Consider the following 144,179-nt stretch of genomic DNA (forward strand, 5'->3'; position numbering starts at 1 on the left):
CCGAGTTGTCAAGTTTCCAGACCATGTACTCTCTACTGCTTCACTAGCACTTACAATATTGAGAAATGGACCCCAATACTGTAGGGGCATATATGCTGCTGCAGATACGCCCTCGCCTTAGGTATAGTGCACCCTGCCTTAGGGCTGGTCCTGTCTGCTGGAGAGGTGGCTTAGGCAGTGCTTGGTGGCATAGCACCCAGGCAAGGTGCCATGTCAACTTCGTCATTTTTTCGCTCACAGGGCATGTAAGCTGCAAGGACGGTTGCATAGTTCCAGTGAGGGGGGTCCTAGGGCACCCTCTTCAGCTCCCAGGTCCTAGGTAACCAGGGTACCATTTACTATGAACTTACAAGGGCTAGAAGTACCAATTGAAGATTTGCTTTTAGGGATAGGTCAGTGGCACTGGGGACCCTATTGGCAGGAACTCTGTGCACTACAATTGAAACCACACCAAACCAGGCAAAAAGTGGCGGCTAACCATGCAAAAGAGGCCCTTTCTAACAAAGGGTCACGCATAAGAGAGGCATCTTTTCCATTAATCTTGTACATTTTGACACATGTGGCCAGGACAGCTAGTACTGTTGAGCGAACACATTGATACAGTAATCAGTAAGTACGTAGTTGCTCAAGCCCATGTCACATGAGTCTGAAAATTGTGTCAATCATCCTGTTCGCCACCACCACATGATCATGCTCTGTTGTTTGTAAATAGCTCTGTAGCATCCTTTTTTGTGAATTGGGACCTTTTACTCAGATCCACACAATGAAGTCTGTAGATTAATGGATGACAACAGTGCCCTATGGTTACAGAAATATTAATTTTTGCTGATTGTGGAGGAGTGAATTTGGGAGACACATATAAAGGTCCTTAGAGAAGTTAAGTTTGGAATTACCCACAGAGCCTTCAATGTTGAGTGAAAATTCAGAAACACAAGAAAGAACCAATATCAAAATGTGAAAAGTGAAGCATACATACCAAAACTATTAGATTAACCACTGTAGGTTAACATGATTACATCACATCAAATAATAGAAAACTCAAAAATACATTTTAAAAAATCCATAAAAATGCAGTTAATACAGAAAGTAAAAACAAAAGCTTAAATTATGTCCATATTGAGAATATCATGTAAAAAGAATGCTTTAAAAAAAACCTAGATATTATGAATATGTAGAATGCCTATGACAACATGACAAAAATCCATACTGACTTAGAAATCAATAAATATAAATCAACAAAGGAGGATAATCAACCTTGTCATATTGTTTTTGTAAACACTACAACTTGTTCCCAAACTTTAAAATATGACTGGCAAAATCTGGTGTTCATGCCCATGAGATTTAAAGCCATGATCATGTTATTAAATTCCAAGACTACCTTGTTGCAGTGAAGGATCACAGATACCAATGCACAGTGGATACAAAGAACAAGCAACCAAAAGTGCCCATTACGTAAAAAGGCAATGAGCTCGAAAAGGGCTGTAAAATTGACTTGGTGGGACTATCACATTTTAATTACTCTTTTGGACCTTTATATAGGTAACAGAAGGTAGGACAAGGAAATGTATGATCTGGACTAAAGGACTGGCTTTGCTCAGTTTTGAGAGCATGCTCAATTCTCATATATGAAAGTACAGAATACATGCATGCATGTTGATCAGAAGCATGCATAAACAGATACCTACTTAGTACTGAATTGAAGGGGGCATATTTACAAGAACTGATGCATCAGCAGTAATGCATCAAATTTCTTGCGCCTGTGTCAGATACCCTTAGACGCCATGGATGCACTGTATATACATTACATGGCTCCATGACACAAGGATCCACGAATGCGTCAGACATACTGAAGCATATGTGGGCACAAAAGTGGAGCACTGCTGTAATTGGTCATAAGACTATAAGACTTATATAACTACAGTAATGTTTTGTAACACAGAGGAGATTCTCATTATAAAGCCACTGTGTCAATTCCTATGCCTGGTTTGAAACGGTATAGGATTTTTTAGCCATTCAAGGCTTACAGCGACGCAGTGAAAACTTGTAATTTTCACTGTGTCAGTTATAACTGACTTTTTATAGTTTAATACTTACCCTGCATCCAGTATACACTGACAGGTGCAGCAGGTTCCAGCGTAGGTATAATGTGACGCAGCCCTACAAAACTGATACATTGGGCCCCATGCATCCATTTGCAAATTTGGGGCAATGTGAAGCACTGAATACATTGCAGCTGAGTCAAAAAAATCATGCAGTGGTGGTCCAAGCTCCTTGTAAATATGCATCTAAATTTGTAACAATGAGCAGTTAATAGAGGGGTGAGGGTAAAATGCCTGCAATGTAAGAATCATGGAGCATTGTTGCTGTCAAATTTTGGTCTGCACTGATGAGGAGGAAGGATGGTGATGGGAGGCTGTAGGGCTCACCAGTACTGATCTTGTGGAGCATCCTGTAGTCCACCCCAAAATCTATTAAGTCCCTGGGTTAATGAGAATGTTCCTGTCAACCTCCTATCCTACAAGGGCAATGGTTTTTCGTTGAATTTCATTCTCTGTGGCAGGTAATCACCTGCCAAACAAAAGGGTTATTCCTCCATTCCATGCATATACAGCAAGGGAATCCTTGTGATTTGTTACACGTGTTTGTGCTCCCCACAGAAGAAATCATAATGATTACCATGGTGTCTTGGGTTCAATAAGCCTTGTGAACTGAGGGCAAATCATCAAGGGGCCGCAATGGAATTATTGCCACTTGAACGCCCGTTTTCGGGCAAAAAGTGGCGATAATTCTATCGCCTTATCAGCAAGGTCACGCTAGCATGTGAAACCATGCCTTAGCACCCATTTCATGGGTGCCATGCCTCGCTAATGAGATGCGAGGTAGGCGTTCCCTACAGAAATTCAGTGAATATAGTCACTAACCCAGCTTCACCCTAATAACAAGGTTATCACTAACCCGCCTAGCGACATAATAAGTAGCGGTAACCGGGTATATCACCGGTTTCTTCCGCCTGCTATTTTCCCGACTGAGCAATATGTATCATGGCAGGTGGATCATGCTGAGTCCACATCTCCCTATCTACAATGTTTTCCCTAACACTTCTTTTTTATTGCTGGTAATCCTGCGATAATCGCGTTTATCACCGCTATTGCCGGGATTTCTATCGCCTCGCCGATGCGCGTTGTTAATAGTGCGCTGAGCGGGCGATAGAATTCTGCAATAGATGGTGTTAGGATTGTGCATGCTAAAAGCTGCCAGCGATAAATATCGCTGCTGCTTGATGATATGCCCCCAAGTGAGATTATCCATGACAGAGGGACTCCACATTTTATGAGCTCCACCAAGAAGCGATGCAGTGCCTCTGAGTGGAACAAGGACATAAGCAGAGTGTTTTACAGAGGCAAAGTGGTAAACGTTTGGAGAAACCAAACGTTTGCCATCTACTTTGTGCTTGCCTCAAGGGAAGGCATTTTTTGGTGCAAAGCAAATGTTAGTGGATAGGGTATTGCCTCAAAAACCATAGATAGTAGTAGGAGACCACCCACGAAATGCCCATATGTCACAAAGTAGATCAAATGTTGCACATAGTACTTACTACTTTGCAATACTGTTATGCAACTTTCTAGCATTTTGCTATGGAAAGTAAATCCCAAATCAAAGCTTTGGTCTAGTTTGCATCACTTTTGGTGACTGTGCAGCAGCACAAATGTTGATAATTCTGGACCAGCATGTTGCATGAAGAGCCACAAGAACCCTAAGTTTGATGCCACAATTGTAGATGTTATAAAAAAAAAACTCAGTAAAAAAGTATTGTCAGAAAATAAAAAATGGCACCTGACTGTGAGTGCATTTGTGTATGTGAGAAGATTGGATAGTGAAGGAATAAGACATGGAGATATGATTATTGCCCTGGTACTAGGGAAAAGAGTGTGGCATTCAGACCGAAGTTACACATAGCTTATCCTCCTTAGTCTTCTACCTGAATTAGTGTGGTACCCAGCCATAGAGGTACCAGGGAAACCTTCCTGATGTTTTTCCAAGCCACTTAGTTATAATGATGAATACATTATTTGTTTTTAAATACCATCTTTAAATCATTTGTTGCGCTCTAGAGGATCCAGTCTAATCAAAATCTAAAAGATGACCACAGTATGGGACATACCCTAATGACGCTGCCAGTGGCTCCTCGGTGACAGAAATAGGATGCCAGGGCAATGGGAGAAGACATAAAAAAATGTGTTGAGGAGTATTTTCATTTCACTGTGTAAGTGAAAGTTGAGTGACATATGTGCTGTGTTTGATGACGATGATGATGAGCAAGTTTAATAGAACATGCAGATGCTCCTAGAAGTGTCCCAGCTCTAGTCCACAAGCAAGTCAATTATTACAGGGCAAAAAGCACTCAGGGCTCACTTGCCTCAAATGCAGGGGGAGTTTATTCGATTTAGAAGGACGCAGAAAGGAGAAAGAGCACCCACTGGTCCTTACCCTATTCACTCTTGGCACACTTCCTAAGGCTTGATTCGAAGACCAGAGATTCCTAGCGGGGCAGTACGAATGGACTCTAGAAGACAAGTAGCTTGGGCAACTGTTATGTAAAGCACAGAAAGTCAGCAGCAGTGTCTCAAACAGAATTAATTTCTTAACAGGGAGCCAATGCAAAGATTGAAGATGCTTAGAGGTCCTTGTTCCTCCGAGGAAGGTTCAATAAAGGTCAAGCTGCTGCATTCTAATCCACCTGACACCTATGGACGTCATAGTCCGAAAGACCAACTTACAAACATTTGCATAATCCAAGCAGGAAGTAATGAACAGTTTTTCTGGCAGGGAATGAAAGAAAAACCAAGATCGTTTTCAGTGCCTGCAAGAGGTCAAAACACATTCCAGCCACCAAACTAATCTGTGGTGGGAATGTTAACCGGTTGTTGAACTTAGCTCCTATGTTCTTGACAACCTCCGTATGAGAAGGTGGTGGTGGGGGGGGGGGGGGGGGGGTCCATCCGGCCAGCATGCAGGCCAGGTAATAGGAGTCAGGTGCCAAAAAAAGAGTATTTCGGTCTTGACAGTGTTACACATCAGCTGTTTCTGATTCATCCAAGAAACAAAGCAGTCAGGCAAGGCTTGAATGAATCAGAGGCAAGATCTTTGCCATTCTCAAAGGTCTTTGTACCTTAGAGAGTCCTACTAACAAACTGGGGGGCTTATCATCAAGCGGGCAGTGATAATTATCGCTGGCCGCGTTTAGCATGCAAAATCCTAATGCCGCCTAGCGCCGGATTCTATCGCCCGGTTAGCGCACTATCACCAACGCACATCGCCGAGGCAATAGAAATCTTGGCAATAGCGGCAAAAAGAGACAATATCACAGGTATACCAGCGATAATAAACAGAGTTAGGAAAAACATTGTAGATAAAGGAGATGTGGACTTAGCATGACAATCAACCTCCATGATGAACATGGCCAAGTCGGGAAAATAGCAGGCATAAAAAACCGGCGATATAGCCGGTTAGCGCTACTTTTAATGTCGCTAGGCGGGTTAGTGATTCCCTTGTTGGTAATGCCTACCTCGCATCTCATTAGTGATGCGAGGCGCTAAGATGATGGGAGCTAAGGCTTGGATTCACGCGTTAGCATGTCCATGCTGATAGGGCGTTAACAATATCGCCGCTATTTTTCGCCCGAAAACGGGCAGAAAAGCAGCGATACTTTTAACGCCAGGCCTTGTTTATATGCCACTAGTGGCATATTTACAAGCCCCTATCGCCATGGGAACACAACTTTTTGCAATGTTTCTGAGGCGATATGGGCTTCGTCTTATTTACAAGGTAGCGTTAAGCCACTTAACGTGGCTTAATGCTGTCTTGTAAATAGGGGCCCCATTCATGCTACGCTTTGCGTGAAAGGTGTGCGCAGTGGGTGTTGCGGTGGACATTCCAGTGCAACATCCATTAATTTTGATGCTGCCCCCTATTTATAAGGGCAGAGTAAATAGGAGGCAGCGCCAAAATTAATACCAGGAAATACCTGGTCTTAAGTTTGCGAAACGAGGAGAAATGCTTTATTTCTCCTCGTTTATGCTCTTTCCATGTGTACAGCCTTGTGCAAAAAACATGGAAAAAGCAAAAAGCCTTGGATTATTTATGTACAGGAAGGTCCCCATTTCTGTGCATAAACAATCGTTAAACAAATGACATTTTGTGACTTGTATGTGTGCTGCATTAAGCAGCACACATAGAAGTGACAAAATGGCATTTAGATATTGTTTATGTACAGGAAGGGGGACCTTCCTGTACATAAACAATCTTTCTCCTGCATGCAGACACCCTTGCACTGTGGTGCACAAGAAGTTATGGATGAAAATGGAGTCACAAATGTTCGGTTGTTCCTATGAATTTTCATTTTTTTTTATTTCATCAGTTAAATGTTTGAGAAAACCTTAAGGATCTATGCAAATGACCCCTTGCCGATTCCAGAATGTTATCTGCTTTTCAAAACATGTATAGCTTTCTGGGTGAATCCACACAAATTGGGAAAATGTACTACCGATTAGAAAAATACAAAAACCATGGTAAAAACAGTGTTCTGACACAACTGTGCTTGTCCCTGAACGCTGGGAAGGAGGTGGTCCAAGCACAGCAACACTTTTGTTATTGCCATTTTTAGAGAGAGAAAAAACATATGGGGCCTCATTTATGAAAAGTGACGCATCGCTGCGTGAAAACAGCGATGCGGCACTTTTCACTGCGCACTCCTTGCGACACCAATGATGCGTCATATTTAATGTATGACGCATCATGTCGCAAGGACTTACAGACACGTCAGTATTTCTGACGCATCTGTAAGCGCAAAAGTGACGCATTGCTGGAGTGTATCACAAAAGTGACGCAACTCCAGCAATGCGTCCTTTCATATGGGGAAAGCCCCATGTGAAAGGGCTTGCGTCAGTCTTACGCCTGCTGTGAGGCAGGCACAAGATTTTGACGCAACAGCATCCTAAAAGTGACGCAGTGAAATATCATAGATTTCACTGCGTCACTATTACGAGGCTTTTTGCTGGGGAACGCCCCCTCTGCATACATTATACCTGACGCAGGTATAATGTGGCGCAGGGGTTTAAAAAGTGACGCATCTACTTAGATGTGACGCACCGGCGGCGCAAAACTGACGCAAGGCCTCATAAATAAGGGCCATGATTTCTTGCACAGAATTTTTTTCCAACAAAAAGTGTATTCCATAATGGCGTGTTTGACCTATCGAAATGCTGTTCAGGTAGTGTGGTTGAATTTCAGTAAGATATGGAGAGATTGGGAGAGAGTTCACACTCAGCAACAACTGACTGTATTAAAACATAAAAGGTCTTAAAAGGGGTATGTTTCTGTATGTAATACATCATGTCTACTCTCATGCAGTGTTTGCCAGGACAATGATTGCATTGTGTTGTAGTAAATGAATGGGAGTATTTGAGATGACAGTCCCCCAGATGCATATGCTGCCTCAGTGTGAGATGTTTTTGCTTAAAAATAACCACCAAATCCCCAACAACCAGTGACATGTAAGAAGTGACAACAGAAACTGTATCTCGTGTGTCCTTCCTAGAACACCTCATACACATCAATTAACCATCCCCTGATATCACCAACAGCTTGAATGCTGATGGAGTGCCAGAGGAGCCTGTTGCGGAAAAGGTGTGCTGCGAGCTGAGGTTTCATAAGTGCCATATTGAGGCAGCCAATGGCACCGGGCACGTAAGATAAGTGGGCAAAGGCTTAAAATTCCCTTTGCACCCTTTGGCTGTCCACCAGTGATTGTGGCACAGCAATAAACTGATACATCGCAGTACCTGATGCAAGCATCAACATTGCTTTGCCTTTACAATGCCTACATTGCGTTGACTATCTACAAAGGTCCAATGGCCATTCACCTAAATGCAGCAGTATTTTGACATAGACAGGGATGCCATTGTAGCGGGCTGTAGATGAATCATGCTCCTGCTGCTAATTTGCAACCATGTCAAAAATCACTTTAGGTGGGAAGCAAATATTACAATGACTGCTTCCCTGGACATCACAAATATGTTGATCCTTTACCTATAAACCCCACCTATTCTCCTCAAATAGTTAAAAATCTAAATGAGGGACACAGAAACAAACAGTCACCAACATTGTGACGGCAGCGAAACGTTTTTTGGTGTGTGAGTTAATTTCTTTCATGGTCAGCCTGGGTGTGATTTCTTGGTTTTGAAATGTGTTTCAGATGTAAATGTCTTATGGCGTTCAGAACAAAAACTCCTTTCATTACTGGGATTGTTGGAAGTTTTGTAAACTTTGTTAAATAATTCAACAGGCTCAGCCTCAAAGAAAGAAGTACATTTTGAATTTTAAAAAGTCCTTCTAATAACCTCTGAGGATTTACTTGAAAGTTTACAAAATATTGGATATAAAAATACAATAAAAATGTTTCCATACTTTTCTAATCTATCCGTATATTCAGTGACTCCATTAATTCCTAAGGGAATGTGTGGCCTTACCAGTGGTTGGCCATATGTGGTGCTCCCACATTTACTACAAAAAATATGCTTATTTGTGCAGAAATCTCAGAAACTGGGATGGAGATCTCCACATACAAAAGACAAAGGCAGCAGAGGAGGAGGCCTTCACACTTAGGTTATTGGATAGTATGTTGCAGTATATGAGTGATAATTTTGTACTACTCTACTACGAAGTGCAGTTTGTGAATAGGCCCCTTAGTGCATCCATGACATTGGTATATAATTGAGCATAGATCTTGACATTAAGATTTGCAGGCTCTCTGATAAGGTGAGGAGCAGGCTCAAGATAGGGGCCTCCAATTAGTTACAACTGGGGGCAATTGAAACCCCTACAATTCCTTGGGGTAGTCCAGTTCAAGTACAAAAGGCTCCTTGCAAGGGTGCTTTACAGAACTGAGATTCTGTGTGGACCACTGGGTGCTCACAGCAGTCACCATGACTGATGCCTATCCTATACTCAAAGCTGATGAGCAATTTGATGAAGTAGGGGGCTGGTCTAATTTCCCAGTACTAGTGATTCAATTTCAGGCAATTTGTCAAGGACGCGCCCAATCACAATAACACTAGTTTCCTACCTGATTGCCCAAGTAATGTACAACTCCTTCCTGTAGGCATGTAACTCCAGGCACGGTAATAGGCGTCAAATATTGCCTCAAGGTGTCAAAGGGAAGAAAAACCCTTGATGGCAATTCTTAATGGTAGGCAGCAGTTGCTGTAGAAGTTAGAAAGCATGTTAACAAAGCTACCCTGATATCAAAATTGAGAAGGAGTCCAGTATAAACGCTTTCAGAAGAAACAATCTCAAAAGAATCTTGCTGGAAAAAAAGAAGGTGAAACATCAAGGACAAAAAGGTTGGAGAGTAATGTTTGAAATTGGGTTACTGATTGACTGTGGTTTAAGCTCTGGTCAAGCAATAACCACAATCCCAGTCAGGATAAGTCACAAGCAAACCCTAAATTACCCTGTGTTCACCCTCTGGTAGCTTGGCACAGAGCACTCGGATAACTTAAAGGCAATGTTTAAAGTATTTTTGCAACACATCGAACAGTAAAATAGCGAAAACACCAAACAATAAGATCTCATACCAGGTTAGAAACATTGAGCAGAAAGTAATAAATAAAACAAGACCAAAACATAAAAAAACAATTAATAGATCCGGAGATATGGATTTTTAAAGTTTATTTAGAAAAACAGTGGTGAAAAGCACAAAGCGCTATTAGGGGTATCTTGTCACCCCGGACCCAGTCTAGGGGTGGATGGAATTCACGAAGTTTGACTCCGGGTTTCCCATGGAGTTGCATGAAAACCCCAGAGATTCCATGGAGTTCCACGGATGAGTGGAAACCAGCATGCTGCCTTACTCTCACTGATTTTTAGCGCCGGGAGCTCATTCTGCACTTTAGAATCAACATGAATGGCACCACACTGTGAGCCAGAGGGCACTGCTTCTCCAGTGGGTTTGCTGCTGCTCAAATAGATTTTCTACTTGAGCGGCAGCTTTCTCACCATGAACTGTCATAACTGTCAGCGTTGGTAAAATCTAATCAGGTGCTCTCCTAGCCCTGAAAATTATGCTGAGGAACACCAATTCTCACTCACCAACTTATGGTTTGAGAGCAGCAGGTGACACAACCCTCAGGAAGAAGCATAACACTGAGTCACCAAATTCCACCTATCCCTAATAGTGACAAAGTTCTATCCAATTGCGAATGAGCAAAGGCCGGCTGCAGAGACCCAATTAGGACAGCTGCACAGAGTACCGTAATGCCTGGTTGCAGAGTGTTGTGTCATTCTATGTCGAAGATGCGTCATGCAGCTGTAGTGTAGTTCCTATATTCCCAATAGGCTCTGCACATTGGAATATTATATCCTATAGATGTGACATAGGACTTATGTCGACTAGGTCTCTATCGTATATACTAGACTTAATTTGTGAGTGCGAGCTAACTCAGAGGTCACTAGAAACTTTCTCGAATAAACAAGAAGGGATTGGTTTCTGACAACCGCATAAACATGACAACTTTGTTTCCCCAAGAATAAATTGATCTTCAGAGTCGTGGAAACAATAGATAGATATTTTACTCAGTCAATCGTGCATGCTTTGTTTCACCAAAGGTGCCGAGAAAATAGAAAGACGGGCGGTTTCAATAAAAGGATTTATTGAACAGTCTTCTTTCTCTAGCATAAGAAATAAACTGCTATAATCGTAAAACTGGTTGCAAAATATAATGCATACAGTAGAAAGAGTAGAATAAAATATCACTGTAAGAGCATTGCATGGTTCCTAAAACATAAATAAATACATACAAAAATTACAGAGCCTAAAAGTACTCAACTGGTGCTTCTAAAATACACCTACCCCGATGTACCTAACCTGAGCTTAGTATGAGGGAAGAAGTAAGTGAGGTGTAGAATAAATATAGTATTCTTTTGCCAAGAATCTGTCCAAGATTTCTCTTAGGGTCTAATCAGCTCCGTACCTAGATTTGGAATAAAGAAGGTCAGGCTCCGGACTCGATTTCCCAACACCCGCAAGGAGAGCTTGGAAACACTGGAGCGGGATTTCTCGTCAGGAGAAAAGACAGTGTCTCCTCAGTGCGTCTGCTGGAGGGTCGGCTTCCTTCAGCACTTGCAGTAGCAGAATGCGTCGGGCAAGTAGATAGTCGAACTGCTCCAAACCACTTTGTGTTTGCTAAGGCAAGTGGGGGCATATTTATACCTTGAAGTTGCTGAGTTTGACGTAAAGGTGGACATCATAATGTCATAAAAGAGTCTCAGTTCTTTGAAAACTCCATGAGTTCTTGGAGCAAGGGGAAGTCCCTGGCAGCTAAAGCCGAGTATTCCAAGAAATCGTTTTAGATTTTCAGAACTAGTGGAAGTATCCCTGCCGTATTTGGACTGCATGAGCTAAGGTCAAATATGGTTCTGATTTCTATGCCTATATAAGGATATGGTGTTCTATACCCATATAAGGGCATACATCGGGAAAATTACAATAGGGCCCTAAAATGGTACACAACACCCACTACACGTTATCAAGTTCATCTAAGATCAAGCACTAAAACATATAATGTAGAGCATGTGTTTACAACCCCCAAAAAATCATATAAAATGCATTTGAAATGGTTGCACACGGAAAAATTAGCATTTGCATAGTATGCATTAAAAAGGAAATGATGTCATTGTAATATGGGAAATGCTAACCCAATCAATCATGAGATTACATTTATGAAATGGCTCCTAGTTACAGAAAAAAAATTCGAGACCATCTCATAGCACAGTAGTGGTAGTTTGTAGATAAGTTCAAAATTGTTCCAAGGAAGTATTCAAAGAATTCTTGTTCTCTAAGAATAGTTCTACTTTAAGCAGATTACTTTGTGCCGAAGTTCAGTTTTTGAAAGTTAGTAAAAAAAATCAAATTAAATCGTAGTGAAATAGAGTTCCAAACTTACAACTTACCTTTGTTATGAAAAAGCGAAGGTCGAATTCAGAGTTCATAGAACGCTGTGTGCTAACTTCAAAAGTTATTCTCGGTGTCAGGAGAAAACATTAAATCGTCTAGGCTGGCAAAGAAATCGTCTACCACTGTAGATGAAAGTTGAACCACTTCTTTAAGAAGATCAATTGTACACAGATGTGATACATCGCCGTCAGCATCAGCCGCGTTAGCAATGTTCATAGCAGATGGTACCTGTTTTCCTGTTGGTCCGCGTATCTCAGCTTCAGCTGGATTTGCCGGTGAGATCTCAATGAATGCCGTCATCAGGATTGGTAGCAGTAGGGGCTAACACAACACATGAGCCGTTACTGGACCCAGTAATGCACCAACATCCGTTGGCATTGCCGATGGTTGTGTTAGACAAATATCTAACACGCATTCCTCTCCACAAAGCAGGCATCGTAGAACAGGTAAGATGTGTTCTTGCCTGATTGGTCTGAATGACAGGAACCATGTGGTATTCAGATCTCTCAAACGAGCCAAGCCAAGGATCTGTTTATGCGTTCACGACACTGCATCGCCAGAAGAGCATGTTCCATGGTAATCTGAGTATCGTTGGTGACTGGACTTGCCATATCGGAGCAGAAGGAACAAAAATAGTATCCCTGCTACGAGTCCCAAGATGAGAGGCAGGCCGCCGAACACAGAGTGCACAAAGTTTGGAAAAATACCTAGGACTGCTTTAAACGGTGCTAACAGTGTCGTAAAAATACCCATGAATAAATGTGCAATACCACTGGTATCAGACATGTTTAAGATACGACCTAACATTTCTGAGAAATGTATTGGGCAATTTGTTGATAATAATGCATGTATCTCTATAGAAGTCCTTGCAACTTGCAGATCATACGTCTCTCTTGACAAGGTCAGTGGCACAGTTTTTTGTAAAAGAATGGCTTTCATTCTGCTTAAAGTATCAATTCGTATAGAAGAGATGTTCAGTGAAGGCCATAGCGGTGACTCCCCGTCTGTCTTAGTTTTAGGAAACAATACTTGCATACAACAAGTGACCCTAGCTGACACACTAACGAGATAGGCTATTCCTGGCATCATTCCACAACAGCTGTGATCATTTAACATTATGTAGCTACCATTGGAAAGCTGCCTAAAAATTGGATCTATCACCGCTGTGGGCGAACCCTGCAGGTGGCAAGAAAGGTTATTTGAAGAACCCTCACAGGCTCCATGTAAATTAATACATTGACACAACAGTGTACTGCTTAGTGAGTTTTTACAATTTTTACCACTAAGAAATACCTCCTTTCCCCCACTCCAAAATTTGTGTGTGTATGGTAAATCCCAGGTTGACTTAATGTATTCTTTACCCAACCTTTCATACAGGCCTGCTGGTATGTGTTTTAAGCAATACTGAAACTGGAAAATCGTCACTGGTATCATGATGGTGCCATGTATAATCCATTCAACTGATGGTTTCTCAGAAACAGTCAATGGTAATCTCTCACTTTTTTCTATGCTCAGCACTGTATAGTCTGCTCCCCTCTGTGCCAAAGAGATTAAATACAGTAAACAATGTCGTAGTGTTGATTAGACACCAAGGCACATAGCCAGAACAAAGGTTTTGTAACATCCAGCCTAACAGCATTTTAGAACGTAATTGCGACTGGCCATGTTGTAACATTAGCAAGTCCTGTTCCATTATGTCTATGGCAGAGGATACAATGCTGGACGACAGAGTTGTTAACCGATTGTCAACTACAGAGAGTGCTTTCTCTAAATGAATACAATCAATTCCTCGTATTCTTTCAGCTGTTTCCATTTGCGTGACTTTCCATGCTTCATTATAAGCAGCGTGTATACCGGCATATATGAAACGTTTCTGACGTGGATTACGAGGTCCAAGTAAGAAGTCTCATAAGTCAACGCCATCTTTAAGCAAAGATAAGTGTTGTTTTATTTTGGAAAAAATCGAAACTTAAGCCTTTTCTCCACTTCTGGAGGACCAGAAACTGTGGGACTTCCTCAAGACGGACGCATCTTTGTTGTTAGAAACACTAAGCACAACAGACAGATGGGAAGTTAATGTATTTGGACCCTGTCCACAAACTCTGAAGGGTGAATCTTGGAATTGAAAGTTTTTTACAAATCACCCCAGTGACAAAGCGTCTATGGCATCCAGTTTTTCCGCATTTTGAGTGTTGTTTCCGCAACCAATGGCCGCAGTGTCAGCCTTTGAGGGGTCCTGGCTTTCTTACTTTGCCTTGTTGAAGGGCTTGGAGCACCAGAAAAACATTAAGGGCCTTATTTAGACTTTGGTGGACATGGGACTCTGTCACAAAGAGGACAGAGTCCTCTGCAAGCGTTGGTCTGATTGCCCTATGATACTGTCAGGAGGACTGTCAGTTTTATGACCATGGCTCTATCAACAGTAACTGTTCTGTGAAGGCCTAATGAAGTTCTGGCCACTAGAGCTAGGGCATCACATTGCCATGCCCTGTGAATGGCTTTGCTTACCTTAATCCAGCTCCATTGTGGTTTGCTTGAAATCACAATTAGGTTCAAGTTAATCACAAACTGATTCTAGCTGTCCAGCTGTCCTGATTCTAACTGGTCCAGCCCTACCTGCAGACGTAAACATAGCTACCTCCGAGTACACGGAGTGGATTGATGAGGCTTGTCTTAAGTTGGCTCCTCCTAAAAGATGTCGGCCCACTAGGTTGACTCCATCAGCACCCTGGTACTCTGACGCACTCAGAGAAGCCAAAATAGCATGTAAAAAACTAGAACGTATTTGGAGAGCCAATTACTCTGAGCCTGATAAAGAGAGACTGAAGGCCTGTCAAAGGGCCTATAAAGACGATATTAGGCAAGCTAAGTGTGTTTATTTTACGGACCGTATTGAGAAGGCTAAGAATTCAGCAAAAGAACTTTTCGATACAATGGCCAGCTTGGCCTCTCCCAAAGCGGTGATGGTCCCACCTAATCCAGAACTCTGTGAGTCCTTAGCAAAGTTTTTTTTTAACAAAGTTCAAGTGATTTTCACCTCTCTCGAACCCTTGGTGGTCCAGAGTCTCCTAGAAACGCCCCACAGGAACACTCTGGCGGGACCCTCGGGGGCTACACTCTCAACCTTCAAACCAGTTGAGGCAGATGATGTGTTAAAACTTTTGCTGGCCACCAAATCAGGCTCACCCCATGATCCCTGCCCGACCTCTATTGCAAAACTGGCAGCTGCACCCATTGCGAACCAGTTGGCCCGCATTTTTAATTTAATGTTTGAGAAGGGGAACTTCCCCAAAATCTGAAAGCGGGCCTCAATTTGCCCACTTCTTAAAAAACCTTCCCTTGATATTGGGGACCCTAACAGCTATAGGCCAATATCCAGGTTGCCACTGCCGGCTAAGCTGGTCGAGAAAATCATGAACTCCCAACTCTGTTCCTTCCTGCGTATATCAAAAGGCCTAGACTCAGCCCATCATGGATTTAGAGAGGGTCACAGCACCGAGACCGCTCTTATTAAATCTATAGAGGAGGTCCGGAAGGTACTTGATGAAGGGGGCCAGGCAGTGCTGATCCTTTTGGACCTGTCAGCTGCCTTCGATACGGTCCACCATGCTTTGCTGGTGGATCGGCTGGAGGGCTGCGGGGTCCATGGTCAAGCACTTAACATCTTGAAAGCCTTTTTAACAGACCGGGTACAAGTGGTGGCGATGGGGGAGTTCGAATCAAGACCTTTCGAACTCCCAGGGGGGGTCCCGCATGGTTCCTCCCTAAGCCCCACTTTATTTAACATCTACGTATCCTCTCTTGCCCCAGTGATCAGATCCTTTGGGTTTGAGTTAACATCTTACGCCGACGACACCCAGATTGTGGTCTCGGTGTTCCCGGGGACAGAGGGGGGGTGGCAGGTAGGTTCCAGGACTGCATGTCTGCAGTCAGCTCCTGGATGGCAAAAAGCTGTTTAAAACTGAACTCCTCCAAGACTGAGGTGGTTATCTTTGGCTCAAACACTAATCTTTGGAGCCCAAACTGGTGGCCTACTGACATGGGACCTCCGCCCCCCCCTTTTTCGAAGGTGAAGAATCTTGGTGTCATTATTGACAACCAACTCACCTTCAAACCCCAAGTCAAGGCGTTGAGTTCCTCTGTACATTGGACCCTGAGAATTATTAGGAAGGTTCTTCCCTTCCTTCCGGAGGGAAGTAGAAAGACGGTGGTGACAGCCCTGGTACTGTCACGAATCGATTACTGCAATAGCCTTCTTCTTGAGGCACAACAGGGGGTGCTCAACAAGCTTCAAGTGCTACAAAATGCGGCCGCCCGCCTGATTGGGGGATTGCCCAAGTTCTCCTCAGTCTCCAAGGAGCTGGAGAAGCTGCACTGGCTCCCGGTGCGGAAGCGGATTGTGTTCAAGGCCCTCTGCATTGTCTTTAAGGCACTACATGGTCTTGGCCCAGTGTTCCTTCAGGATAATTTTCAATGGTACAGACCAGGCAGACAACTTAGGTCGGCCAGTTTAGGGCTGGTTAAAACGACTCGGATCAGGAAGGCCCGTTGGGGTGGAAGGAGTTTTGTTAGGGGAGCTGCGATGGCGTGGAATTCCCTCCCTCTCTCCCTTAAACATAACGATAATCTGATGACATTCAGGAAAGATCTGAAAACATGGCTCTTTTCCCTTTAAGTACCCGTATAATCCATTCCCCAGGAATTATCACTTCAGCGCCAGGACACCGACTGGTAATAGCTCGCTTTATAAGTGTAAAAATAAATAAATAAATAAACATTTGCTTTGTGTTTTGTATTTTCTTGGTACTTTTCGCTAAGAGACTTTAGACAGTCATGTTTTTGTTTCCTGGATTTTCATAATTTTGGTCTCTTTTGGTTTAAGAGATTTTTCTCTATGATTTTAAATTGGTTTATGAATCTGATTGTTTGTTTTCTTGACTTTAAATTTAAAATGTTTGGTACCGTTTCAAGGTAACAATAATTTCTCTGGGGAATTAGCTTGTGCCACAGCTTCTCATGATTGAGATAAGTTACTCTAAGAAAAGTTGTATTATCTCTACTGTATGTGTTTCTTAACTTAATAAAGTTACCTCCTTCTCAAATTAGCAACACAGTTTATTTCACCTTCACAAAGAGGAAATATTCACCAGCACACAGCAAACTGAAAAAACAATGGTGAGTAAATGTTTCTTCCTTACAAACTGTTTCTGGAATGAGGGAAGTGTGTAACCTTAACACAGCAAACTTTTGTTGAAGCTATATTTAGACTAAAAATACTTTCTTGCAGACTTACTTTATTGGGTCTCTTCAAGTTCAAAGTAAATCACATCTGTATGCGGTAGAGACGTATTACGTCATGGACAAAGAGTGCAATTGTCCAGAGCCCCACCTTCTAAGAGGCCCCCAGGGAAAATCAACTTTCCCCATATTCGGCCCCTCTCTATTCTTTTTCTCTAAATGTCTCTCACTCTCGACCTATCTCTACCTCTGACTCCGTCGCTTTATCCGGTGTCATCTTAAGCCTTTTTGTTCTCCCGGGCAAGACACATTTCAACAGTTCTGTGTGGCCCTGTTAGAGTTTAACATGATTTGTAATTGTTTGGCATCATGCAGGATTTATTTAGCACGAATTCTGAAATATAATTTGCATTTTTTTAATACCTGGACCCCAAAAATACATCTTGCCTGGGGCTCGACTATTCCTAAAGATGACACTGAAAGGTGAATGTTAAAAAAGCATACAAATTTAGCTTGGATTGCTTACGTGCGAAGTACTCCAAATCTCAAAAAAGCACAACGTTCTTGGGGGATTGCCCTCTGCACTTAAGGGGTTAAATTTCTACTCTATTGTATAATGGCCACATTCTTTTAATTGTTAAGTCAAGTGAGGTACTATTTTAATTGAGTATTGAACTGTTTGAATAGCATGGCTTTCCAACATTCAAAACAGGCTCACCTTGCCAGGAGGCATTCCAGTGGCAGTACTTTATTTGGTGAGCACTGCACTGACTTTGCATCTATAATGCTGTAACCACAGTGTTTTTTCATAAATCAGCAGGGTCTGTAGGAAGCACAACTATCGCCTGAGGCACAATATGTCCTATAAAGAGGAGTGAGTTAGCAAACGCCATCACAAGGTTTCAACATTTACAAGAAAGCAACATGGCGTTAGCTTCGAAGGACTTTCAACATGAAGCCTACACTTCAAGACTTTATTTAGACACATATTATTCACAAGACTCTTTTCTTAACAAGCAAGGCGTATTTGGGTTTGCTCTGGATCGCCTACATCAATTGTTTAAGCAAGGTAGGTGAAGAACTCTTGTAAGAGGAATCACATGTTTGTAAAGGCATTCTTCAATATTCCAAAAGGATCTTGATTAACAAAATATTTTGTGCACATAAATACAACTCAGGTGAACACTTCATTAATTTAAATACCCAATAGAATTGAGATTTTAGATAGAATTATGGGAGTCACCAGGCTAATTCACTTTGGGGAGCACCAGCAATCTTGTATTTGTAGACACACAAATTCCTCTGACAGATAGCTTCTGGCCCTGAATATATTCTCAAATAAGTTTTGATCAAAGGTTGGAGAAAAAATGCTTTGCCAGAGACGAAATTGCAAGTCGAAACTTCCATATTTAATCGGGGAGCATGAGATTGGATAACTGTGTGAAAAACAAAAAAATTAAAAGGTTGCAATCAGCGATTCACATTTTCACCACATTTACATATGCACATTTTTTCATCCAGCAGATATTATGAATGCTTTATTTTTTATGAACTGGAGTACTTGTAGAAATCTATGTCTCTTGTAGAATTTTAAACTTCTTTGTTATTCTTGTGGCAGCGAAAGTGTCCATAAAAAAGTTAGAAATCGTCTCCAAACATAAAAGGAACTGTCCGGGACAAGGTTTTCAATTTCTTTCAATTTCTTAACTTGGCATTTGTGAGTCAGGCTACATCTGCCATATTTGAATAAGCTGATTCATTGCTTATCATGACAGTAAGACAATGGAAAATATACAGAGACAGTATTTGGTGTGCATGCGTGTATATTTCTCCACCCCATCTCTGTCACTTTAATAGTCTCTTACTCTAAGCCCACATTTCAAGATAGACGAAATAAGGCAAATATTAGTAAATATCATTACCAGTGGTGGTCTGTGCAGGGGAGCGAGGTGGGGCTGTGGAACAGGTGCAGGGGGGGGGGGGGCGTGAAAGTGAATAACATGGGATAGGGAATGTAAAATAAATAAATAACTAAAACCACTTACCTTGTGCTCGCCGCATTGCCGAAGCACCAATGCGGCCAGCACTAATTAAGTGGTTTTATTTATTTAGTTATTTTACATTCCCTATCCCGTTTGTTAGAACTGGGGTTCTCTAGTTGGCTGGGGTAGGTACTTTAGTCCAAAGAGGGACCCTTGCTTCTAAGTCAGGGAAAGAAAGGACACCTTCTCAGATAGCCCCTGTTCACCCCCTCAATAGCTTGGCAGGAGCAGCCAGGCTTATCTCCAAGGCAAATGTGTAAAGTATTTGCAACCACGCTCTCAGTCACCCAGTGATAACACCACAAATGGAATCCACACAATTATAAACAATTATATGTTTATAAAACAATATACACAATGAGACCACACAAAAAAATCCGAACATATGTGTATTTGTAATATTTTACCTTGCCGGTTATTAGGCCAGCAAGCCCTTGTAGGTTCTTGCAGTATTACTGAGCAATTCTCGATGATCCAATGCAGTCCTAATGCAGTGATATGCAGTTCGTAATGCAAGAATCAGGCACTTCGTAATGTAAAAACAATACAGTTTGTAATACAACAATCAGGAATTTCGTAAGGCCAACATAATGCAATTCGTAATGCAACAATCAGGCAGTTCATAATGGAAAAATAATGCAATTCATAATGTAACAATCAGGCAGTTCATAATGCAAAAATAATGCAATTCCTAATGCAACAATCAGGCAGTTCGTCATGCAAAAATAATGCAATTCTTAATACAACAATCAGGCAGTTCGTAATGCCAGAATAATGTACTCTAGCACCGATCGCGGTGCTCTGGACGGTCGCTATGCCACTCCTACTAACTTGCGGTCAGCTACTGCCAAAACATGCCCCCAACACTGTTATGATGGAAAATGCATCTCCACATTCCGGCCCCAGTACTGACAATCCTCGGCAAGTACGTGCCGCGATATGGACTTGAGCGGAGGCTCAATCTGCAAAGATGGGAAACGCAGAGAGAGTTTCTCTCGTAGCCTGCACACCGCCCCAGGTGGCGAAACATGCACGCTCGCTGCACGTTTCCGGGGGGATATGACCTCACTCTCCTCTCCTCTCCTCTCCTCAAAGCTTGGGCCTCCGATGCGACTTTATTGATCTTGGGCAGTGGAACTCGGACCTTCGACGGTGATGGTTTGAGGTCTCTCCTTGGCAGCGGCAGGCTCAGGCCGGTGGCAGTGAATTCTCACCGCTCCTCTGGAGATGCCGGTCCGGGCCAATGGCAATGACGATAGCAGAACTTCTGGTCACGTTGTCAATTATAGCATGGAACAAGACTTCTCCGGGACACACAGTCACAGGGCAATTTCTCACAAAGGTCTCAGGCTGCAACAGGGCACACGCACACAGCGTCGAAGAGACACACTTGAGCTCCGGGTTCGCACAATCACAGGGCAATCCTCACAAAGGTCTCAGGCTGCACGAAGCACACGCACACAGCGTCGCTAAGACTCCCTTGGACTCTGGGTGCACATGATCACAGGACAATCCACACAAAGGTCTCAGGCTGCACGAAGCACACGCACACAACATCGCTGAGACTCTCTTGGACTCCGGGTGCACACGATCACGGGGCAGTTCTTATGAAGGTCTCAGGCTGCAAAAAGCACATGCACACAGCGCTGCTGAGACTCACTTGGACTCCGGGTGCACATGATCACGCGGCAGTTCTTATAACGTTTTAAGGCTGCAAAAAGCATATACACACAGCGTCGCTGAGACACACTTAGAAACTTTCATGTTCCTGAGTTTCCACAACAGGGAGCCAGCTCTCCTCGGGCCCTTGGTGACACGTTATTTCTGGACACAGCACACAGCAAAGTCCTTTCAAGCAGGGGGACACAGCACATAGCAAAGTACCTTAGCCTCTCCTTAGTTAGATCAGCAAACTGCAGGCCAGCCACAGAACACACAGCAAGGGCCAGTCATTCTCATCAGCCTCTTCAGCTGTTCTTCCTTTGGCAATGGTTCCTCTTGACCGCAAAGTAGTTTCAATCCTTTTCAGTCTTAATCAGTCCAAAGTCCAGGGGTTTCAGCTCTCATAGTTATACCCCTACAAGTCTTTGAAGTCTTTGTGTTTAGGGGGGGGCACTGACCCCTGTCCAAACCAGTTCTGGGTGTCTCCCTGCCAGTGACACCTTCTTCCTTTGATAGTGGAGTCTGGATCCTCAATCACTCAGCAAGAGATGGAGCCATTGTTTTATTGCAGCAGTGCAGGCCCTTCACCTCCAGTGGCTACTCCTCCCCCCTACACTCCAAATGCAGGTCAGTCCGTTGCTCTCTCACCTCCTTCCCTGGGTCAAGACATTTCCCATATCCTATCACATTCAAATCCAGACAGTCAATAAACAACCAGGCAGAGACACACAGAATTGTTAGAAAAAAGAAACCAGACACTTCTAAAAGTGTGTTTTTAAACACACAATGCAAAAACCACCTTCACAAAAAGATGTGTTAATACATTTGTGTTCAGGCACACTAAACTCCACCCCTCCATCTTATGCCAATGGGAAGATATGTGGGACACAGATTTCCCCATTCTGTCCTATGGGCAAGATGGCCTTGCAACAGTGAAAAATGAATTTGGCAGTTTTTCACTGTCAGGACATGGTACACACCTTAGTACATGTCCTACCTTTCTCATACACTGCATCCTGCCCAGGGGGTACCTTGGGCCTACCATAGGGGTGTCTGATGTGCATAAAAAGGGAAGGGTAAGGCCTAGCAAGTGGGTGCACTTGTCAGGACAACAAGGCAGTTTAACAAACTCTGTGCATGCCATGCAGTGGCAGGCCTGAGTTCTCTCTTTAGGGCTACTTATGTGGGTGGCACAATTAGTGCTGTAGGCCTACTAGTAGCATTTGCATTACCAGCACTGGCACACATAGTGTGCTTTACTATGGACTTTATTATTAAGACAAACATACCAATCACGGACAACCAATTATCATTACACTTTACACAGGGAGCACTTGCATTTTGACACTGATCAGCAGTGGCAAAGTGCCTAAAGCATCTAAGTTGGCAACACCATGTCAGAAAATCTAGAAGATCTAGGGGTAAGGCAAACAAGTTTAGGGAACTTTAGTCAAAAAGGGCCAAGTCCAACACCCTTGTTTAACACTTTCATCCCCCCACCCCCTGCCATGCTTACCTGCATGAACCACCACTGATCATTACCCCAGGATGAGGTATTTGTTACAAGAAGTAAATGCCTCCGTGCGAGTTTATTCATGATAAAATAAGCATAACATAGGGAATTGGTATTTCACACACAGAATTAGGGACCTTTATCCCCGATAAATATTTGCAGGTTTGATCTGCTGGAATATATCAGGGGAACTGGAGTGTGATGATGGCACATATCTCGTAATTCCATTCTACACAGAATCAGAATTAAGCCCCACCCTTTGGAATCGAGGCACAGTCTCATGCCTCTCTGTCACTCCAGATTTCTGCCTTGTATTGGTGATTATTTCTACAACTGTGCATGATGCTTTGAGTTATCTGTAAAATGCAACCTGTTTGTACTTGTTTGCAGGTGTTTCCAATTTTCTTACTTTACTTCAGAATTGTGAACCCCAAGTGAAGTATTTATGCTAGAGGCATTTGCAGGTTAAAAATGTGAATTATTGGGGGGCAAGATGTCCGAGCGGACGTAAACCGCCTCGGCTCCTGGTCCGCGCGATATCCTGCGGCAATTTTCGGTGCCGTCCTGCGACAGAATCATCTGTAAACGGCACCTACCGACAGCAGAGGATGTGAGGTGCCTCTGGGGGTAGTTTTGCTGTCCTCGAAGGGCCTCGGCTCCTGAAGGGTGTTTCGGTGTGAGCTAAAATGGAGGCCAGAGTTCGGCGATAAGGGGCAGCGGGCGGGCTCCCTGGATCATAGCAGCGTCCGCCACGGCTTGACGGATGCACCGGAGCACTGGAAACACTCGCAGTGAGCTCCATGCAACGTGTGGTGGGTCTTCTGAACCGGCGGAGGCTTCGGGATGCCCTGCCCCCACTTGCCTGACTTTAAAATGGTGGCTGCGATGCCTCTCCATGGCGGCAAATTTTGCTGAGAGTCTTCCCTCCCCGTGAACCAGGGCCTGATGATCAAGGGAGAGTGTGCCTTGGGGGAGATACAGATATTTTTCCCGGTTGTTCATTATAACGCTGCTGCCAGGACTGTTGTGGATTGTGGGTCTGGGAGTCCTTCTTCTGCACAGCCTTCAATGTGCGCGACCCCTGGGGAGCCAGACCTCAGCCGTGTCAGCACAGACCTCTCGCCGCTGGGCCCCGTTGTGCATACCGCTTTGACCCATGCCATCGGCGTTTGGTTGAGGCCCTCTGCACCACCTGGGGATCCCAGTTCTCTTGACTCATCTCTCTGGGCCGGATTCAGCCTGTAGTCAACTCCATGTCTCTGCTTTCCCCTTGGCATGTTGAGGCCACCTCTTAACCTGGTGACCATAGAGGCCTGCTGACGTTGACCACCGACGCCCTTGGAGAACCCGGAGTGGCCCTATTACTGACTTACGGGGGGTCCAGCTGCAGGGTGGGCCTTTCCCCGCACCTTCCCCTGAGGTTGAGGCTTGATCTAGAGGCGCGACTCTACAGTGATCAGAGTTGCAGAACTGTGTGGGACCTCCTCCACATGCCGTCGAAGAAAGGGACAAACAAAGTGACCAGCAAAGTATCGGACTTCTTCTCCACCATTGACAAATGCCCGACACTGCGGGGGGACACGGACGAAGCTACCATGGCTCTTTCAAAATCGGATTTGATGGCCATGCCTAAAGAATTTAAATCTGAGCTCCGAACCGTACTCTGTCAAGACATCAAGTCCTCCATTGATCAATTTTGATCATATCTGTTGGACCGTTTGACCTCTCTCCAGCAGGACGTAGATTCAGTGGGCACTAGAGTGCTAGATTTGGAGGTGCAACATCAGTAACAAAGGCAACATACCGATGGACTGCGTGAAGACGTTCGCTCCCTTAAGGAACAACTGCTGCAGATGCAACTTAAGGCAGAGGATCTTGAAAACCATGCGAGGAGGGAGAACATACGGGTCAGAGACCTGGAGGAGGGCGCGGAGGGGCCAGACCTGGAAGCTTTTATGGAAGGTCTGTTCGAGGAGATCCTGAGCCCCCAGACACTCAAGATAAAGATTGACAGAGTGCATCGAGTGGGTCCTTTGCAGAGTGGCGATAGGAGGAGGCCCCTATAAGGTCAAGGAGTCTGTGCTACAGGCGGCTAGTGCGAAGGACTCTATCTCCTTTCAGAACCATTCCTGTACTATATATCAGGATGTTGCTCCTTCTACACTTGCATGCAGACAGACGCTGAGGCCGGTCACTGCCAAGCTGAAAGTGGATGGTATCCGGTACCGCTGGACTTACCCCTTTGGGCTCGGCTTTCAATATCAGAACAAGAGGCGACAAATCATTGACCTGAAGGATGGATTGGAACTCCTGGGCCTGCCCCCGGAGGAAGATAGTCTCAATCACGGTACATCCAGGGACTCCTCTCAAGGTGCGAAATCCACTCCTGCTTGGGCGTCAGGCTCACGCAGAGGACGTCGGTGATGGCTTGCTGGTGACAGCTCCGTGGAAGCGGGGCCTCTGGATCTCAATGGATGTGTTCTGCACTACTCCAAGACAACTTTTTCACAGAGTTGTTAGCGCGTGTGACCTCCGGACTAGACTGTGGTGAGATTATGTACTCTTTATGTTAGTAGAGATCCGTCCTCAGTCTTCCACTTGGCTCCTACTTTGAGGGAGTTGAGCCTCTTGCGGACCTATGGGTGCATTAGGTACTTGGATGGCTCCATATGTGGGGATTATGTCTCATTAGTAGAGTACTGGCTCCGTATTGTTATTTGCCTAGTGACTAGTTTGCTTTCTCTTCAGAACGCAGGCCGACTCTACTTGCTTTTATGCTTAGGTTCCTCAGGTAGGCATTTGCTGCAACATTGGCACAATGATTCCTTGCTGAGAGGTTGCTGGGATGGGCGCGGACTGGGTCCCTGGACCTGTTGTCCCCCCTGGTTCATGTGGGGGTTTTCCAGCCCTGCAGGGAGACCTAGCAATGGTTTCTGTATTGTGTCCTTGTTCACTTTTGTTTTTGTTCTCGCAGGGATTTTGGGGGGGAGAGGGAGGGGCGTGATGGTGGCTTTTTAATGATGACAGTTGAGGGTGCTTCTGCTCCATGTGCCGGTACAGTAGATCTACACTCATGCTGTTGGGCGGGGGTGCGGAGTGGGGGAGGGGTGAGGTTGACGTAGTCTTTAGAGAGTAGTACCTTGTTCCCATGAAACAATGCCGATAACCGTTTGCACTTGGAATGTCAAAGGTCTCAATTTCCCCCCAGAAACATCAGAAAATATGGAAGTATATTATCGATCATCATTTAGACATAGTGATCCTGCAAGAGACTCAATTAGCCAGGGCAGAGGATACACGTCTTAAACACAAACACTACCCACTCATTTATAAGTCCTCAGCTCCCACGAAACACCGAGGGGTGGCATTATGCTCCGATCTACTATACAATTTCAGCCGCAGGGGGTACAAAGCGATAGAGATGGCCGCTGGGTTATGGTTAAGGGGCATCTGAAGGGGAGTGTGTGTACTTTTGTAGCGCTATACGCCCCTAATTCTAAACAGACTGGCTTCCTGCACACACTGCTGGGGAAACTAACGGATTTTATGGGGGATTTTAATTTGGTATGGCAGACAGACCTGGATAGCACACACACACAACGCTCTGAAATGGGCTCCTTCGCCAGTGACACACAACGGCGTACTCAGGACCTGGACTTGTTGGACACCTGGCGTGCTCTCTATCCCTAAACTCAGGATTATACCTTTTTCTCTCATGTCTACCGTACCTACTCCTAACTAGATTACATTTTTGCCAGCCAATCCTTACAGGGGGCCTTCCGAGAGGCCAAGATCTTCCCCTTGTCAGTCTCAGATCATAGCTTATACTCTATCTGTCGCAATTGGTATGGGAGCACCCCAACTTCCCCTAGATGGTACTTCCCAGCATCGCTGGCTCGGGATAAGGACTCCTGTACCAAACTCTGCGAGGCCATTAAAGAATTTTGTGCTTTTAATCAGCCAGAGGACACTTCAGAATACACCACTTGGGGCTCATTTAGGGCTGTGCTGTGAGGTAAATGTGTCGCTCTCAATACGGCCCTAAACAGACAGTGTACTAGGGAGAGGGAGCAACTAGAAACAGAACTGTCTGCCCTTGAACATTCCCATAAACTTAACCCTACTGTAGCGATCGCCCATGGCAGGGCAGCCGGTTGCAGCAGACAGCGTGTTACATACTCCCTACGGAAAAACTACCAGTCCCAGAAGGCCAAGCGGCACTGGGATTTGGCACAATGGGAGGATCTTATTTAAACTCCGCCCCTGGGATGAAACGGGGCTTGTCAATCTTGTTCCTGGTTGTTCCGCATGTTTGTTTGTTTGGAGTCTTGCCATGGAGCGTCCGTGACTAGCCTACGTGGTCAGAGTTCCTGAGATCCGCCACGACGACGAAGTGCCAGCGTGGTCAGAGTTCCTGTGCGCCGCCACGATGACGAAGAGCCAGCGTGGTCATAGTTCCTGAGATCCGCCGCAACGACGAAGTGCCAGCGTGGTCATAGTTCCTGTGAGTAAAACAGAACCGTGTCGGATTGGAATCCTCGAAGAGAGCGGGCTCGCTCTCTTCCGTTTCAAGTTATTTTCATTTAGTTTTGAACAACGTTTAGTACTTTGTGCGGAGCGCACCTTCCCTTATTTTTTGTTCTTTAGAATACAAACATAATTGTTTCAGACTGCAGAATAGCTGGAGGCTACGGCTATTTATATTCAAAAGAACTATTTTGGGTCTTTCTGGAAACGTTACCTTATCTAAACGATTATCGGATGAAACCCACTTACCTGCTTCTCTAGACGGATCGTGTTCGAGAAGTGAAGTTAACTTTTCGACACATTGGGTAGACACTACTCCAACTGTATCTGTACAGGATCCATTCACGGAGTCCAGATTGGAGGACTTGGTGAGTCTCAGAACATAGGGGAAGGGGGTTTACTCTTGCAAGTACGGATCTACATTATTCTCTCTGTCTTCTCATCCACCTCCAGGGAGGTCTTACCAGTGATCCGCTGAGAATATATCTTCAACCTGAAGATACCTGACATACCCGCATCCCTTCTCCATTTCACCTTGCGGCCTCCGACTGTGCTCACTCCAATAGTGGTGGTCTTCCCATTGTTGGGTGTTGTACGGAGGGAGGTAGTGAGGACTGTCATCTCCTCGTCTCTGCTGGGCATAGGAGTCAGGTTAGTGGAGCTTGCGTGTTTTTGCGCTGCTTTCAATCACGACACCCACTAGACAAACTCTGTGCAACCTAACGGCGGTCAGAGGTAAACTCTGGGCTATTTACACCAATAGGGCAGAGTTCACACTTCTTAAACTAAGTCATATATCCTATACACAGGGCAATAACATTGGGAAACATCTCGCCAGACAATTAAAAGATAAGCGGGAGAGGGAGTATATAGGGGCATTCGAGGACCTTCCGGAGACGTCACTCATAAAGATGAGGATAAGGCAGAGCTTTTTGGTTCCTTTTACAAAACTCTATCCTCTGGGGAATCCCTGGACTCGGATAAGCAGCAAGAATTTCTTTGAACGTTGCCCCTGCCTCAGGTCTCCTCTGAATGGAACGAGACGCTCACTGCCGCAATCACCCTGTATGAGGTTACCTCGGCTATTAAGGCTCTGAAAACCCATAAAGCACCTGGCACTGATGGGTATACTGCTATGTTTTACAAGACATTCTCCTCTGATATTGGCCCCCACCTTGTAATGCTTTTTATTAAGATGGCTCAGGACGGAGAAACCTCCAGCTCCATGTCCGAAGCCGTGATCTTAGTGATATGTAAACCAGGGAAGGACCCCCTCCGCTGCGCCTCCTATAGGCCTATTGTCCTACTGAACCTAGACGTGAAACTGTATTTCTCTATTCTCGCCAAGAGACTGAATGATCTCATGCTGGCCCTCATTCATCCAGACCAATCTGGATTCATTAAGGGTCTTCAGACACATGACAATACCAGCCACATTATTCACTTGATAGAAACAGCTAACAGATACAGGATTCCGGCGGTTCTAATTGGGTTGGATGCCGAAAAGGCGTTTGACCGGGTCGATTTGGTATTTCTATTCCACACACTTACAGCATTTGGTTTTTCACCCCAATTTCTGAATATGATCCGGGCCAACTATCAGCACCCTCGCTCTAGGGTGTCGGTTAATGGGGTGCAATCCTCCTACTTTGTTCACTCTAGAGGAACTAGGCAGGGATGCCCTCTATCTCCCCTGCTTTTTGCTCTCAGTATTGAACCATTAGCACTAGTGGTCAGAGCGAATCCTGGGATTCAGGGCCTACCTTTTACTGGAGAATCGCATAAGATCTCTCTATTCGCAGGTGACATCCTCCTGTCCCTTTCCGACCCGGCCGCATCTCTTCCACAACTGGAACTGGAACTTGAACGCTTCGAAGTGTTAGCGGGCTTCAAAATTAATTTAAATAAATCTTACATACTCAATCTCACCCTTCTGCAGACGACAGGTCCATCGACTCCAGTCCCTTACACCCTTGCCTTGGGCCACTTCCTCCATTCAATACCTAGGAATCCAGCTGACACCAACAGTAGGGAAATTGTATTCGGGCAACTTTCCCCCCATTCTCACCCGCATCCAAATAGAGCTTACGAGATGGAAGCCTCGCTTTTTGTCTTGGCTGGGTCGAATACATGCAGTAAAAAAGACTCTTCTTCCTAAACTTCTATATTTATTCCAGGCCCTACCCTTAGAATTAGAGGGGGACTTCTTTAGGCGGGTGAAAGCTATGATCCTGTGCTTTGTTTGGCGAGGGGGGCATGCCCGTTTCTCCTTTTCCCTGTTGCGCCACTCCCAGCGGGAGGCAGGAGTAGGTCTCCCGGATATTCAATTATACTATAAAGCGGCGCAACTTCGAGTGTTGGTTGAATGGTCACAGAAGAAATCTGAAAAGCAATGGCTGCATATGGATCGCAGTGTGGCTGGAAGGACCATTTGGGATTTAATTTGGCTACCCAAAATTGATAGACCTAAGAATGTCTACATTAGCACTCCCATACGCACCACATTACGGGTATGGGGTTCCGTAGCATAATTTTGACCCCCTTACTTTTGATAATTGCAAGAGAGATTATGGAATTGGGGATACAGAACGATACCACTACACCCAGTTACTGCATTGGGCGCTTACCCCTCAGGTGCGTGAGGCAGCCACTCGCCCCCTCACAAAATTCGAAGCCTTTCTCACCAAGACTTCCTCCATAAAGATAGTAATTTCATTCCTATACAAATTCCTTCTCACCACCACACTCTGAGGAATGGACACATTTGTGGTCTGACATCTTTAAATTTAACCAATCCACGGACCTCCGGGATGCCCATTTGAAGACTATGATGGATTGGTACTTAGACCCCTCCAAGCTTAAACAGATCGTTCCCAACACTTCAGACAGATGCTGGCGGGGGTGTGGTTTACTTGGGCACTTTCAGCACATATGGTGGGACTGCTCAACTATTCGACCCTTCTGGGAGGAAATTTTGACACATATAAAAGACATGCTAGGATACCCCATCCCCACATCTATGGCGGGGATTCCTATGGGCCTCCGAGATCCATCTTTAGAGCATCAGACCAGAGCGGATAAAAGGATAATGTGGCTTTGCATTGGAGCAGCTAGGACTACTTTAGCAACGGCCTGGAAGAGGAAGGAGGAACTGGCCATCTCTCTCTGGCATTCCCGCCCTTGGAAACTGCTCAGCCTGGAGCACATGTCTGATATTTTTTGAGATGATTATAAGAATTGTGAGTACAAGTGGGGCCCGCTGGTCTCCTTTCTCTCAAGAGGCCTCACGTCGGCCGTCTGCCCGTCTACGGTTAGGGCTCTTCATCTCTTTCAACTTTGAATAGGTCATCTGTAGTAGGCTAGTATATTAGCTTGTGTAATGCAGCCACCACAGTAGGGGAGGGGGTGGGAATTAGGGGGTGGGTTGGTTTGTTCCTTTGTTGTGCTTCATTTACTTTCTATTGATTTCCCTGAGGGGGAGGGCCATGTTGAGCCAGTTCTCCGCTGTGGGTTCCGGACTACCAGTGGGGATGTCAAGAGGATTAAGTTTGACAGAGAAGACGATGGACCACTATAAAGCCACTATCGGCATTCTTTCTCTACCAGTCTGCATTACGAACCCATACATATTAGAAGCTGTACCCTTCAGTTCAGCTACTTTCTGTAATCGGGGCTGCCCTCATGCAGGATAAAACACCCTGTCATGCATCTGTTTATTTGCTACTGTATGCTTCTCCCCTGCAATGGATAATGTATAGATTTTGTTTTAGATTACTTGTTAGAAAATCTATAAAAATATCTTTGACAACATTTTTTTAATTATTCTTTGTTATTGCACTTTGCACATGTGCAGATTTATTTTTTGAATCATCATATGCAAGAAATTCAATATACATTTCTTCACAAATCTGCTTTGCAGATAGACCTTAGGCAATGAATTTTCATAGCGATCATAGAAGAAATTTGAGTTAACCAGTTTTTATATTATAAATAGCGCCAATTAGAGCAAACAGTATTCCATGGACCATAAGACTGATGCTGTTTTCTTCCTGCAAGAGCACCTCAAACACAGGTGTTGTAGCCAGAAAGATTTTCATGGACTATGGTGGAAACCAGGATAAACAGTTTTGCCAAGATAAAACGATTTATTATCAATGATTGTAAAATGGACTATAGTCCGGCTCCTTAGAATTAGAAGGAATCCAGTCAGTCAAAGACCTTTATTTGGCTAACATTTGAATTACATAAGTATACATAATAAAATTAATCTTTGACAAAATCAAAATACAGGAATCATTTTAAACAATTACACAAAGCTGAACTGCAGAAGAGATATACCTACAATCATTAGGCAAGTAAATTCATTGTTTAAAAGAAGTAAGTGACATAGCGCAGATTGGCACTTTCAGATATTTAAGAATCTTAGTATTGGTTTTTAAAAAGTATGTCTCAGGTCAGAATATAATTTTCAAAAAAATATAAAATGTAAACTGCTCTGTGCAAAAAAAGAATCACATGGGCACATTTCTACTTTAGTATCGCAGTATGCATCACATGGGTTCGACACCAGTAGATGAGCAATGCCCATCCTGAATCTGATCAAGTAAAACATTTTAGCCTGATTGAAATAGAAAGAGAGGTACGGTTCAATTTTTGGGGGGCTGACTAATAATGAGTGTTCTACAACCCTTTTTTGCCATCTCTTTACCATCTCTTACATGCTTCAAATAAAGTAGAAAATCCCTTTTCAAATAATTTTTGGGGATTGCAGAAATGTCACCCGGACCTGAAACAGTCCTCCAGACCCAGCTTCCCTAATTGTTTGTGAATATAAGATAACCAGGGAATCTTTTTTTACAAAATCCAATTTCAAGCAATATAAAATGATATCATGATTCAGGACTGGTTCCTCCTTGGTCCATATGTTATGCCAGAGATTCAGGGGAGCTAATTGCATATAAAAAGTCAGCTGTGTTACACCTAATTTGTTGTGGCACATAGTGACAGGAGTGCTTTTAGGTAATGTCAATATGTGTTTTAACCTCATATTTTCCGCTCTCTGAAGCCCCAGGGTATTAGTGAAGCCCCAGATTCCAGCTCCATACAAAGCAACAGCACATATCCGTGCTTTGTAGATGTCTATTACGGCTTTAATTGGGCGGGAGCCTAATTTCTTTGTAAATCTGAAGATGGCCTCTGCGTTTTTATTAAAGATTCCAGTCCTTGCATCCACTAGATGTGCCCATGGATTTTTTTCATTAAAAAATATGCCTAAATAAGAAAAAGTTTGTATCCAAGACAATATTTCATTATTTATATAAAAGGTTTTTGTTGGGGATTTACCTATTACCATTACATGTGATTTTGCAACATTGGTTTTTAGGCCAAGGTCGCTCATAAAATCATTAAAACAAGTTAAAAGCCTTTGTAATCCCACCCCAGTCCTCAACATTAAAACACAATCATCAGCGTATAATAGTACCAGTAGAGACCTGTTACCTACTGTTGGTGCATCTATATTACCAGTTCCGATATTACTTTCTAAATCATTTATACATAAGCAGGATAAAAATGCAGCAAGTATGCATCCCTGGCGGATTCCCCAATCCATCTTTATTGGAGGCGACAACTCGCCAGCTGCTCCATAACGTACTCTCCCTGTGACTTTGTGATGCATTGCTGCTAGGTAATGGACGATAGATGGATCAATGCCCATGAGCAGCATTTTCTCCCAGAGTCTCCCCCTCAGCACCCAGTCAAAGGCAGAGGTCAGGTCCATAAACCAAGGTAGATGGTCCCTGGCTTTGCCATGGTGTATTTGCCGATGACCAGGTGCAGATTGGAGCACTGTTCAACGGTGCCCAGACCCTTTCTAAATAGATACTGAATATTAGAAAATTTCCCATTTTCTGCCATCCAGACCTCCAATCTCTCCAATAATATTCGACCCATTATTTTGCAAGAACAATCAATTAGGGAGATTGGTCGATAGCATTTAGGGTCTGATCTGTCTCCCTTTTTATATATGGGCACTATTATTACCGATCTCCAGGAATCTGGTGGACCAAAAGTCGCATAGCAGCCTATTATATTTGATAACACTGGTAGCCACAAGGTTGTATCTGCTAAAAATAAATCCGCAGGTACCCCATCAGGCCTGGGAGCCTTGTTCTTTAGAGTCTGGCAAAGCACCCTATCTACCTCGTATAGGGTCGGCCGTTTCAAGGGAGATACCTCAGATTCAGTTTCAAAGCCACTAGATGATTCAGTACTGTTACCATAAAGGTCAGTAAAACGTTTCACCCTCGTTTCCGGCATAATAGTTACATCAATATTACTATTTTGTGTGTCACGGAAATATTCCTCATTTACTGTCTGCCAGAAGATTCTGGAAACTTTGCTTTGTGACGCCTGAAGTAGTTTACCCCAGGCATCGTTCCTGATCTCCATCTTATGGTGCTCCAGAGCACTCCTATAATCTATGCGTGCCTGCCTAACTGCCTCTTTATCACGTGGTGTGGTTTTTTAAATTGTAATTAATTTATTATGCATGTGGGAGCATTCTCTATTGAACTACCTTTTGTTTTTTTGTTTCCCGTCACTCTGACTCTTGGTTAAAAGTTCCCTAATTGTCTCATTTATTGCCTTAATCATTACTGGGATATTTATTTTACTTCCTGACACTCCAGAACTTGCTCAAGGTTGCACTCTATTATTTCCTTTAGGATGAAGACTGGGTCATTAGTGGATAATTTCCTTATTAACCCCTTATTTTTAGTATAGGACAGAGATGATACTCTTTCTGACATAGTTGGCTCATTGATTGGGACAGTCAGATTCTATATTAGTGGCGGGTAAAGTGCTGGTACTTGCAGGGCTTGCAGGGCTAGGGACCGGCAAAGTGGTGAGTACCATTTTATCAGTGGCTCAAAATGTATCCCGTAAAGACATGTTATAGTTGAAAACTTAGACAATGCAAAGTAGAACATAATATTGGAAAGGTCTGAGTGTATTTGACTCACCTTTTTGGAACTCCTTGGTTCTAATTAGAAAATGAATTGATCTCAAACCCCCACCAACCGTTTCGTGTTACTTAAAGTATTTGCTACTCTAACCCTGTCAGCTGAAGCCTGTACCATTTTACTTATGCAATATGTGGGGTATGCAGCAGTAAATAACAAGGGTGTGAGTTATAGTTACCTTAGGGCACGAGTTATGGTTTCTTGAGGTAAGTATAACTATGACTGTTGAATTTCTATGGCTTTGTGCGTGTGAAATCTCATCTTACTGTAACGTCCCTCTAACCTTTGTTTTTGTCAGTGAATTTCTATGTCTTTTTTAACACTAAGTGGTATTTAATTACCTTTTGTTAATCCAACTCTGTGCAGTGGGGGTTGGCTCAGGCCCTGGCCTGCATACGGGCATTGCAGCCAACACCCCATATGCACTAAAACTGAATGCCATGCACAGACCTTGGACTCGGCAGCAGGACTTGTAGCTAACCTGCAGACACTTAACCTGGTCTTTGGCTGGCTGTGCATGGAGGTGGGTAAGCTACAGATCCTGCAGCCAACACCCAACAGGCACCCAATCCTGTGCATCACTTGACTTTTAGCCATGCTCAGTGGCGGTTAGCCACAGGCCAGGCCATGTGGCCATCCCCCATATATGGGCCAGCTGGGAGGAGGGCAAGCAGCCCCCCCTCACTGGGCCAATTAAAACCCCGGGGACCCAATCCCGGGGCCCCAGACATTTACTGCCAAGTGGGGTATGTGGCATCCCTCCCCTGGCCTATTTTGGCCCAGGTGACCCCAGAGCATAACCAATTAAAGAAAGGAGTGGAGGCACACTGTGCGCCCCCCATGCCCAATTGTTACCCTAGGTACTCAATCCCCCAGGGCCCAGCCAATTACTGTAAGAGGAGGGGGGTACAGTGCACCCCCCGAATCCAATTGTTACCCCCTGGACTCCATCCCCCAAGGCCCGGCCTATTAGTAAAAGGGGAGGGGGCATGCATCCCACCTTCCTGAGCCAAATGTGGTCCTGGGGACCCTATACCCTGGGCCTCAGCAAATTACTAGGAGGGGATGGGTCTATGCCCCGGACGGTTCCCCACCTCCAACAGGAGCCAGCAATGGTCCTGCTCACAGGGAGCAGCAAGAAAGGCTGCTCCCTGCATGTAGGAGCAATTTTTTCATCTGTTTTCCTGTACCCTTGACAGCGGGCACGGAAACAGAAGGAAAGACTGCTCCCAGTAGCAGGGCCCGTTTCCCTGCTCCCTCGTGCTGGGAGAGAATTTACTGTTTGCTATCACTTGGAGGGAGCTGTTACTGCTCCTGTCAAGCACAAGCAAACATCTATGTCTTGAGAGCGGGCATCTCAGGACATGGAGAGCTGGCCGTGGGAGGTGGCAGTCCCCAAGGCCATTAACGACCCCAGGTGGGGCACTTTGTTCAATTCTAAAAAGCCTCATTGAGGTGGCGGTCCCAAGGGGGGTGGGAGAGGTAATACAGGCCTTCTAAACTAATTTAAAAAATAGCCCATGGGAGGTGGTGGGCCCAGGGGATGCAGGGTGCTGTGTGGACCAGATCATATCAGTTTGTTATTGTCTGACGAGGGGAGGTGGTGGTACCCAGGCTATGGGGGATGCCCCTTTTGCACTCCCACATAATGATAAAATACTGCCCCCAGGATTTGACCCACCTGGGAGCTTCCTACAAAAGACGTACAGGAGTCCACTCATCTTTTTTTCAATTTTTCAGTGGATCTGACAATCCACTTGGGAATTTGTGGCAACATTGAATTAAAAAATACTTTTAACCCCCGGTAGGGTCCTTTTGGGACCCCCATCATATCTGGGGGTTAAGGGTATATCTACAATGCCCCCTTTCTTTTAGTTTTATATTTTTGTCGGACTCAGCTTCAAGCCGAGTCCCAAGATAGCTGCCAACACTTCCTGGTTGATGTGTTGGTAGGCAATCAAATTTCTATAGAATCCATGAGTCAATGGCAAGGACTCTCATCCCCAGATTCTATATTTTTTAAACTTAAATATTAAGTTAAAATGGAAAATTTCAATAGACATTACATGAGAAAAACACATTTTGGGACCCCTCTTTTCCTCAACCTCCATTTGACTGATCACCCTGAAACTTTATGAGGAGAGGTGTTGGTTCTGTTGGGTATAGAATTGCTTTTATTCTTGTTGAATGAGAAACATTAGTGAGAGAAACAGTTATTCAAACATTTTTGTCGTTGCAGTTAATGCACAAAATAGGGACAAGAGCAACAAGAAGACACACCAATCATGAATAAATCAAAGCTTTATACCAGAGAAAAAGAATCACTTTTTTCTTATTTTGACATTGTGTTCATGACACTAAGGGGCTGTCACAAGTAATAAGCAAAACAGTGCAGGTGCTGAAGTGACACAGCGAAAGAACGTGCTAGTTATGAGCAAGATATATACAGTGTAGTATTGCTGGTTAACAAGGTCATTCAGGTTTTATCCATCCCTAAATACATGAATCGCTGATCAGCCGGGGAGTTGAATTTTCTTTAGGTATGGAGCAGAGAGAAAAAGGTCAGGAATTTGACTTGTGCGTTGATGTTTCGACCCACAATTGTGCAGGATGCCAATGGTCACGGAGGGTTATCCTCAGGATGAAGGGAACACGGGGACAGCCTGCGCAAGTAAAATGGTCAATTAGATTGGTGTGTTAGGACAAAAGGGAGTACCAAAGTGTTAGGTGAAACATATGGGGTGGGGTACCTATCCGACTGTCTTCAGACTGTGATCCACTGCTAGTCCAATTCATGAAGGATGAATCTTGCAGGGTCCTGGTTTGGATAATTTGAAACCAAGACAGGGTTGTTTAAGGATGTGATGAATGACATCAAATGGTTGGCAGGGTGGACAAGCTGTGGTAAAAGATCAGGAAATTGGAAGATGTAGTACCGATATGGGTACCAGAAGCGATCGTGCACAGGTGTTGCGCTACAACTTTGTCAGGCAGGCGAGTGTTTAGTAAATTGTGCCAGGTGCTAGTGTGCAAGTTACATGTCAGGCGTCACTAGAGACAAAAGGCACATGGGTGTGGGACTGTGCTGTTAAAAAGTCGCTGAAATGGATAACATTAGACGTGCGACGGGCCATGCCGTGTTGATAGCTATGACTTAACTGCGGCGCATAAAGAAAAATGGTGCGTGAGTAAAGGTCAGCGTTTAGACAAGGCCAGGCACAAAGTTGCCTGCAAAGTGCTGAAAATTCAATGCCTGAGTAGATTCTAAGTTTGAATCAGGAAGGGGCGGCTGGAAATGCCGGACCCAAAACAGTGAAGCAGCAGCTGCCGGGTTCTGGATGCATTACAAGGGAAAAAGGGGGGACCCAAATGAGTTCTAAAGTAAAACCGCATGAGTGAAGGCTGGATGCGATGTTGCAAGAATTTAGCACGCGTGAGTCGATTCTAAGTTAGTTCAGGAAAGGGCGGCTGGAAATGTCGGACCCATTACAGGGAGGCTACAAGTGCTGTGTTATTAAATGCATTAAAAGTGAAAAAACAGGGGTCGCAAATCAAATGGGTTCCAAAATAAAGTTAACCAAATGTGAACGCAAGCAGACAATTGCCTCAGGATTTTAGCTCTTCTTACCTCTCCATTCGCTGCTTGACACATGAAATGCAAGCGCTCGCTGAGATTGCCTAGTTAAGTATGCTTCGGATGTGGTCCGCGCACTTGCAGCTAATTTGTAAACTAATTGCCAGCTGTGTCGTTCCAGTTAATGCAAAAAATTAGGGAAGAGAACACCAATTATGAATAAATCAAAGCTTTATATCAATGAAAAAGAATCACTTTTTTCTTATTTTGACATTGTGTACATGACACTAATGGGCTTTCACAAGTAATAAGCAAAACGGCACAGGTGCTGAAGTGACACAGTGAAAGAACATGCTAGTTGTGAACAAGATATATACAGTGCAATTTTGCTGGATAAAAAGGTCATTAAAGTTTTATCTATCCCTAAATACATGAAGCTTTGCTCCGCCGGGGAGTTGAATTTCCTTTAGGTATGGAGCAGTGAGAAAAGGATCAAGAATTTGACTAGCGTGTCGACGTTTTGACCCACAAAGGTGCAGGATATTAATGGTCACGTTGGGTCTTCTTCAGGACGAAGGAAACACAGGGACAGCCTGCACAAGTAAAATGGGCAATTAGATTGGTGTGTTAGGACAAATGGGAGTACCATAGAGGTAGGAGAAACATATATGGTGGGGCACCTACCTAAAGAAGGAGTAATTCCGACTTCGACTGTCTTCAGAATATCATCCACTGTAAGTCCGATTTTTGAAGGATGAATCATGCAGGGTCCTTGTTAGACTTGGTAACATTGGCGAGAGTCTCCCTTCCATTTTTCACTGATTGCCTCCTCTGTTTTTGATATGTTTTGCTGGTTTAGATTCTTTGGGCACTGCTATTCAGTGCCACAGTCCAAGTGCTCCCTATGTTATATTTATGTATTGATTAGTGACTCCATGAGTGGCTTATTCGATTTACTTGTCAGACCTTAGTACAGTGCACCATGTGTGCCAAGGGCCTGTAAATCAAATGCTGCTGGTGGGCTTGCAGCACTGATTGTGCCACCCACAGAATCAGCTTGTAAAGTGTAACTCAGACCTGCCCTTGCAGAACCTGTGTGCAGCCTGGGGCTGCCATGTCGACTTGGCAAGTACACACACTTGCAAGTCCCTAAACCATCCCTTTTCCACATATCAGACACCCTTAACGTAGGCGCAAGGGCAGGGTGCATTGTATGTAAGAGGTCATGCCCTGATGTGTGTGGCATGTCCTGATAGTGAATTACAGCCATTTTAATTTTTCACTATTGCAAGGCAACCTGTCCCCATAGGCCAGAATGGGCAGTTTGGTTATAACATCTTATAATCCTAACTGACTCCGGGAACATGGTAGAAATTCGAATTTAGTATGCCTGTACTCGGGATGATAAAATACATCTTTTAGTAAAGTTGGTTTTAACATTCTGTGTTTGAAAATACCACTTTTAGAAAGTGAGTATTTTCTTACCATCCAGCCTGCCTCTGCTAGCTTGTGTATTGCATGTCTGGTTTGTGAGTGACAGGGGCTCGGGAGGGTCCAGGAGACAGGGTGAGTCAGCACAGGGCTGAATAGACCTATCTGCATATAGAGTAGTGGGAGGAGTAGGACCTGAGCCTGAATAGGACTGTGCCTGCCTTTCACAATGCTGGCTCCACCTCCTGTGGTGTGTCTGAGTACCCTGGCCCACATAGAAAAAGGAAGAAGGTTTGCACTGGCAGAATGCACCCTGAACTGATTTGAACTAGGTATCTGCCTTCAGAGGACAGAGGATTTTGCAGTATAAATATTGGGGCCCAGACCCTAGGACTTTTGATCACTTCTGGAACAAGAAGACAAACCTTTGCCAATGAGAAGAACCAAGGAAGCTGAAGGAATTTGGACTACCCCTCTGCCAGTGTGCTGTTTGGTGGGGTGGCCTGCAGTGTTGCCTGTATTGCCACGGAAAGGAGAAGGAATTTTTAAGGAACTTTCATCATCTTGCAGAATATTTCTCCAAGAGCTTGAACTTGTGCTTGCCTCCTGCTGAAGTCTCAGGGCTACAAGACTTCACCACCAGCTCCCCTCTGAATTTCCTTGCTAGGAATTCTGTCTGTAGAAAGCCTGCATGTCTCTGGGAGCTGGAAGCGTGGCTCAACGAGAAGAAGTGTGTCGACGTCGCAGCTGTTGCTGTCGCATCGCCAGAGAAGCATGTCGCCACCGCTCAGGCTGCCGCCGCATCACCAGAAACGCATTTCTTCGTATCAGCTGTTTGTCGTTGCATCACCGGAGAAGCGTGTCATCACCGCAAGGGTCCCATCGCATCACCGGAGAAGCGTGTCGCAGGGCCTGTTGCGGCTCCAAAGTTACAGATTTTGTCGCACGGCCGTCGGGCCTGCAAGTATTGTCTTCACGTCGTCGCATCACATCAAGGGGGCCATCTTATCCCATCACACCAGATTGTCGCATTGCCTGGAGGTGCCACCTTGCTGCATCGCAAACGAAACGCAGTAAGAGAATCAATACATCACCTCCTCTCCAGTAAGGAACAGAGGCATCCCCTATTCTGCCAAAGCAGTGAGGCGCAACGCATCGCTTCTCCTGAAGCAAGGAACTGATGCATCACCTTCCCTGCGAGCCTTTTGTTTGTTTTGCATTACGCATCCAAGGTACTGTTGTGAGAAATGTGTCACATTTATCATCAACTTGAACTAAGTTACTTCTACCATCTTTAAGTCTATTTTGAGTACAGTATTGTGAATGTTAGTCATTTGTGGTCTTGTGTTAAGTCTATATAAAGAATACTGAATTTTATCAAACCTATGTGGTGTCCATCTGTAGTGTTTTCACTGTATTACTAAATGTGTTCACAAATGCTTAACACACTGCCTCTGAGATAAGCCTTTCTGCTCGTGCTAAGCTACCGAGGTGGTGAGCAGGGGTTATCCAGGAGTGTAATCCCTTTCCCTGACTAGAAGCAAGGGTACCTACCTCTGCCAACTGGAGACCACCAGTTCTAACATTGGTGGTCAGCGGTGAGAAATCTACACTTGCATTTGTGACTCATATACAGTGATTAGTGTACACTACTAGTGAGTGCAGACCACACGCAACCGCATACTTTTTGGCAGAATTTTTTTTCTTTCCTTGGACTGTTATTTTTTCTGAGAACTGCCAATTCTTACTGCCATGTCACCACCGCACAGGCTGCCGCCGCATCACCAGAAACGCGTGTCTTCGTCGCAGCTGTTTGTCATCGCATCACCTGAGAAGCGTGCCACCACCGCAAGGGTCCCACCGCATCACGGAGAAGCTTGTCGCAGGGCCTGTTGCGGCTCTAAAGTTACAGATTTTGCCGCACGGCCGTCGGGCTGGCACGCATCGTCTTCACGTCCTCGCATCGCATCAAGGGGGTCATCTTATCGCATCCCACTGGATTGCGCATCGCCTCGAGGTGCCACCTTGCCGTATCGCAACCGGAACGCAGTACGAGAATCAACGCATCACCTCCTCTCCAGTAAGGAACAGAGACATCCCCTATTCTGCCAAAGCAGTTAGGCGCAACACATCGCTTTACCTAAAGCAAGGAACTGATGCATCACCCTCCCTGCGATCCTTTTGTTTGTTTTGCATTATGCATCCAAGGTACTGTTGTGAGAAATGTGTCACATTTATCATCAACTTGAACTAAGTTACTTCTACCGTCTTTAAGTCTATTTTGAGTACAGTATTGTGAATGTTTGTCGTTTGTGGTCTTGTGTTAAGTCTATATAAAAAATACTGATTTTTATAAAACCTGTGAGGTGTCTATCTGTAGTGTTTTCACTGTATTACTAAATGTGTTCACAAATGCTTAACACACTGCCTCTGAGATAAGCCTGTCTGCTCGGGCTAAGCTACCAAGGTGGTGAGCCGGGTTTATCCAGGATTGTAATCCCTTTCTCTGACTTGAAGCAAGGGCATCTACCTCTGCCAACTGGAGACCACCAGTTCTAACATTGGTGGTCAGCGGTGAGCATTCTGGACTTGCATTTGTGACTCATATACAGTGATTGGTGTACACTACTAGTGAGTGCAGACCACATGCAACCACATACTTTTTTGGTAGACTTTATTTTTAATTTTTTATGAGAACTTCTAATTCCTACTGCCAAGAGCAGACCAGCATCTGTTGCATCTATGGATCTAGATTTTGAGAAAGAGAGGTTGGAAACCTACAATGTGAAACAGCTAAAGCACATCTGCAAAAAATGTAAAGTTGCTACCCAAGGCCTTGCCAAAAAGGATGAGTACCAAAAGGCGCTGAGGGCCTGGGTGGAAGCAAGAAATGCCCCTAATCTGGTGGTGGAGCCTGAAGGGGATGCAGCTGGGCAGCTGGATAGGCCATTGGTTCCAGCAAGGGAAGGGGTACCGTCCCCGCCTGGCAGTACCGTCTCTTCCAAGGACCTGTCCCCAAGAGAGCTGGAGGAGAGTGAAAGAAATAGATAAGATAAGAGAAGATACATTTTTATTATGTATAGTTAATTAAAACCAGTACAATCGTTACATTTAGGCAAGTTTTTTAAAATGTGATAATAAAGTCTGTATAATTGTCGTTATCAAAGTCCGTGCGGTAAGGGACCGAAAGAATCTGTCTTTCAGTTTTCCCTAGGCCCAAAGTTTTTCCCTTAGGTGCCGGAACCAGTGCTTGCCGCAGGTTGTAGATTGGGTAATCTTTGCTCTATCGTGGTGAGATACTTAACATATCTGCAGTTCAATTTTGTGTTCGCAGGGTTCAAGCATGCAAGCACAGCCTGCCTGCGTGTGCTGGTCCCTAGCTGCTTGATATGGTCCCTTAGTAGCTGTTGGCAGGCTTGTCGGAGTTCTTCGCAAAGACAGGTCATGTGAAGTATGTCACCCGTAGCTAGATTGCAGAGCGGACAGACTTCATGGCCATTGCTTCTTAGCCATGGTGGTTGATGCTCTCTGGTAGGCAAGATCCCCAGTCTGTATTTCAAAAATCTCAGTTTAGTGATTTTTGGATAGCCCTGGCTGAAGTAAAGTTGTGGTCACAGGGATTTGTACGTGTTCAGTGTCATCCACGCATGGTTTCTTTTAGAAAAGGCGGCCTTGTCCTCTATTAGGGAAAGAGTTTTTACGTTTTTCCAGACCGCTTTTTTAAACGGGTTGTGCCCCAATTGCATGGCCCAGAATGAGGAAGCCTTGACAGCCCCCAATGCTGCCTTCAGGTAGGAGCGTGCTTGAGATACGTCCCTGCTTTGTATGTCTTGCCACAGCATCGCGTTTAAGGTGTCATTGGAGGCAGAGCAGAGTTTGTGGCAGCATATAATGTAGGCTCCTTGTCTTGCAAGGTCTTGTTTTGTTAGGCCAACCTCCAGCCTTATTTGGGCGGGCGAGGTATAAGACGGAAGTGAGAACAGAGTTCTGTATGCTTTTACCTGGATGGTGTCTAGGTTCCTGGAGTCTCTACCTTGTAGTGCCTTGCTGCCATAGGAAATTGAGGGGAGCAGTTTGGCCTGAATGACTTTTAAGTATGGTGTCAGGGTTGGCCCTGCTAGTTGGTTTGCAAGATTTTTCAGTGTGATGGCGATCAAGGCCCCTCTTCTTTTGGTTTCCTCCATCTGCCAGATGAATGAGCCGTCGGTGTCGAAGATGAGCCCCAAGTATTTATATTCGCGTGAAGACTCTGTTTTTTGGCCGCCCAGAGTCCAGGGCTTCTGGTGTTTGTTCTTGGTATTGATCGACATCGTACGCGTTTTGCTTAGATTGATTTTTAGGTTATTTTCCATTGCGTAGCTGTGCATTTCGATCATCAGTTTCTGGAGGCCAATGTGTGTGTGGCTAAGTAGTACCACGTCATCCGCGTATAATAGATTACTTAGGGTTTTTCCTCCCAGCCTCGGAGAGTGGGAGTTGCATATGTCAAGTCGGCCTGATAGGTCTGCCATAAAGAGGTTAAACAAAGTCGGGGCCAGCACACACCCTTGTTTTAGCCCTTTAGTCGTGCTGACTTTAGAAGACAGATGGGTCCCGCTTCCCAGCTTCACCTGCACCCAGGTGTCATAGTGAAGTAACTTCAGCATATTTAGAAGCGGTTGAGGTATGCCCCATTGTGTGAGTTTCCGCCACAGCATGCCTCTCTCAATGTTATCAAAGGCTGCGCTGAAATCGATTTAGCACAAGTGCAGCGGCATTTTTTTTTGATTTAGCTCCGTCAATTATCAGCGAGATAGCCAGGATGTTGGTGGTTGTTTCGTTTTTTTTCCGGAAGCCCATCTGGTTCCATGGTATTATCTGCTTTGAATCCGCCCATGTCACAATCTCCTCTAAGATTATACCCGCAAAGTATTTGGCCTCATTGTCCAGTAGGGCTATTAGACGATAGTTATCCGGGACCATTTTGTCTCCCTTTTTGTATATTGGGACAATCGTCGACCCTCTCCAGGAGTCTGGGATTCTGTTTAGGAGTCTGACTTATGTGAATAAAGGTTGTAGTATGGTGGCCCATTCTGTGTCTTTCTCCTTGAACAGGACTGGCGGGATGCCATTAGAGACTGGAGCGCCTTCTTTCCTGCCCTTATAAATCTGTTTTTTTATTAGTGCAATTTGCTGGGCCACAGATGGTACCGGGGTAACACTGAGTTGGAATTGGTCTCCCGAAGTTCTCGGCGTTGCCATGATCGTTTCGGGTGCTTGCTCTGCGTTAGTGATTCTTTGTGCCCCTGTCGGTCCAATGGGGTCGTTGAAATGACTGCAGAGGTAGTTGGTCCACTCATTTTCCCCAATGTGTGAACCGAGGTCCTTATGGTCTGGGCGTAAGATCTTATTTACTGTTTGCCAGAAGCGGGCGCTGTTGTTGCTTTTGGAGTCATATAAAAGTTTTGCCCAACCTTTGTTTTCTGCGTCTTTCTTTATTTCCCATTTAGTCTGTTTGTAGTCAGCCCTTTGAAACTTGTAATTGTTCGTTTTGGGGCGCTGCTCTTAGCCTCCGTAGGGAGAGATTTACAGCTCTTTTTTGTGAGCGTAATAGTGTCCTTTGTCCTTTCTTTAGGTTAGTTCTACTGTGCTCTGTGTTATGGTTGCCTTTTGGAGTGGTCTTTCTTGCCAGTTTGTTGACCAGTGAATCTGTGTATTGCTCCCAGTGGGAAAGAAACCCAACTGCATCTGGTGTGTGTGTGTTGTACAGTTGTAGGGCAGTTTCAGCCAGGGTGGTTGTGGTGGCCAGCGAGCATTTGATTTTCCTTTGGTTGATTGTGTAAATCTCCCCCAATGTGTTGTCTGGCCTGATTGCCTTTGGCGTCTTTGCTGTCAGCTGGCTTTCCTGAGGGCGGTGGTCGCTTTCCCCCTGATCCCCCATTCTGAATTCCCGGATGTATGGGAAAAGTGGCAGACTTGCGAAAGTGTAGTCCAGGATGTAACTGGTTCTGTGAGAGTAGAAAGAAGCTACTGGAGGGGAGTCAGTCTGAAATCTGCCATTTAGCGCCCGAAGGTTTTGATGTTCTAAGTCTTGGAGAAGACCGTTGTTATGACACTTTCTCTGCTCTGAACGGGAACTTTGTGCTGGTATGCTGTAAATTTTATTAAGACCCAGAGCTTCATCTTCTGTTGATGAGCCAAGTAGGTTTTGGTTGAAGTCCCCCGACAAAAAGAGAAGTGGGTTCTCCAGTTGGGTCACGTGCTCCGCAGGTTGGTTCAAGATGTTCTTTGAGTCTTTGGCTTTGTTTTTGGGATGAAGATATGCGTTGACAAAGCAGACTTCTTCCTCTTTGGTGCCCAGCTGAAGCTTGATCTTTACGGATAAGGTTGAGGATGTTAATAAAACCAGTTGGACCACCGAGGCTATTGATGTGGTGGATACATATGTTGCCAAGCCTCCTGACTGATGTCCAAATTTGTTGGTTCTGGCCGCCGCAGTTGAAAAGCAGGAGAAACCCGGGATATGTTTTGTGCTTGAGAGCCAGGTTTCCTGCAACATTACAATATCGAATTGGGAGATATACTTTATGAAGTCCGAGTCATCCATTTTTGTGCTAGGCCATTTATATTCCAGGAGCAGATGCCAAAAGCTGGCACCCTTCCTCTGATGCCTTCCTCCCGTTTGTTGGAAGCCTCATACCTCTTCGGGGCATGTGAAAATCGTTCGGGACAATGTTCCTCTTAATAGTGGGTGGTTTGAATGAGAAGCCTTCCTTGTACTTTCTTCTACCCATTCCCCCGTGCTGCGTGGGTACTTATTTGGCGCGCAGTCTCGCTGGGGATTGGCAGTGGTAAGTGTGCAAGGCTGATAATTCCTTGGGGCTGAGTTGTGACTGCTTATTGAAAACGCTGGCTCCAAGCCGGTTGTCATTGGCGGCCTATCCATTGGTAGCTGCCGAGTATTGTACTCCCTTTTTGTCGGTGATCTTCCCAACGCACCCCTTAGTACACTGCAGGTGTTGGCCTGTTGCGTCGCAGGTTCAGAGATGTTTCTTCTGCGAAGTGGCGAGGGGTAGGCTGGTCATTGTAGTGGAATAAGCTTGATGCCCCAGTTCTTGAATTGAGCTGCTTCTGATGCAATTAGGTCAACAATGTCGCTAGAGGACCAAGTCGTACTGGTCACCTCCTGGCTATTTGCGTTCATGGGGGGCAGGAATTCTACCGAAAGTAGGTCATTGGAGTTTAGGCCCCCCAGGGTGGGGAGGCATTTCAGCAGTTTGAGAATGTTACCTCTGTTCAACACATCCTGCTGTCCTTTCGATGTGTATTCCGGGTGGAAGACGAGGATCTCAGTTAGATGTGTTTTACTACCATCTACCCTCCGTTTTGTGTGTGCAGCACGGACGTGGGCTGCTACACCAAGGTCGGACGGGGCTTTGTGCATTGCTGGATTTCTAACGTCACCTACCGTGTTGGAGCTATGGGTTGGTGCTTCAGTTGGCATTGGTTGCATGAGTGTTGTTTGTGTCTCTCGTGGCCAGATTCACTTTGAGTGCTCAGATTGGCTCTGAGCAGAGTGAATAATCGCAGTTGTCATAGGTATGGCCCTGAATTGGTCGTCTTGCGATTGGCTTGACGTATGGCCTGTAGGCATTTCCCTTGCCCCCTCCTTGGTGATCAGTGGGATGGATTTTTTGATTACTGCTGAGGTTAGATGGGCCTGATTGGCACGCTTGGCGGGGGTGGCCGTTTGATAAGAGGCTTCCCTGGTTGTCGTTGTCAGGGCTGTCGCTTGGCGTTCAGTATCCGGCTCCTGCTTTGCGAGGAGCACAATGGACTGTGTATGCTGGCTAGTACTTGTCGCTGGTGTTATATGGTGTCTAAATGTCTGAGGGAATTGGCGGCCAGTTGGACATTGGGGCCCTTGGCCTGCCTGATGCAGCTGGTTGCTGATTGTGTTTTGTGGTTGGGTTAGGCTGGTAGCTACTGGAGTTTCCCCTTCTGAGGGGTTGAGCATGCGTTTTGCGGTAGTACTAGAGAATATAGGGAAGAGGTTTGTTGTAATTGTCGGCAGATTTTGCTTGTGTCCTTTTCTTTTTTGTTGTCGTTGTTGTTTTGTGTTGAGTTTTTTTGGGGACTCCAATCTCTTCTGGATGGATTCCTCCTTTGCGGAGAGTTCTTGGCCGTTTGAGTTTGTGTCAGGTGGGTTGTTGCTGATGTTGCCTTCTGCAGAGTTAGTGATATCCTTCTCTTTGGGAGCTTTACCTCTGTGCAGCGACTTTATGTTCCCTATTAGGTCGGTTAACATTGCAGGCAGTGTGACTAGTTTATCTACTGCCTGATTGCAGTTGCAGCTTAAGTAGGTTTCCGATTGGGCTCTTTGTATCATGTTGTTCAAATTGCCTAGCTTGTCGTCAATCCCAGCAGTGAAAACTGCCAGTGTATTTAGAAGGTTAAGTTGAAGATCCATTTTGTCTGATTGGTAATGTAGGGCTTCTACGGCTAGCTGAATTGTGTTTAAGAGAGAGGTCCAGGCTCCGGTGTTGTGATCTTTTCCCTGCTCTCTCTCATTTGCAGATTGGGGGTACTCATTTATAGCAGTGTTGGTGATGTTATCAACCAGAGATGAGTTGGGGGAGAGCGAGTCTTTGTGCTCTAGGTTGTTGATTTCTAACCTATCGTCTCGCCCTTGTACATTCAGGTAGGACGGTGTAGCCCTGGATTCAGCTTCCCGGCTGGTGTTATGTTGACTGGAGTTGTGTTGTCTGAGTGCCGCGCTCCATGCCGCGCTGCACAGAGAACTTTGGGCTGGGGCATGGTTGCCCAGTTCTATATGTGGTGAGGCACCTGTGCCAGCCGAGTGGGCTTTAATGGGAGTACTGTGGTTGGGACTTCTAAGGTGTCCGCCCTGGTCTGATCGGATAACCTCGGGAGTGGCCGGAGTTGGGATCTTTGTCGTTGTTGATGGCTGTGTATCTGCCCCTGCTTCCCCCATACTTGAGCAACTGTCTGGGGGGTCCTGATTGCTGAGTTTGTCTGCTTCTTCCGCCTCAGATGTAGAGGTTGTAATCTCCTCCGGTGGGGGTCTTGAGGTGCAACTGACTAAGTATGCTAGTTGCGGTTTGCAGGTAGAGTCAGCTGGCTATCCTAATGCAGATGAGTAAACTAGGTGCTCGTGTGATTTGCTTGCACTTGAGGATTTGTGCTTTAGGGGCTCGCTTTGATGAGGATCAGCCGTGACCGTGGGGGTTCCCTGGGCCAGGGTACTTGTGGTAGTTTCACGTTGTGGTGCGCATTTTTCCAGCAGCGGTAGAGGTGACAGCGGGGTTTGCAGCCCCTGGAGGTGCTTGTTGCTCGAGAAGATGGCTGAGCCTGCGTCCTTTTGGAACTCGAACTTTGAATAGATTTTAGGTTGATGGAGCTTTAACCTAATAAGAGGCTCGGTAGCCTGTGGCACTTGGAGCAGGGCCCTTGGGTGCCCCTGGTTTGGTGTAGTGTTGGCCGGACCCGTTGATAACTCAGTTAGGGAGAGAAGATTCTGCTCCATTTTGGGGGTTGTTGGGCCGTCAGTGTCTGATTTCTTGTTTCCCTTTTTCGTCTTTGCTTTTTACTTGGAATTAACTCTGGTGAGCCCCTGATCTTTCCAGACCTCATTCCGCTCTGCCCTCTTGGTATCTCACTGCGGCCCCCCGCGCTTGCTTGAGTGTTGCAATGTCGGGTGATGTTTGGTGATGATTTTGATGATTCGATAATTGGATGATGCTGGTGATGAAGCAATCTGAGAACGGGGGCATTGCCCCTGTTTCTGCGCCCCTGTTACTGCGCCCCCTCTGGCTGTTGCAAGTGGGCCGGGGGTTTCGGAGTTGACGCTGGAGGGGGTACCTGGTTCGCTTGCGAGCGGAGCAAGCCGGGAGGGCCCCCGGACAGTCGGACCTGGTCAGACTACCTATCGGCCCAGCCTCGGGGCTCTTCCTTCGCGTCTGCCTCTATAGGCTGTCGCGCTCGCATCTCTCTCCCCCCTCCGGGATCCTGCGGTGCTGTGTGAGCGTATTGCTCAATCAGTTGCCTTGCTTCTGTCTCAACAGCACGTTGCCTCCTTGCTGCCAAACTAGTGAACAGAAGATATGGGGCGTGTGGAAAATATCAGGCAACGAGACTGTGGGGTGGTGGGCCAGAGAGGCAGAGAGGCAGCCTGACCCCCCCCCGCCCGTTGGCGGTAGGAATGTTTTCTAGTGGTTAGAGGCCGAGGCAGATTGAAAGAGGGGGCCGACCTCACAGCCCCTCACAGCCCGTCACAGCTTCAGCCCTCGGCAATAGCACTCAGCAGTGCCCCCCCGCCACAACTTTCGGGATAGCAGTGGATGCAGATGGAGGTGCAAGTGCAGTTGCTGGCGTAGGCGGCGATGCGGTTGCCTCTGTGGTGCTTGCTCAGCGCCGGCGCCGGTGCCAGCGCGGGTGCAGGAGCGGGTCTGTGCCGCTTCCCCCCCCAGGTCGGGAGATGGGAGAAGGGAGAGTGGGTGGAGAGGGTGCGGATGCGGGTACTAGTCTCCTACCGCACCAGGTTACCTCCTCAGCTGGAGCGCCGTGGGGAAGTTGTAGCGATTATCCCGGTCCAACGCTCACCCCTCCTAGCAGCTTGCTCCGGCGTCTGATCCGAATGGCGTCTGGCCGGCGTTTCTGTCAGCAAATAGGTTGCACAATCTGGAGATGGCTAGGCTCAACATGGAGGGTCAGAGGGATCTAGAGAATAGCATCTTGTCTTTGGAGAGAGAGAGAATGAGATTGGAATATGAGAGAATGTTGAGGGAGCTAGAGCTCAAAGCAAAAGGCTTAGAAATCAATACCTCTGGTGGCAGCGCACCATCTGTGCCGGCAGAAAGAAGATTCTATATTCCCAAAGATGTCATCAGAGAACTACATTGACAGGAAGATATTCAGCAGTGGTTTGCAGCCTTTGAGATAGCAATGTTGGCCCACCGGGTCCCTGAGAAGGATTGGGGAGTGGGGTTGTGGGGCCATTTTGTGAGTGATGGGAGGGATACCTTGTTAGACCTACCCAGTGAGAATAGGATGTCTTATGCCCACATGAAGGAAACCCTGATGACAAGGTATGGGTTGTCCCCAGAAATTTATAGACAGAGGTTCAGGAATTGCAAGAAACTGGAGGCAACTACCTGGGAGGAGTATGTGTCTTTCTTTTGCAGAGCTGTGGATGATTGGGTGAAGGGTAGCAAAGTGGATACTTTTGAAGCACTCTATGATTTGTTTGCATGGGAGCACTTCTCTGCCAGAGCTACGCCAGAACCTTATTGATAGCAATTTAACTAACCCTAGGAAGCTTGCTGAGGAGGCGGACAACTGGGTCAGCACTCGGTTCCACAAGGGTCATGCGGGAGACTTCGCCAAAGGTGGGCATGGTCCCCAGCAGAAGAGTGGGGGGGACAAGGGTAAACGGAGGGAGTTCCAGAAACGGCCCCAAACTAATTCCCAAAGGAACCTAGGGAAGGTTACCCAGCCTTCCCCTTAGGAAAAGAAAGAGGCCCGACAGGTAAACCTGTTCACAGGGGCCCCTCTAAGTGCTTTATGTGTAGTCAAGTGGGCCACCGTTGGTATGATGCACAGTGTTACATGAGATTCCAAAGCACCACCTCATGCACCACCCCGTCAGATGGTGAGTGTAGCCCTGGGTGGGGGGGAGATGGGTGTCCAAGGTGTGTGGGGTCCTGCAGGACTGTCCCTTGTCTCTCTAGGAGACTTTGAGATGGTCCCTAAGACCCAGCTGCCTGATAACACTAAGAAGTACAGGCAGTGGGTGACAATCAATGGCCATGGGGTGGAAACTCTAAGAGACACCAGGGCTAGTGTGACAGCTCTCAGTTGCTGGCTGGTGTCCAAAGAGCAGGTTATCCCCCATGCATTCTTCCCCGTAGTGCCAACGGGCAACTCAGAGAACCAGTGTGAGGTGGCTCAGGTTCCCTTTGAGTTGGGGGGCCTCAGGTATTCTCCAAGTAGCTGTGAGGCCAGCCATGCATGTGGATGGTCTGTTGGGCAATGATTTATAGAGCTCCCCTTGGGCTAAGGAGGAGAAGAAGGCTCATTTGGAGGAGTTGGGTCTGCCTGAGTAGGCGTGTGTGGCCACACGGTCTATGGCAGCCAGTAAGTGTGTTCAAGAGGTCCTAGAACCTGAGAGTATGGCCCAGGAACCTACCTTAAAGAGAAGAGGTAGGGGGTGCAGGAAACCAGCCCTCATTGTTCCCACTGTCCAGGAGGAGGCAGACCTTGAGGGGGATGCCCTGGAACCTACAGGGGAGCAGGTTGCTGAACTGGGGTACATGCCTGAGCTGACCCATTGACAGCAAGTAGAAGGACCCTCCAGGGAAGAATTTTGTGCAGAGCAGAAGAAGTGCCCTTCTCCTGTGGGTTTGCAGCAACAGGCCACAAGCCAGGCAGCAGGTGATCAGTCTGGATCACATTGGATCTACTGGGAGAACAACCTCCCGTATAGCGAGCCTAAGGTTGCTGAGCCTCGGTCAGCTAGTGTGGTGGTGGTACCCGAGCTCTTCAGAGTCTTCCTACTGGGGTTGACTCATGAATTGACATTAGCTGGGCATCTGGGGCAGGACAATACCTTTGAAAGGCTTGCCACCCACTTTTATTCGCCCCAGATGCGGAAGAGTTCAGACACTCATTGTAGGACTTGTCAAACTTGCCAGGCAAGTGGGAAAAGTGGAAGGAAGTACAAGGCTCCCCACCAACCTTTCCCTGTAGTCAGTACCCCCTTTCAACGGGTGGGCAATGAATTGTGGTGCTACTGGATCCCAAGACAGCCATGGACAACAGGTTGATCCTTGTCTTGTTGGACCATGCTACCCGGTACCCAGAAGCCATCCCTCTCAGGACAGTGATGGCCCCCATGCACTGAATGGGATTTTCTCCCATATGGGGTACCCCAGAGAGGTGGTGTTAGACCGTGGTACAATATTCATATCTAATTATATGAAGTGCCTGTGGCAGGAGTGCGGTGTTACATACAAGTTCCCCACTCCTTACCACCCCCAAGGTAATGGGCTGGTTGAGAGATTCAACCAGCCCCTTAAAGGCATGATTATGGGTCTTGAGGCATCTATGAGGCATAAGTGGGACGTCCTCTTGCCATGCCTTCTTTTTGCTTAGCGTGAGGTGCCACAGACATCCTTAGGGTTCAGCCCTTTGAACGGCTGTATGGTCACCCGGTAGGAGGACCTTTGAGTCTGGTCAAGGAAGGCTGGGAGCAATCTCCCAGGAAATCTCCCCAGGATGTATACAGATACATGCTGGCCTTAGGATTCCAGACTCGGTGATTCAGACAGCTCGCTCAGGCGAATCTGGAAGCCAGCCAGGAAGAGAAGAAGCGGTGGTACGATCAGAATGCCACTCTGATTGAGCTTCAGCCTGGTCAGAAAGTTTGGGTCATGACCCCTGTAGAGCCCTGTGCGCTACAGGACAGGTAGACCGGACCATTTGAGGTGGCGGAGCGCAAGAGTGATGCCACCTACCTGGTGAACTTGCGGTCTCCTAGGAACACTTTGCGGGTCCTCCATATTAACCGCCTGAAGCCCCACTTAGAAAGGTACAAAATGGGCATACTCCTAGCAACGGATGATGGAATGGAAGAGACCGAGCCTCTTCCTGACCTCCTGTCAGCAACAGAGCAAGATGGGTCAGTGGATGGTGTCAGTATCTCTGCCACACTGACCCCTGAACAGCAGCAAGATTGTCGCCAACTGTTGGGACAATACCCAGATTTGTTCTTCCTGGTGCCTAATGTCACTGGTGGTGCGTCCATGATGTGGACAATGGGGACAGTCCTACTGTTAAGCACAAGGATTACAGAGTGACTGACAGGGTCAGCGCTTACATCAAGGAGGAGGTCTCCAAGATGTTTGCCTTAGGGGTGATTGAGTCCTCTAGCAGCCCTTGGGCCAGCCCAGTGGTCTTGGTCCCAAAGGCTGCTGTACCTGGTGCCACACCCACGCTCCGGTTCTGTGTGGACTACCGAGGACTCAATTCAGTCACCAGGACTGACATGCACCCCATTCCCAGAGCTGATGAGCTCATTGATCGGTTAAGGGCTGCACGGTACCTCGGCACCTTTGATTTGACGTCTGGGTACTGGCGGATTGCCTTAACTGATGGGGCCAAAGGGAGGTCAGGATTCTCCACACCAAATGGGCACTACCACTTCCGGGTTATGCCCTTTGGGATGAAGAATGCCTCAGCCACATTTAGAATGTACTTGTAGGTAATGAACATGCTTGAACCCAATGTCTGAACTTGCACATCTGCTGTACACCGGAGTTCTCTTTTTGGTGAACTATTATCGTAATGCAGATCACCATGTATTTCTTTGGATGTAAATTGGACGGTCTAATTTCGCTGGATGACTTGCTTCCTGCCCATGAACCAATTGGCGGAGTGTTTGGATTAGTACATGGTAGTGGCTGGGTGACTGGAGGACTCCACTGGGAGTGAAAGGGTGATTGCTGGACTGTATGGGAACTACCAGGTGAAGTGAAGGAGCGAATGAGAAATGTGTAGGTGGTTAGAGGGCTGCATGGGTAGTACACAAGGATTGTAGCAGTGCATGGGTTAGTGCCTGGATCACTGCATGACTACAAAGGTAGTGACTGGATGATTAGAGTACTGCAAGGAGAGTGCACAGTGAATTCATAGGTGCTTGGGTTTTGGCGTAGTGATTGGATAAGGACATATGACTGGCTAGGTGATTGGAGGACGCCATCGGTAAAACCAGGGAGATTACTGGACTGCATAGGTAGTCTTCAATGGATTGCAGCAGTGCATGTATTAGTGACTGGATCATTGCATGAATACATTGGTAGTGACCGGATGATTAGAGTGCTGCAAGGACAGTGCATGATGATTTTATAACTGCTTGTGTTTTGGCAGAGTGATTGGATAAGTACATATTGCTGGCTGGGTGATTGGAGGGGTGCATGGGTAGTGACAGAGGGATTTCTGGAGTGCATGGGTACTACCTGGGTAATTTGAGGAGTGAATCAGTAGTGTGTAGGTGGTTAGAGGTCTGCATGGGAAGTACTTAGGCGATTGTAGCAGTGCATGTGTTAGTCTCTGGGCCATTCCATGAGTATATGGGTACTGACTGGAAGATGAGAATTCTGCAAGGAGAGTGCATGGTAAATTTATAAGTGTTTGGGTTTTGGTGGAGTGATAGATAAGTACATGGTGCTGGCTGGGTGATTGAAGGAGTGCATGGGTACTGGCAGGGCGATGGCTGGACTGCATGGGTAGTGCTCAGGGCATTGTAGCAGTGCATGTGTTTGTGCATGGGTCAGTGCATGGGTCATTGCATGAGTGCATGGGTCCTGACTGGATGATTAGAGTACTGCAAGGAGAATACATGGTGAATTTATAGGTGCTTGGGTTTTGGCGGAGTGATTGGATAAGTACACACATGTCACACCAGTCCCGCCCCCTCCCTTCACCACTCTGCAAACGCACCCCCTGGCAGGTTTTAGGTTTGGGATTAATTCCCCTTGAATCCTGAGGTCCCTCGGGGCCAACTAGCCCACCAGGTACCTCCAGTAAGTGCCACAGAGCTGCGTTGCAGAGAGGTAGTCCAAGGGCATGCCCCTTTTTACACTTCTCTGCAACGCAGATCTGTGGCACTTACAAGAGGTACCTGGTGGGTTAGTTGGACTGAAGGGACCCTCAGGTTTGAAGGGGACTTAATCCCCTAACTTACAATGCACCAGAGGACCAGTTTACAAAGGGATTAAAGGAGATGGTGTGCCTGATGTGACAAGTGTGCAAATGCACCCAGTGCAAGAATCCTCAGGGTCCCTGGGGCCCAACTAGCCCACCAGGTACCTACAGTTAGCACCACAGAGCTGCATTGAGGTGGTCCTAGGCCATGCCCCTTTTTTTCACCACTCTGAAATGAAACTCTGTTGTGCTTACTGAAGGCACCTGGTGGGTTAGTTGCCCCAGGGACCCTCAGGATACAAGGGCACTTAATCCCCCTACTTAAAACGCGCCACAGAGCGCGTTTGCACACTTGTCACATCAGGCCCCTCACCCTGCCTTTCCACTGTGCAAACACGCCACTTAGCTCATTCTAAGTTGGGGGTGTAAAAAGGGGCATGGTCTGGCCTCAGATCACCTCTCTGCAATGCAGCCCTGTAGTGCTTACCGGGGGTACCTGGTGGGCTAGTGGGCCCCCAGAGACCCTCAGGATTGAAGGGGAATTAATTCCCCAACTTAAAACGCACCACAGGGCATGTTTGCACACATGTCACATCAGGCATTACCCCCTCCCTTCACCACTGTGCGAAGGCACCACATAACATGTTTTAAGTTGGGGGATTAAGTCCCCTTAAATCCTGAAGGTCTCTTAGTTCCAACTAGCCCACCAGGTATCTCCAGTATATCACGAGCCGGCCTTGGTGAGTGGCGGACGCCCGGGCTCAGGGGTCTGTAACAGACCCCAGCATGTACATTTTAGTGCCCCAGGGAGGTGGCTGTCCCTGGGGCATGTGGGGGGGGGGGGGGGGGCTTGAGCCCCCACACAGGTTTTAAAAAAATAAATAAAAAAAGCCCCAGGTGGTGGCGGTACCCAGGCAGTGGCGGGGCCATGCTCCCCCGTGAATAATTAAGAAAAGCCCCGGGGTGGCGGTCCCTGGTGCTGCAGGAGGCCAAGTGTCCTCCCACACATAGGGCTCCATTACGATGTCGGGCGGATCGCCACCGCCATGGTGGCGGTGGCAATCCGCCCGACAGAAATGCCCGCCTGCCACCCTTTTCCCCCCACCATATTACAATGGCGGGGGGGACCGCAACGGAGGGAAACACCGCCCGCCACTTTTCCGCCCCGGTTGCCTTGCGGCCGGGGCGGAAAAGGAATAATATGGTGGCGGTGTCTATGAGACACCGCCAGCCATATTACAATGGCAAGAGTGCAATGCCTTTCCGTGGCGGCAATGCCGCCACGGAAAGGCAGGCGGTGTTCACTCTGGGGGCCCCCTGTGGGCCCCCAGAGTGAAGGCCAAAGGGGGGTGGCACACGGGGGGGTACCTGTGGTACCCCCCTCCATTTGCATAATCAAAGCGGCAGGCACTGCGCGGTGCCTGCCGCTTTGATTATGTAAATGATGCACAGCATTTTTATTATTGTGGCGGGCGGAACAGAGAGCTCCGCCCGCCACAATACTATAAATACAGGATGTGCCCGCCACTGTGGCGGGCACATCCTAATGGTGCATGCGGGACCCCCGCCCTTAGGGCGGGCAGTCCCGATTTCCGATAGGATGGAATGCCCGCCCGCCATCCTAATGGGCCCCATAATGTTAAGCAAGCCCCGGGGGTGGCATTCCCTGGGGCTGTTGGGGCCCCCGTGGGCCCCTGCATATGTTTGTTGCATTTGCCCCCGGGACTAGGCCTGGGCGGTAAATTCCGTTCCGCTTGCGGAATTTGGGTAATTTTGCGTACCGCGGAAAACGCAAAATTGCCAAAAAATTCTGCATTCCGCGACTTCACAAAAGGTTTTGCTTGTTCGCGTTCTCAAATGTGTGTTCTCAAAGAATCGCGAACAAGCAATTTCGCGCGTTCCCGGAATTTCTGAGTGTTTGCTGAGATTTTTTACTGTTTTGCAGAGATTTGCGTAACGCAGGTAAGCAAATTCCGCCCACCCCCACCCGAGACCTGGCCCACCCGGGGACCTCAATTAAATGAAGCACGGGAGCCCGTAGGTAGTTATAATTAGGACGAAAGTTTCCATAGGAAAAGCGTTTTTGTTTTGACAATAATTTTGGCACCGCTTGATGAATCTCCATGAAATTTTCAGACCTTTTAGATTCAGCTGCTGTGTTGAAAGTTGCCAAGTGATCCATCAAGCAGGGGCTGATAAAAAGGGGCGGTCCCAAATCACTTTTTTCCCATGTTAAGTCAATGGGGATTTTTCTTTTTTTGAACATGACTACAACCCGAACTGCTGAACAGAATTGCACCAAATTTGTCAGAAAGCTAGATGTTGGTCTAGAAAGCCTGCTTCTTGTAATCTGGTGTAAATCTGTTCAGTAGTTTTTGAGATATTCCTCAGATAATAAAATTAAAAATGCTTAGGCCCTTGGGGATGGAGTTCCTAGGCCCCAAAATGGTCCAGGAACACACATAGCCCCCTTCCTTGAAAAAAAAACCCAAACAATTAGAAAACAACAAAAGCTGACAACTCAGCTGAGATCTGCTCCGTTCCCCACTACTTTGCAAACACACCTCCTGGTGCAATATTGGTTGAGGGATGAAGTTCCCTTCGCTGCTGAGGGCCCTTAGAAGCTAACATGACCTCATGTTACCTCGACTAAGCGCCACACAGTGGGATTGCTGAGAGGTGGTCAATGGCCATACCCCTTTTCCCTACCACTCTGCAAACATGTCTCTCAGAGCACTGCTGGTGTGGGGATGAGGTCCCTTTGCCACCTGAGGGCCTCAGGGCTAAAGTAGACTACTTCCCCCAATGAGTATCATGCCGGGAGGCGCACTTGCAGAGTGGTGGAAAAAGGTGGCGTGGCCTTTGACAACTTCTCAGCAATCTACCTGTGCGGGTCTTACTGGAGGTAACAGGAGGGCCAGTTGCTTTCAAGGGCCCTCAAGCACCAAGGGGACTTCAAACCCCAACTAGTAGTGCACCAAGAGTTGTGTTTGTAGAGTGGTGGAGAAAGGGGGCATGGCCACCAAAAACTTCTTAGCAAACCCACTGTGTAGGACTTTCTGGTGGTAACAGGAGGGGTAGTTGGTCAACAAGGACCCTCAATAGCCAAGGGGACTTCATCTCCCTACTAGTAGTGTGCCAGGAGGCACGTTTGCGGAGTGGTGGCGAACCGGGGCATCGCCCCCTATCAGGTCTCAGCAATCCTGCTGTGTGGGACTTATTGGAGTTAACAGGAGGGATAGTTGGCTCCAAGGATGTCTTTGTTGCCAAATACCCATCCTGTTATCTCCAGTAAGTCCAACACAGAGGGATTGTTAAGTGGTCTTCGGAGGCCACAACCTCTTTCTCCGTCACTCTGCAAACACAGCTTGTGGTGCACTACTGGTTGGGGGATCAAGTCCACTTTACTCCTGAGGGACCCTGGGGGCCAAGAAGCCCTCCTGAACATCCTGTAAGTTCTACACATTGGTACTCCTGAGAGCTGGTCAAAGGCACAGCCCCTTTTGTCCACCACTCTGCTAACGCGAGTAATTGTTAAAAAACATAGAAATTCACTGAAAAAAACAAAGGTTGCAGGGACGTTACAGTTAGCATTTTAAAAAACTTTAGAAATTCACGGAAATAATAAAAAAGGTTTCAGGGACTTTATAGTTAGATAATTGAATTAAAAAACCTTAGAAATTCAATGAAAAAAGCAAAAGTTACAAGGATGTTATAGTTAGGCTCATGTTTCACGCGAGCAAAACCATTTATTTGGATGTTCCATTAAACACTTTCCGGAGCATGTGCACATATATTAGTAATGATTTCCTCACCATATACAAGTGTAGAGTTTGCCATATTTTAGTGAGACTCTTATCCAACTGAGATATTACATTTTCTACTAGAAACATAATAAAGAGTTTTGACAGGTAAAAGAACTCAAGTGCACAAGTTAACCTTTCAAAGATTTTCACAAACACTTCTAAAGTGCTGCATCTTGAGTAACAATAAGTAAATGTGAATCCACCTGTGATGGAGCAGTAAGCAAGGCTGACCCCATTTCCTGGTATATAAAGGCATACTTGCTAGTAATAAATGATTGGTTGTATGGTCTGATATCATTTCCAACATATAGAAAAGAACTATGGATTGTCAGTGATGTATCTTCACTGCACTACATATATGGTGGCACACCCCCCAAGAACAGCCCCCATGAAACACCTTTTGCATGAGTACTACTTACAACTTAGAAGATTTAATTGATACAAATAGAGCAGTCTGATAAATCACTGATGAAACTTTACTCTGGGGGGGAAATTCATGTCTCCAAGTCACTTCTCTCAGTGATGTAGCAAGGAGGGTGTGGGGGCGGTCTGCCCAAAGCAGCAAAAATGTTGAGATGACCCCCCACTCCTAACTGCAGCCGATGCAGGAATCACCAGCTGCCCTTGCTCTTACATGTGGTCACCACAGGCGGCAAACGAAGGGACCGTCATAGGCGGCACAAGGTGTAACTATGCCACTGACTGCTGCGAAAGACTTTAAATAGTGGGACCACCATGGTATCCCACATCTTAGCGATAATAGCAAGCTCAACCATGATAAAATCTTTTGTGGAGATACGTGATGAAATAAGAATCTAGCTAATATTTATAGATCTCCACCTGCAGCCCACGGAAGTTCAACTTTATTATGACTCCAGTCCAGAATTTTTGCCTTTGAACTCTAGGGGTTGTAGTCTTGTTTATTTTTATTAGAAAACAGGCCTACAAGTGCCAACATTCTGAGAAAACAAACGTAGACTGATAATACCCATTTAGCATGAACCCGGGAAACTTGGCAGCTATAGATGGCCAGTCCAAAAACTGCCACTGAACCCTATCTGTGGCCAGTAATTGATCACTAAAGGATTGGAGTTGAAGCAACAAATCAACCTTTGTTCTAAATTCCCACACAGAGCTGGCACATTGTCCATAATGTCCCATAAGTCTATTAATGATCTAGGATCTGTAGCGAGAAGACGGGTAGGTACATGCTGCAATGGGTAGAGTCAGATGAAGGGTAAAGGAAGAATACAGAAACATTTGGAAAAAAAATTAAATAAAAATAATCCATGATAAAAAACTTTCACAGAAACAATAATAGATTTCTCATAGGCAAAACCAATTGGCTTTGCCAATGCTTGTTCCAGCTTCTTTAGGTTTAAAGAGAGAGCGAGGAGAGCGAGGAGAGAGAGACAGAGAGAGGCAAATAATGGAAGGATGGAAAGAGAGATAATGCGAGGGAAGGAAAGGAGTGACAGTTCCATGAAACTTTCCCAGGAATGCTTTTAATTCCTAGTCCTGGTCATTTGTTGTCCCTGGTTAAATGACAGCTGTGTGGAGCAGCACCCACAGAGCACACAACACATGAGGGGAAAACTGTCTGTGTTCACAAACAGGGCAAGGTGTCTGAGCGCTATCTACAGTTGTGGGTTCTGCAAAAGATGAGTTTTGAAAATGTTGTTTAAAAGGCACGTATTAAAGCTGAGCACAATCTTCACAAGGAACAAAAAGATTGCAAAATAAAATAAAACAGCAGATAACTTACCCTGTAACTGGTCCACTGGGATTCGGACACCCTACAAGAACCTTATGTGGCAAGGGAAATAAACTAACCACTGGGCTGTAGCTGTGGGATATTGAAGCATGTTAGAAACAATACTAACGGTATGGAGATAGACCTTGACACATTACCCAGTAATTTAGCTTAGGGATACCAATAAGAGAAACACAACAAAAATGCGGGAAATACAATACTCAACCGATAGAAATGAAGGAAAACTAATGTGACAAGCCAATGGACAAATAAGAAGTGAATAAAAACTGAACTCTGGATCTAAGCCCCTCATAAGATATATTAAATACATTAGATTTCACAAGCACAGTGCAAGTGCTGTGTAGGCGAAACCTAAAAAGGCTCTGTTAAAACATGGATTGGTACTTGCCAAAAAAGACATTGCCCCAAAATAGAAGAGCCAGCAGTTCCAAGTATTGAGAAATGGAAAAAAGTCTACGCATGTGGTATATCCTATAAACTCTGACATATATGGCTAGAGGATGCACCCAGAAACACCAAGCGCCTCATTTACAAGAGGCCTGCACAGCGTCACTTTCTTTAATGCTCCAGTGGCAAAGGCCTTTCAATATTATCTATGAGGTGATGCAAAGCCACTCTGCGTGGCTTCATATGGCCTCATAGATATTGAGTAGGGCAAGGCTGTGCAAAGCGCTGCCTTGCCTGACTCTGCATCAGTGAGGCATTCCATGGGCATTGCAGTGGGTGTTCCACTGCAACACCCATGGATTTTTATACTGCCCCAGATTTACAAAATCATGTAAACCTGGAGCAGTGCCAAAACCTTATGCCTCCCCAGAGCAGGCATAACAACGAGATTTTTTTTCATAACTCCTCATTTTCTCCTCTTTTCATGTGTGCTGCATTCTGCAGCACACGTAGAATGAGTAAAACGTCTCCATGGATTGTTTTTGGGCAGGAAGGTGCCCTTTCTGCACAAAAACAATCCTGCCAGCAACGCAGACACCCTTGAACCACGGTGCAAGGGTTCCTGCATTGGTGCTAGGCACCAAATTGTGCACCGGCGCAGGTAGAAAAGGTAGGTATGCACTGTATCTCATGCATCCACTGCAGACCTGCCCTTTCAAATTTGTGTAGGGCAGTGCCGCAAAAGGACTTGCTAATTAAACAACAGGGGATGGTGATGGACAGAGTTTCTGAATTAAGCAGAATACTCTCACCCAGTCAAGAGATCAGGGCTTGATCCAACACCGTTTTTTAGCTCACTGCACCATCCCAGCTCAGAACCTGGCTATATGTAAATTAGTCTGTCCCTGGCTCAGTGCATCATGGGAACAGGGCAGACCAAACTACCAAGCCAATTCTTTCACTGGGAAGGAAACAAGCTTCCGGGGACCGGTTTCTGGCATTACAGCCGTCTTCGGCCCGGCTTGCTTGAATCCTGATGGTGCAATGAGCAAGGGACTCACGTCTGAGTATACCCTTCCACGCTTAGGGTGGACAAAATAATTAAACAACAGGGGGTGGTGATGGACAGAGTTTCTGAAATAATCAATATTATCTATGAGAGGATGCAAAGCCACTCTGCGTGGCTTCATATGGCCTCATAGATATTGAGTAGGGCAAGGCTGTGCAAAGCGCTGCCTTGCCTGACTCTGCATCAGTGAGGCATTCCATGGGCATTGCAGTGGGTGTTCCACTGCAACACCCATGGATTTTTATACTGCCCCAGATTTACAAAATCATGTAAATCTGGAGCAGTGCCAAAACCTTATGCCTCCCCAGAGCAGGCATAACAACGAGATTTTTTTTCATAACTCCTCATTTTCTCCTCTTTTCATGTGTGCTGCATTCTGCAGCACACGTAGAATGAGTAACACGTCTACATGGATTGTTTTTGTGCAGGAAGGTGCCCTTTCTGCACAAAAACAATCCTGCCAGCAACGCAGACACCCTTGCACCACGGTGCAAGGGTTCCTGCATTGGTGCTAGGCACCAAATTGTGCACCGGCGCAGGTAGAAAAGGTAGGTATGCACTGTATCTCATGCATCCACTGCAGACCTGCCCTTTCAAATTGGTGTAGGGCAGTGCCGCAAAAGGACTTGCAGCACTGACCCCACTCCAATTTTTTGTAAGTGAGGCCCCAAATTTAGGAAAAATATACTCAATATCGAGGAGGGCAAATGGATGTGAATTGATTATGAGGTGACCACCTGTAAGTCCGTGAATAACTCTATTTCCCGTTGTTAGTGATAAACATTTCAGGACAGCATTTGTCCATAATTTTAGCCTTTGTGCTAAAAGACCTAAGTTACAGTTTAAATGCCTTGTCTGAAGTGGAAGGTCTCCTGTGTTCATATCACAAGGGAGGGGCAGACACATACACAAGAAAGAAGCCTTTTCGAGAGGGTGCAGGCTGCCTAAAAAGAAATGTAGATCTGTGCGGTTGGTAATCTATTAACTTAAAGGCTTCTTGGGAGCCTGCAAAGGTGCCTTTAATTGATGGAGGCACATTAGTCTTCAAGGAGATAAAGATTTATTCTTTATGAGAGGTATTATAGCGGGTTGTTCCAAGCTGAGTTATGGATAACATGTTTTTAATGGATTGTTGTAAAACAGTTTGCAGTAGGTGCAATTTCCATATTACTAAAATGTGCACTTTGAACACACTTTTTGGATTTTAGCCTAGGTTTATATCAGCCTATTTTATAAAATGTGTAATGTAAATTTTAAATAATTGCCTTACACATTCACAGTGCTTTTTGTGATGGGCAGGGAACTCCTAGCACTAAAAATGAAAAAGTCACTCTTCCCTGCTGAACCAAAGAGAATTTGGTTCTATAGGCTTCTGGTTGCACACAAACACATCTACAGTGAGCACATTAACCATCAAAGGTTTCATAGCATAAACCACTGTATCTCCCTCTTATTTTGTTTAACTTGCATATACTCCTTATTTAAGATGTGCATTATTTGATATGTAGTTACCTGATAGTGAAAGATTAAAACATAAAAAAATAGTAACAGAATAATTTGTACTTTGTAGCTAAGCCTTTGAATCCACCTCCACGCTAACTGTCCACAACACCATTGCACTCAGGATGACAATATACATATTTTTGTTAATGCCCTTTGACCACTAAGAAAGTCAGTGATAATAGCCTGATGGCTACAAAGTACCACGCCTCAGTGTAGCCGCAGGTGACCCACAATCCCGCCCCCAGTAATGGTGGGATGTACCTGGCTGGCGAGTATGGGGTGTCATCTCTGGAGAAGCTGATGCAGGGATTCATGTGGATTTAGGCGAAGTGCGACTTCTGAGGAGTACGTTGAGAAGTGCCGAGGATCGCTTTTGACTTCGTGGCGGTGATGATCTTCAAGCGGCTGCAGCCTTTGGTGGCTTGGGGCTGGCAGCAAGGAGGAATGGCTGAGGACTCGCGCAGCTGGAGTGGTGTAGGCGGTACAATTAGCTTGGAGCGTACTCTCAATTTGGATCTGAATAAGGCCCGTTTACTTCCCTGGTGGCTGTTTGCAGGATGACAGCGGTGAAAGTGAAGTTTGGAGATAGAAGCACGCCCCGGGGAGGGGAAAAACAGAAACAGGATTCAGGCTAGAGGACCCAGATGGCAAAAGGAGGTGAGGAGGGACTGAGCAGATTTTGGGAGGAAGCACGGGCTATTTGCGAGTGCAATTGTAACACAGAGCAGTAAAGAGCAAAATTGAGCAAATTGAAGCAAATTGAAGAACACAAGGACATGTAGGGGTAAAGAACAACAAAGTAATTCAACAGGTTGTATAATAAGGAGTGAGGGGAGAAAATGGTTAAACCACAGAAAGATGGAAGTACTGTCAGTAAGCCCAGTAAAGCTGATATTGCGGCCCATCTTAAAGCAAAGAAAGCTGCACTTAGGGCTACCAAGGATAAGGATAGGGGGAATAATTCCACCTCCCAGGTCTTGATACCACCTTGGAGAGCTCAGAAGATGAGCTCCCCTCCACCTCTATTTCCTTACAATGTGCAGGGCAGTTTAATTTAGTGGAATCAGGGGCCGATCAGGTAAAGGTCACACCAGAATTATTAGAAGCCGCAACTTCCCCCCAAAATCTTCACACCCACAATCCTCCTTTTTAACTTTAGACACAGCCTCCAAGCCGTCCAATGCCTCTTTGCCAGACACAGGACTGGTCTCAACAGTATTAAAACTCCTAGAGACTCGGGATCAACGCAACAGATGTATCAGACTCAAGTACAGACTCAGGTACAAGCTCAAATACAAGCTTTGGCAGCACCCCTCATATTTTCAACCTCCCGGAATGTAGCGGAAAATGTAATATCTAATCTGGATCCCTCTCTAGTGCAAGATGCAGCTGATAAAAGCTGGGAGTTCACGATGGAGACTCCGGTGAACCTGGTGTAATTACAACCCCTTCTACAGTCTACAGTCACAATTTTAAATAAGTACCACCAGAGGTTCCATCGGTCCCATCGATTCCATTGGTACAGTTGGATCCTAAGGTGGGAAGCACGAGTGTTGACACCGATATTTTGTTTGAAAATTCCTGCCAAAGTTCAGAGACCAAGGGGATGTATAAGCTAAACATCAGAGATATGATGAATTTAATTTTAGAAGAGATACGTGAAATTAAAAGAGCACAGCAAATAGAGATCGCTGCCTTGCATATGAGACTGGGGAAAATTGAAGAAACAATGACTGGGTTCCCGATTAGATTACAGGAGGCTGAAGCTGGAATTTCTTTATTCGAGGATCAAATGAACATGGCTATGGGGGAGGCCAAAGAGGTGGCAAAAAAGAAAAAATTTCTTGAGAGCAAATTGGAGGAACTCGAGAATCATTCTCGGAGGTCAAACTTCAGGATTGTTGGAGTTCCCGAAGGTATAGAAGGCTCCCAACCTATCCAATGCTTGAACTCATTTATTAAACAGAATATACTGCCAGAGTTTGAGGGCCACCGCACTATTACAAGAGCCCATCGAGTTCCTGCACAACGCTTCCCCAACTCTACCATTCCTAGAACTATCTTGCTAAATTTAGCTGACTTACGGATCAAGGAGAGAATCTTGTCAAAAGCGTTTCAGCAGAGACAATTTTCTGTGACAGAAACTAGTAAATGCAGCAGATTTTCTGACATGACTGTCGCTGCTGCGCGGAGGAGAAAATAATTTGGTAAAATTCTTTATTTATTTAAAGGTCATGGCACAAAAGCATCAATTGCTCAGCAGTCGAAACTGAAGGTCTTGGTTAAAGGGAGCATTTTTATGTTTTCAGCACAAGTTCTTTTGAAGGAGATCTCGGTAGGATCTAGTACTTGAATAATCATATACGGATAGATTTACCAATAGCAATATTTAAGGATCCCCTCCTCTAGAATGCAAGTTGGGCTGGATGCCCTTTAGTGTGGTCTTATGAAACTGCTGGGGATCTACAGCCCAGCAGAGTTATTATTTTTATTTACATAGATTTATTATATGTTGAGAAATTGTCTGCTAGATTGACAATTGGTAGAACATGTGCTTCTTCTATCCCTAATATATGCCACGCCGGCCTGTAAGTCAATTGACTAATAGTGATATTCTTGCTGGGGGGGTCGGGATCAGTGGGGACTCTCAGGGTGTGATTTCATGACACCCATTATGTTAGATGAGAGGGTCGGAATGTGGATAGCGTGTCCGATAGGGGTATTTCCACATTTTGAGGGGTGGGTAGTTATTCTTTTTTTGGGGCGGGAAGGGGGAGTTTCACAGCAGAAAAAAGAACAAGAGCAGAAGGTTTGGAAAATATACAAAGAATAGTTAATTATGGAAAACAGTAATTGTAAGATTCTATCAGCTAATATAAACGTAATACTAAACAAAAAGAAGTATGGCGCTTATATTAGATGGCTATCTTCATTAAATCCCCAAGTTCTGTTTCTGCAAGAGACACATCTGAAATCTAACTCTCCGAAACTTTTTTTACCCAAAGCATTTTCTAAAGTGTTTTTTGCCTGTTCAGGTCTTGCAGTCAGAGGCGTAGCAAATTATTTTTCAAGTAAACTTCCCTGGGAATTGTAAGAAGTCCATAGGGATACTCATGGGAGGTGGCTATGGGTAGTTACTAAGTTACAGGGGAAAATGTTAAATTTTATAAACTATATGGCCCTATTTCTGATGATACAGGACCCTTGGTGCAGATCAATGATTTATTGTTAGGATCTTCTGGGCTGGTGATATTTGGTGGGGATTTTAATTTTATACAGGACATTAGAAAGGATACCTTGAATAATATTAAAAAACAACTATTACCAAACACAAAACAAATATTGGGAGCCATTATACAAGAGCATCAAATGGTGGATTCATGGAGGGAAGCTTATTTAGATAAGGAATTTTATACTTGCTATTCACACTGTTTTCGGACAGCGTCTTAAATAGATTTTTACCTTAACTCCAGATCCCTTCGGATTCAAGATCCTGGTATAGGATGGAATCCTTTTTCAGATCATGCATATGTTGGGATGGTGATTTTACTTGGGGGAGAAAGCAGGGAACGTCCAAGGTGGCAGCTGGACCATCTCCTTTTGGAAAATGAGGAGTGGGTTAGAGGGTTTAGAGAGTGAATTCTGGAATACTTTCAGATTAACGAGAATACCGCTGCCCCTTTCTCGGTGTGGGGGGGGGGTTAAGGCAGCAGCCCGTGGACAGATAATAGATTTTACGGCGGCCAAGTCCAGCACTCAGATGGGTAAAATAGCTCAATTGCAATCTGAAGTGGATTAGGAATATGCTCTCCAACTCCAGTTTCTCCCAAATAAATATGAGCAAGCAAGAATAGCGTTAAAGGATTTTTTGTATTTTAGAAGAAGTTTGTAACTCACAAATATTTCAACAGAGGGTCCACGAGGAAAGCCAGGTAATTGGCATATTCTTGGCAAATTCCACCAGGAAAAAGCAAGAATCAGCTATAATATCGAAAATCCTAGCTCCTCGGACTGGCCTAGAAGTAGTTGATAGTAGCGACATTTCACAAACTTTTATTATACCGAGTATTTAATTGAAGTTCATTCAGGAATACTTCAAAATATGAGTGTCCCAAAACTTTCAGAGAATCGGATGGGCAAATTGGAAAGGAAAGTGGAGATTACTGAAATTTTATCAGCTATTAAACAACAGCCGGGGCAAAAGCTTGTGGGCAGGATGGTTTTCCCATTGAGTTTTATAAAGTCTTCATAAAGGAACTCGCTACCACTTTGTGAAATCTATTTAATTTTGTTAAAGAGGGGGGCATGGTTCCAGTGATGTTTAAAGAAGCAATAATTGTTTCTTTTGTTAAAAAAGATAAAAATCTGGAAGACGTGAATTCATATAGGCCTATCAGTCTTTTGAATTCCGATTATAAACTCTTGATGAAGGCATGGGCAGAACGCTTTCTACGGGCCGTCCAGGAGGGAACACACAGAGATCAAACAGGTTTTATTGCGCATAGATCAATGGCAGCTAACACCCAGTTTTTAATACACGCTCTGGATTATATTAATATAAACTGTATTCGGGCAAGCATAGTAATGGTTGATGCTGAGAACAGGAGAACCCTGTTTGTTACCCTTGGTCGGTTTGGGTTTCCTGCCCAAGTGGTGGATGTGTTGCGTAATATCTACCAGGGGGCAACAGCCAAGATTATAATAAATTTAAACTGTGCAGGAACCATAAAAATAAACTGCGGGACCAGACAGGGCTGTCCACTTTCACCTTTACTTTTTACCGTTTTTATTGAACCTTTGGTTTTAAAGATAAGGAATAATGCTGCTATCCAATCACCGATCCCTTACATGGCTAAGCTTAAATTATTTGCGGATGATATCATTTTGTATCTGACTCCAGATAGAGAGAATCTCGAAACAGTCCTGAGGGAGTTTTCGGAGTTTGAAAAATAGGCGGCTATAAAATGAATGCAAATAAAACTGAGGTTCTCGCCCTTAATGCCGATTTGAATTCTTTTCCACCTTGTCTGAAGCTACAAGCAACATAAACTGACCCTATATGGTATTTCGGGATATACGTATCTACTCAGTTTCATCAATTATTCAAATTAAACTATTTGAGAATGAAGAGCAAGATCAAGAAGCTGTTGGAACAATGGACATTACTCCCCTTATCTATAGTGGGTAGAGTATCATTAATTAAAATGTCCATACTCCTGCTCCTAATTTGTTTACTTTCTAATGTCCCGATAAAAATAAATCAATCATATTTCAAGGAAATCGATACCTTATTCAGGCAATTTATTTGGGGTAAGAAAGCTCCAAGGGTCAAATTGATTGTGCTTCAATTACCAATAGATCAATAGATCAAGGGGGTTTAGCGCAGCCGCATTAAAGAACTTATTAGGAGGCTGCTTTTTTAGATTTAGTGTCCGGCTTGATAGGATCAAACTCCATCAGAGACAGCTTTTTTATGGACAAAATGAAACAAGAAATTGGATCACTAACTCAAGTGTTTTTAAAAACTTCTAAACTTCCAAAAAAACACGTTATAAAACTTTAAAAAGATTATCTTTTTAGACTTCAGTCCTTTTTCAAAAAGATTTTCTAGTCGGGTCTCCAGTATTCAAAAATCAAAAAATGTACCAGTCTTGGTCTCCAGCTGCAATTAAGGCATATAAATACTTGGGAAGGCGGTGGACTTTCTGAGTTAAGGCATTTCATAATACAAAACAGGCCAATTTCCTGGCAAGAAGTATTGGCAAGGGTGGAGAGCCACTGGAAACCGACGTTTCTTGAATATCTACCCATTGTTTGTTTATTAAAAAATACTAGTGGTATGCTTGATTCCCCTAATCAATTGGTGGTAGACCTTTATGGGGCCTATATCAGAGGGGTGGGAAACTGGTATAGGCTGCTGCATGAATTGGGACAAGTCCCTGTGATAAATAATCATCTGGAGAAGATAACTCTAGAGACCAGATGAAGGCTGACGGGGATGGAGTGGGAGTCCATCTGCCACTTAGGAAGTAAATCATTACGTGCTGCCAATCATAAAAAGATGGCCTTCCTATCGCGATGGCTCTCTTACCTAACTCCAACCACCTTAAATAAAAGATTTCCGGGTGCTGAAAACAAATGTTCAGGCCTTAGGATTTTTTGGGAGACAGTTTTTGGGGATATCAAGCAAGCAATCGGGAAGAGTATTCCGCTTGAGGCCGAAGCCGCTTTGTTCGGAATCTGCAGAGGGGAAACGATGCAATCCGAACCTGAAAGAGCTTTTATATTTATTTCAAGTTCGGTGGCTCGCTCCCTAATTCTGCCAAATTAGAAATCTAGGGAAGCCCCTTCTCATCTGAAATGGTTCAATAAAATGAAAAGGACCCGCTCATTTGAAGATGCCTGCACTAGGAGGGTAGGCGCTATTAAAAAAATTGAAAAAAATGAAGGTTTTTAATGAATTAGAGAAGTTTAAAGAGCGATCATAGCACTTGAAGTGGTAAATCAATATACCAGCTTTTTATTAAGAGGCATTTGCACTTTATTGTATTGCACTTTAGTGGCTTCAGCACTTTTCAGTTTGTGCATTTGATAGGTTCACGTATTTTGTATTTAGGTCAATAATATAATGAGCCATTATAGTAATTTGTTCCCATGTTTTAAAGATGGTAGCTATGATGGAATTTGGTGATAAGATGGCACTAGCACTTTATTGATATTGCACTTTAGGCGTAGTAGGAATTTATTTTTATTTTTTCTCTTACTGCTGCTATGTAACAAGAAAACTTTGCACTATGCACTTTGTTTCGTGAATGACTATAGGAATAGCTGATTTAGCGAAAAGGCTGTCTGGTTGTTTTTTCTTTGTAACTGGTTTTAATAATGATTTTAAGTATATAATGTATCATGAACCTAATGCTCTGCTCAATAAAAATTTTTAAAAAATCAATCTTTATTTACTTAACACAGTGTACTATTCATCTGACTTAATTGTACAAAAACGCTGCCCTCTGGTGCTTAAGGGGATAGCAAAAAAGAAAGTAATCTAGTCAAATGCTTAATTGCACTATGTGTTTAGGAAACCTGGATTGAAATCCCAGCTTAACGCCAAGACTGAATTGTGCGGTTTAAGGGAAATCAAGTAACTTCATGTGTCTAGTTTACTTATTAGTGCCATTTGAGAGCACATTTAACCTCATGCGCGCTAGCGGAATTCCGCTCGCTCGCTGAGATTTTCTAAATCGCACTTTCCGTGACGAGCTGGGCTCGTCATCAGCGTGCGAGGAGGCTACGCCATGACGAGCCCAGCTCGTCATCAGTGTGGAAGGGGTTAAGTAATTCAATTCAAGAGGGATCCAGTTTAAAAACTTCACTTGTATATACTTCAATAAACTGTAATGTTCCTCCATCCATAAAATAATATTGACCATAGCAGAAGTGACATGTGACAGTTTGCACACTTCCTTCACTCATGACTTTTCAGGGGGGAGGGGGACGGATTTAATAACTGTTTTAAATGTCATGGACCAATTCAAATAAATGTTAATGCAATGCAATCTAATATACTAAATTGAAACACTTCCACTGTGTTAAAGAATGACTTTCTACATTGTAAAGTCTTTATCAGGTGTTGTTGTTTAATTTGTATTCCAAGTAGTTTGAAGGATTCTGCATGCTCTTTGGCACCTAGGGATGAGCCAAACCACTGGTTTAGGCCTGGCTCGACTGAAGCGCCATTGTAAGACATGGACAGAGTGGTGAATTTCCCAGAGCCCAACATTTCAAGGAGCTGGTCCCTACCCGCCCTCCATGAGCACTGCCAATGGACCATCACACCAGCTTAGTGTGCCAGGGAGGGAGGGTGCTTGTAATTTAACCACTGGACAGGATACCCTTTGGGTGACAGCCGTGCTATATAAGTGCACATTACATTACATTACATACATTACAGTGCCTCTGCTGTTTCTGGCCTCTCTACTGAGACAACACCCCAGGTACGCAATACGTTCTGGTACTTATGGAACACCTATCTGATTTTTAGAATTGTCCTGCCTTGTACCTCTCTTTCTTATTTATTCAGTTCTTATCAGTTACCCTTTGAAACAGTTTGCTGTATCTTCAATCTGATTTTGACTTCGTTCTGCTCTTTAATTCTTTCTATGGTGTTCGAGATCCCAGATCTGAGATAAATATAGAGTCCCTGACACACACTCTAATGCAGCAGTCCGGCCTTTCTTATGCAGTGAGACTACAGACAAGTTGTGTGAACCTCACATCCTGACATTTAGGGGCCTATTAGGATGGTCGGTGGACTTTTATCCACCCGCCACCCTAGCGATGCTGGGACAGGCTGCCAGTGGTGTGGAGGTCCTGCACCGGCAATTAGGATGCCACCGCCATGGTGGCGGCTGCATCCCCATCCACAACATTGTGGTGGGCGTTGCACACAGCACAGCCCACCACAATGCTGTGGCTGCACCTTGTGCATTTACATGCACAACGTGGCAGTTGTGCATGCAAATGCAGGGGGTTACCATAGGTACCCCCCATGTGCACCCCCACCCCCATTACCCTGCGGGCCCGAAATGGGAAGGCACATCTCCGCCTGATTTGCAATATGGATGGCGTTGTCTTGCAGACAACGCCACAATATACAGCCCCCTTTCCACCCGGTCGAATCGTCGACCGGCGGAAAACCGGCGGACGGTCTTTCCGTCCGTCGGGGTCCCCCCCGCCATCGTAATTTGGCGAGGGGAAATGGGATGCAGGCGGAGGAAAATTACCCCATAGTTTGAGAGTGTCACCCACACCATCTGCTCTGCCTCATACATTTCCTTTAGGTTTGACATTTAGTGGAGGGTCTGGTGAGCCAGATGTGTTTGTTCAGCTTGCCTAACATAGCAGAAGGTGAAAAAGTCACTTACCTTAATGTTTTCCAAACTGTTTGACATCCATATTGAAAATGTTGCTGTTGTTTTCTTTTCGAGAATGAATCGGTATATTTGGGTAGGAGTGATGCTCTTGACACTGTGCTCAAGGGCTTTAATTTACTATTGAACAAGTACATAATACAACATCTGAATGTAGTACACATAGAGGCTATCTCATACACAGAACAGTGATTAAGTAGTGCAATACAAAAGAATAGTAAATAAATGCATTGATAAACAGATGAGATACGTCATCTCTTCCTTTTGTCTTGAATTTTTGTCCTGAATTTTAACCTTTTGCCCAGCGTTGAGAATCTTGCCGGGAGGTTTATTTTCCATGCTCCCTATCAGCGACTTGATGTTGCTGATGGCAAACGAGGAAAAAGTCTTGCTGGGATGTTGATTTTGGTCGCTCACGGTCACCAACTTGACGTGGAGGACCGTGAGCAAGCAAAAAATGCCCGCCATGCGTTTTTGTACTGTGCTACTTGCAATTCGCGTAGTAACGCAAACTATGCACGCTCTGCGAGCGTAGCGTAGTACTACGCCCAAGGTTAGTTGTAATACTCAGAGTATGCTGCAGCAGTTGTCATCATCAGACGGAAGGGCAGGTGCAGTGCAAGGTGATGAAGCTAACTTGAAACTGTGGCAAGCATACTGATAACGTGGGGCTGGTTCAATGCAGCTAAATGAAGAAACATGTCTATCAAGCCTGATTAGATGTTGTTGCTTTGTGTTGCCTTGTGCTCAGTGAGTTCTAAAACTATGAGCTTTTTTTAACTTGATCTCCTTGCACCTCTTGCTCAGTTGTTAGGTATAGAGACATCACTAGTGATATACATTTAGGCCAGAGGAGAATAAGACGTTGAACAGGACAGATGTGGAAATCATTCTTGCTGCAAGTGTTATATTAATGCTATCTCCCTCTAGGCAGGTTTCAGGCTGGGTGCAGGAGGTGCATAGCATATATTGCTGTATTAAACAGTGCATTATCCCCGAGTCTCCTTTCACCAGACAGTCACCTGCAGGTAACATAAAAAAACTGTTTACCTACATAAAAATTCCTAAAGGCTGAGCTGAAGATACATGGCATGCACTGAAGACAATACGCAACAGATTGTTCATATACTCACATATCTTTTAAATCAGGGTGCAAAAACTGCAGAACTCACAAGAGGCATCACTCTTCGCATTGTGCCTGCTAATTAATGATGATGTCCTTTTGTCTGATAACAGGTGGCATAAAAGGGAAAATCCTGATTAGCTTATCGTTTGGTGCGACATTCTTGCAAGTCATGCCAGCTTGTGAACACTTTGACGAGATCTACCTGGCAACCAACAATGAGGCCAATGTTGCAGAATACAAGAAATGGCTACGGAAGGAGCCAGATGCATTTGACTGGACTCCACTCATGAAAGAACTTTGCACCCTGGAAGGCAATGTGTATGTATGGAGGCGCAAACCTTTTACTTAAATTTTGTATGCTGTTGTGCCATTATCAATTGTTATTGCCTGATTTATAGTTTGATGGGTGGTACTTTGCCAAGGCCATAAGGGATCTGGCATCTGCCATCCTAATGGACTACAATCAGTCATTATTTAGAATGACTACCAGCCCAGCCTCCTCTCTGTACATTCAAAGGGACGGTTGTCCCAGAGTTTCCTTTCAAAGTACCAAAGGTTTGGTTGATGTCTCCCGTCAGTTTTGATGCCTGTTCATCACACCTGTCAAAAGATGTAGGGGCAGATTTACAATAACCGGTGTATCCCTACATATCAGCAGGGATGCACCAGTTATTTTGCGTGACGTTAGAAATCCCTTACGCCACCATGGATGCACCGCATTTACAATGCGGCGCTCCGTGGCACAAGAATAGACAGATGCGCGACGCATGTGTCAGCATATAGGTGACACAGTGCTGGAGTCGTGCCGCAAGCGTGACGCATCTCCAGCACTGTTCAGGGGCGGCCTATACTTGCTGTGCTGCGTCACTCCTTACGCCTGCTACAAGTAGGCGTACAGTTTTGACGCAGCGGGACGTAAAAGTGACTCAGTGAAATCTTGTAGATTTCACTGCGTCACTTTTACAGGGCTTCCTTGTGATGTAACACCTACCCTGAGTACATTATACCTGACGCAGGTATAATGTAGCGCAGGGCTTTACAACGCGACGCATCTAACAAGATACGTCATGTTGTAAATATGTTGCATAGTGGCGCATTGTTTACGACGACGCTGCATCACAGAAGTGACGGAACGGTGTCGTAAAGATGTCGCAAGGGGCTTGTAAATCTGCCCCTTTGTTTTTCTGAAACAAACTATGGGAATTTGTTTCAGAAAAATACAAAAACAAATGACCCCCACATAGCGATAATTTTCTGGGCGTCTTTTTCTGGTGGCGAGGTAACAAAAAAAAGGCATTCAAACAGCCACCTTAATTAGGGTGTGTAGTCTGGTGTCCTTTCATGTCCTCTGTTGAACTGTCGCAGGTACTTTTCAGCCAAGGAGGCAACGGAGATGCCATTGTTGGTCCACCCATCAGAATATGAGGTGGGAGGAATAATGATTGGGTAGATAGCGTGCTCTGACACATTTGTGAAGGAGTACCCTGTCTGCCAAACTCTAAATCGAGTTTCTAATACAATTTCTAATGCAATTAACTTTTCTATAGCCCTTGCAAGTGGAATTGTTATTGTTCAGGAGCAGTCATAAAGTGCAAGATACAGCTTCATATGTACAAATAGATGCACATAGGCAGATTTCTTGCCACTGTATGCCCAATATAGCCTAAATGCCAAAAACAGCATTTAACATAAGGGTTAATACATTCCAATTGTATGAACAGTCTAATATTATAAAACAGAGACGTATGTGCTCAGCTACAATTTACAAATTCCTAAGTAAAATCTTACAAGCTCAGCTTTATTTCAGATATGTAGTGCTGTATTATGTTTTGTTAGTTGCCGAAGGTATCCTGATGCTGCTAAGAATGTACAGTGAAAGCATTACTTCATGAATATTTTCCTGTCTTGTGAAATGTTGTCTACTCTTTGTCAATATGATAGCAACACCGCAGAAAAATGGAAGCTGCGAGGACACCCTAAGAGATAGCCAAGAGGTAGTCATTCTTGCCCACTGCCCAAACCTTAGAACCCCAGCAGCTTCCTTCCTTGTGCCAGGGACCAAGTCCGTGGCATTTGTAGAAAGCTGGTAATGAGAGTGTTAAAATCACAATGTCAATGATGTGCCAATCTTGGGGTGTCCCTTGTAACCTTTATCAAGCACTGAATGGCATCTCTGAAACATTAAGCCACCTTGTATAGTTACTGCACATATGACTGACGGGTAGAAAGTAAAATGGTTCTTATATTACAAACCAGGTTCAAAAATGCTAATAATTGCGTCTTCACATCTCCTATATATATCTGTATTATTGTTTACAGTTACCTAAAGAACACCTGAGCATTTTGAGATGCTACTTTCCACCGTCATATAACATGAAAATCAGGTTGTGCAATAAGATGTGCATAGATGTGTCTTAGAATGGGTGATTTGGCTTTTCTGTTGCATCTATGTATATCTAGATATACATAGATGTTTAGGGGCACATCCATAATGGCTACTGTGTCTAGACTGTGCTTTTGGATTACAATGGTAAACACTTAGGGGCAGATTTATGAGTTCTGGCGCATCTCTGCAAATCAGCAGGGATGCGCCAGAACTGATGCGCCACTCAATTCCCTCCTTGCGGTACCACAGATGCGCCGCATTTACAATGCGGCGCACCATGGTGCAAGGAAGGGCAGATGCGTGACGCATCTTGTGGTGTACGGGCGGCGCATTGCTGGAGTAGTGTTGCAAGTGCGACGCAACTCCTGCAATGTACAGAGGCCACCCATACATAACGTGGTGCATCACTCCTTATGCCTGCTTCAAGCAGGCGTAAGGATTTGACGCAGCAGCGTCGTAAAACTGACTCAGTGAAATCTTGTAGATTTCACTGCATCAGTTTTACGGGGCTTTCCTACGAGGGAACGCCCACCCTGCGACAGAACGCCCACATGAAACCTGACGCAGGTTCCATGTGGCGCAGGGCTTTACAACGTGACGCATCTGCCTAGATGCGTCACGTTGTAAATAGGTCGCAGGGATGCGCCACGTTTCCGCGCCGTTGCGCCACGCAACGGCAGCGTAAACGTAGCGCAAGTCCGACATAAATCTGCCCCTTACTGTCTAGAATGTAATACTTTGGTACAGTGACATATTTTACATTACAAGAGACCACTATTGGCACTATAGGGATGTGTCATCTCAAACTTTGTAGGAATCCACAAGGAGTAGGTGTCCACGCATTAAATCTAAATGGAAGTAATTTACAAAGTCAGTGGCTATTCTGAAAATCTGGCATTAATCGGCTCTATGTAGACCAATGGTGAACAGCTCTGCTCCATATTGTTTTGATAGTGGAGAGTGACAAATTTATGTCAGCATTTTGCAACAGTAATTTCAAACGGAAGATAAGAAGGATAGGGCCTGTGTAGATCACCCAGGACAGGGTATCTAGTATTATAAAGGAAACCTTTGCAGGACAATATTCAAAGTCAAACACAGTAAAGATTTTTTCAAAGTTAAGAATCATTAAGCAAGGCGAAGAGTATATAGTCATATTTGAAACAGCACTGCGTATGCATAAAAATGAAGACTTTTGGAATAGGTCATAACATAAGGGAAGTAAGTATATTTTAGTAATGAACAAGCATAAATCTACTCAGTTAAAAAGTCAAGACAAAGGGGTACATCATAGATAGTCTTAACATTGAGGCTGTTAGTTCAAAAGCAAAGGTCTAATTATATAGTTAGATAATAGTCCAACTTGGGAGCTGCTCAGTCTGAAGGTAGAAAAGTCTTTTAAGCATGAAAACAAACCAGACTGTCATAGAGTCTGACTTCATGGGAATTAGCAAAAGGTTTGACACTCTAGCAAGTCTAAGGAACGCATGGCACACATTTGAGAAAAGGTACATATAACAGCTCCAGAGAAGAAGAAAATAACTTTTCGAGCATAATGTGAGGTGAATCAATGAATAATGATTTCTAAAGCGCACAGCTACCTCAGATGAGGTGTCCGGGCGGTAGCAACCCTAGGACTTCCATCTCTTGGTAGAAAAAGGCATCAGAAAGCCCCCCATAAACAGGTATCAGATTTATCATCTAGTGGGTTCCCGACCCTCAAACGAATTCAGAAGCAGAGATTGCAAACATATGAGTTTACCTTTAAATACTAGATCAAATCTGTTGTTGGGTGAGAATACTTCAAGCAAACCAGCTAGTACCAGACTTAGAACTGCCTCTGGCAAAATCTGGTATTATGAAAGAAACATAGGAAGGATAGGACAGGTCTGTATATTTCAATGACAAAAGCCAGATTAATAGTCCATAACACCTCTTTCAAACTGGGGGATGTCAATTGCACCTGAGACTGTATATGAACTTCCTTGGAAGAATACTTTTACTTGTAAAACGCAATGTAAAGGCATATACTCTGGAAAAAGGTTTCTGTCTGTAGTATAGGCATTAGCATTACATTGCTCTAGAGAGAATGGTATCTCAAGTCTGAGCTAATAAAGATTACATGACACTAACCACTCAAAATCGCTGAATTTGAATTACATAAAACATGCTAGGTCAGGGACCACCTAAATTATTAATAGATAATGATCCCCTTAACTCTACAAACAAGGGAATTTACATTGTACATAGAAGAAAGGCAAACATAAACCTTTTAAAATGAATAGAAATACAATTGTGATTGCAGTACGCAACAGCCTTGATTACTGCAACATTAAAAAAGAACACCTCTGTCATGGCTTCCTCAGAAGCACATAGCAAAATACAGTACAAGAAAATAACACCATGAACTGAATCACATTTCAACTGCTTTATGAAAAGGGAAAATAAAGAAGGAAATAACATGCACGTAGGAAACGTATAGGTGCATCTTCTAAAAAATCATCAGTGCAGAGAGAGAACAATCCTAGTAAATGTATTATGCAGCCTGGTTAAGCTGATCTAATCACACCAAAGTAAACATTATTTTCGAATTAATTAAGCACTTTTATCATATTCGACTTGGCAGAGTACATTGAACTCTTTGATCTTAAGGTTGCCAGTTACAAGCACACAGTGCAAAGTAAAAACTAATATCATGTTTGCCGCCATCTAGTTTCAGTTTTGGATCCTATATTCCAGTCTTGTCATCCACATTTCACTTCCTTTCCGATTCAATACAAACCAATGAATCTCCTTGTTTGTTCATTGTCTAGATGGTACAATGGAAGGTACATAGAAGTCTGCTGACCATGAGTTAGAACTATCACGAATGCTCCCTGTTTTCTGTTTCTACTGATTTTTACAGATAAATACAGAGAGAAACATGTTACTTTCTTGTCTGGATTTATTTTTAAATGTGGATAAAAACGGAAATTGGGTTGCTTTTTGATTAATTCTAAATACTGTCTGTCATGTCTGCCAGGCCAATAGCTGTGTGGATTGATAAGAAAGAGGGTTAAAAAGAAAGGAATTTTAGTAAAGAGGTTTTAACAGCAGTAGATATGGACAAGGTTGATACTGAAATGTACATATTTTCATATACATGAATTGATTTATCTTCTGCAGGTGTTCACAGCATTAAAACCTGGCATGCCCTCAAGCATGAGTGCATATTTATTGGTTAAATAATTGTGAAAATATACAAATTTCAGCTTAATTTTTCCACAAAATCTAAAATAAATATGGATAAATACATATAGAATTAGTAAAAAAGAAATATGGATAAATACAAACAGAAATGTCCCAAAAAAAATACCATAAAACGGGGGGCCCAACTATAATATAGATTTTTTTCATACCTTGAAAAGTCAGAGACGATTCTACTACAACCACATCTTCTCCAAATAGCAGTCACTGGAGGCTGCTCTTTCCCCAAAATTAAAATCTTTCTCTCTTTGCCCTGAGACAACCACTCACTAATTTTCACTGTTTCTTGATTCTGTATCTCGGGGACTAGGAGATTAATCCTGGGTACTTCAAACTCCATTCTCAATTAGCATCAATTGCACTGCTCCCTCATGGTTCTCTTTCAACCTCTTACATGAATCTTATCAAAACCCAGAGACATCTCCAAACTTCTACCACAGGGTATTGCTCTTGGCACTTTAATAGGTCCCACATGTTCCCTCCATTTTCTCCCTTCTATTTGATAACAATACCTATATATTCATCACATTCCTTCTCAGCAACCATGACCAAGAAGAAAGCACCACTCTGATCCTCCTCAACCTCTTAGCAGCTTTCAACACTGTGTCCCACCACAGCCTGATCAAGAGGCTCCATCCAATCAGGATAAAAGAGGATGCTCTCAATTGTATCACATCCTTCCTCACCAGAAGAACCCAGAGAGTCTGCCGTAAACCTTACACCTCAGATCCCAAGAACGTTATCTGTAGCTTCCCTCAAGGTTTATCCCTCAGCCCCACCCTATTCAACACCTATATGACCCCCCCGGCCAACATCATCAGCACCCATTCACCCAACATCATATCATACACAGATGTCTTTCCCCTTATCCGCTCTCTATCTACAGATCTATCTACCACGAAGGCCAAGTTCCACTTTTGCATGACCAGCATCGCACACTGGATGCAAAACAACTGCCTTAAACTTAACAGTGACAAAATGGAGGTACTAATCTTCGGAAAAAACAACACCTCCCCCTGAAACAACTACTGGTGGACTGCTGAACTGGAACCCTCAACCACACCAACACACAACTTCCAGAACCTCTGCATCATTCTGGACAGCAAACGCACCATGAGAACTCAAATCAGTGCAGTATCATCAACCTGCATCCTCATTCTCCACATGCTTCAGAAGAATTCTAAATGTCTCCCTTCAGCACCAGATGCACCGTTATCCGAACCCTCATCACTAGCCGCCTGGACTACAGAAACTCTCCATGCAGGTATCACCACACACTTACAGGAGAGATTGCAGACCATACAGAACTCAGTGGGCAGACTCATCTTCGACCTCTACAGGCAGGTCCACATCACCCCATTTACCAGAGGTGCCAATTCAAGATGCTTACCCACTCCCACAAAGCCCTGCACAATCCAGGACCAGCATACATCAACCACACCTGAGCTTCCACCAACTCTCTAGACACCTGCGCTCTGCTTCCCTGTTCCTCTCTGTCACCCATACCCCTGCATCTTCCAAAGCAAGAGTGGTGGACATTCTACTACCTTGGTGCAAAGGCCTGGAGCAGACTCCCTCTCGACCTCTGGACCTCACCCACCCTGCAGGAAGCCAGAAAAGAATTTAAGACCAAGTTGTTCAACTGATTCCACCTGAGAAGCAGAAACCTGAGCATCTGGATACCCTTGCAGGTTATTATCAGAGCTATGCAAACCCCATTTGAATAACTGACTGATCAACTCCCTTTAACATGACAAAATGATTGACTGACTTAAGGGATGATGTGAACCTTAATGGGCTGCTAAGGGCTAAACTAGTAGACTAACTGTCTTTGGAAATCACTCTCCACAAAGTTCATCTGGCCATTAGACAAAGCACCAGTGGTAAACCCTGTGCCCAGGTGGGGTCCTGATGGACCTAATTATGTATTACATTGAGCTGTGGGGCCCATTGCTAACAAATACTTTTAACAATGCATTAGGTAGGCAACCTCCCAAATCTTGGTCACTTTGGACTATCATGCCACTCTTACACAGTACTCATGGCACAGACCTTAGGAGCCTTACTATTATTGCTGAATTCTTTTGTATCCTATATGAGTGTAGTGAACCTGGTCAAAAATTATAGCAAATCGCATATTTTGGCTTGCGGGCCAGGTAAGAAAATTTGTCTAAGGTTACGGTTAAGGGGAACCCCTTAGGAGGTGTCAATGGTTTCAATTACTTGGTGATCACCTTTTGCAGTGCAGGGACATGGCACAAGCACATTAGAAACTATTGTTTAAAGCTTAGCAGAGCAGCTGGATCAATTTTTAACTTACATTTGGGGCAGGAATGGGCACAGCTTCCTCTACCCTTAACACCGACAAAGCTCAGTGTGTCTCTGCAGCTCTTTATGGGGGAGGGGTCTGGGGTTTCAATAATACCGATACACTTCAGATAGAGGAAATCCACATCTGCAGGAAATTTTTGTATTTGCCCCGACAAGTTCAAACTATATTGTCAAGCTTACATATACTAAAGTCAAAGATCTAGTCAAATCGACACCCCTTTTATTGTGGGTCAGGAAGGGTCATAACCCAAGGCAAACAGGAATAGGGAAATTATCAAGGACTGCCTGAATTTAGATAAAAGTCTTTCATTCCTGTGGTTGGCCTATATACATAAAGCCTGTGATACACTGAACCTACTAGCCCTGTTTGAATCCCCACTCACAATCAGGAAATCTGATACAATGAAGGTTAAGGAATAGTTTGTAGATCTCTGTCACTCTTAGAGACTTGAGAATGAACTCCATAAGAATATTGTAACAGCATATTGCGACTTCCAGAATTTGAAAATATAGTATTGCACCTCACAATACCTTTGTTGTGGTGGGTGCTGTCACTGTTCTTTCGCTTTAGGGCAGGGACTATAGCTAGCTTCCGATTTTCTCATGTATTGATGCCTAGCCAGAAGCGACTCAGGCTCCCTGCCCTTGAGATGGTCATTCAGCTTCATCTATGATATATTGTGTGTACTTTTCTATGTATTTTAGACCATATTTTAAATTATTTATTAAAGCGATTTTAAATTGCCGTGGTTTTAGGAATTGTAAGAATGTATTGTTGTTCCTCCTTTTCCCCCAACTCCGATAAAGTATGTTATGGGTCTGTGCCTTCTTAAAAGCTGCTGTAAGCTCCAGGAGAACCATGAACGGTGCTTTTTAGGGCTAAGTGTGGGGGAGGTTGCTATTTGTCTGCTTTGTGTGCTTATTTTATGCACCTTTCTGCCTATTTAAGTGCTGAATAAAGTAAGTATTAATGCTGGATGGCTCGGCTTAGCTATAGAAAAACATAAATAAACAGAGAATATCTGCTACTCATCTACCCTTTGTTCCTCAGTGCTGTAATCCACCATCCCATTCATCACTGAACTTCTGCCCCATTGCTGTCTGCAAGGAATGGTGTCTTTCAACAGCCATTTGCCAGTATTTGAGTCTACAGACTTGACTATTGTAACAATCTCCACATCAGCATCCACATTACTCCTTTCTTCTTTCAATGACCAACGTAACGGAGATGTATCACCCTTCTTGGATCTTTCCCACATCCACATCCACAGGCTAGTTACCCTTAAAGAGAGTGCATATGTTCTTTATTCTGGTCTTCAACATATTATATGTCTAAAGACAATCCAACCTCAAACAGTTGTATGCCTTGACTTCTACTACCTTTAATATCCTAATACTTTCAATGTCCTACTTTTGTATAATTCAACCTTACTTTGATAATACCTTACTTTTTACCATTACTTTAACTTTAACTTTAACTTTAACCTACATTTTAACCTACAAGTCATATAACTACCAGAGTTTGACAAGTTTGACAAGCATAGGCATAAGTGTGTGTCCTATCCAGATATTTCAGAGGTACCACTATATAAAACACTTTCCTTGTTCATTGGTTATTAAAAAGAAAATAATAAAACCAGTCTACGTCAATTAATATTAGAGCAAAATAAGATCTGTTACAATTTGCACCAAGTGTTAATGATTCAGAAATTAATATATAACTGTTAAGGAAAAAAAAAGTAATGGGGTAAAGTGCATTCGTATTTACACACATTTATTCTTCGGTTGCATCATACATTCAAGATAAGGAAACAAAGAAGCACAGATTCCCATAGCGCTGCTGGCCTATGCTTGGGCAGGACCAGTGCAAGATAAGGAGGACAAAAACCTTGTTTCAGTCTGTCATGCCCTCCATCTTGTCCGGTCCTTGGGTACATAGATCTAGTTTGATAATAAAGTGAAAAAGTGCGATATGTTACACATTCAATACCAATTTCTCTTGAGCACATTGATCACAATACCTAGATACATAGAAAGTTTGCACCCTATGCCTTATTCTAAGCAAGTTCTAGTGAGATATTCCTGACTCAAAAAACTACTCATAAAAAGGATGACATTCTACAGCAGATCTCAAAGGTAGGCAGTGATTGCAAAAATACATATTCAGATGGTATTGTGTAAAACTGGGTGGTCTGACTATCAGTAATATATATTGTTTCCTATGTTGATTGTAATATTTACATAAAAGAACCATGTACATAGTTTGTTGGGGCTTCGTGTTGTCACAAGGGCAGTTGGCAAGGTGAGCAGACCAGTCATTCATTTTTGGGAAACTAATTATGCCTTCCATTTAGTACAGTTTTAGTACAGTTTTAAGGTACAGTGGCATGTTAAAAGTGGTAAGTATTAATTGATTTTTTTTAAACACTATGTTTAGCAACTTCAGTTAACAATCTAAGGGGCATATTACCAAGATTAAGCGATAATTATCGCTTAACACGGTTAGCAGCAATATTATTATCGCCGAGCTCCGCCGATTTTTATCGCAGATAAACCTTGCTATTATCAAGGTTTATCTCAAAAGCGATGAAAATCGGCCGAAATGCATGAATATTGCTGAAAAGTCAGCGATATTCATGCATTACCGAGCTAATGCTCTTAGCCATGTTATCCACCTACTTTTGGATAACATGGCTAAGAACTGCTCTGGGCAGGCGTTAGCTTTTGGAGATATTGGCGCTTAGCGCGAATATTTCCAAAAGTGCGCCTTTGTAGGTAATAGGAAATAGCGATGTTAGCGACTGTTTACAGTCGTTAACATCTTGGCACGCCCACTTTGCATGTCATTAGCGATAAATATCGCTGACATGCAAAGCGGGCCCCAAGATGATCGCTATCTCCTACTAGCTGTCGCTAACTGGTGTTAGTGGCAGCTAAGTAATAGGGCGAGAAAATTATCACCGCTTTAGCGGGAAAAATTCCCGCTAAAGCGGCGATAAGGCCCTTGGTAATTTACCCCTAAGGTTTTCCAACTGTATCATTCCTTCCTTTTTCAGGATATTTCTACTAATGGTGTCTAATATTTCTGGCTTCTCAAAATATTCTGGATGGCCCATATTGCAGAAAAAACATTGTACATAGGTCAGCTACGTGATACATTATTGTAAACTTGATTTGAGACTGTCCTAGATTATATCTCGGTTAAGACTAGTATGTTCGGAAGTCTAGATTTTATTCCAAAGTAGAATTGGCTGCAGCTTTATTAAATCTGTAATGAATTGAGCGCCCAGTTCAGTGTGGCATACATGTACTGATGCACTTCTAGGGGTTGCAAGAAGGTATCTAAAGAATTCATGTTCTACCACTTGGATGTCTGTAAATATTTTGTAACAGTCCTGCCCCGTAAAGTGCTATACTAAGGCACTCGGCTTTGTAAATCGTCATCATCACCTGAGGTGGGTTAGAGCCTGAGCGCCAAAACACCTAAGGGCCACGCAAGCTTTGCTGAATTGTAACCTTCTATTGGCAATGGCCTTGTTCCATAAAACCTGATTTTTTTTAAACACTATGTTTAGCAACTTCAGTTAACAATCTAAGGGGCATATTACCAAGATTAAGCGATAATTATCGCTTAACACGGTTAGCAGCAATTTTATTATCGCCGAGCTCCGCCGATTTTTATCGCAGATAAACCTTGCTGTTATCAAGGTTTATCTCAAAAGCGATGAAAATCGGCCGAAATGCATGAATATTGCTGAAAAGTCAGCGATATTCATGCATTACCGAGCTAATGCTCTTAGCCATGTTATCCACCTACCTTTGGATAACATGGCTAAGAACTGCTCTGGGCAGGCGTTAGCTTTTGGAGATATTGGCGCTTAGCGCGAATATTTCCAAAAGTGCGCCTTTGTAGGTAATAGAAAATAGCGATGTTAGCGACTGTTTACAGTCGTTAACATCTTGGCACGCCCACTTTGCATGTCATTAGCGATAAATATCGCTGACATGCAAAGCGGGCCCCAAGATGATCGCTATCTCCTACTAGCTGTCGCTAACTGGTGTTAGCGGCAGCTAAGTAATAGGGCGAGAAAATTATCACCGCTTTAGCGGGAAAAATTCCCGCTAAAGCGGCGATAAGGCCCTTGGTAATTTACCCCTAACGTTTTCCAACTGTATCATTCCTTCCTTTTTCAGGATATTTCTACTAATGGTGTCTAATATTTCTGGCTTCTCAAAATATTCTGGATGGCCCATATTGCAGAAAAAACATTGTACATAGGTCAGCTACGTGATACATTAATGTAAACTTGATTTGAGACTGTCCTAGATTATATCTCGGTTAAGACTAGTATGTTCGGAAGTCTAGATTTTATTCCAAAGTAGAATTGGCTGCAGCTTTATTAAATCTGTAATGAATTGAGCGCCCAGTTCAGTGTGGCATACATGTACTGATGCACTTTTAGGGGTTGCAAGAAGGTATCTAAAGAATTCATGTTCTACCACTTGGATGTCTGTAAATATTTTGTACCCCCCCTCCCCCAGTCCTGCCCCATAAAGTGCTATACTAAGGCACTCGGCTTTGTAAATCGTCATCATCACCTGAGGTGGGTTAGAGCCTGAGCGCCAAAACACCTAAGGGCCACGCAAGCTTTGCTGAATTGTAACCTTCTATTGGCAATGGCCTTGTTCCATAAAACCATCCTTATCAAATAAAATCCCCAGGTAGGAAAAAGTGTTAGTAAAACCAATGTTTGTGCCATTTATTTTTATATCTCTGCATATCTTACTATTCCTTCCACATTTCATAATGAAGATTCTTGCTTGCTTAAGTAGGAGACCGAGTTCATTCATATATTCGACAAAATTTGAGCGCAAGGACTGGAGGGCCAAAGGGGTGTGAAACATGAGAACAGCATCGTCAGAGTAGAGGAGGGCCGGGACAGGGTGTGTTCCTCATTGTGGGAGATCTTTAGTAATTGCCACAAGTACCTTGCCCACATTGTTTATGTATAATGAAAACAGGAAAGGAGCCAAAACGCATCCCTGTCTCACCCCTCTCTCCACGCTGAAAGCTTCAGTACATTTCCCTCTGATGCTGTATCTAACCCTGGCTTTACATCCCGTATATAAGTCCCTCAGGAAGCTGATAATCGGTGTCTACACCCATAATCAATCAGTAACCCCATCCCCAAATTAATTATGTTTTATTTGTATTACAATAAATTAATACTAACTCTAACTCTATGTTCAAACTATTTAATTCAATTAAAAATTGATAAATACGTGCCGCTCGCTGCTGAGGTTTGAAGCGAGAGAACTCTGTCCTTGCTACAGGAGTAGCGTATTTCTGTTTCCAGCCCTTGTTATTGCCATCGTGAGGAGCACAAGACCTGCGAGGCCGCAGAGGAGGTGAGAGGCGCGGTTCCGGGACTGCGAGGAGCAGCAATCAATATCACCAGCTGTCTCCTCTTCCCGTGTGAGCCGCGCCCCCTCCCAGTGCTACGCCCACATTCAAGCGCTTTTAACCTCTCGCGGCTCCCGCTTCGCGGGTGCCGCTCGCTGCTGAGGTTTGAAGCGAGAGAACTCTGTCCTTGCTACAGGAGTAGCGTATTTCTGTTTCCAGCCCTTGTTATTGCCACCGTGAGGAGCACAAGACCTGCGAGGCCGCAGAGGAGGTGAGAGGCGCGGTTCCGGGACTGCGAGGAGCAGCAATCAATATCACCAGCTGTCTCCTCTTCCCGTGTGAGCCGCGCCCCCTCCCAGTGCCACGCCCACATTCAAGTGCTTTTAACCTCTCGCGGCTCCCGCTTCGCGGGTGCCGCTCGCTGCTGAGGTTTGAAGCGAGAGAACTCTGTCCTTGCTACAGGAGTAGCGTATTTCTGTTTCCAGCCCTTGTTATTGCCACCGTGAGGAGCACAAGACCTGCGAGGCCGCAGAGGAGGTGAGAGGCGCGGTTCCGCGACTGCGAGGAGCAGCAATCAATATCACCAGCTGTCTCCTCTTCCCGTGTGAGCCGCGCCCCTCCCAGTGCCACGCCCACATTCAAGTGCTTTTAACCTCTTGCGGCTCCCGCTTCGCGGGTGCCGCTCGCTGCTGAGGTTTGAAGCGAGAGAACTCTGTCCTTGCTACAGGAGTAGCGTATTTCTGTTTCCAGCCCTTGTTATTGCCACCGTGAGGAGCACAAGACCTGCGAGGCCGCAGAGGAGGTGAGAGGCGCGGTTCCGGGACTGCGAGGAGCAGCAATCAATATCACCAGCTGTCTCCTCTTCCCGTGTGAGCCGCGCCCCCTCCCAGTGCCACGCCCACATTCAAGTGCTTTTAACCTCTCGCGGCTCCCGCTTCGCGGGTGCCGCTCGCTGCTGAGGTTTGAAGCGAGAGAACTCTGTCCTTGCTACAGGAGTAGCGTATTTCTGTTTCCAGCCCTTGTTATTGCCACCGTGAGGAGCACAAGACCTGCGAGGCCGCAGAGGAGGTGAGAGGCGCGGTTCCGGGACTGCGAGGAGCAGCAATCAATATCACCAGCTGTCTCCTCTTCCCGTGTGAGCCGCGCCCCCTCCCAGTGCCACGCCCACATTCAAGTGCTTTTAACCTCTCGCGGCTCCCGCTTCGCGGGTGCCGCTCGCTGCTGAGGTTTGAAGCGAGAGAACTCTGTCCTTGCTACAGGAGTAGCGTATTTCTGTTTCCAGCCCTTGTTATTGCCACCGTGAGGAGCACAAGACCTGCGAGGCCGCAGAGGAGGTGAGAGGCGCGGTTCCGGGACTGCGAGGAGCAGCAATCAATATCACCAGCTGTCTCCTCTTCCCGTGTGAGCCGCGCCCCCTCCCAGTGCCACGCCCACATTCAAGTGCTTTTAACCTCTCGCGGCTCCCGCTTCGCGGGTGCCGCTCGCTGCTGAGGTTTGAAGCGAGAGAACTCTGTCCTTGCTACAGGAGTAGCGTATTTCTGTTTCCAGCCCTTGTTATTGCCACCGTGAGGAGCACAAGACCTGCGAGGCCGCAGAGGAGGTGAGAGGCGCGGTTCCGGGACTGCGAGGAGCAGCAATCAATATCACCAGCTGTCTCCTCTTCCCGTGTGAGCCGCGCCCCCTCCCAGTGCCACACCCACATTCAAGTGCTTTTAACCTCTCGTGGCTCCCGCTTCGCGGGTGCCGCTCGCTGCTGAGGTTTGAAGCGAGAGAACTCTGTCCTTGCTACAGGAGTAGCGTATTTCTGTTTCCAGCCCTTGTTATTGCCACCGTGAGGAGCACAAGACCTGCGAGGCCGCAAAGGAGGTGAGAGGCGCGGTTCCGGGACTGCGAGGAGCAGCAATCAATATCACCAGCTGTCTCCTCTTCCCGTGTGAGCCGCGCCCCCTCCCAGAGCCACGCCCACTCGCACCCAAAAGAGGACTAAAGCAAGTTCAGTAACGCGCATCGCGGGACGCGCGCGGGTCACAGCCCGGGCGAAGCCCGGGCCAAGGGCGGGCCCGTTGTTGCCCGTTAGTGCCCGGTAGAGACCGGACCGGGCCACCCCCTTTTCACTCCAGCATTCACTCCCAGCAGTCTACAAACATGCCGCCGAAAACCAGGAGCACTACAAAGAACAAATCCAAAAACGCCCAGGAGGTAGCACAAATAACCGGCCCCATTGATTTGTTCATCACCCGTACTCATGAGGTAATAAACCAGAGCATCTCCCTTCTCGAAAAGAGAGTATCACTGGACCTTATGAACGCGAAGCGATCATCCTTAGGAACTATAGCAACTGCCACGTCCCCGATCCACCTTACTTCCCAAAACTGCTCCTTACCTGTGACTATGTCAGCCTCTGAAACCATTACAGTACCATCCACAGTAGACCTTTCAGTCACTCAGACAGAGTCTGACCTTTCACTAACCTTGGACAATCTCGAGGCAACCCCCGACCTAGCGGCCTGCCAAACCCAAACCCAGACAGAATCCCAGTGCAATTCTATCTTACTTTCCCAAGGAGAAAGGGAAGGAGCCATCTCAAAACAAGGCAGCACAAAACCTATCGACAGTGTACCAGAAATGGCTCCAATCCCCGCTCATGCCACAGACCACTTAAATCTTGCAGTACAATCTCTCCAACAAAACATATCACTTCTTCCGGCAGTCAACACTTCCCATCTAACAACCCTGAATGAGGCAACTGCCAACCTCTGCAGAACATGTAATGTCACTTCACAAGTCCTGACCACGGTAAAAGATTTACTGTATCAGTACTTAAAACCCATTCAACTTAGTATTAGAAATCTGGAAGCCCAGATGACCATTCTTTCGGCATCACTACTTGATACTAACACACGTATAGAAATAAAGGGCCAGCGAAAAGCCCCCCAGTCTTTTAAAAATCATCCACACCCACAACCATCTAAAGCAATAAAACGACCAAATTTGACTATTCCACCCCCAAAAAATCAAACACAAAGTGTCACAAATCATAACTCACAAACTGTAGAGCTCCAACCACAGCAGAGTAAAACCGCTGTGGTACTAGAACGGCCAACGTCCAACACAGGCCTGACTAATCAAGACACTCCAGGTCCGGTGACTAGTAAATCCAGCAAACCCCATTCAACAAAAAAGCCAGTACCCCCCGCCAAAATCAGCGGTCCCCCAGCCTTCTCCTAAAAATAACCCTAACAATACATCAGCTATTAGACGATCAGTCCACCTGCCCCCAGAAGCCACTCCATATACGTTAGTACTCACCGGTGTACCAGAGCTAACCGATGTTACACCTGAAACCGCATGGTCTCTTAAAAACAAGGTCATGCAGTGATTAAGCATCAATAGGCCCTTAGAACCCCACCACTCGGGAGGGATATCCACAGTCCGCAGGGTAGTATGGGTAGGCAAAACAACAAAAACGACCCGCGGAGACTGCGTAATAGTAACCTGCAGAGACCCCTCCGTAGTGGATCACATTTGTGCCTGGCCCGCACTGGAAAAAAAGGGGGGAATTGACGCTCGTCACCTTTCTTTTTTTTACCCTCCTGCGCGACAACATCGCTATACTCCACCCTGGAACTGGCACCAGACCCCTAGGGAATCCTGGCGCCAGACCCCAAGAGAGCCTTGGTTTCAGCCGGAGTACACCTATGATCAGGGAGGCAGAAACCCTCCGAGAGACTGGCCAAGGCAACACTGGCAAGATAGGCCCTTACAATCTTACGAAGGCTGGCAGGGCTTCCCAACGCAAAACCGCTTTGATTGTCTGGAGATGGTCGATTGACCACCCAGGGTCGATCCCAGGAACATAAACACTTCCACCCTATCACAACAAATAAACCCTACCCAGCATCAAGTTCCCCCGGAGCTAGTTTTTTGTAATTCTGGAAACTCATTTCCAGAAACATCAATTGCTCCCCCTAGCTTCTCCAATATTGTTACCTCTGATAACTCATTCCCGGAAACGCCAACTGTCTCTACAAGCAATTCTAATAAGGTTACCGACAAAACTTCCGCAGCCTCAGATAGAATCAACACTGGCTCGCATCACCAGCATATTACAGCTCCCAAACTTCCTGCTAACTTCCCGCAGGCTGAACTCCGCCAACCTCAGGATACTCTAACTGCAAATACCCCGTTAGATTCACCCCATGTCCCTGCAGACTCCACAAATCTGACCATCTCTATTGCATATTGGAACATCGCAGGCTTGCTATCGAAAATAACACTAGGGCCATGGCTAGACACGGCTAATGAACATCAGATATTGTGCCTGCAAGAAACTTGGTGTACAATCCCACTCCACCTTGCGGGATACAAAACTTTTTTCACCACAGCAGTACAGGGAAATATGGGCAGATCTAAAGGGGGGCTCACGACATACGTAGCCAATACCCTCCCCTTTAGAATGAAACTAATAAAGGAGTCATCAACATTTCAAATTTTCGAAATTACCCAGTTGACAGCATCCAAAGACAACAACAACTATATACTCATAAACTACTATAACAATCTAGGTACCTTGGACAGCTGGTCAAACTTAGAGGAGATCGCCTCAGCCTTAACAGCGTTCCAAAATGACAATACTAAAACCACAAATCACACCATTTGGGGTGGTGACTTCAATCTCCCTCTGTGTCCAAACCACAAAAACGGAAACTGCGGCCTCCAAAACGAACTTGGGAACCCCATACCTCACTTTGTCCATTCGCTATGCGGTAACAAACTCAATGAAATCCTATTCTCCTTAGATATGGACTATGCGAACGAACTGGTTAACCCGCAGCAGGATTTCCAGCCCACTTTCCACGGGCAAGGCTACTGTACAATCATAGACTATATAATAGCCTCAACCTCACTTAAAGGGCAATTAGCGAACTTTGAAACTGGGTCAAACCCAACAAGTGATCACTACCCGCTCAGTATAAAAATCAACATCAAACGGAAAAGAGCCCATACCACAAAATTGAGCTCCCTCAAACAACAAACACTTTCCATGAACAAACTGAATGGGTATACAGTAAAATGGGCCAAGATCGACCCTGAAGAGGTGACACAGAGGGTCCTCGAAAAAACAGGTCAGTGGTTATCTAAATGCACGTCTCTGAATGCATCACCGCAGACGATTGTCAGCAGTTTCCAAAACATTCAGGAAACAATAAGGGATGAGTTATTTGTCAACATAAAAAACAAGATTAAACATCCTACTGCGAGATGGTTTGACACCGCTTGTCGAAAGGCCCTTTCATCACTTAAAGACGCCTTGCATAAGCCTATCAGGGATCCCAAGGAAATTTCCTATCTGAGGAAGATCTACAATTTAGCAAGGCAAGATCGCAAAAAACAAATCAAAAAAGACCTCTGGCTGCGCCTACATGATAGTGCCCAAAGAAAAGATAGTACTGCATTTTGGCAAACCATAAGATCGCCCTTCCTGGCCAACAACACAGACATTGAACACCTTGATGTGGCTATTTCAGAGGAAATCTGGGTTTCCCACTTCGCTAAAATCTTCGGAACAGCCCTAGACCCTGCAACAGAAAACACAACATATGAGGTCCAGTCAACGAGCAACAACATCTACCCAATTAAGATACATTTTCATCTTAATGAAATCATAAAGGCAATCAGGGCCTCCAAACCTGGCAAAGCCCCAGGCCCTGACGGTGTTCCAATGGACCTGTTCCTCCATGACGTGGATTTCTGGTCGCAGCTAATCACCCGGGTCATGTCAGCAGTAACCAAGATCGGCCTTTTCCACTCGTGGTCTACTTCCATCCTTTTGCCCATTTTTAAAAAAGGAGACCGCAACGATCCCGCTTGCTACAGACCAATTTCCCTTCTGGACTCAATGGGCAAGATTGCAGGTCGGGTACTCCTGGACCGCTTACAATCTTGGGCCCGGGAGAACAACATCTTAACCGACCTGCAATATGGTTTCCAGAAGGGGCTTGGGACCGTGGAGCAGGCCCTGAATCTCGTTTTATTGGCTGGTAAATATGTACACGCCAAAGGAGGTAACATCTTCCTCGTCTATGTCGACCTAAGTGCGGCATTTGACTGCGTCCAGCACGCGAAACTCTGGCAAATACTAAGCGACCTGGGTGTGGATCCCCCGATAACAACATTCCTGCGAGAACTTTATTCAAATGCTGAAGGCAGAGTTCGTTATGGTACCAGTGGCGAACTGTCACGTCCATTTCAGATAACGAAGGGAGTAAGACAGGGCTGTGTCCTGGCTCCCTTCCTGTTCAATCTTTATACTAATGGACTTGAACAGGCTATGCTGGAAGGGAGCCAGGATCTCCCCCAGATAAATCATCGCCCGATACCCACGCTGTTGTATGCTGATGACTCAGTGATTCTAGCACGGACCTTAAACCAACTTCAGATCCAAACCAACAAGTACACAGCATTTATGGACTCACTTGGCCTCAAAATAAACATCAAGAAAACCTTCATAATGCACCTCGGCCCTAGGACCAAAACCACAAAACCAATAATGGTAGATAACACCAAACTGGAAAAAACCCCGGTCTACCCATATCTGGGTATCCTAGTGGACGATGCATTAAATTGGCGAAAGGCAATTGAGGCCAGGAATCTTCACTTCCGACGTGCTACTTCAGCTTTAACATCTTTCTCGTGGAAACTGGGGAAACCAGCCCCATCTGAACTCTTGACTATATATCATGCAAAATGCCTTAGCGTGGCCACTTATGGTGCTGGAATCTGGGGCCATGGACGTATCGACCAATTACAGGTCACTGAAAACTCTTTTGTAAAGTACATTCTGTCCCTCCCTCAAAGTTCCCCGACATTAGCCTCACATCGGGAGCTTGGCATGGAATATATCATTGACACCATTCGATGCCAGCCTATTCTTTTGTGGCATCGAATATGGTGCAACCCTGAATGTCATCTAACCCGCTCCCTCATTGCTGACTGTTTAGCCCTGGCAAATTGGCGTAAAATCCCATGGTTAACCTATGTATCTAAATTCTTTAAAGACTTGGATCGTGAATCCTACTTTGAAGAACCACCCTCAGTGGAAGATATCTCCAGGAAGCAGTTAAAGGTAATGTGTCTGGACCATCTAAGGGATTTACGGAACCAGACAGAGATTATCAAACCATCAAACGAAAAAATCGGCGCCCAACAAACTGGAAAATGTATACAGCCTTATTTGACGTATTTTTTATCTAATCATGAAAGGTATTTATTAACAAGACTTCGATTTAATATTTTCTTCCGTTTAGTTACATTCCCTGAAACGAAAAATTGGTCGCCAAATTTGCTGAACTGCCCCTGTGACGGAATTTCTCCACAAACTACGATCCATGTAGTCCTTTTTTGTAAATATTATAAAACATCAAGGAAAAAATGGATTATTCCGATTCTTCGAATCAGTGGTCACAGACAAACGCATGCAGCATACCTTTATTTGCAATCTTTAAAGTCATTGCATGAAGCCAAATTCATAGCGACCTTCCTTAAAGAAGTCTTAACAATACGTCGCAGCATTTCTAGTTAAATGAGAACTGAACAGTATTTCAAAAAACTTATTTTTTCTATTGAAAAATGTCTTTTATATCGTGCTTCTTATTCATGTGTTAAAAATGTTACCATGTACTTTTTATGATTATTGAAATGATAATCGAATAAAAGTTAATGAAACTGAAACTGATAAATACGTTTATTGACCAGAAAGCAATTACAACCCTACCCATTAAATTACACCAGTGTGAATGATTTAATTCAAACTAAATTACATTCAATATTAATTACATCAAATTAACTTTGCATTGCTTAAATGAATGCCCTGACCATAAATTAAAAATATTGGAATTAAATATGTTACCCTAGTGCTAATTATGTGCTTAGATTTGTTAAAATATATTCAATTGTAATTGGATTTTATTCCATTATTTTAATACTTAGGTGCAGATTGGATCTCATCCAGAAAGAATTACGACCTAATCGATTCCAGACTGCTTTCGGACAAATCGGATCCGGGGAGTCCGACCAAGCGATTTGGATGCATCTGCATGCTTCTGGATACGATTTGGTGGGACTCCCAATGACTTCAATGGAAGCCTGTGTACCAATCGAGAACACAGGCTCCCATTGAAGAAAGGGGCGACTGGGGAAAACCGTGCACCCTGTGCCAGGCACACCTTGATGCCTGCCACACTGTGCATGGTAGGAAAGGGGGTCCCTTGGGTACCCCCATGGGCCCAATTTGGACAGGCCCCAGGTAAAGGGGGGTCTGCTATGGGCCCCCAAAGACAGATTCTGACAGCTGTTTTGTTCCGGGCAAACTGAATTGGAACTGCTGTCCGAATCGGTTATCGTCTTCGCTCCCTCAGAAACTGAGTCCATGGAGCTGTAGAAATCGGCTCCGAAAGGCTCAACCTGTACGAATGCCTTTCAGAACTGATTCAAACAGCCCGAACGGTTTCCGGGCATCGTAATCGGTAGTTCGGGTAAGATTTGGTGAGAAAACAAGGGTTCCGAATCAGATCTGGCAAGCCTGAATCCAATTCGGTGCCTTTCCGAACAGGATTGTAATCAGCCCCTTAGACATACTTCTAACTGACTAACACCAATACACCTGGGGCTTAAGGCTGCTATCTTTTCTCATTCCCAATACAAGACATTTTTTTACTTTGAAAGAAGTCCTTACCCTATGATAGGGCTTGTTCCAAGGTGGCGGCACGAGCACCCAGAAAACGTCTGACATGCGTGGGAGCTGCATTGTATGTGAATACTGACCTCTCAATATCTGTGCTCTCATTCATGTTCCCTTTATAAACATTTATTCATACAAACATATAAGACAGATGTATAAGATACTGTATGTGACGGGAGGCAGGACATTTAAGCAAGCATTTTTGTATGACTGGCTGGGCAGCCACCATACAGGGAGTTGGCAGATTATCCTTAAAAGGAGCAAATGTAACTTCTACAAGGGTTTGAGCTGCAAAATAACAGTCTAACTTGTACAATGGTCCTGAATGCCGGCCATTAGTGTTGCAGGTGCAGTGGTGCCAGGGCCCTTTAGAGAAGGGATCCTATTACATGCCAAGTCTGGCTGCTTTTACCACCCAACCAGAAGTGGGTGCATTTTCATTGCAGCTCCAGTCACTCATGCTGCAACGTTGCGGGAAATTGCTTCTCTGCAAGATATCCACATCTTATGCTTCTTCCTGACGATTTTCAGACGAGGTTACAACGTGAGAGATGAACGATACTTGGCCAGCATAATGGCCTCACTTTTTATAGTTTTATAGTAAATGCAATGTTTTTATTTGATTAAAGAAGGGAAAAATAAATTTCAAGATATGCCTTGCAAGCTAACTAGTACTGAATCAGGCACCATGAGATATAATTACACTAAACACACTGTACATTATCTGATACCATTTTGTTTTCACTGTTCTATTAAAAAATATATCTTTTTCCTTCAAAAGGGCAAACTATGCAGACTTGGAGCGAACCCTACGAGCAACTATAAAGCAGTGCCTGACATTCGACATGACCAAAAGCAACCCATTTCATCCCGAGGTCTTGCAAGCTGCAGACTGTGTGATACTTTATTTTTTTTTAGAACCTTTGGGGAAAGACAAGGAGACCTGTGTCAAGTATCTGAGAAAGGCTGTCGCTCAGATAAAAGATGGAGGGCATTTAGTTATATATGCAGTCCTTGGTATGTCCTTTTTCACTATTGGTCAACAGAGGGTCCCCTGCTTTAGCTACGATCAGCACTTTGTGAGGATAGCTCTTGATGAGGTAGACTATGAAATTCATGACTTTTCTTGCAGGAATAGAGAAGTTCCTTATGATACTCGCTACTGTGACTACAAAAAGGTGGCTGTCTTTGCTGCAAGAAAAAAAAACAGCGTGTAGTTGTTTGATTGTGGCTAGCGATTTGAATTACTGCATGTGTCAGAGAGAGTATAGATGATCAGCTCACGCAATGCTATGCTCGAAAGAAGCGCTTTCTCTATAACTGTCCTTTCCTCTCAATGTTTAATCAGGTGTTTCAGCCCCTAATCAAGTAACAAACAGAAAGAGAATCAAGACACTTCTCCAAAGAGCACTAAATATTTTTCTTTTAAAAAATGTCCATGAAAAACCTCAGAACAATGTCTAAAATTGTTCTACGTTAATTTGCATGTCATCTGATAAAGAAATACATCTCTCAATCAAGTTAAACAATGATGGATGTGTTTGGATTTCTGTTTAGGACCCAAATCACTTTCATAGATGGGTGAACAAATGTGAGTAGAAACATCACATGAGGAGTAACAACACTTCTTGTTCGTCCAACCAGTGTGGACAAGGTTCTAATACAAATAAGTCAAGAATACAGCTGCCCATATCACCTGTAGATGGATCTGACATTTTTATATCCCTGGGGGATATTGCAATGCCAAGCAAAGAGGGGTCCTGTGTATTTGGGCCAAACCTGCGGGGGCTGGATACACCAGATCAGGTTTTACCAGATTCACATCTGCACCTAGTAAAACAATGCAGTGTACAGTGGCCTGAAGCACAGCCTGTTTCCTGTCCACCACCTCCTGCCTCATGAGGGCTAAAGACAAAGGGTCACATTAAGCAAGGGGTTACATCACTTTTGCACCACACAACATGGCCCTAAATGGCTTGCCAAATGCATAATAATGCAATGCAGCGCAAATCGCTGCATTACTTTACTCTGCCCCATGGAGGCATTCTATGAGTGGTGCATGGTTGTTCCCTTGGAAAACCCATGAATTTTGATGCTTTCCCAGATTTACCATTACTGGTAGACCTGACAATGTTCCAAAATGCTATGCCTTCCATGGGAGGTGTAACAAGGAGAAATATCTTAATTTCTCCTCCTTTGTTCCTCTTTCTACATTTGCTGCATTCTGCAGCGCACGAAGAAAGAGGAAAGTGCCTCAGGGGATTGTTTTTTATAGGAAGGTGTCCCTTTTTAAACAAAAACAATTCTGCTTACAATGCAGGCACCGTTGCACCATGGTGCAAGAGTGACTTTGTTAGTGCTAGACAGCACATTGTGCACCAGCACTGGAAAAAGGCAGAAATGCACCATCATTTGATTAATACAGCACAATCCTGCCCTTTCAGTGTAACACAGCGCAGCGCAGAAAGGTGACTTGCTGATTTGCTCTGTATTACATTTTGATAAATATGGCCCAAAAACTTCCCAAAGCGAATAAAACAGACTGCCAAAGCCATAGAAGGTATTGGTGTCCCTTCCCCAGGCCCCTGACTGCCACAGCACACTTGCTGACATTTACCACTTGCACAGGGGGCAAGTATCCTTGAAACACTTATGTTTTTTTCCTCACACTTAAACTATGTCTTAGTCAGTGAAGTTAGTGTGATCTGCTGTCGTAGTAATGAAGAAAAAGTTAATATATACATCTTCCTTTTGTCCATGCTCCCCTTTTCAATAATGTTTGAGAAAATATATATATGGCAATAAAGCATTACACTTGGCTTTGTGAGACACACAGGGCAACCATAATTGATCTTAAACAGGGCTCTATCAAACTCATTTCCTTCAATGTATCACTTGAATAATAGTCATGAGGTCCAATCGATGGAAAGTTGATGCAGCTTGTTAGAAAACATACAAATAATTTTCTGGGATACAGGGAATATTTTATGCTTTCAAATGGTATTAAGTTATGGTTTATGAGGTCTCAATATATAAGATATTTTCAGGAAATACATATGAAATGAATTTACATTAAAAGAATATGAATTAAATGTATTCACATACCCAGTGAAACACTTAAAATGCAGCATGGATCTGCCTATCAGGGACCAAGGATGCCAACCCACAGTAGATAATGACCATTTTTAAATCCCATGATGCCAACTTTTTAGTGCACGTAAAATGACCTTTTAATATCATCAAATATTTTAGCACTATTTATCTGATTTAAAATTCACTCAAAATGTAACCATCAATTTGTAGAAATGTTTCTTACCTAAAATCAAGACAAATTTGCTTTGCACAAGAGCAGCAGTAAAACAAAATGAAGATTGAAGAAAACACTTTTCAGCTTCAACATGTTTGCTTTAGAAGAATAACTGATCATTGGAAAAGTGGAATAGTTTACATTGATGCTTGTTTCTTTTTGTCTCTGGTACACCTGTCCACCAAAAATGGAAGAACCTTCCAGTCCATCCTCATTACTCTACAACTGGAAAGCGTGTTGCAGCTATCCAGACTCATTATGGAATGTTATCGCATTCAACCAATGAATGTTTAAAGATTGTACATGTGAACTTTGTGAAAATGTTTCATTTTTTAGCATAACTCCTAAATATTATTTAATTGTATTCCTTTTGCTGTTGGAGTTTTGTTCCAAGCAGAAGTGGGTAGGTCAGAGAGCCTGTTTCTGATTCAGCCAACTTCAGAGGGAAAATTCCTTGTGTGAATACTGCCGGGTATTGATGAAGTAAATTGTGAAACCCGACTGGGGTTGGTCATGTTCTACCTGGTACTACACATTGTATGTGTTAGGCTGGTTTAAAGAGGTAGTTTTTACCATATAACCACCCGTGTGTAGATAGATTTGATGTTATAAATCACCACCAGATTGATTGACTACTAGGCGAGAAACATGTTGGGAGACATATTAATTAAAACAGTTTTTGTTGGTACTTCTGAACCTGTTTTAAACTTCTTTCAGGATACACACCTCCACTCACTCATCTCAACTGGTTAGGCCCCTCACCCACACCGCACCAAATGGCAATTTAAAATAAAAGATCTCCGCCAAAGAGCCCCTCGTAGGGAGCCCGTCAGGTATTGCAGCGCCGCCCTGATGAGGAGCAGCCCTAGGATGAAGCTTGACACCCAGCCGGGTGTTTAAGGGCCCCAAACTCCAAGAGGAGGAATACCCGTCCTCCTACATCTCATGACCATGCAAAACCGGTTCTCCTAGTTTTCCCTTGTCTCGTAATTAGGAACAGCATACCTTCTGTATTTTTACTAAGTTTGGGTACGTATGTCGGACCTGTCTAAAAAGCCCGGAATCCCTCCTTTGTAATTGGTTGTATTCCTTTTCACAGATCCCTCTGTAGACCCTTAGTTCATAAGATAATTAACTGACAACAAATGATGAAAACTGAAAACATGAAAAAACAATAACCCAATATTAAAATTTCCTTTAACTATTATAACATTTTCCATCCTTAATCAAAATATTTCTTAGCAGTTAATGGTCTTAAAGAACATATTTCTTTAATGTTTATTATAGCATCCATTCAACCCTAGCAGTCACAAAAATGATCGTATTATATACTTGAAGTATTTCAAAATTGCATGAACTAAATTGTTTAGAATTGGTCAACTGGTCCATCACTGTTTAATATTCTTGCCTAGGTTTAGTCTGTGTGTACATAACATATTTCTTGAGGGCCAGGCTGATGCCAGATTGTCATGATAGCGGCTGAAGGTCAGTTTACAAATAATGGCAAAAACAGAAATCATTGATATAGTCAGTGCTTGTTGTGGAAAAAGTGACATGAATTTAGCGCTCATGTACCAACATTGGATACCATTGGGCAGTCTGATATTTCTTTGATAAAATATCAAAAAAGTCCAACACTTCAAATTCCATTCCCAAAATGTTTGTTATGTATAGTGATTATTTCCAATGAGTGTACAACTTTGTAATGTTTAAAAATATCAATAGATATAGTACAAAATGGACAAGGCTTGCAGAGATGCATTGGTACTTATGTGCTACTGCAGCTCGGTCTCTGGATATTTAATTTACAGTAATGGCAACCAATAAAGTAAACCTTGCAACCACTATGAACTATGAATATCAGTTGCATAGATGGAAACACAATCACCCTAAATAACTCGAAAATTATCATGGAAAATCTAAATGGTGTAAAGTCTTAAAATCAAGGGCAGGACTCTTCTAAGCAGTAACTAATAAAATATGGGAAGACATACCATTGCATTGGTCAAGCAGCAGTCCTTCTCTCAAAAGAACACCTGCTAAATTAAAAAAAAATCCTCAGCAAGTCATAGATATTCTTCCTCATTCCCTGAAGTTTTCATAACATCCTCAAAGGGTCTCGCCTACATCCAACTCCTCTTTACAATCTGGTACCAGCTTATACAGTCCCACCCTCTTCCTGCGTGTTTTCCTGTTGCTCACAGACAAACTGTTAATGTCATGCAGAAATACTGTTCATGCTATCCAGAAATGAAGAAGCAAAATCATCCCTTTTGTATCAAGATGACATCCTCTGCAGTATTAGTCCTGCTACTCTGTGTGTCAAGATGCCAAGCTGTCAAAGACCTAAACCCTAATGATTGCATATAACTCAAAGGTAACAATACAATGATTTCATTTATCATCTAATAATGCTAGTGAGGCATAGATAATTCCTTTTATCAAGGTTAATTTGATATCTGGCTATTGTTGCTTTTTGTAATACCACAAAGATGGTTAACACACTAACTTCACTGCTATTTTGCACATGCACAGAGGTATGAATGCACACATTTAATCAAGCTACTGCAGTATCAGGTGATGTCATGACAATAGAGAACAAAGTCTTCGAACCCAACTTCTTTTATTCAATCCTTCAAGCCTTTAAAACCATTAACTGCTAATGATAATTCCAATCCAATGTTATTTAACATCCTAGATTAAAACAATAAAACAATCATATCATAGAATAAGATTTAATTATTGATGAAGTGTGCTTATTATAGCAGAATCATTTTTACATCTTTTTCTGTGATTCGGTAGGAATAAATTGTTTTAACATGTAAGTTTCTGTTAGGATTGTCATTAAATGAAGCTTAAAAAAATGAATAGAAGTAAAATTCGGTAATATGTCTAAATGTTAGTGGAGAACTAGCATGTGCTTGAATTGACAGATACAATAAAAGGGAGTGCAAATATGCCAGAATATGGATCTTCCATGTTATCAAAAATGCAGAGAAGTTCATATCTTTTTAATTGTTACTTTCGTTTCCCAAGCTACTTTCAAAAATGCAGAATGAAACTCGCTGTCGTACAAAATGTTTGTGGAATTTAAAGTTTGTAACCTTAACTGCATAATACGATGAGCAAAAAGGAGGAATGTATATCCTTGTACATTCAATGTATGTGCTGTGATTTTGCCCTTGACTTTGCCACATTAACAAATAAATAATAAGAAATCATCTTTGCCAACAAATTGCAAACCAATAAAAAGAAATGTTGACTTAAATAAAATAGATTAGTACCTTTTCCTTTCTATGTAATATCATGCTTCTACTTAATATATTAGTCAATATTGCTATGGTAATAAATGTATTTCTTTAAGTAGTTTTGCATCATCTGTACATGTTGCCTCACATACACTTTCTAGAATGATGTGGACAGTAAAAAATACATTAGAGTCCAGCTTGGAGATCAGTTTGGTGATACTAAATGACTGAGTTGAATGACTGTCAATTGATTGACTATCAGTCTTACAACTCACTGGATCATGTGAGTTAGGAGTGTGACAGGTACATTTTCACCTAGAAAAAATATGTCAAATAATTAGGTGTTTAAGGCCTGGAAATTGTTGTTTACCAGGCCCATTTTTTAGAATGAGCAGTTGGTCTCATTCAGGAAATGGTGTTCCAAAAGTATCATTAAAACAAAAAGGTGCAGTAGTGACTGGTATCAGGGCTGAGTGGCGGGGTAGGACTGGGGAAGGAAGGAAGGCAATAAAACAGCAGAAAACAAATAAAAAATTACTTACCTGCCACATCGCCGCTCTTCTGCTCCTCACCAGGACAGACTCCTGGAATCCAGTGTGGCCAATTCTGGCTCTGCTCTCAACAGCACGAGAGCAGCATCAGGCTTGGCATGAGTGCCCATGGCTGTGCTCCCAGAGAGACTGGGAGCCTGTGCCTGCTATCTCCAACCCATCAACGCAGATCAGGTTGGAGACAGCATTAGTGCCCATGTCAGTTTGCCCATCCTGAGCCGGCCATCCAGACCCACATGCGCAATGACAACAATGCCCACCACTCCCCCTCCATGGCTGCTCCTGTGATGGCATTGCCTCAAAGCCTCGCCTGAGAGAAAAAAATAAAATGACAATAATTCTGGTTTATTATCATTTAATTTTCCAAACCATAGTGCAGGAGCGGCCGCTGAAAAGGTGATTATGCAGTCTTTTCTAACATTGGGGTAGTTAGGTTAACATCTTAATTTTGGGTTCAGTTCATTTCAAAGGAAGGATCTCATTTTTGGAAGAGTTTGTCCTCAGTGTTTTATTAAACTGGCGTTCCTGACATCCTTTTTTACAATCGGGATTGTCAGGTTCTGACAGGTTATCAGAGTATACCAGCCACAAACGGAAGTGTGGAGCATCAATAAGATCAAACTGTATATTTTCATAATTTTCTTTTCAAAATTGCATTATCAAGGGTTTGGTATGGAATCTAATTGGCCCTGAAGTCAATGCTGTACCGTGCACCGCATTCACAGAGTGCAGTGGAGTAGCTGGTGGGGGCGTGGCGGTCCACCCGAGGCTGCACTATTTATGGGGTGGTGGCAGCTGCGCAACATTGGTGGCCTTTGGCCTTTATTATTTGGGGAAACTGATAGTGAAGTACACCCACCACCCCCCGCACCCACATGTGCAGCTGACGCTGACCAGTACTGCACACGTGTGTGAAGTGCACGCGCACTGCTTGCAAATGCTGCACTCACCACCTAGCACAGTGGTGGTGCGGCGAGCAGCGTACTGTATATCTAGGTCCGAGGGCTGTCAATCTTGTAGCATGCGAAAGCGCTACCAATGACGGGCCCTGGACATCCTTTTTAGCTAGCCCCCACGCCACCACATGCTCTCCTGAGTGGAGTCTCTGGAGTGCTGGGTGATTTGCTGCAGAGCCCCTACCCCAACAAAGAATGGGATATTCTTGCAGGTGCTGCCGCCGTGGAGTCTACACCGGAATGGTAAGAGCTAAAAGGGAGACTGACTTCCTTGTGAGAAATAAGTGTGCCCAAAATTTGATCGTGACTGACACAGTGCCACCAACTCTTTGAATGCAGCCTGTCACCCGCCACCTCTCTCCGGATGAGACTCTAGTATTTCGGGAGAGGGGTCCCATGATTACGTTTGGTCTCTGGACCCTACAGCGTGACAGACTCCACAATGTCCTGGGTGGGAGTCAGCGGGGGCCTTGGAGGGAAAAGCGGGCTTTAGAGAAGAGGATAGGACAGCTCGGGGTGTGTGCATGTGTGGTGGGTACACAGTCCCAAGTGATCCTACATTCAGACTGCTGACCTCGCCTGACAAGTGAAGGCTCCAGAGGGGGTCAGTTCGAAGAGAGTCTAAGAGAGACAGACTCCTTCACGGGGGTGACACCTAGCCCATGCTCGTTCTTTCTGGCTCCACGCCTAATGTACCACGAACTAGGATGTCTTAAGCACACGCCGGACATGTGTTATCATGTTTGATGCTGGCAGCTGGTCCACATGAGTTCAGAACACACACGGCAGGGCACCCTTGACTCTGGCAGGGTCCCTTTCCGGAGGGGTTGAGACGGACCCGAGTTGCTCCGGCACTGGAGATCCTCAAGGGATTGGGAAAGCCCCCCGGGGATGTTGCAGGCCTGACACTCTGCACCTCAGCTCACACCATGCGGGACTGGCTAGCGCTGCAAGCTTCCTCGATCTGACTTCTTTTCGCACCCTCCGGTCTTTTCTCCACCTCCTCGCCTGACATCCTGTGTCTGGTCACTCAGCTCACCACTCTCATTCTTTTAATTCCCGCCTTTCTCCTTCTGTGGCTCTCCATCCACATTCTCTTTTTGTTTAATTCCCTCTGTGTACTAGTCCTAATGCCAGTCTGGTGAAGGGAAATAAAGCTTATTCTTTTTAAAGGACTTTCACCCAGACTTTTGTGTGGCACGCTTCATCATGAAGCCCCCCCCCCCGTACGCCTCGAATTACGAGGTGTGCTCAACCTCACTTTTGGTGGGATCACTTGAATATTAGTTATTTTTACACGCTTGCCGGATATGGATTAAAGTTACCCATATTTACAGACGATCTCCTATTGGGTTTAATAGGCTCCTTTGGCAATTTAAAAACAAACCGGAGCACTCCAGTGGCATAGCGAAGATGCAAAGGGCCTCATGCATGTATGGAAAAGTCCCCCGTTACGAAGGGTAGTGGTAATATTTGGAGGCCTTCACGCCAGGGTGATTGCTGGTGACGGGGGAAGTAACACCTGAAGAGCGAGTAAATGAAATAGCATGTGAAAGCGTAACAATGAGAATGAAAGAGAGAGATGAGTGACAAGAGTGTGGCAGTTAAAAGACAGGAACATTTTAGTTGAAATGGGGAAGGTACTGTATGTGGAGATTACAAAAAAGGTTTAAAATACTGTACATGATATCGAGATGGAATGATGCGGCAACAGAGCCAAGCTTGACAGTTCAATTTATTGGGCTCCAGAGAAAATACATGAGGCCATGGGAGCTTCAATTGCCTCTCTGATCAATGGTGTTGCCTTTGCATAGCCACAACCTCAGATCTACATATACCAATTCCCTTCCTAGGAGGTTTCTTTTCTCTATGTGGTGATAGTCTCAGGTGGCTGATAGGTGCCCCGGCCAATCAGTCTACCATTACATGCCTTACAGTGGTACATGTACCGTTCATGGCATGTGTCCACAAAGTCACGGAGAGTGGATGTTTTGGTTAGCCTTCTCAACTAAAGGTCAACACCCAAGGCTTCAACAGAAAAACACTTACGAAATTTGATTTTAGCAAAAACATTGCCTCCAACAAAAGTGAAGGCTAAGATACGACCCGGTCAATGTGCTTAAAAAAATTACGATAAAGTAATTGTCAAGGAGTAAATTTTGCTTTCTTATCAGTTGGATTATGATGTTATCTTTTTTAATATTTACAACAAGGGGTGGTGAGGGACAGAGTCTCTGAATTAAACAGAATACTCTCACCCAGTCAAGAGATCAGGGCTAGATCCAACACCGTTTTTTAGCTCACTGCACCATCCCAGTTTCAGAACCTGGCTGTATGCAAATTAGTCTGTTCCTGTCCCAGTGCGTGATGGGAACAGGGCAAACCAAACTACAAAAGCCAATTCTTACACTGGGAAGGAAACAAGCTACCGGGGACCGGTTTCTGGCATTTCAGCCTCTTCGGCCCGGCTTGCTTGAATCCTGATGGTGCAATGAGCAAGGGACTCACATCTGAGTATACCCTTCCACGCTTAGGGTGGACAAAAATATTTACAACAAGGGGTGGTGAGGGACAGAGTCTCTGAATTAAACAGAATACTCTCACCCAGTCAAGAGATCAGGGCTAGATCCAACACCGTTTTTTAGCTCACTGCACCATCCCAGTTTCAGAACCTGGCTGTATGCAAATTAGTCTGTTCCTGTCCCAGTGCGTGATGGGGCCGAAGAGGCTGAAATGCCAGAAACCGGTCCCCGGTAGCTTGTCTCCTTTCTGGTAAAGAATTGGCTTGGTAGTTTAGTCTGCCCTGTTCCCATGATGCACTGGGCCAGGGACAGACTGATTTGCATATAGCCAGATTCTGAGCTGGGATGGGGCAGTGAGATAAATAACGGTGATGGATCAAGCCCTGATCTTTGGACTGGGTAAGAGTGGTCTGCTCAATTCAGACACTCTGTTCATCACCACCCCCTTTTGTAAATCGATTTTGGCCACTATAGGTGTGGCAGGGTATACTCAGACATGAGTCCCTTTCTCACTGCTCCATCAGGATTCAAGCAAGCCGGGCCGAAGAGGCTGAAATGCCAGAAACCGGTCCCCGGTAGCTTGTCTCCTTTCTGGTAAAGAATTGGCTTGGTAGTTTAGTCTGCCCTGTTCCCATGATGCACTGGGCCAGGGACAGACTGATTTGCATATAGCCAGATTCTGAGCTGGGATGGGGCAGTGAGATAAATAACGGTGATGGATCAAGCCCTGATCTTTGGACTGGGTAAGAGTGGTCTGCTCAATTCAGACACTCTGTTCATCACCACCCCCTTTTGTAAATCGATTTTGGCCACTATAGGTGTGGCAGGGTATACTCAGACATGAGTCCCTTTCTCACTGCTCCATCAGGATTCAAGCAAGCCGGGCCGAAGAGGCTGAAATGCCAGAAACCGGTCCCCGGTAGCTTGTCTCCTTTCTGGTAAAGAATTGGCTTGGTAGTTTAGTCTGCCCTGTTCCCATGATGCACTGGGCCAGGGACAGACTGATTTGCATATAGCCAGATTCTGAGCTGGGATGGGGCAGTGAGATAAATAACGGTGATGGATCAAGCCCTGATCTTTGGACTGGGTAAGAGTGGTCTGCTCAATTCAGACACTCTGTTCATCACCACCCCCTTTTGTAAATCGATTTTGGCCACTATAGGTGTGGCAGGGTATACTCAGACATGAGTCCCTTTCTCACTGCTCCATCAGGATTCAAGCAAGCCGGGCCGAAGAGGCTGAAATGCCAGAAACCGGTCCCCGGTAGCTTGTCTCCTTTCTGGTAAAGAATTGGCTTGGTAGTTTAGTCTGCCCTGTTCCCATGATGCACTGGGCCAGGGACAGACTGATTTGCATATAGCCAGATTCTGAGCTGGGATGGGGCAGTGAGATAAATAACGGTGATGGATCAAGCCCTGATCTTTGGACTGGGTAAGAGTGGTCTGCTCAATTCAGACACTCTGTTCATCACCACCCCCTTTTGTAAATCGATTTTGGCCACTATAGGTGTGGCAGGGTATACTCAGACATGAGTCCCTTTCTCACTGCTCCATCAGGATTCAAGCAAGCCGGGCCGAAGAGGCTGAAATGCCAGAAACCGGTCCCCGGTAGCTTGTCTCCTTTCTGGTAAAGAATTGGCTTGGTAGTTTAGTCTGCCCTGTTCCCATGATGCACTGGGCCAGGGACAGACTGATTTGCATATAGCCAGATTCTGAGCTGGGATGGGGCAGTGAGATAAATAACGGTGATGGATCAAGCCCTGATCTTTGGACTGGGTAAGAGTGGTCTGCTCAATTCAGACACTCTGTTCATCACCACCCCCTTTTGTAAATCGATTTTGGCCACTATAGGTGTGGCAGGGTATACTCAGACATGAGTCCCTTTCTCACTGCTCCATCAGGATTCAAGCAAGCCGGGCCGAAGAGGCTGAAATGCCAGAAACCGGTCCCCGGTAGCTTGTCTCCTTTCTGGTAAAGAATTGGCTTGGTAGTTTAGTCTGCCCTGTTCCCATGATGCACTGGGCCAGGGACAGACTGATTTGCATATAGCCAGATTCTGAGCTGGGATGGGGCAGTGAGATAAATAACGGTGATGGATCAAGCCCTGATCTTTGGACTGGGTAAGAGTGGTCTGCTCAATTCAGACACTCTGTTCATCACCACCCCCTTTTGTAAATCGATTTTGGCCACTATAGGTGTGGCAGGGTATACTCAGACATGAGTCCCTTTCTCACTGCTCCATCAGGATTCAAGCAAGCCGGGCCGAAGAGGCTGAAATGCCAGAAACCGGTCCCCGGTAGCTTGTCTCCTTTCTGGTAAAGAATTGGCTTGGTAGTTTAGTCTGCCCTGTTCCCATGATGCACTGGGCCAGGGACAGACTGATTTGCATATAGCCAGATTCTGAGCTGGGATGGGGCAGTGAGATAAATAACGGTGATGGATCAAGCCCTGATCTTTGGACTGGGTAAGAGTGGTCTGCTCAATTCAGACACTCTGTTCATCACCACCCCCTTTTGTAAATCGATTTTGGCCACTATAGGTGTGGCAGGGTATACTCAGACATGAGTCCCTTTCTCACTGCTCCATCAGGATTCAAGCAAGCCGGGCCGAAGAGGCTGAAATGCCAGAAACCGGTCCCCGGTAGCTTGTCTCCTTTCTGGTAAAGAATTGGCTTGGTAGTTTAGTCTGCCCTGTTCCCATGATGCACTGGGCCAGGGACAGACTGATTTGCATATAGCCAGATTCTGAGCTGGGATGGGGCAGTGAGATAAATAACGGTGATGGATCAAGCCCTGATCTTTGGACTGGGTAAGAGTGGTCTGCTCAATTCAGACACTCTGTTCATCACCACCCCCTTTTGTAAATCGATTTTGGCCACTATAGGTGTGGCAGGGTATACTCAGACATGAGTCCCTTTCTCACTGCTCCATCAGGATTCAAGCAAGCCGGGCCGAAGAGGCTGAAATGCCAGAAACCGGTCCCCGGTAGCTTGTCTCCTTTCTGGTAAAGAATTGGCTTGGTAGTTTAGTCTGCCCTGTTCCCATGATGCACTGGGCCAGGGACAGACTGATTTGCATATAGCCAGATTCTGAGCTGGGATGGGGCAGTGAGATAAATAACGGTGATGGATCAAGCCCTGATCTTTGGACTGGGTAAGAGTGGTCTGCTCAATTCAGACACTCTGTTCATCACCACCCCCTTTTGTAAATCGATTTTGGCCACTATAGGTGTGGCAGGGTATACTCAGACATGAGTCCCTTTCTCACTGCTCCATCAGGATTCAAGCAAGCCGGGCCGAAGAGGCTGAAATGCCAGAAACCGGTCCCCGGTAGCTTGTCTCCTTTCTGGTAAAGAATTGGCTTGGTAGTTTAGTCTGCCCTGTTCCCATGATGCACTGGGCCAGGGACAGACTGATTTGCATATAGCCAGATTCTGAGCTGGGATGGGGCAGTGAGATAAATAACGGTGATGGATCAAGCCCTGATCTTTGGACTGGGTAAGAGTGGTCTGCTCAATTCAGACACTCTGTTCATCACCACCCCCTTTTGTAAATCGATTTTGGCCACTATAGGTGTGGCAGGGTATACTCAGACATGAGTCCCTTTCTCACTGCTCCATCAGGATTCAAGCAAGCCGGGCCGAAGAGGCTGAAATGCCAGAAACCGGTCCCCGGTAGCTTGTCTCCTTTCTGGTAAAGAATTGGCTTGGTAGTTTAGTCTGCCCTGTTCCCATGATGCACTGGGCCAGGGACAGACTGATTTGCATATAGCCAGATTCTGAGCTGGGATGGGGCAGTGAGATAAATAACGGTGATGGATCAAGCCCTGATCTTTGGACTGGGTAAGAGTGGTCTGCTCAATTCAGACACTCTGTTCATCACCACCCCCTTTTGTAAATCGATTTTGGCCACTATAGGTGTGGCAGGGTATACTCAGACATGAGTCCCTTTCTCACTGCTCCATCAGGATTCAAGCAAGCCGGGCCGAAGAGGCTGAAATGCCAGAAACCGGTCCCCGGTAGCTTGTCTCCTTTCTGGTAAAGAATTGGCTTGGTAGTTTAGTCTGCCCTGTTCCCATGATGCACTGGGCCAGGGACAGACTGATTTGCATATAGCCAGATTCTGAGCTGGGATGGGGCAGTGAGATAAATAACGGTGATGGATCAAGCCCTGATCTTTGGACTGGGTAAGAGTGGTCTGCTCAATTCAGACACTCTGTTCATCACCACCCCCTTTTGTAAATCGATTTTGGCCACTATAGGTGTGGCAGGGTATACTCAGACATGAGTCCCTTTCTCACTGCTCCATCAGGATTCAAGCAAGCCGGGCCGAAGAGGCTGAAATGCCAGAAACCGGTCCCCGGTAGCTTGTCTCCTTTCTGGTAAAGAATTGGCTTGGTAGTTTAGTCTGCCCTGTTCCCATGATGCACTGGGCCAGGGACAGACTGATTTGCATATAGCCAGATTCTGAGCTGGGATGGGGCAGTGAGATAAATAACGGTGATGGATCAAGCCCTGATCTTTGGACTGGGTAAGAGTGGTCTGCTCAATTCAGACACTCTGTTCATCACCACCCCCTTTTGTAAATCGATTTTGGCCACTATAGGTGTGGCAGGGTATACTCAGACATGAGTCCCTTTCTCACTGCTCCATCAGGATTCAAGCAAGCCGGGCCGAAGAGGCTGAAATGCCAGAAACCGGTCCCCGGTAGCTTGTCTCCTTTCTGGTAAAGAATTGGCTTGGTAGTTTAGTCTGCCCTGTTCCCATGATGCACTGGGCCAGGGACAGACTGATTTGCATATAGCCAGATTCTGAGCTGGGATGGGGCAGTGAGATAAATAACGGTGATTGATCAAGCCCTGATCTTTGGACTGGGTAAGAGTGGTCTGCTCAATTCAGACACTCTGTTCATCACCACCCCCTTTTGTAAATCGATTTTGGCCACTATAGGTGTGGCAGGGTATACTCAGACATGAGTCCCTTTCTCACTGCTCCATCAGGATTCAAGCAAGCCGGGCCGAAGAGGCTGAAATGCCAGAAACCGGTCCCCGGTAGCTTGTCTCCTTTCTGGTAAAGAATTGGCTTGGTAGTTTAGTCTGCCCTGTTCCCATGATGCACTGGGCCAGGGACAGACTGATTTGCATATAGCCAGATTCTGAGCTGGGATGGGGCAGTGAGATAAATAACGGTGATGGATCAAGCCCTGATCTTTGGACTGGGTAAGAGTGGTCTGCTCAATTCAGACACTCTGTTCATCACCACCCCCTTTTGTAAATCGTTATCTTTTTTAAGCCAAAACTCTGTAGAAATTGAAATGACGGATGTACGTTGAAATCTCTCGAAGTGAAAAGCACGCCAGGGCTCACATATGAGAAATGTACCTAGTTTGCAGCCCACATGCTGCACAGCCTGTATTGTATTGCACACGTACGGCAGTGGAACTTAATGATGAATCCCTTAGCTTTAATTCTTTGTAATAGGTTCATTCTGTGCTAAATGCAGTCCTTTTTCCCCAGCATCCCCCGTACCTGCCATGGGCTGCAATCTAAGGAATAGCCCCGGGAGCCAGAGCTCTAGCTACGCCATCACAGGTTATGGTAAGGTCTTCTTTTGACGAGGCACACCAATGTCTCTGGAGTATGTTCTGTCTCTGAAGTTACCCATTGCTCCAGAATCCAACAAGGCTGGCACCTGTATCTGGATACCCTCTTCCAACCAAAGAGTCACAAACACATTTAGAAGAGGAACCGAATGCTGTATAGTGTTCTCTATTACGGGAGAGACCATGTTGTCTTTCACCCCGAGCTAGGGATCTCTTGCTAACTCAGGTACTCTAGTTTTCTGACTCCTCACTTCTGTTTACTTGTTTCTGCACTATAATCTGTGTCTTGGACTGGGGTTGTTTTCTGGAGGCTGAGTTCTAGGCTTACAGACTTTGATAAAGTGTCCTCCTTTTCTGCAATATAAGCAGATCATTTGTTTGCATCTTTTTTCTCGTTCCTCCACAGTAAGAGGTCCACATATGCCATTTATCTGCATAGGTTCCACCCCTTCTTGGTGTCTTGCTGCTTCTACAGAAACGGGCCTAGCACAAGGATTGAAGTACCTAGGATCGCCACAGATCTTATCACTCTATCTTTCCTGCAACCAATGATCGAGTTGTGCCATGAATTCAATCAACTCCTCACATGTATGCTTTAAATGGATCATTTGTGCAATGACGTCTTTCAACTCCACTCGTAGTCCTTGATAGAATAGAGTGGTTCTCTTTTCTTGTGGCCAATCTGTTTCAACTAATAGGGGATTGAACGTGGTGACTTAAGTCAGGAGGTCCTGCGATCTCTGTTTTAGGTTGATTAGTTCATGATCAGAGGTGAGAAGATGCGATTTCTTATCAAACAGCGTATGCCTCTCCATGCAGAAATCAGTCGAACTATACAGTATGGGGTCATCTCTTTCTATCAAAGAAATTGACTAGCTTGCTGCATTCACACATAGAGAGGACATGATGAAAGCAGCCTTAAACTGGTCATCATGAAATATTGTGGGTTTACATAAAAATGCAGCCGACACTGACTGAGAAACATTCCAAACTTTTTTGGATCTCCATAAAAGCATTCTGGTGCAGCCAAAGGTATTTGCAGGGACTGAGTAATCTGAATAGCTGCCGGGCCAGGGAGAGTGTAGGGCAGCAAAATAGCCAGATCCAGGTGCTCTCCCTCCTAGCAAGACCAGTATTGAGTGTCCTATAGGGGCGCCTAAAGTTTGTGTCTGTGATGGTGGTGCAACTTCCAATCTCTAATGTAAGACCCACCCCCATATTCCGGTTTGCCCTCTCTGGTTAAACTCGCCACCTCTCTCCTTATAGAACCGATCCATAATTCTTGGATCTCTGCTTGAAAAGCATTGGCCTCCATCGGCATGGCAGACATGGATTCTAGCACAGAGGTAAGGACCATGTTGGTATTCATCGCCCCCCGGGCTGGATATGCTACTGGGGCTTGTCAATACTTCAAGTTCTGACAAGTTAGCAGAGTATACCAGTCACTAACCTTCAGGAACAGATCCAGCGGGGGCCATAATAGCTTCAAAACTCCGCCCTGCGCTCAGCTACATAGAGTATTACTATCGACTGCCCTGCAAGGATGCACTGAGGGGAAAAGGGAAAGGGATAAAATAACAAAATGGCAATAGTCTGCCACCTCAAGGCTTCCTATATCTTGTCTCTCGAGTATGAGAAATCCTTTTTTCTCACTGAGCTGTATACAGTGTGTGGTACACTGTAGGTGAGAAGAAACAACAAGAAGGAATTGCTATAGACACCAGCCTTACTGTCACACAAGCAATATATGTCATCAGTCTACCCCCTCTATTGTAATCATAGGCATTCCACACCGGGAAGGGTTGTAGTATCAAACTGCATCAACATTGTACTCATTCAAAGTTCATGAGAAAAATGCTCTTGATAGTATAAATCGCCCCAAGCTGACAAATGTAAAGTCAATGCCAACAACGAGTTGAGAAAGCAAATAAGGCTGGTACTTATCTCTCCTGGTAAGCAAGAAGACTCCTTGAAGAAATGTTCTCAGATAGTGAAATATGAAAGGCAGGCTTCACAGGGTTCATGTTTGGTGTTTTTTTGACTCTTTGATAAGCTTTGTATCGAAAAAGCTCCACAGGGTAAAAGATGCCCTCCCTATATTGGTTTTACTTAGTGACTGATTTGTTGGCCCAGATAGCTAGCATTCGATCCTGAACGTGTCATAGAAAGTGCTCCGTGTTGTGCCTAGGAAATCCTTCTGGGAGGAGCGTTCGGTCCTGAAAGCGTCTGGAAAAGGATTCCATGCTGGGCACAGAAATGCTTCCGTAGAAAGCGCTCAGTTCTGAATGCGTTGTGAAGAATGCTCTGTGAAGTGCTGAAAGGAAGATGTGCCAAGGAGTGTTAGGGACCCTGTGCCAGACACAGGAATGCTGCCTTAGCAAGCGTTCAGTTCTGAACATGGCGTGAAGGGTACTCCATGACGTGCTGAAAGGCAGTTGCGGCGAGGAGAGTTCCGTCCTCAATGCGCTGGAAAGTCAATCAATCATGGACATTTATATAGCGCACTACTTACCCGGAGGGTCTCAAGGCGCTTGGGGGGGGGGGGGGTGCTGCTACTGCTCGAACAGCCAGGTCTTGAGCTTCTTCCTGAAGGAGAGGTGGTCTTGGGTCAGGCGCAGGTCGGTCGGGAGGGAGTTCCAGGTCTTGGCGGCCAGGTGGGAGAAGGACCTTCCTCCTGTTGTCGATCTTCGGATGCGGGGGACGGCGGCGAGGGCGTGACTGGCTGATCGGAGGTGGCGTTTGGGAGCGTAGAAGTTGATGCGGTTGTTGAGGTAGCTCGGGCCTTGGTCGTGTAGGGCTTTGTGTGCGTGGGTGAGGAGACGGAAGGTGATTCTCTTGTTGACGGGGAGCCAGTGCAGGTCTCTCAGATGTCCGGAGATGTGGCTGCGTCGGGGGGTGTCGAGGATGAGTCTGGCTGAGGCGTTCTGGATCCGCTGGAGTCTCTTCTGGAGCTTGGCGGTTTTTCCGGCGTAGAGGGCGCTGCCGTAGTCCAGTCGGCTGGTGACGAGGGCCTGGGTGACCGTCTTCCTGGTCTCGGTGGGGATCCACCGGAAGATCTTTCGTAGCATGCGCAGGATGTTGAAGCATGACGAGGAGACGGCGTTGACTTGTCTGGTCATGGAGAGGGAGGAGTCCAGGATGAAGCCCAGGTTGCGTGCGTGGTCTGTCGGTGTGGGTGCGGTGCCCAGGGCGGGGGGCCACCAGGAGTCGTCCCAGGCGGAGGGCGTGGAGCCCAGGATGAGGACTTCCGTCTTGTCTGAGTTCAGTTTCAGGCGGCTGGTCGTCATCCATTCGGCTACATCTTTCATCCCTTCGTGAAGGTTGGCTCTGGAAGTGGCGGGGTCGTTGGTCAGTGAGAGGATCAGCTGGGTGTCATCGGCGTAGGAGATGATGTTCAGGTTGTGTTGGCGTGCGATGGCCGCGAGGGGGCTCATGTAGACGTTGAAGAGGGTGGGGCTCAGTGAGGATCCTTGAGGGACGCCGCAGCTGACTTCGGTGGCCTCTGACTTGTACGGTGGTAGGCGGACTCTCTGTGTTCTTCCGTCGAGGAAGGAGACGATCCATTCCAGTGCCTTCTCCTGAATTCCGACGTTGCTGAGGCGCTGCACAAGGGTGCGGTGGCAGACAGTGTCGAATGCCGCGGAGAGGTCTAGGAGGATGAGGGCCGCTGTTTCTCCGTTGTCCATCAGGGCTCGGATGTCATCGGTGGCCGCGATCAGGGCGGTCTCGGTGCTGTGGTTGGCTCGGAAGCCAGACTGTGAGGAGTCGAGGGATCCATTCGTCTCGAGGAAGGCGGCCAGCTGTTTGTTGACGGTCTTCTCGATGACTTTGGCTGGAAACGGGAGGAGCGAGATGGGGCGGTAGTTCTTGAGTTCGGTGGGGTCCGCTGTTGGTTTCTTAAGTAGAGCGCTGAGTTCGGCGTGCTTCCAGCTCTCCGGGAAGGTGGCGGTGTCGAAGGAGGTGTTGATGATGTCCCGCAGGTGGGGTGCGATGACAGCGTCGGCCTTGTTGAAGACGTGGTGAGGGCAGGGGTCGGTCGGAGATCCGGAGTGGATGGAGTTCATGATGCGGACGGTGTCACCGGTGCTGATCTGAGTCCAGACGCGGAGGGTGGTGGTGGGTGGCGTTGCCGCGGTCGTTGTGTGCGATGGTTGGCTGCTGAAGCTGTTGTGTATGTCCGCGATCTTGTTGTGGAAGTAGGAGGCGAGGGAGTTGCAGAGGTCTTGCGCTGGGGTGATGTCGTTGTTTCCGGCGTTGGGGTTGGAGAGCTCTTTCACGATGTTGAAGAGTTCCTTGCAGTTGTGTGCGTTGTTGTCCAGGCGGTCCTTGAATGCAGTTCTCTTGGTGGCGCGAATCAGTTGGTGGTGCTTCCGGGTGGCAAGCTTGAGGGTGGTCATGTTGTCCGGTGTAGGTTCCCTTCTCCAGACTTTCACGAGGGCTCTGCAGTTCTTCTTGGAGCTCTTGAGTTCGTCGGTGAACCATGGGGCTTTCTTGCTGCCGGGTCTGCTGGGCGGGGTCCTCAGAGGGGCGAGTTCGTCCGCGCAGTTGCTGATCCACTTCGTGAGGTTGTCGGTGGCCTGGCTGGGGTTCGCTAAGCTGGCGGGAGGGTGCTGACTCAGGGAAGCGGCGAGCTGGTCGGCTGTGATCTTGTTCCAGCTTCTTCGGGCAACCTGTTGCTGGTGGTGGTGGGTCGTCGTTCTTCTGAAGGTGAAGTGGACGCAGCTGTGGTCCGTCCAGTGGAGTCCTGTGGCGTGGCTGAAGGCGATGTCTTTGCTGGATGAGAAGACGGCGTCGAGTGTGTGTCCGGCGAGGTGGGTGGGGGTGGTCACCAGTTGCTTGAGTCCCAGGTTTGCGAGGTTTTCCAGCACAGTGGTGGTGTTGCGGTCGTCGTTGTTCTCCAGGTGGAAGTTGAGGTCCCCGAGGAGGATGTAGTCGGCTGAGGGGAGGGCGAGCGGGCTGATGAAGTCGGCGATGTCCTCGCTGAATTGTGTGCGTGGTCCCGGGGGTCTGTAGATGAGGGTGCCTCTGAGGGTGGTCTTGGGGTTGTCGTGGATCTGGAAGTGCAGGTGTTCGGCTTGTGCGATGGTGTCGTCGGTGTTGGTCGTGATGCGGATGGTGTTCCTGTGAATGATGGCAATGCCTCCTCCTGTCTGGTTGACGCGGTCTCTCCGGATGATCTTGTAGCCGTCCGGGATGGCGATGGCGATGTCGGGTGCTGAGGAGGCGTTCATCCAGGTTTCCGTGAGGAAGGCGACGTCTGGGGCTGTGGTGTCGAGCAGGTTCCAGAGCTCGACGGCGTGCCTGTGGATGGAGCGGGTGTTGAGCAGGATGCACTTCAGGTGGCTGCTGCTGGAGTTCGGCTTGGTGGGTGCTGGTGCAGTGTGGGTCCGGGTGCAGGAGAACTTGCAGGCCTGGCAGCTGAAGGGTCCGTGGGTGCGTCTCTGGGTTGCTCGGTAGCATCCAGGGGTTCGGCCGGCGTTGAGTGCGATGAGGGTGGCGGCGTCGTACGTCCGGCGGGTGGGCTGGGGTCTGCGGGGGCCAGGGGCCCTGGCACTGGGCGCGGTCCAGGCGCGGACGGGCGCAGACGGGCTAACCTTTGGCGCGCCCGCTGCGCGTGCACGCTGCGCGTTGACCGCTCTTCCATATGTGGAGAGTGGGGGGGTGGAGCGAAGGAGGGTCAGCTGGGAGGCGGGAGCGGGGCGGCGAATGGGAAGGGCTGACGAGGGGAGGGGCGGGGCCGCAGGGGGCAGCGGCGGGGAGGTGGCAGGAAGCGCGGCAGGGGCCAAGTCACAGGGGTACAATAATACAAAACGGGGGAAACAGAAAATAAAACAGGGAGCAGAAGCTACACAGGGGGTCAAAGCAACGGAGTTACAGTGGAGCGAGTGAAACAACACGGGGACTAAAAATGCAAGTGTACAGAACAGAGAGCCCAACTCACAGCGGCTACGGATTGAGATTGACAAGCACTAGCCCGCTCTAAGGGAGGGGCTTATATGCTCTATCTAGTTCCTTCTTCCTGGAACGGAAGAAGCTGTCTACCCCAATGTCTTCTGAGTACTGTTGTTCTTACTGTGGTGCTCTGTTGCTCCTTCCGCACTAGACACTCGCAACTCAGCCGGGCAATCACAAAAGTTAAAGAACATGTAGAGGGATTCCTATGTGTGTTCTTTCCTCACTTCAGGGCTCCGACTGCTATGGTTGACTATGACAGGGGCACATTCTTGGATCTGAGGTTGCTCACTGGTAGATATTGAAAGATCAATTTTGCAGGTAGTTAGAACCTCTGCTATAGAAAGCCTTTTACATGATGCACAATACCTGGAACTGAATTCTTCCTGGGCTGGTGGTCAGTGGTGTGATTTATGGTGAAGTTTAGACACAGTCTGGCAACCTAATTCTGGATTCTATGCATTTTTAAAATCTGTAAGCTAGTACAGTTAAAGTTAAATTAGCTCAGCCTCAGGTGAGGCTTCAAAAAGGTACATGGCTTGTAGAAGAGAACAAACGCTTCTCAGCAGTGATTGTTGAAAGTGTGTACTTTTCACCACAAATCTGATCTGGGGTAAAACGCATGTCTCAGTATATAAGGTGACTTGTGGGTGTGTTTTAGTTTTGATGTTCGGGTTTACCTTGAAAAGACAACCATGAGAAAGACAGGAGTGTCTTGGCGCTGGAGCAGCTTACTAGTATCGGAACCAACATTTTTCCCCATAAGGGCAGAGGTAATGTTCCATCATAACAGAACAAATGACTTTGGCCTAGATGTATCATCGTTCCTAAATGCGATTTCTTAATAGCGATTTTTACCGAATCGCTATTAAGAAATCGCAAAATGGGATGTATGTTTAAAATCGCTATTGTTTTGCGATTCCTTATTATTCCTAATTTGTGAAATCGCAAGTTGCAAATTCGCAAATAAGGAATAATTTCCCATTCATTCCTATGGGCCAGGAGGCCCATAGGAATGATTGCAAAATAATTCTCAAATTGCGAATTCGCAATTTGCTAATCTCAATTTGAGAATTATTGCAAGGGTGCAGGGGTGTCTCATGGACACCCTGTTGCACCCCTGAAACTTACATGCGTGTGCATATGGCGCACATAAATGCCCTATGGGCATGTATGTGTGTCACATGCCACCCTCAAAATTGCCAAATTTTGGTTTTTGAAAGGATTTCGCAAATTAACATGAACCTCAAGTTGGTGTTAATTTGCGATTCCTTACACTGAATTCGCAAATTAACAAAAGCTTCATACATGGCATTTAAGGAATCGCAAAATTGCGATTCCTTAAATGCTTAAGCAAAATAAGGAATCACAATTTTTGCGATTCCTTATTTTGCTAATTTCACATACATCCCAAAAGAAGCAAAATGTCCGTTAACGAATTGCAAAATGCTTGATACATCTAGGCCTCTGTTACTCAGGGCCACATTTATGTAGGTTTTATTTTGCAGGTTCCGTAATAGCACATTTTTGCAATTCGCTATTAGGCAATCACAAACACCTATGTACGAATGCATCTTTGACACATTTAGTAATTCCTAATGTGGTCGCAATTGACCTACCTCATGGCTGCCTTTTGAAGCAAGATTACATCTAAAGATTGCCTACCTGTGTCACAAAGCCCTCCATTTCAAACCCCTCAAGTATCTAGTCCAAAAGATAGAATTATCTGGAGGCAGTAGTCCCTCAAGAATTGCTAACTCCTTCCTCCTGAAATCTCAGATCTTTTGCAAAAAGAGAACTTGTCAAAGAACATTCTCCGGCTCTGCCCCGAGGATCTGGAACTCTCTCCCAACTGAAGTACGCAGAATCATCTCCACGGTTGCTTTCAAATTGGAAGTAAAAATATTCCTTATGAACAAGTTCTTATACCTTAAATGGGTTTGGATCTTTTGCTTTACGTACTGGACTTACACCTTTAAGTCTTGAATTGATTTGCTATATTTCCGTAATTAATCTTCTCTTCCCCTCCCAGTTTCACAATTTTTTGCTATTGCAATGTTCTTTGATGTACCTTTAGTACTGTCACGTTTGATATGTTTATTTGACACACGCACATCCATGTTTATCTTCCCTCCCTTAATTGTGAAGCGCTCTGATATCCCTCGGGATCATGTTTGCGCTATATAAAACTTTCATAAATAAATAAAATAAATAAATATCCGTGAGATACGTCAGAATTTGTGACCCAATAGGAATCGCTAAAAACAGAGATGATGACATGCTAAGGAAAATAGACACAAATGTCTGTGTTTGCTTTTAACATTTCATTTAAAATGTTTAAGAGTAGACAGTGGTCCTTAGGCCCACGGGCTACTCTTGAAAAAAAAAATCACAACCATTCACATTAAGGAAAGGTCCCCTAGGGACCCCTTCCTGTTTTTAACTGGGTTACCACCTATGTGACATAGGCAGTAAAATGTGAATGTTTTGCAACTGAATGTCGGTGGGAAAACATTTGTACATGACACTGAGAAGTGCTATTAGGAAGTGATGTCCTTAACATGCTCCTTCCTAATACCAAATCACAAAACCCAAATTGCAATGCGGTAACAAGTTACCAAATCATTATTTGGGCCTTGTACATGACAAAAAGCTTGTTTGCATTCACAAACTGGACGATTCTATGAATCGGCCCATTTGAAACAGGCAAAAAGATTTGTACACGTTGTCCTTAGTGACATCACATTGTGAACCATTGACCCTCTCCACTGCAGGTGATTTGTGATGTATAGATTTATATAGCACCTGAATCACCCCCGAAGGGGTATCTCTGCGCTTTGGACAGTGCTGCTGGAAGGCTGACGTCAATGTTTAGAACAGAACGGTCTTGAGAAGCTTTCTGAATTGCAGATAGTCCGAACATTGTCTCAGATGCATGGGGAGCTGGTTCCAATAAAGGGGAGGGAGGTAGGAAAAATCTTTCTGACCCAACTTTGATTTTCTGACCCAGGGTACCAAGAGAAGAGATTTGGGGCCAGATGTAGGTGGGAGATTTTGGCCATTTACCGGCCGGTAACGGCCGAATTCGGCCGTTACCGACCGGTAAATGGCCATGGAGATGTAGGGGGTAAAAAACATGCATTTTCGGTAATTTTACCGAATCGGTAATTTTACCGATTCGGTAAAATTACAGAATCGTTAAAATTACCGATTCTGTATATTTTACCGAATCGGTAAATATACCGGTCGGTAAAATTACCGAAAATGCATGTTTGGTATGTAGGTGCCAATTTTAACATTGACACAGGGCTTTGAAAATCGGTATTTTACCATGCAATACAATTGCATGGTAAAATACCGATTCAGGTGTACATGCACATCTGTGCATGTACACCTGTGCCATGTGGCACACATACATGCCCTTAGGGCATGTATGTGCGCCACATGGCACACAAGCCTAAAACAGGGGTGCCAGAGGGTGTCAAAGTGACACCCCCTGCATCCTTGCAAAATTCGGTATTTACCGATTCGGTAAATACCGAATCGGTATTTGATATTGAATCCTATGGGCTTCAAGGCCCATAGGATTCGATAGCAAATACCGATTCGGTATTTACCGAATCGGTAAATACCGAATTTTAAGGATTCGGTAAAGAATCCAGATGTTGGGACCTACATCCCATTTACCGATTTTGAAATACCGAATCGGTAAGATTCGGTATTTCAAAATCGGTAAATGGGATTTACCTACATCGGGCCCTTGGTTCCTGAGCAGAGAGTCCTGGAGGGAACATAGTGATTTAATTTGTCAGTGAGATAGGAGGGGCCAATGTAATACAAGGCCTTGTGAACAGTGAGCAGGTCTTGAACCTAATCTGCTTGTGCACCGGGAGCCAATGAAGCTGTTGGAGAAGAGGAAGGGAGGCAGTTTTCGGGGGGCATTCTAGACAAGGTGCGCTGCGGTGTTCTGAACCACCTGCAATCTGCATAATGAGGACTTGTTGGCTGAGACCAGGAGACTGTTGCAGTAGTCTAAGCAGCTTAATACCATTGTCTGAATACGGGTTTTACATGTAGAATTTGGGAGAAAAGGAAAAACTTGCCGTAATAAACCCAGCACGTGGAAGCTTGAGCCAGCAGTATAAGTGGCATGCTCCTTCAAGGTCAAAGCCTGATCTAGGCAGATGCCCTGGTTCTTAACAAGGGTCTTGGGGGAAGGGGGAGCACCAAGGTCCGCTGGCCACCACTCTGTTGTCCACAGCAATGGTGCCTCTCCGAAAAACATAATCTCTGTCTTCCCTACGTTGAATTGAAGAAAATTTGAGATTCCAGAAGAGAGCATAGACTGAATAACGGGAGTGGATTTATTAAATGAGAAGGAAAGCTGAGTGACATCAGAGTAAGAAATTGGAGTAAAGCCACAGGTCCTAATGTGGTTAGCCAGGGGAGCAACATAAATGTTGTTCAAGGTAGGGCTCAAACATGAGCCTTGAAGTTCTCCCTCGGTCAATTCCATCATCTTTGACTGAAAAGGCCCTAAGTTAATGGTCTGAGAACGGAAGGAAAGGTGCATCTTGGAGTCATCAGCATACACCTAGAATTGGAGGTGTTATAGAATGATTGTCTGGGAATGAGATTGCATGTACATGTGGAATGGGAGTGTGAGCAGTGATGACTGTTGAGGTTCCCCACTCAAAACTGAGATCCATATGGATACAATTGAGCTGATTTTTGTTTGCTGACTCCAGTTCAAGAGAATGAAACTGTTCCTAACACTCTTTTAGGCTCCTGCAGTCGATTTCTGAGAATCATTTAGTCTTTTTTTACTGAAGATCACAGAGAGCTTGAGGACCCTAAAGACTACTGACGGATCCTTGCCCGGGGCAATTAGAAAGTCCTCACAGAATTATGTCAGGGAAGTTTATAGTATTTACCCAATATGGAATACAATACAAACTTTCAAACTCGGTTCAAGGGAAGAGGAGAGGGCTTCCAGCAGACATGGGACGAGGCCTTCTGGCCCACAGTCACATTGGTTGGGGTCATTTGCCTCTGGGGTTCTGGGTCTGTCCTACTATGTCTCTGAAAACTGGGCCAAGCACTCCTCTTCTGCATTCGAATCTGAGGGTATTGAGGACTGGCAGTCAATCAATCATTCAACTTTATTGTGTGAGCCTGTCATGGACAGGCTATCAAATATTCAATGCAAAATATACACATGTTAATCTCTTAAAATATGCTTCAACAATTAAGACATAACTGCACGACCATTAGCCGGTGCTAAAGTGTTAGTATTTATAAAAATGCATTGGTTGCGGTAGGCCACAATGACATCAATTGCGGAGCCATAAAAGTAATGAAAGTATCAACCAACACAGATTAAATTGCTAATAAAGTACAACTCGAGATGGCCCTATCACTAAAAAAGTACAAGTGCATAGCTATTGACCAGCTATAAAATGTTAGTACTTATAAAAATACATTATTTACAGCTGACTAGAACCACATAAATAAGTTAAAGATCATTCAAAACAAACTGAATCACTAATAACTTGCATCTCAGAATGTCCCTACTACTGCAAAAAAAGTGCTTGTGGATTAGCCATCAACTGGCTTTAGAGCATTAGTACTTATGGAAATGCATTAGTTACAGCTAGCCTAGAAGACATGTAGTTGAAAAGTCACAGAGGTAGTTAAAAAATCATTCAAAATAACTCAGTCACTGCAATTACCTGACAACTCGTCATAAACAAATGCAGGCAGCTGTAAAACAAACAAAGGTTTATATAATTAAAATAGATAAGTAAGTAACTTAATTAAAACTCCTTCAGTAGCGTGATTAGTGCAATTGTCTACATACTCTCCAAGCAAATATATATACAAAAAAATATAGCTTTATATATTTATGTATAATACCTATTGGTGATCACCAGTAGGTAGTTATAGTTAAAACCTAGTTTCCATAGGAAATCCGCAACAATCTATTTGGAATAACTTTGGCGCGGGTGGACGAATCTTCGCAAATTTCTCCAAGAAAATGGCCTGCTCCATTCCGCTCCATCCTTGAAAGTTTGAGGGTGATTCGTGAAGCGGGGGACGAGAAAAAAGGGGGGGTCCAAAAACGTGTTTTACCCATGCAATTTTCCATGGGACCTTTAGCCGGGGCTACAGCCCAAACGGCTGAACGGAATTACGGCAAACTTGGCAAAAAGGTAGAGTTCTGTTCGCAGATGGGCCTTTTCATTAAATGGTGTAAATCCGTTCAGTAGTTCCTGAGAAAATCATAAGTAAAATCATAAGTATATATTGGAGGTGTTACGGTAAGCTTACTGTAAGCTTACTGTACTCTGTACCTTCCCGAGCACGAGCTGCATGCTGATTGGATGTCAACACTCCAAACCAGGGAGCATTGGCAGCCATCTTGTGCCTCGGTAGAACCAAGGCACAAGAAATCTGAAAACAAACATGCAAAACACGTAAAGGGGGCAGGGTAGACACACCCTGACCCCCTAGGCCTGCTCAGGGGGTCCCACAAGGACCCCCAAGGCCCCAAAAATTATTAATATTTTTTTTTAATCGCGGGGTACGCGTGCGTACCCCGTGCAAGAAAAAAAAACGGTGTTAATTTTTAAAAATTAGTCCCCAGGGGTACCAAATCCCGGGGGCATATTTAAAAAGAGTGTGGGGGGGTCCAATCCCCCCACACTGCCCCGGGGACCGCCACTCCGGGGCAAAGTTATTATGGTAGCGGGGGGCCATGCCCCGAGGACCGCCAGCCCCCGGGGCAAAGACAGTAATGATGGGGGCCTCTAAGGCCCCCTGAGCCCCGGGGACGGCTACCCCCCAGGGCTTTGTTTAAAAGTATGCAGGGGGCTCATGGCCCCCCCCTCAGCCCCGGGGACGGCCACCCCTCGGGGCTTTATTTTTAATAAAAAAACCTGTGTGAGGGGCTCAAGCCCCCCCCACAAGCCCTGGGGACCGCCACCTCCCTGGGGCATTAATATACAAATAGGGGGGGTCTGTGACGAACCCCCCAGAGCCGGGGACCACCACCCCCGGGGCTTTGTTGATGTTGGGAAGGGGATGTTACAGCACCCCTCCTGGAGCCCTTGATCGCCCTGGGGACCGCCACCCCCCAGGGCAGGCTCCTACAGTGTCCCGGGGTGCCTACCCCCGGGACACTGCTGTTTGCTGTGGTAGGGCTGGAGCCTCGCGGCTCCCACCATACCACAGCAAACTGCTTTGATTTTTGAAAGAGAGAGCAGGAAACCTGCTATCTCTTTCAAAAATCAAAGCTGAATGCTTTTCTGTACGGGGAGCAGCATGTTAGCCTCTCCCCATACAGAAAAGCAATGCCGGCTCCTGCAGGATGCGGGGAGCCGGCAGGGACAGTGGGGGGCTTTGGGACCCACCCACGGCCCCCAACGGGGAGGGCCAGGCCCCAGGGGATGGGGTCCCCAGGGCCAAAAGTGGCCCGGGAGGGGGGCCACGCGTAAATCCACTCGCATACTGGGGGTCCCTGGGGGCCAACTTGCCCACCAGGAGTCTCCAGTATGGGCCTGGAGGCTCCCTTTCAGAGACGTCTAAAGAGGCCACGCCCCTTGTTATACCTCCCTGCAATGGAGCCCCTGGCGCATACTGGACGTTGCTGGTGGGCTAGTTGGCCCCCAGGGACCCTCAGTATGCAAGGGGAATTTGTTCCCCCTCTGAAAAAGCACCAGGGGGCTGCATTGTAGAGAGGTGTAAAAAGGGGCATGGCCTCATTACACCTCTCTGCAACGCAGCCCCCTGGCGCATACTGGAGGTTCCTGTTGGGCTAGTTGGCCCCCAGGGACCCCCAGTATGCAAGGGGAATTAGTTCCCCCTCTGAAAAAGCGCCAAGGGGCTGCGTTGCAGAGAGGTGTAAAAAGGGGCATGGCCTCATTACACCTCTCTGCAATGCAGCCCCTGGCGCATACCTGAGGTTCCTGTTGGGCTAGTTGGCCCCCAGGGACCCCCAGTATGCAAGGGGAATTAGTTCCCCCTCTGAAAAAGCGCCAGGGGGCTGCGTTGCAGAGAGGTGTAAAAAGGAGCGTGGCCTCATTACACCTCTCTGCAATGCAGCCCCTGGCGCACACTGGAGGTTCCTGTTGGGCTAGTTGGCCCCCAGGGACCCCCAGTATGCAAGGGGAATTAGTTCCCCCTCTGAAAAAGCGCCTGGGGGCTGCGTTGCCGAGAGGTGTAAAAAGGGGCGTGGCCTCATTACACCTCTCAGCAATGCAGCCCCTGGCGCACACTAGTGGTTCCTGGTGGGTTAGTTGGCCCCCAGGGACCCCCAGTATGTAAGGGGAATTAGTTCCCCCTCTGAAAAAGCACCAGGGGGCTGTGTTGCAGAGAGGTGTAATGAGTCAAAATATAATTCCCTTTGGGCGAATTACCATAGAAAAACAAATTCTTACAAACAAACACATATAAACTCACCAATATCAAATCATAACAAGGAAGCAATATAAACAATATTAAAAAAAGTAGTGAAAACACTGGAATAAAAGTAGATCTGCACAATTTATTAACATACACTATATTTTGTTAAAAATGGGAAACACATACAAGACGGAACACTATAAAATAAATAAGTCCAACATTCCACTAAAAAAGGAGGTACAGGTAAAGGACTAAATTCCAACAGAAATTCTGAATTTTCCTTAATTTGTAATTCCAGTATTACTCCTTAGGCATACTGTTTCCAGCCTTGTTTGCTAACACGCGGGACGCTTTTGTTTCAGCGCCGACAGGGAGTGCACGCTGTTAGAATCACGTGTGATTAATGGTTCCCCTATCCTGGGATTGTCTATCAGCAATGGACTTTTAAATACAAGCTTTGAAGAGATAATTCGCTGGACGAATATCTTTTGTGACTGAGAAGGAGGCAGAGTACCCCTGATCATATATTGAGTGATATATAATAATTGAGAACCATTGGGAAACATTTATTGCAATTGTCCTGATGAAGGTGGTCAAACATTAAATATACTGTCGAAACGCGTCGATGCCTAAGGAGTAATACTGGAATAACAAATTAAGGAAAATTCTGAATTTCTGTTGGAATTTAGTCCTTTACCTGTACCTCCTTTTTTATTGGAATGTTGGACTTATTTATTTTATAGTGTTCCGTCTTGTATGTGTTTCCCATTTTTAACAAAATATAGTGTATGTTAATAAATTGTGCAGATCTACTTTTATTATAGTGTTTTCACTACTTTTTTAATATTGTTTATATTGCTTCCTTGTTATGATTTGATATTGGTGAGTTTATATGTGTTTGTCTGTAAGAATTTGTTTTTTTATGGTAATTCGCCCAAAGGGAATTATATTTTGACTTGTGTCAATTGTTGAACCCTATCCCTTTGGTCTTGGGGTCCCTCTCTCTTTTATTAGAGAGGTGTAATGAGGCCATGCCCCTTTTTACACCTCTCTGTAACACAGCACCCTGGAGCATACTGGAGGTTTCTGGTGTGCTAGTTGTCCCCCAGGGACCCCCAGTATGCAAGGGGACTTAATCCCCCAACTTAGAATGCGTTACGGGCATGTTTGGACAGTGGTGAAGGTATGGGACGGGGCTTGAGGTGACATGTGTGCAAACACGCCCTGTGGCGTGTTTTTGCTTGGGGAATATATTCCTCTTCAATCCAGAGTCCCCTAGGGGCCAACTAGTCCAACGGGTACCTCTAGTAAGTGCCACGGAGCTGCGTTGCAGAGTTTTGTAAAAAGGGGACGTGCCCGCTGAACACCTCTCTGGAACGCGGCTCCCTGGCGCAAACTGCAGGTACATGATAGGCTAGTTGGCTCACAGATGACCTCAGGATTAAAGAGGAATATATTCCCCAACCTAAAACGCGCCACAGGGCATTTTGCACACATGTCTCCTCAGGCCCCAACCCCTTCCTTCACTATTGAGCGAAATATTCCTCTAAAATCAGCCGAAGTACGAATTCTGATTTACTCACCTGTTATCACGAGAGACGTCAGTGCTGAATCTTTCACCCCACTACTGATCCTGAAAAGTGATTGCAACCATACTTACTGTAAATTGAATTTCCTTCATTAGATTAACATTGACTGGTTTCAATTGAAAATTTTTCTAAGTGTGGAGTTTTGGAACTTTAAAAAATTCCTCAAAAATCAGCCGAACTACGAATTCCGATTTACTCACCTGTTATCAGGAGAAACTTCATTTCTGCATCTTTCAGCCCACTATTGATCCTGAAAAGTAATTCTAATCGTAGTTACAGTAACATGAATTTCCTTTCATAGGCTAACATTGAAATGTTTACTTGGAAATTCAATTGAAAATTTTTCCAAGTGTGTAGTTTTGGGACTTTAAAAAATTCCTCAAAAATCAGCCAAACTACGAATTCCGATTTACTCACCTGTTATCAGGTGAGACCTCAGTGCTGCATCTTTCAGCCCACTATTGACCCTGAAAAGTAATTCTAATTGTAGTTACAGTAACTTGAATTTCCTTTAATAGGCTAACATAGAAATATTTTACTTGGGAATTCTTCTAAGTGTGGAGTTTTGGAACTTAAAAAAAATCCTCAAAAATCATCCGGACTACGAATTCCGATTTACTCACCTGTTATCAGGAGAGACCTCAGTGCTGCATCTTTCAGCCCACTATTGATCCTGAAAAGTAATTCTAATCGTAGTTTCAGTAACTTGAATTTCCTTCCATAGGATATCATTGCCTGCTATATAAAATATATATATATATATAAATTAAAAAAATATAAAAAAATATAAAAATATTACAATTTCAATTTTTTTAAAAGCATTTATTTTTCAATTTATATAACAAATATGTAATATATTTTAAAAAATAAAATGTCTCAAAATAAATAATTTAAAATAATGCAGTAGATCAGAATAAAAAAAATAATTAATACATTTAAAAATTATCATTTACAAAACCTTTGAAATTCACTGAAAAAACCATAGGTTTCACACATGTTATAGTTAAAAATTATCATTTAAAAAAATTGAAATTCACTGAAAAAATCATAGGCTTCACACACGTTATAGTTAAATATTAGCATTTAAAAAACCTTTGAAATTCACTGAAAAAACCATAGGTTTCACACACGGTATAGTTAAAAATTTGCATTTAAAAAACCTTAGAAATTCACTGACAAAACCAAAGGTTTCACACACGTTATAGTTAAAAATTAGCATTTAAAAAACCTTAGAAATTCTCTGAAAAAAACATAGTTTTCACACATGTTATAGTTAGCTGAACATTTCACTCATACAAAACCTTTGAAATTCCCCCGTTATAGTTAACTATACCTCAAGCGCCCGCAATGGACTGCTGATGACGTCACATATTACATCACTCATGACATGGTCAGTGACATCACTCATCACATCACTGATGACATCTCAAATTACATCACTGATGACATCACTGATGACATCATCCTTGTGAAAGAGTGGCAGACCTCCTCTCAGCGTAATATAACCCTTGATACACACATTCAAAAATAGAAACTAAAATTGTCAAAAAAATGGATACCAATACCAGTTACAACAACCTATTCAGTAATTTCACCATCTACATACACATCCACTCATTCAGCAACAGTTCTTTATAGTCACTCATACAAGTACTCACTCATCATATATACTCATACACCCATATATCCTGTTACACACCGACTCATCCATAGAGTTACTCACACACATAGTCGCACATGCAAATAAACTATCAAACGTCCATTTACTTGCATATACAGCTTTAACACACCACTACACTTTCTTTTTCAGAATCGTACACATACTTACTCTCTTAAACAATCACTTATAGAAACACATGCTTATTTATACAGGAACTCTTACAATCTCTCGCTATGTCACATATACTCACTTATATACATCAATACTCACATATACTAGTTTAAAACATATGTTGTTATTCATAAATATACTATTGAGACAGTCATACACTCACTAACACACCTATACACACAATCATCCACCCATACAGTCCTGCACACATGCTGTCTTCAAAACACATACAAACAGTGAGTCAGTCATTCATGCATCTGTGCACTAAGTATTACCCCCACCGAACCCTACAGACACTCATACTGATACTCAAAAAACAAACTAGTAATAACCCATATTCACACTCATGTAGCTACTCACGAACCCATGCACCGCTTACACACCAACTGAGAGACCAATACAGACTTTCGCACAGTTTAGTCACTAACTCATGCATTCAGTGAGACACGTTCAATCACTCACTTATACAGTCAGTCAAGCACCTACCAAATAATCCCTTCAGGCACTTGTAAATGCACTCATTCTTCAATACATCTTGGCATAGATATATATGCAAAATATTTAAACTATACAGAAATACACATTTACTGGATGATGTCATTAGTGATGTCATCAGTGATGTCATTTGAGATGTCATCAATGATGTCATGCGTGATGTCACTGACCATGTCATAAGTGATGTAACATTTGACGTCATCAGCAGTGCATTGCGGGCGCACAAGTTATAGTTAGCTGAACTAACTAAAACGGGGGAATTTCAATGGTTTTGTATGAGTGAAATGTCCAGCTAACTCTAACATGTGAGAAGATCATCCAGTGAATGTGTGTCTTTCTGAAAAAGAAATATTTTTTTATATATGTATATCTAAAGATCGATGGATGAATAAATGGGTAAATAAGTGATTAAATTGATGGTTTTTTTTGTAAAATTGATTGTATAACTGACTTATTAAGTGTATCTTAGTGAATACATGTATTAGCGAGTAATGTTTAAATATGTAAATATCTGTATCAGTGTCTCACTTTGTATATAAGTGGCTGCATGGGTTGGTGAGTAGCTACATGAGTGTCTATATGGGTTATTAGTTAGTTTTTTGAGTATCAGAATGAGTGTCTGTATGGTTTGGTGGGGGTATTACATAGCACACAGATGCATGAATGACTGACTCACTGTTTGTATGTGTATTGAAGACAGCATGTGTTCAGGACTGTATGGGTGGATGACTGTGTGTAATGACTGTCTCAATAGTATCTTTATGAGTGACTACATATGTTTTAAACTAGTATATGTGAGTATTTATGTATTTAACTGAGTATATGTGAGAGTGAGAGATTGGAAGAGTTCCTACATAACTAAGTATGTGTTTCTATAAGTGGTTGTTTAAGAGAGTAAGTATGTGTATGTTTCTGTAGAAGTAAGTGTAGTGGTGTGTGTGTATAGCTGTATATGCAAGTAAATGGATGTTTGATAGTTCATTTGCATGTGGAAGTATGTGTGTGAGTAACTCTATGGATGAGTATCGGTGTGTAACAGGATGTATAGGTGTATGAGTACATATGATGAGTGAGTACATGTATAAGTGACTATATAGAACTGTTGGTGAATGAGTGGATGTGTATGTAGATGTTGGAATTACTGAATAAGTTGTTGTAACTGGTATTGGTATCTCCATTTTTTTGAACATTTTCGTTTCTATTTTTGAATGTGTGTATCAAAGTTTATATTAGGGTGAGAGGAGGTCTGCCACTCTTTTAGAAGGATGATGTCATCAGTGATGTCATGAGTGATGTCATTTGAGATGTCATCAGTGATGTCATGAGTGATGTCACTAACCATGTCATGAGTGATGTAATATGTGACGTCATCAGCAGTTTATTGCAGGTGCGCAAGTTATAGTTAGCTGAACTAACTATAACGGGGGAATTTCAATGGTTTTGTATAAGTGAAATGTCCAGCTAACTATAACATGTGTGAAACCTATGTTTTTTTTATTGAATTTCTAAGGTTTTTTTAAATATTAATTCCTAACTATAACGTGGCTGAAACCTATGGTTTTTTCAGTGAATTTCATAGGTTTTGTAAATGACCATTTTTAAATGTATTCATTGTTATATTTTTTTATACAGATTTACTACATTTTTTTAAAGTATTTATTTTTAGATATTTTATTTTTTAAATTACATTACATATGTTTAATATAAATTAAAAAATATATATATCTATTTTATATAGTAGGCAATGATATCCTATAGAAGGAAATTCAAGTTACTGGTAAGTATGGTTAGAATTACTTTTCAGGATCAGTAGTGGGCTGAATGATGCAGCATTGAGGTCTCTCCTGGTAACAGGTGAGTAAATCAGAATTTGTAGTTCGGCTGATTTTAGAGGAATTTTTTAAAGTTCCAAAGCTCCACACTTAGAAGAATTTCCATGTGAAACCAGTCAATGTTAGCCCATGGAAGGAAATTCAAGTTACTGTAAGTATGGTTAGAATTACTTTTCAGGATTAGTGGTGAGCTGAAATATGCAGCACCGAGGTCTCTCCTGATAACAGGTGAATAAATCGGAATTCGCAGTTCGGCTGATTTTAGAGTAATTTTTTAAAGTTCCAAAGCTCCACACTTAGAAGAATTTCCATGTGAAACCAGTCAATGTTAGCCCATGGAAGGAAATTCAAGTTACTGTAAGTACGGTTAGAATTACTTTTCAGGACCAGTAGAGGGCTGAAAGATGCAGCACTGAGGTCTCTCCTGATAACAGGTGAGTAAATCGGAATACATAGTTCGCCTGATTTTTTAAGGAAAATTTGTACGTTTCAAAAATAGACAGAAACTTTTCTGGTGAAAACCACACAATAGATTCCTATGGAAGGAAATACAAGTTACTGGTAAGTACGGTTAGATTTACATTTCAGGGTCTATACTGGGCTCAAAGATGCAGCACTGACGTCTCTCGTGATAAGAGGTGAATAAATCGGAGTTCGTAGTTTGGCTGATTTTAGAAGAATATTTTGCTCAATAGTGAAGGAAGGGGTCGGGCCTGAGGTGACATTTGCAAACACGCCCTGTGGCGTGTTTTAAGTAGGGGAATTCATTCCTCTTCAATCCTGAGTTCCCCTGTGGGCCAACTGGCCCACCAGGTACCTCCAGTATGCACGTTCTAAGTTGGGGGATTAAGTCCCCTTGCACACTGGGGGTCCCTGGGGGCCAACTAGCCTACCAGGGACCTACATTATGTGCCAGGGGGCTGCGTTGCAGAGAGGCGTAAAAAGGGGCGTGACCTCATTACACCTCTTTCCAGAGGGACTAAAAAAGGTGAATGCACCTAAGGTCACGTGTAAGATCTGTGACGTGACATTATCAAGAGGGAAACCATCAAAAAAGTACTCTTCCGGTACTGCAAGTATGGACCGTCATGTCAAAAACTTGCATCCAAACAATTATGCAAGGGAGGCAGCACGCAGCCTACAACAGAATCCACCACCTGCAGTGGCTAGCACCTCAAGTACACCACCATCTCCTGGAAGCATTCCAAATCATATTATTGTTCGCCAGTTTGCTGAGCTCACTTTCCACTGCAAACATTGTAAAGAAATGCTTTGCTATGGTGAGCAATCTGTGGACCTGATTGTTAAGAGGCAAGAGCAGCACCGTTGCCCTAAGAAATATTTTTTTTTAACTTTTTTGTTCCAGGTCCACAGTTTTTTGGTTTCAAAAGTTCAATTTTTCTGGTTTTTAAAAAACAAACAAAAAAAAATGTATAAAACAACAAAGACAAAAAAACAGATCTTTTTAGAACTACCTCTACTGGTCAAAAAAAGAACTTTATTTCTATGTTAGTCTGTAAAAGTTTGTCAGAAAGAATGTGTACTTCATAAATGAATGAATGAATACATTAGTAGTGTATGGTGAATGTGAAAGTGCTGAACTATAAGGATGTCCTACAGCATAAATCTATAAGGTGTTTACCTATAGTATACTGTAGTACCTCCGAAGCACTTGAATGTAACATATGCATATAAATATGTTACAAGTCTATGCTTCAATTTGCACTATTTGTGAAACTGCCTGGATGAATTTATATGTATTAGGGGCGGTTTTACAACCCCCTTGTGCCTCTTTTACACAACTGTTGCATCACATTTGTGATGCCGCGGTGGTACAAAAGATGTGCCATAATATATGGTATTTACAATGTGACGTAATTGGAAGGTGCGTCACATTGTAAAGCCCTGCGCTAGAAGGAGGCTTTCTTGCGCAGGTGGGGGGTGTTCTGGCGCAGGAACGCCTCCTAAAAGTAACTAAGTGAAATCTAAAAGATTTGATTCAGTCACTTTTGGGCTTATACTGTGTCAAAACCCTGCACCTGTTTGAAGCAGGTGTAAGGATCGACACAGCATGATGAGCATAGGGCCCAAAGTGCATTCCTGGAGCTGCATTGTGCTTCCAATGCAAGTCAAGCAATGCACCATCTTCACAGCACAGATACATCACATATCTGTGCCATTAGTGCACCACATTGTAAATATGATGCATCCATGGTGGTGATGTCACAGTGCACAATAACTGTCATATCTCTGGGGATATACCACTTATTGTACAACTACTAATTACTGTTTTAATGTAGTGAATGCCTTACTACACAGTGATCAATGAGTCACTAGAAAACTATACCAAGAGTAACAGAGTGTTTGGTGGAAGTGAAAAGATAGAAACTGCGAAATTCAACATAAATAAGGCAAATATGCAGGTACATAGAACAGTGTATGCACAGTCGGTAGGGGTTTAAATAACTCTATGCCCTAAGGCCCACTTTGTACCATGAATACTTGACTACTGACATAGGCCTCATTTATGAGATTTTGCCGTAGAAAAGTGCAGCAGGCCTTCCTACTACGCTTCCCTATGTCAAAAGAAAAAGGCAGCAATGCGTCATATCTATAAGATACAGTGCATTCCTATCCTTTTCCCTTGAACCAGCGCACAATGGTCTGCCTGCACCAACGCAGGAACCTTTGCACAATGGTGCAAGGCTGCCTGCGCTGCAAGGATGATTACTTTTGTACAGGTAGGGAAACCTTTCTGTAGAAAAATAATCACAAGAGACTTTTCCTTTTTCTACGTGTGCTGCAGAAAGCAGCACACATAGAAAAAGAAAAAAATGAAGAGAAATAAAAGTATTTTTCCCCATTGCACCTTCCTTACGCCTCCCCTGGGGAGGCATACATTTTTGTCAGTGCCTCAGATTTACGATTTCTCATAAATGTGGGGCAGTGTCAAAAGGCCATGGGTGTTGCTGGGAACACCCCCAGCAACACCCATTGCACACCCCTTTAACACAGAACACTGCATTAAAGGGGCTGATATTTATCAGACAACAGTACACCAAATAAAGTGCCTTAGTGCTGCCTGATAAATATCACCCTGACAGCTGTGCCACGAAACATCACAAAAAGTGACGTTCCAATAGCACAAGAAGTCTCATAAATGAGGCTGTGAATGATTAAAATTTTGCAAGGAGAGTGTCTAGGTGAAAGAGTGTTTGCTGCAAGTGTAAGGAGAGAGACTAGGGAATTCAATATATAAAAGGCAAATTTGGAGGTGCATAGAACAGTGTGAGGATAGTCTATAGGGGTTAGAAGAACTCCTTGCCCTTTGGCCCACTTTGTACTATCAATACTTGGCTACTGACATGGTACCTCATTTATGACATTTTGCCATAGGGAAGTACAGCAGGCGTTCCTGCTGCACTTCCCTATGTCAAATGAAAAAGAGTAGAATGCGCCGTATCTATAAGATGCAGCACATGCCTCTCCTTTTCCCCTGCACCATAACTCAATGGTGTACCTGTGCCAACGCAGGCACCTTTGCACAATAGTACAAGGGTGCCTGTGTTGCAGGGATAATTATTTTTGTTCAGCAAGGGAAACCTTGCTGTACAAAATTAATCACAAGAGACTTTTCTTTTTTCTATATTACGGCAGAATGCAGCAAACATAGAACAATGAGAAACAAACAGAAATAGAACTACTTTCATTGTTGTGCCTTCCTCACACCTCCCCTAGGAGGCGGAAGCTTTTGTCACTGCCTCAAATGTACAATTTCTCATAAGTCTGGGGCAGTGTCAAAAAGCTATAGGTGTTGCTGTGAATGTTCCCAGCAATACCCATTGCATGCCCCTTTAACGCAGAACACTGTGTTAAAAGGGCTGATATTTATCATGTAGCAGTATGCCAAAAAATTGAGTTATTTGTGGCTGATAAATATCACGTAGAAAGCTGTGCCATGGAACATCACAAAAAGAGAGTTATTGCTGAAAGTCTAATGATACAGACTGGGGAATTCAAAGTATAAAGGACTAGTTTGTAGGTACATAGAAGACTGCATGCATAGTCTATACAGGTTTAAAGCAGTCAATGGCCTAAGGCAGAGCTTTCCAAACTGTGTGTCCCGACACAGTACTGTGTCGCCTACAAATAGTGGGTGTGTTGCAACCACTTAGCTCATAACGACTGCTAATTAAGAGGAATTCCTTGACTCTCTGCTCTATGATCTTTGAAACACCTGTGAAGTGCAACAGTGCTAACAGCTCTCATGTCCAGGCTAGACGAAGGGAATTGCCGCCTGTCTATCAGCTACAAAAAAAGCACACTAAAGGCTTTCAGTGTTAATCAGGGCTCTCCAATTCCTTTTGTGGAAATTCTTTTGGTGTCTTGAAGTTGCAGAACAAAGCCTTAACCTTGGCATTGGCAGCCTGCACACAGCGAAGCCAGGGAAGCCCCTTGCAGAGAAGCTGGATGTACAGTATGCATGCCAAGTTAAAAATGTGTGTCCATGCGTTCATAGTTTACCTTCACTTTTGGTGCACACCATAGCTATTCTGCATAGAACCATTAGAGAGACGTTCCATGGCTGCTCTCTGAAAATTCAAGGCACGTTCTCTCTGCTTGCTCTCTCATTTATTGATGGTAGAATATTCATGATGTGTTGTATATTAAAACTGTGCACAATTTACCAAGAGTAAACCCTATTGAAGAAGTGCTCTGCTTATGGATTAAGGCTTGGCTTTTCTTGTGTTAGTGGTCTCTACACGGCAAACATCTGCTCTTGCTAAGGGCTGTAGTAAACCCCTTTCAGCGTATAAACCAGTATAGAACTCAACTTCAGATGGGTATAAGGGAGGGTTTCTTGCTGGAAGAAAATTGCAAAACATGCTGGCTTCCCCCTCTGTGACCTTGTAGCAACAGAGAGAGAGGGAGACAGAGAGAGTGAGTGACACAGATGGAGAGAGAGTAAGAGAGCGGTAGAGAGCAAGTAAGAGGAAAGTAAACAGAGATAGAGATGAAGGGAGACACAAAGAGACCGAGAGAGAGGGAGGGAGAGAGAGAGAGAGACAGAGAGAGGGAGGGAGACAGAGATAAAGAGACAGACAGACAGATAGAGACAGAGACAGGGACAGAGGCAGAGAGATAGAGGCTGAGACAGACAGAGACAGAGAGACAAAGACGAAGATAGATGGTGACAGACAAAGGGAGGGCAACAGACAGAGAGAGGGAGACAGAGAAAGAGGGACAATGTGGGAGACAAACAGAAAGGGAGAGTGAGGGACACAGAGGGAGGGAGACAAAGGAATATAGACCTGAAAATAAAAGCTATAAAACACAACTTTGCTGGTGCATAGAAGAGTGCATACATAATCTATAGAGCTTTGAAGCAGTCCATGTCCTAAGCCCACTTTGCACCATGACTACTTGGATACCACCTGAATGATTACAATTCTACAAGAAGAGTCTCTCAAACGATTTTGAATTTTAAATCATAAATTTATTACTGTAACATTTCGTAATTTAGTATAGCTTCTAACATCATTTCGTCTGAAATTTCATTTTCTTCATCATGAATTTCAAAAGTCATATCATGAAACTCAATGTCGTGTAATGCTTCAACAAAATCATCGTCCAATGCTTCATCTAAAAAATCGCAGGTAATATCTCCAGCACCAATACTTTCATCTTTATTCTCGCTCCCCATGAAAGGTATATTTAACTCTCTATCAGAGAGTTAGTAATTTCAAAACTCTCTTTCATATTCTTCTGCTCTTCTTCCATAGTGAATTGTATTATGTTGTTGTTCCTTGCAGAAAAACATAAACACTTAATGTCATCATTTTCCATAATACAAAACTAGCTTTATCAACTATTTTGCCCTTTAAAAAGTATTATGCAAAAACCATTCTCAACTATTTTATATGTTTATATCAATAACATTTGCTTATATGAATTTTTAGTTATAAAATTTCCTTACATTTTCAAACCAGTCACTCTTTAGAACTATAGAAAAAAACTAAGGCTATTATAATAAAATGCAGTGCTAAAAATGTTAAAAAAATATCTATTCAGCTTACCCGTTCCAAAGCAGTTGATGTGTTACAGTAAAATGCAAAGAATACAGGAAGACTTAGTATATATTTTATTAAATGTATTCAAAAATGTTTAAAAGATACAAAGCGTCTTTACAAACTTATGTACACCATGGACATTCTCTTACTTCAGCTCTGTAGAAGTACATCCCATCGATCATTTTTAACAGTTAGTTATACTTACCTTAAAATAATAAATTTAAAGAAATGATTATTATAAATTCAGAATCTGTAGAAGACAAAAAAATACAGTTACAATTTATCTTTTACAACACAAAATCATTTGTAAAGCATTTCAGATGCCTTTTCTGCTGTTCTAAGAATATATTGAAATTCACTAGAAACAGTTTGTTCAATAGTACTCATCACATAACAGCGGGCAAAAAAAAGACAATCAAGAAGATTATCTAAAAAAAACAAACAACAATCTCAATAACAATCTTAAATGTTTTTTTCTAAGACCAATTTCTTACGTAACTATGAGGTATGGCAAACAATCTTGAAAAAAAAAACACCATCATCAATTTTCTTCAATTATATATACTATTACATACAAATATATGCAGTCAAAATTCACAACATAAAGTCATTAAGGGTTTCACATACTTTTCCGCATGGCCAAATAGTACATGTGAAATTCTTAGTTTAAAAGTTGTTCTATAGAAACTCTGAGTGTCTGCCTCCCAGCCTTCAGATCCAAAACCACTGACATCATTTGCACCGTCTTCCACTGCTCATTCTTCAGTCCAACACTATTCAACATCTCCATTGCCACCCTTACACAAATGGCCCACCAACTCAACCACAACAGTATGTCCTACATGGACGACACCCAGCTCATCCTCTTCCTCACCAAGGAGCCAGATACCACAAAAGACAACTTCCACAACACAATTAAGGACATCACCAAGTGGATAAGGATTGACTCTTTAAACATGAATTCACACAACATGAAGATAGTCATTCTCAAACTCACCCCCTTAGCTTCAGATAACTCCTGCTGGTCAACTACACTGTGAACAGTACCAACACCTACTGATCATGTACACAACCTATGATTCATATTGAACTCCGCCCTTTACAAGTGTAAACAAGTCTACAGCATTTCCTCAAACTGCTATAACACCCTCCACATGCTCCACAACATTTACAAGTACATCCTAAAGAAAAGAAGAAGAAACAGAGTACACTGTGACAACACCCTCTACACAAGAAATCCAGCCAAACACGGATAACAACTACAACCAATTCAAAGCACCTCCACCTGAATGATCTTAAATGTCCCCTGCTAGAGCAACATCACCCACGACATGATACACCTACACTGCCTCAACCTCAGTTACAAAATACTCTACAACACTAGACTAATCTACCTTAACAGCAGTAATCCTGAAAGGCCAAATTTTGATCTTAAAATTTTGGCTTTAAAAATATTAGGTAAGAATTTGGTAACTCTTTAGCCAAACGTTGCTTAAAAACTAATTGAGTATCATTCTTATTGAAATCATTAGGGTATAACCTCATCACCGCCTCGACACAGGGAGTCTGAACTAAGGGGGTGGCAATTTTAGCAAAAGGTGTGGGGCTCCAATTTGACAGAGTACTTTCTGATAAATTTGGTAGATTGGGAATCGCCGAATGCAAGTATAATAATGGACTGAATAAAATGACAATCTGTACCATTTATGGGAGTGTTTGTGATGAACCCGAGACGCTTACATATGTTTCTAATGAGTTAACTCACTGGCCCCTACCTCTCATAGTTTGCGGGGATCTTAATTTACATGTCCCTGGTGACTGGACAATGGGGCCGGAATTTAAATATCATGGTAGGAAACCTACAGCCTGATTCATGAAGCAAAATTGCGCTCGCAATATTTGCGAAAATGCTATCGCGGGCGCAATTTCCCTAATCGGTATTCACCACGAATATAGCGAAATCGCTAACAAAGAATTGCGAAATCGCAAAAAGATTCACAGAATCCCGGCAGTAGACCATTAGCGAATCGGAAATAGCGAGAAATCACGGAATCTGCGAAATTAATAGCGACATCGCAATACAATCGCAATCGGGATTCATGAAATATCGCAATTAGCAAAAAAACCAAAATCCAGTTTGCGAGGTGCAATTTAAGGACAACCCAAAGCAGGTGGTAACCATCAAACCCATTGTAAAAAAAATCTTCGAAAAACCATTGGCCAATCAGTAACTGGTGCTGTCCTGACCAAACACACTTAAGGAGAAGCAGCATCAGCATAAGGAGTGTCAGAATGCCAGGACTGTACATGGTGGTCAGGCGGCGAAGGCTACAGCGAGCAGCACGGAGGAGACGCAGAATCCAGGACAGGATATTTCGCCAGCGGGTCACCCTGCTGGGCCAAACTAGAGAGCAAATATACGCAAAGTACCGCCTGAATGGGGCAATGATCATCAAGCTAATTCAGGACCTTGACCCCCTGATGCAGCACCCAACAAGGCGGCAAAATGCTGTGCCAACACATGTTCAGGTATTGTGTAGCCTGCACCTCCTGGCCTCCGGGAGCTTCCAGGGGATAGTTGCGGCTGCTGGGGGGATATCCCAGCCCACCATGTCCCGCTGCCTAGGGAGTTTCCTTGACGCAATTTTGACCCAGCTACACCACCACATCAAATTTCCAACCAGCCAACAGGATTTGGATGAGACCAAGCTTCAATTCTACAATGTTGCCCATTTCCCACATGTGATAGGATGCATTGACTGTACCCACATCCACATCTGCCCACCAGCTGCAACAGAGTACATGTACCGCAATCACAAGTCCTACCACTCCCTCAACATCCAGATGGTCTGCAATGCTAAGACATACATCATGGACATAGTGGCACAGTACCCGGGGAGTACACATGACTCATTCATATTCCGGCACAGCGGCCTCCACACACGACTGGCCAGGGGAGACTTCGGGGAAGGACACCTACTCGGTAAGTACACTTTGCCCACAATGTCACACTGCGGTGAAGTAGCTGCGCTGCACAGGCACTAACCCTCTGCTCCTCTCATTCAGGTGACAGTGGCTACGGATCACTGACAGAATTTCGACCTCATAAATATCGACCTACAAGAATATCGAGTCAACAATATCGAGGGCAAAAATATCGACATCCTATCTACAACATGGTAAGTACAAAAATATCGAAAAAATAATATAGATGTAAAAAATATCGATGTTAAAAATATCGATTTTTTTTCTTTTACTATATAAATGTAAAATTAAGTATATAACACTAATAAATAAAATATACATATTTAAAAGTATCTAATAATGTTTAAAATTAATAAATAATACATATATATATTAATAATACATTAATTAAATATATACAGTAAATATATAATATATATGTACTGAACAATAAGTATTAATAATTATTTTACTAATTTATAAATTAATGAAATATATTCTAATTTACTAATACATTTACAAACATAAAACAATAACATAAATAAAATGTAAGTAATATAAAAAATAAAATAAACATTTGATATTTTAACAATTAATTATATAAAACGTTGGATAGCGTAAGGGTAAAAATTACTATTCCTACTCCAGAGAGTGCAACAGTAGGGAAAGCGTTTGATAGCGTAGGGATAAAATTACTATTCCCACTCCAGAGAGTGCAACAGTAGGGAAAACTGACCCTGAACCCAAAAAACACCCCTTTACCCAAGAACTGAAAACTGACCCTGAACCCTAAAAATACCCCTTTACCCAAAAACTGAAAACTGACCCTGAACCCCAAAAATACCCCTTTACCCAAAAACTGAAAACTGACCCTGAACCCTAAAAATACCCCTTTACCCAAAAACTGAAAACGGACCCTGAACCCTAAAAATGCCCCTTTACCCAAGAACTGAAAACTGATCCTGAACCCTAAAAATACCCCTTTACCCAAAAGCAGAAAACTGACCCTGAACCCTAAAAATACCCCTTTACCCAAAAACTGAAAACTGACCCTAAACCCTAAAAATACCCCTTTACCCAAGAACTGAAAACTGACCCAGAACCCTAAAAATACCCCTTTACCCAAAAACTGAAAACCGACCCTGAACCCTAAATATACCCCTTTACCCAAGAACTGAAAACTGACCCTGAACCCTAAAAAAACCCCTTTACCCAAAAACCCCAAACTGACCCTGAACACTAAAAATACCCCTTTACCCAAAAACCCAAAACTGACCCTGAACCCTAAAAATACTCCTTTACCCAAACTTAATTAATGTTATTTAATTAGCAAATAATTATTAATTAACAATAACAATAAAGTAAATATATTAGCACATTAGCTGTAATTAATATAATTTAATAATTAATATCATTTTTCCCCAATTAATTAACAGTAACTAAAAATTATATATATAAATAAATTACTCTAATTAATGTAAATACTAATTAATATTATTTAATTACCAATTAATTACTAATTTAAAATATGTACAAAATTATATTAATTAATTAACTAATTAATATTAATTATTTGCCAATTAATTAATTATAAATATTTAAAAACATATATTAATTAGTTAATTATTATTAAATTACTCCCCACCCTATTCCCCTATAAACCCACATCCCGCTACAGAAAATATATATCAATTAATCAATTAATTTTTTTCCCAATTAATCAATATTAATTAGCAAATAATTATAATTAATTAATTAATCCTACTAATTATTAATCAACTTACCATAATTAAATTACTTCCCACCCTATTCCCCTATAAACCCACAACCCGCTACAGAACATATATATCAATTAATAAATTAATTAAAATTATTTTCCTATTATTTTCAAATAATTACCAATTAATTATAATTTATTAATAAATCCTACTAATTAATAATCAATTTACTCTAATTAAATTACTTCCCACCCTATTCCCCTATAAACCCACAACCCGCTCCGGTACTAAAACATAAAATTTACTTATAAATTTATTTATTATTATAGAAAATTTATACACATATAATAGTAATTATTTTAAATACTTAAATTGAACATATAACACATACATAATAAAAAACTATAAAATAATACAAATATCGATATTAGTGTCATCGAAATTAGTAACATCGATATATATGCTATCGATATTACTAACTTCGATATTACTTACATCGATATTAAGTATTTCGATATTATTTACCTTGGGTCGATATTCTGTCCTACGATATTCTTGCCTTCGATATTATGCTCCTTCGATATATCAGACTCGATATTATGGTAGGTCGATATTTCCTACTCGATATTTTGACTGTGTACCAGTGGCTACGCCCTGCATGAATACCTCCTCACCCCTTACCTCAACCCTGCTACACCACAGCAAAGGCGTTACAATGTAGCACATATACACACAAGGAATTGCATTGAGAGGAGTTTTGGGCTACTGAAGAGCAGCTTCCGCATACTTCACAAGACAGGCCATGTACTACAGTCCTGATGTGTGCTGCCGCATTGTGGCTGTGTGTGCAATACTACACAACATTGCTACCAAGCGCCAGATACCTGTAGACATCTCTGGCAGTGAGTCGGAAGGGGACGACCGGCCACCTGCACATGTGTGCCATGCACGCGGGGAGAACCCAGCTGAAGGCCACAGACGCCGCAACCACATAACAATGAACAGTTTCTAGTGCACCCACTCCCCTCACCCAACAAATCACAATTGCATGCAAATGGAAATAATGACAGGAGGCCGATGTATGATGCAAGAATAAATATTATTGTTGGATTCACAATAATAGTGTTAAGTTGCTATCCTTCCTATGCAATCAGTATTGCCCCATACTGCTGCGTACAAAACACAGGACAGGCTTGTAGTGTCAGCATGTCCCTGCTAAAGTACATGTAACTCAAGTGCGCCTCCAGCGCGCAGCACCCAAGCGCCTCTCCGGCTCCTCCTCTGCCACCGCACGTGACCCTGCAGTGGGCCTGGTGCTGCGTCGTAACACGGCAACCTGTAAAGCAGACAGGCTGCTCACACTGGAGGTGCCCTCGCTGGTATTGTCCCCCCCGACATTGCCTGGGACAATGGGATGGAGTGCCAGTACGGCAGTGGTGACGTGCTCCAACACTCTGGCCACATCCTCACAGCATTGGATCAACTGCTGCTGCTGCGCCAGGGACCGTCGCGAGAGCTGGGACGTCGCATTCCCTATCACACAGTTAGATCTGGTGTATGCAGACAGCCGCGTCAGTAGCTGCCGGTGGCGGCGTCGGGCGGTGTTGCGCTGCGATATTAGTGCAGCAGTGTTGGCCTCCATGCCCGCTTTTAGAGCATCCCAAACTATAGCTACGGGAGCACTTCCAAGATTATCTGCTATAAAACCCGGGATCC

The 144,179-nt window shown here is 44.5% G+C and overlaps 1 protein-coding gene across 1 annotated transcript; it reads left to right on the forward strand.

Annotated features, from left to right (window-relative positions):
- The first annotated feature begins 18,161 nt into the window (after positions 1 to 18,161).
- LOC147731636 (indolethylamine N-methyltransferase-like) lies at positions 18,162 to 99,507 on the forward strand. Its single transcript, XM_086956781.1, has 3 exons — positions 18,162 to 18,320; positions 73,430 to 73,637; positions 96,208 to 99,507. Exons 1-3 carry the CDS (start codon positions 18,176 to 18,178, stop codon positions 96,641 to 96,643), a joined length of 789 nt encoding a protein of 262 aa, XP_086812907.1. The 5' UTR covers positions 18,162 to 18,175; the 3' UTR covers positions 96,644 to 99,507.
- The last annotated feature ends 44,672 nt before the right edge of the window (positions 99,508 to 144,179 follow it).

This window comes from Lissotriton vulgaris, chromosome 2_1, assembly GCF_964263255.1.
Source record: "Lissotriton vulgaris chromosome 2_1, aLisVul1.2, whole genome shotgun sequence".
Lineage (NCBI taxonomy): Eukaryota > Metazoa > Chordata > Amphibia > Caudata > Salamandridae > Lissotriton > Lissotriton vulgaris.

Coding starts and splice junctions, on each gene's coding strand:
- LOC147731636 (XM_086956781.1), top strand. CDS start 18,176: ATGGCGTTAGCTTCGAAGGACTTTCAACATGAAGCCTACACTTCAAGA. Junction 18,321..73,429: donor ACATCAATTGTTTAAGCAAG/GTAGGTGAAGAA, acceptor GTCTGATAACAG/GTGGCATAAAAGGGAAAATC. Junction 73,638..96,207: donor TGCACCCTGGAAGGCAATGT/GTATGTATGGAG, acceptor TTCCTTCAAAAG/GGCAAACTATGCAGACTTGG.